Source organism: Microtus oregoni, unplaced genomic scaffold (assembly GCF_018167655.1).
Source record: "Microtus oregoni isolate MIOR12 unplaced genomic scaffold, Mior012 000021F_ref0000039, whole genome shotgun sequence".
NCBI classification, from domain to species: Eukaryota; Metazoa; Chordata; class Mammalia; order Rodentia; family Cricetidae; genus Microtus; species Microtus oregoni.
In genome coordinates this window covers 9828806-9949188 of record NW_024543080.1, presented here as the reverse complement: position 1 = coordinate 9949188, position 120383 = coordinate 9828806, and the positions used below count along the sequence as shown (strand labels likewise).

Sequence of the window (120383 nt, the reverse complement as noted above, 5' to 3'; positions counted from 1 at the left end):
CAGAGAAACAAGAACACCTGTTGTTGAGTCTCTGAGAGGCTACACAATTGCATTATGGGTTTGAATGTTCTTGTCATTTCTTCTGGAATTCTCATGAAAGTACTGGAATGAAAAAGAAAAGAACTCACAAGCTGAGATATTTTTCCAACCGTTTGAAAACTTAAAATCTTACTACAATCTTACTGAAATCTACCAATCATAAATCTCTTATTTTACTATTTTTTTAACTCGAAGAATTTAATGACAAAAGCAGGAGCTCCATTTAATTGTCATTACTGAGAGACACAATCTATGTATGAAAAACCTCCTATGCAGAAGAAAATGAGGAGTAATGATCACTGCTCAGACGCTAGTGTGGACCTCAATGAATAAAGGGGCTTGCTGCCAAGGCTGACAGTGTGAACCCACATTCCAGGATCCACGCGGTAGTAGGAGAGAACTGATTCTGAAAAACTTTTTGAAAGAAATCTGTATTGCAGTCTGAATGTGCCTCAATCAATTAGGATGGTCCTTCTTCTGTCAATCAAAGCAATCAGAACAATTCTTCAGTGGTCCAACCCTCCCTAATCAGGTGCTTCTGGTTTGGGGCAAGTTGCCATTAAAACTAACTATAATACGTCTCGAAATTTCATTAGGAAGTGTCCATGGAAGAAAGACAGAATCTGGAGGCAGTGAGTATTATAAGCAACACATTTGATTCAAAGGGTGAAGGGAAATGAGGCAGACATGGGGTGCTAACACCATAGATTTTCATTTGGCATTTTTACTACAGAAGAGAGCAAAACACTCACGAGCCATAGGGTCATTCTACCAACGGCCCATGAGTGTATCAGTAAAGCATTAGCTTATGATTTGTCAAGCTTAGCTTTAGCATTTTCCAGAAAATAAATGATTTACAAATCCCAAATTTAGGGCATTCAATGATTTCTCAAGATAAGTCATACTCAACTATGATAGTTAAGAGTTGTCTCCATTATTTCAGAAAATTCTGTCTGCAGCAGAGGGTTCCTTGTACTCAGAGGCATCCTCCCATCTTAATGCCAATGTCACTAGTAACTAGTCTTCTAGCAAATTTCTTCATGTAAATGAATACAAACTAAATAATGCTATTTTATGAACAACAATTTATAGTTAAATTAGATATCTCTCTATTATTCAGTACAACTGAGAGTTTTAAAATCATTAAGAAATTTATTTAAACATCATATGTACAATACATTTTCTAATTTTACCTGCCTCATAATTCTCACTAATTTCTAATCAAAAATGTTGCCTAAAACTAGTGAACTCCATAGAGTGCTGTACACTATATTCCCTAAAAACAGTGTTTCTTTGGAATGTGAACTCTGAGTTCCAGTCTGTGTGTCAAGGACACTAAGTGCTCCTCTTGGTGCCTGCACACCGTGTACCTTTTCCTCAGGCTTATGTTAACACACAGAGGCTAAAATAAATTAACCTTCCCATCCCTAACAGCTCATCTGTCAGGAAGCAATATTTACAATTCAGTAGGGAAAATGAGGAATTAAAAATTGCTTTATAACATGATTTTTTTTTTACATTTTTCCAAAGTAAAATGGCCTACATTTGACCCTCTCCTAATATTCGTAGGGTCAGAACAAAAGGGCAAATGGATAATTTAGCTCAGAGTCGGACCCATGGGCATTCAGCATTCAAAAATCTTCACTTACAAAGTACTTGGACAGATCAGTTGCTATTAATTAGTGATCTTTTTATTTCATTTCGCTTCTTCATTTTTCATAAAAATAATTTCTTTTTTATTTTAAAACAATCTTTTCTCATTTTACACACCAATCCCAGTTCCCACTCCCCCCTCCTCCCATTTTCCCATCTTCTCTAAAATCTGTCTATCTATCTATCTATCTATCCATCTATATGTCATCTATATAATCTATCTAGATCATTGATTTATCTTTCTCTCACCATAAAGCTGACATTGCATAAGTCGACAACTCTTGAGGAGTGCTCTGGATTGTGTTCTACACACCAGAGATCATACCAGTAAAGAAACTCTCTCTCCCCCTCCCCAGACTGGGTCTGGTAGACCTGCACAGGCAGTAGTGCATGGCAGATTCCCACCACCATACACAGAAATATTTCCAGGCTGTGCAGAGTGCTGCATGACAGATTTAGCTTTTACTCTGATAAAAAGGATTTTTGTGCTGCATGTTCCTTCCCAGAGTTGAGGTGATCAGCATGGCTCCAAGCCAATTGGCCCAGAACTGGCGGTAAATGTACCTCCACCATTCTGAAAGTCCAAGAGAGGTGGAACCAGAATCCAGGGCTGCTGTCATCATTCCACTTACCATTTTAAAATGTTCCTCATTAGAAAAGTATTTCATATATACAATAGGTCAGATCAGATATAAAAGACTTCTAAAGGAGGTACAGTGTGTTTAAGAATATACAAACACTTGGGAGAGAGAGGAAAAAGAGTATAGACAGTTATAAAATAGAGGCTTTAAAGAGGCAGTAAATGTAATTTAGAAGAGTATGGAAAGTCATAGATTAAAGAAAGAAAGATAATAAAATAAATACTAAAAAGTAATAGAGTAAAAAATAAGCCATGTAAAGTTGGAAAATAAACAGATCCTTCTTGTGGTGATTAACAGATTGATAGAAATGCGATAATTTAAGATATAAGAACTACCTAGGAATACACTAGAGTCCTTGGCCACGAAGTGTTGCAATTAATATAATTTCTGTGTGACTATTCATGTCTGAGCAGTTGGGAAACAAAAGAGCAGTCTCCTTTTACATACTCCAGCTGAGATCAGCATGAAAACTATGGATATAGCCCGGCAATGGTGGCGCACACCTTTAATCCCAGCACTCAGGGGCAGAGGCAGGCGGATCTCTGTGAGTTCGAGACCAGCCTGGTCTACAGAGCTAGTTCCAGGACAGGCTCCAAAGCCACAGAGAAACCCTGTCTCGAAAAACAAAAAAACAAAAACAAACAAAAAAAGAAAACTATGGATATAACTTCAGAAATATTGATAAGGCTGGTTAACACTATGTTCATTCAGCAAAACAACTGCTATTCCATGGTGTCTGTGGTCATGAACTTTTGGCCATGTTTACAGCAGCATGGTTTGCCTCTGGTGAAGCTGGCCTCTGCGGAAACATGATCCAAGAAAAAAGTTGTGTGAGGAGAATTCTGAGTACTTGTGGGAACACTCAAAGAAAACAAGACAAAAGCTTATGGGTCTCAGTTTCTTCAAAACACAGAACTGTTAATGGAATGTGTGCTCCTTCTAGATGTAGCAGACAAGAGTGAATTTACTTCAAGTTACTCATGATTGCTTACTGTTGTTATTATATGCCTCTATGGAAAAACATTTTGGCCATGGGTGACTTGCTCTTGTCGTTGTATGCAGCTTAAACACATGATAATTTTAATTATGTGATTTTGCTTCACCCTCAGAGTATTGCTCTCAATAAAGTTGGATATTGCATGAAACATAGTCTGTCTCACTGTTGGCTTCATTTCCCCAGGTCCTACCATCTCTAAACTGGTGTCTGGCTTCAAGTTTATATAACATGACTGACTACTCCTATAATGGGAAAAAAATCAAGACACATTCTAAATACCAAAAATACATTATGTGCTTATATAAGTATTTTAAATAAATAAAAACTATTCAATTTTAGTCTTGACAATGCAAAGATCTATTATATTTATTCAAATATATCTAGAAATAAGTTTGTACATATGCATGTTTATGTCCTTAACATGTAACATCATGAAGGATTTGTTAAATCAATGAGATGATCTAATTGATAAATGTTTTTTGAGATACATAATTAACCCTCCTTGTTACTGTCATCAATTCCTTGTATGAGAAATAAAGATAATTGTGTTATTGAAGAAGATAGCAGCAGATGTGGGGAATATAACTCAGTGGTTATTTCTGCCTGAGCATTTAAAACTACAGTGTAACTATAGAAGCCAGATGGTACAATCTCTGAGTAGGGTAATAAAAATAACCCTCTCATCCACAATTTGTTACAATACATGAAGGGACATTAGAGATAAAGAAAGTACCTTTACTTCTTTTTGAAACTAAGTTGGAAGTCAGTCTTTTGGAGTTTTTAGACAAATGGATTTGTTTAGAGTGGCCTTGCAATTGGGTCAGCTTTCTTGCTGGTTTTATAACCTGGAGCAAGTACACAGATGCATGCGGACGGTCTCTACTACCGGAACACAATGGAACAGGAGAGAGCCTAGAAGGGCTGGGAGAAGAAATGGGCTGAATAGAACTCCCTTGGCTCCTTACCAAATTCACCAAGCAGATGTGATTCTACATCATCATTATAATCCAAACTATTTGTTCAGTTTTCTAACTCTTGCTAGTGGTAGGTAGATATATTCTTGGTGATATAATTGACTCAAGGATTATTTCTCCAGCTTAAGCCTAATATTTTATGATTAAAGTAGGTCCTAATCCTTCCTGCTCCTGCTCAATTTCAGAAAATCTAAAGTAGGTTATTGATCTGTCCTATATTTAAAAGTTTAATGTTAATAAGATGTGTCTTTATGCACACACACACACGTATATGTGTGCTTGTGTGTATGTGTGCATATATATGTATGGTATAAGCATGCATATAGATGTATGTGTACAGGTGTTTGTTGCTCTATGCATATGTGCATGTGAAATTTCAGATTTCTTCCTTAACTACTTTCTACTTGTTTTTTTGAGACAAAGTCTCTTACTAAATCTTGATGTTTCCACCAGAATGACTGTCCAGCAATGCCCAAGTGTCTTGGCTTAGTCCTGGCACTGCAGGGTTAACAGATGTGCACCACTGTGCACACCTTTTCTTTACATGGATTCTGGGATTTGACCACTGGTCCTCATGTTTGTGTAACAGATGCTTTACCCACTGAGACAGTTATCTCTAAGACTTTCTCTTACCATAGAAAGGTTATTTCTCTTACCATATAAAGATAATGGACATGTAAGTCACAAAATAGGATACAATTTTGCTAAGGTTACTCTTGCTGTGATGAAATACCATGATCAAAAGCAACATATGGAGAAAAGGGGTTTATTTGGATTTATATATTTAGAATCACACAGTCCATTGAAAGAAACCAATGTTGGAACTCAATCCAGGCAGGGACTTGGAGACAGGAAATGATGCAGAGGCTATGGAAGCATGTTGCTTACTGGCTTGTTCCTTATGGCTTGCTCAATACTATTCTACGATCTTTCAACAATACAGGTATCATTTCTCAGTTTTCATGCAATTAAGGAAACTATGTATCAGAGATAGTGATCTATAAAAAATCAGATAACTGGTACATAGGGGAGATAGGTTCAAACCCTGCTGTGTATGATATGAATGTGTGGGCTTTTTCTCCATGCCATATTACCTCTCTCTATCATTTTCCCACTGATAATTGTGCTGTATCCCTGACTCTTAGCCCTGAATGCAAGGTCAATTTGCCTTTGACTCAGAGCCATGTTGGAGGAATAGGACATCTAAGAGGTTCTGGTGACCTGCCAGGGCACTGCAAGGATCTCTGTTATCAGTAGGAGTATCCTTGGCTGTGGTCAGAAGAAGGACATTGAATTCTCTTCAGAGATTGAGAAAAATTTGCTAATCCAGAGCCATACAAGGCAAATGTGTCAGAGGAAGACAGGAGGATCAAAGTAATAATTAGCACATTACTAGGCAGGTTAAAAATGAACTTGGGATAACTTAGTGCCCTGAAAAAAATTGTTACTAATTTAGCCAAGATTTCCCTAATAATTATATAAAAACATCTAGGGGCCCCTGAAGGAAATTACAATTTGTTTCCTGGAGCTGCATACCTGTGTAGTTATAAATAGGTATGCATTATGCAACATGGCTTTCTCTCTGTTTCAGGTCTCGTACTTGACTAGAGGATCAATACTCTAGAGGTAAAAGAAAGTAAAAACAAACTGAGATCCAGGCAATGGCTGTGATAAAGCAATGGTGGATGGTTGCCCAGAGGTCCGAGAACTGAACGAGGCACCTAGGAACTGAGGTATAGAGACATGGTCTCTGATTCTTTCTATAACCGTGTAAAATTGAATCTATTTTAAGTTTACAAGCAACAATTTGCTAATGTGCACATTTTGAGTGCTCACATGTGTACTCCTGAGGATCCAACTCAACATGACAGAAAAAGCACAGCTCACACTCCAACACAAGATGGCACTGGTGTTAAAGGCGCCATCTCTACAGTATGTTTTGTAGAGTTTGATTGATTTTTTTCTGCCACTTCTGTAATAAAATATTGAAGAACTTATATTCCCTCCCTTTCAAAGAGAGATAATGTAGAAACAAATAAAATACTATTTCCATTTAGTGATACTGAAGGACAGTTTTTGAAGGTTTTTCAGATGCAGATAAATTTTTTGTTTGTTTGTTTTTTCGAGACAGGGTTTCTCTGTGGTTTTGGAGCCTGTCCTGGAACTAGCTCTTGTAGACCAGGCTGGTCTCGAACTCACAGAGATCTGCCTGCCTCTGCCTCCCAAGTGCTGGGATTAAAGGCATGCGCCACCACCGCCCGGCTTCAGATAAATATTTTTTTCAAGTGAATTGTATTTGATATAAGTGATATGTAGGGGGAAATGGGAAAATGAGGAAAGAATTTTAATTGAGAAAAGAGAGGAAAGTCAATACAGGAGTAGATGAAGGAGGAAAGAAAGAAGGAATAAATAACATTATGGTTGTTTTAAAACACATGAAGAAAACATTATTTTTATTTATTTAAATTATATTTAATACACACATGTAAGTGTTTATATATCTCTATAGCACGTTATGGCACATTGGGGTTACAGAGCTTTTGAGCTGCCACGTGAATTCTGAGAATTGAATACTGGTCTTCTGGAATAGCTACCAATGTGCTGAACTGCTGAGCCTCCTCTTTAATGAACTTCTCAAAGTAAACTAACCTACACTGGTAGAAACCAGAATCATGGATTTCACTCCCGAGGCTACTGACCAATAGAACAGGAAGGTAAACTGCAGTTCTGGTAGCATTCCACATATTCTCTTGAGACTTGAGTGTGATTTCCCAACAGTATATATATATATGTGTGTGTGTATATATATATATGTGTGTGTGTGTGTGTGTGTGTGTGTGTGTGTGTGTGTGTGTGTGTGTAGATTTACCTCTTTTTTATATATATTGTTTTTTGTGATTTTTTAATTGACTTTTATTGAACTCTACATTTTTCTCTGCACTCCTCTCTGCCTCTCCCCTCCCCTCTTCAACCCTTTCCCAAGGTCCCCATGCCCAGATTTACCTCTTTTTTGTTATGTGTGTTGTACATTCCTGCATGTGAATGAAGGCACTGAGAAAGAACTTCAGGGCCTCTCAAATTATATGAATGGAGCAACAGGATGCCTTGAATATGCTTTCTTTGTTTACTGATTTAATTACTTGTACTTTCCTGTTTGCATTTACTATATAATCTTATGGCAGAGAACCCACTACACTTCAAGTCCTACAGTCCAAAATAGGATTGGAAAATAACAATTCAAGACAGGCATTGTGGAGGTATTGTTTCCGTGTATACTAATCTCAACAGAAACTTAGTTTTTGTACGGTGAAAGGATTAATTTCTAGAAAAATAATAAAATAAATCTTCAAAGAAACCTAATCGATAGAAATTATGTAAGCTAATGAATGGGTCACACAGTGAGAAGGATGTACTGGGAAACTTGCCCATTTGTTTGATTTTGAAACTCTGCACATTTGGCAAAAAAAAAAACAAAAAAACAGTGTTGAGCTTTGGCTTGCCAAGCTCCTTTATCTTTTAACTAATACTAAATAATTGGTTTCACATTTTTCCTGCTCTCCTATTTTACTTCCTGTGTTTGCAAATATGAATAGGATCAACAAAACATTCTGTCTTGGCAGCTATTTTCATCCATTTTACAGTCATTGGGAAAACAGAAGTAACTTGCATTTGTCTCGTGGCAATAAAATTACATAATAAATACTGCCAAGGAGCCACTTGAAGTAGTTATATAAAACACATAGTGTGTGGCACCAGTCTAGAGTTTCTTAATCAGGACCTCTAGAGAGAAGCATGTGAATTTCACTTTTTGCAAAGCTTGTGAAGTACGCAGCAGTTCTGATCTGAAGAAATGGATATAGGAATGTGAAGCATAAGAAAATATTTCATCTCTATGCTCTTTTCTGTTTGCTTCACTCTAACTTGTGAGAAAAGATTCTCTATAAAATTTATGACAGCTTGTTCTTTTCTGCATGAATAGAGAACAGGGCAGAGGACAGTCAGTGACTAATAAATAAGCTTTGTTGCAAAATTGCCTTATTAATCTTTTGTGGGGATAGTGTGAATTTCACAGAGACATTTCTTCTTAATAAGTAAGCTTTCAGGTCAAAGTAGAAACTTGAAGTAGCCTACGCGAGTTTGAACAATGCTATTGTGACTGTTATATCGAACTCTAAACAAGCACTGACTATTGATAAAAAAATGACATTCATAAATGTAATTATAGGTTCTCAGGAAAGTTCCCTAAAGCAACAGAGATTTCATGCTGACTCTCGCTTGGAACATTTATTGTGATTGCATTTATTGAATTCATATATAATTTTATGTGTCCTAATGAAACAGTTAAGAGTGGTTATTTACTGTAAAATGAATGTGATAATTTTTTTCCATGATAGCCTGGGATGATTTATGATATGAGCAAAATGACAATAAGATTTGAGAATTACATATCATTCTGGGGCTGGAAGATATCTCAGTAATTAAGAGAGAGCTAGCTGTTCTTCCAGAGGTCATGACTATTAACCCCGTCACTCATGTATGGTGACTCACAACTGTCGGTAATTATAGCTCCGGGGCATTTAACACTCCCTTCTGTTTTCTGTGGGCACCTGTACACACGCAGCAGGCACATGGAAATATAGAAAATAACTAATAAAACAAGAATTTGCTACAATTCTACATAATAAATTGCTTAATTTTGCATTAGAATGTACAATATATTTTATTTTATTATTCCACTTCTTAGTAATTATGCAAATTAGTTCATTTTGTAAATCAACAAGAAAAGGTTGTGGTAAACAAGAACATTATTATTTCCCATAAATAAGGTGGTTTCAAAATGAAAATCCTAGTTCTTACCTTAAAAGGAACAAGAGTTTGAACAACCTATTGTTCCTACAGACAAACATGAATAACTGTAGACCAAGGACACAGATCTAGGTTAACCTAAATATGCTGATAATTTTTTGACATAGTAGTCAGCCTTCGAAACCTTCAAAGGATGTTTTAATCCTGTTTTTAAACTAAAGCCTTATAACTTTATCAGGCAGAAAGAGGTTAGGGATATGGACAGAGACAAGTCAGAAACAAATCACCTCAAAACAGGGCTAGGAGAAAGTGGCAGTGGCCCCAACAGGGCGAGGACAAAGGGGCTGTGGCCACAACCTTTGAAAGGCCATTCAGCCAGGACTTGTCTAGTAATGAAGGGATGTGAAGGGAGGCAGTAAGTCATGCTGCTTTGAACTTTTAAAAATAAAAGCTCATGAAGTGTTCAATAAAATTTTCCACTGATATCTGCTATCACTTTTCTTGCATTATAAGGCTTCAGTTTAAAAATGATAAAATTCTTATTTCTGCCTGGGAATTAATGAATAAGGAAAAGTAAAATATTATAAGTTAACTTAGTGGCAGTGTTTTAGATGGCATTAAAAAGGTACAGAGATTATTGAACAGTAAAGAAATATGTACATTTTATTTTTCAGTTTATAGTCCATGCACATAAAATACCAAAGTTCAAGTTTACAAAGTTATTGTTTTTGAATGGAGTTAAAAATAATTCCTAAAGAGAAAACTTGAATGTATCTCACTGTACTAGTGAACGTGGCTACTTGAGACAATCCATGAAAACAAAATGTGAGTAGATCGTAGATGCTTATTGCTTATCTGATAACTGGCTGCTTTGTCAGAATCTGCATTGGATTAATCTATGAGTAATGATATTAAGGCAAGTAATTATGTGCCTCACTTAGCTTTTTTCTTGAGAAAAATATTTTAGAACAGTGTTTTTCAGCCTTCCTAATGTTGCAACCCTCATGATGTGGTGACACCAGCCATAAAATTATTTTCATTGCTACTTCATAACTATAAGTTTGCTACTGTTATGAACTGTCTGTTATGACTCACAATGTAAATATCTAGTGCGCAAATAATCTTAGGTGACCCCAGTGAAAGACTCCTTCGACTTCCAAAGTATCACAACCCACAGGCTCAGAACCACCATTCTAAAAATGTAAATATCTAAAGCCGGGCGGTGGTGGAGCACGCCTTTAATCCCAGCACATGGGAGGCAGAGGCAGGCGGATGTCTGTGAGTTCGAGACCAGCCTGGTCTACAAGAGCTAGTTCCAGGACAGGCTCCAAAACCACAGAGAAACCCTGTCTCGAAAAAGCAAAAATAAATAAATAAATAAATAAATAAATAAATAATAGAAATGTAAATATCTAATAGGCAGATGATCTTGGGTGACCCCAGTAAAAGGATCATTCAACTTCCAAAGGGTCACAACCTACAGGCTCAAAACCACCATTCCAGAAAATAAAATTAATTTTCAGTATTTCAAAATATCCTAATTAGTATCTACAAACTATTTCTAAGCATTAGAACACATGTTTCATCACTAGGAAAAATAACTATTGAGCATGATATGAAGGAATTGTCTCAATAATCAGAGACGTGCCTCTTTTAGTGCTGTGTTTGCAAATGTCACTGGTCTACTTCTTCCCTGGAGTTGAAGCAGAGAACTGTTATAACTAAAATTCACTTGTAAAATACAAGTACTTCAATCACTTCCCATCTCAGCTATGGCTGAGGGTGTGTCTACAATGTTAATGAACCCATCTCAAGTACAGTTGAGGGTGTGTCTACAATGTTAATGAACCCATCTCAAGTACAGTTGAGGGTGTGTCTACAATGGAAATGAACCCATCTCAAGTACAGTTGAGGGTGTGTCTACAATGGAAATGAACCCTCCATCCCATGAACAGATAAAGGAGAAATCCAGAGCATATCAACCAGCTTTAGTTTGGAGACAATGTGGATGCAATTTGACATAGGTTGATATGACCTACAGGCAGAAAATCTTTTTATACAAGGAGTTACATACAACCTTGTTCAAGACAAATATGGAGTTGAGAAACAGATTGTACAAGGTGGCTTCTATCCATGAGGTTGCTCTATATATCCCCCACCTCTCTGTCAACAGGGCAAATGACCTTCAGTCTAGAAACTCTCCCTTTGGTATTAAGGTTTAGAAGATTTCAGCTCCAGTGATAATTTCATTTTGTGAAATGAAAGTACTGATGTTGGACCCAAATACACTTGTGGTGATCAGCATAGTGAAGGATGGTTCTGGGAAATTCAAAAGGGTCAGTTGAGAGGACCCTCTACAAAGGGGGAAAATCAATTACTGTACCTAAACTGTACCTAAACATAATGATGTAAGTTTTTCATTTTTTTTAGTCTTTTTTTCTTAAGATTTATTTACTTTGTATACAGTGTTCTGCCCACATGTGTGCCTGTACCAGAAGAGAGCACCAGATCTCATTACAGACCGTTGTGAGCCACCATGTATTTGCTGGGAATTGAACTCAGGACCTTTGGAAGAGCAATCCATATTCTTAACCTCTGAGCCACCTCTCCAGCCTTTGGACACTTAGAAATTTGATAAAGTACAGAAAACCATTTTCAAAATCTAAGTTATTTTATTTGGGACATGATCTGTGCTATCCAAATAGGCCTATGGCAGAAAGATGAGTAATGAGTCAACAGCATGAGAAGCCATTATAGCCATTGACCACAGTGTTCTGGATCAGATATTCAGGATCTAGAAGGCAGGGCAAGTGTGGAAAAATGCAGTCCATGTGCAACCATGCAAGTTGTGTCTATAGCAAGGGTGGTATAATCCTACATACTATGACAAGGAGGATCACGTGGGAAAGTGCAGTCGTCTGTGCAATGTTATCAGGAACAAGAATGCAAGTTTCATGACCTGAAACAAGTCCATGTTGTTTTTCAAAAATGCTATTCCTCCAATTCAGTAGTCACTTAGGAATTTGCAGCAACAACCTTTGAAAAATAACATAACAAAGACCCTTAGCTCTAGATAATATGAAATATTACTTTCTGAGGCATTAGTAGGACATATTTAATCAGTGTTTAAAAAGCACATTTATTTCCCTTCACAAATCCATTTGACTTCCCGGCCAAGTTACTATTTTAAGAAATCATATATTCAAGTTTCAGCTTAATTACTTTGGATCTCTGTGCAGAACTTAAGTGTTGTTCCAGACATTTCCTTCTCATAGACGGCATCAAATATCTCATTTTGGGCCACTGTGAAGTAATTTTTCCAGTCACCAATAGTACCTAAAATAACAAGAATGCATGAAAGAATAAAATATAAATTACAAAAGGAAAGCTAATATTCATCAAGGGAAAGACTGAGTACTTGAGAAATGAATTTGAAATACACAGCATTTGGCTTCAAAAATAATTTCTATTATAAAAATGATGAAAAATGTTATCAGTTTTATTCTAATTTGTAACAATGGTAAAAGGTGTATATGCATATATTTGTCTTGAAATTAATTTTGTCTGGTGGATCTTTAAAGTTAATCTCATATTAAATAAATACTGATTATTTCAAAATGCTATTTAAAATTTAATTATTATCATGGGTAAACAAGCTTATAAATAAGCATGGAGTTCATATTTTAAGAGTTATTTTGAGACAGATAATTTTCTTATCTAAATTCTCAGGGAATATACTGCTTCATAAGGAAGATCTTGTACTTTTCCTAACTGTCCTGCACAATCTTCAGCAGTAAGACAACACTTTATTTTCTCAGTCATAATATCTGCACAAAGAACTGTCCATCATCCAAAAGAGCTCTCAAATGGGAAACAGAGGAGTTTCTCTTCCTGGAATTTACAAAGGAGAATCCTGTGATCATTAGAAGACACTTTTCCCCTAATTCACAAAATTTATACTTTATTTATATTTTAGGTGAGAATAACATTAAAGCCAAACCTATAAAGCTCTAGAGCTGTCTTGAAACAAACATATGACTTTGAAAGAAAAATTGCCTCATGTAGGTATTCATGAGGAGCCTGTACTATATGTGAATTACTAGATAAACATGCAAATCTGTCTTTTAAATGAGTGAATGAATAAACAAATGAATTACAATCGCTACCAATATTTATATAATGTGTGTATACATATATATGTATGTGTCTAATTTATGGTTAGAAATTTTTCTAAATTGTTAGATATCATTTCATGTAGTGTTTCCCCAAATTTTATATGATATGTGTTATTGTTTTATGTATTTTGTCAATGATGTGAGTAGAACTTTTGCTAGCTAGTTGATGTATTTGATGTCACAAATTTAAACAGAACTTGGTCTAACCACAGGACATGTTTTTTCTTCCTCTACAGCAGATGTAAAGACTTCACAATCTTGTTAACATGTAGTAGTCTTTCATGATGATGCTGCACAAAACATCAAATCCAGACACGAAGCTCATTTTCTTTACTCATCAATCTTTAAGCTGTCATGAAAGATCTCATCCATTTTCATATGGCATGAGCTAAACACCTTGGGGAATTACCTTCTGTGACATAGCTGAATTTGCCTGCTTCAACAAAAGGAATTGCTTTTCAAGTTCTATCAGGTAAACTTTGTATAAATATAATTGTGTATGCATATACATTAGTCATTCTGCTCCAAATAATAATAATAATAATAACAACAACAACATATTTCTTTATTCTGTTATAGTAGACATTGTCTTTGGAGCCAAATGTAGTGTTTTTCAGATAAATTTAACACTAAAACAACTTGTTATTTTGACAAGATTAGAACTTTTATTAAAATGTCATAATATAATGATTTTCAAATTTTTTTAATTGTATTTCAATGTCCAAACACATTCCTGGAGTTATTCTTATATACCAGCATTAAAGAAAGTCCCTTTCCTCTATATTTATTTCAATAAACATTAATCAAAATAGTAGTTGGCATTAGTAAAAAGTTAAACAACTAAATTTTTAAATTAATTTATTATGTGTTAATTTATTATTATTGAAATGGACTATGTATAAGAAATCATAATACGCATGATTTGCTTCATAGCAAACCAAGAATTTCAATAGTAAATTCCATATTCTTCTAAGTTAAATTTGTATTCTCCTTCTTGTAATTCAGATAGTATCTGTAAAAAGGGAAAATTTCCCATAAGGAAAAGAAACTTCTTTTTGATGAATTGTCTACATAAAAATTGACAATTTTTTAAGTTATATGGGGCTTTAAGGAAGTTGCATCTTACTAGATAAGCGACCAATGAGGAAAGAAGAGTGTCTATGCCAATTTATAGAATGCAGTAGAATAATAAACATGATAGTTCACGATATTGCATGATAATTATGAAAATCAATTGTATTTAGAATAGTAAATAAGAAGAAAGTATTAAACCTTTAGTAACTGGGTACATTATTTTTCTTTGCAAGGATGATCCTAATAAAGTGACTTTTGACTATATATGTTTTTGGTTTTATTGATTTCCTATGAAGAACTGAAACTTAAAGAAGTTACATAAAGCAGTAGAAATCATAGAACTGATTCTTCACAAGAAAGTAAAGGTGGGAATTACATTCAACAAAATTTTACCTTTTCGCATGAAAGGGGATTTGCTGTGATCCATCATTGATGAGGGCAGATGAGTATAATTGACCATGGGGTTGTCCTTCATCATTTCAAAAGAGGTGTGATGGATAATCTTGTCCAAGGTCTTCTCATCCAAGGTCTTGCCTAGAAAGCTGGCAACCTTTTTGATTTCTTCCTTTGGGTTCTTCAGGAGTGAGATGATAAATGCAAGGAAATAACAAACATGTAAACCACTCATATAATTTACAAAGTGATGTAGCATTTATAATTACATTATTATTCTTGAGTTTGCATATGTGTATGCAGAAGTTTGAGGATGAAACATTACAAATTCAAGGTCTAGGAACCAGACCCTTTGCACGTGGGTAAAAGTTTTCTTGCCTGGTCTGTTTATGGGACTTCTGGCAGTTGAACCAGGATCTATTCCTACTGCATGACTGACTTTAAACCCATTTCACTTGATGGGATGTTCTGGTCAGTCTTGATGTGGGAAAGGGGGTGTGGTTGGTCCTGCCAGCATTGAATGTGCCAGGCTTTATTGTCTCCCCATGGGAGGCCTTACCCTTTCTGAGGAGTGGATAGGGATGGGTTGAGGAAGAAAGGAAGAAGGGGAAATCTGTGGTGATATGTAAAATGAATTTTAAAAAGCATGTGAGGTGTTAATATAAAGAAAATAAAAAAACACACAAATTCACAGTCTGCTGTGCTACACAGAAAGACACTAATTCAACACACTAAAGAAAGAACGAGCACACACTGCTCTTTCAGGGGACTCCTTTGGTTTCCAGTCCCCACATAAGAGTAGTACACCACAGCCTTTAACTCCAGCTTCCAGGGACCAGACCCCACTGGGCTCTGAGAGCATGTGCATTCACATATAGACAGACAGACAGACGGACAGACAGACAGAAAACACAATAATAAAAATTAACCAAAATCAATCACCTCATTTTAGTTTATTAACATAGCATGAGCTTAATATGTATAGCTTTCAATCAGGCAATTAAATTTTCATTGACATTTCAAAAATATTTTGAAAAATTAGATTGAAACTAAAATTGAAAGATATGATTAGAATTTATTAAAATGTAACATCTAATGTGGTGATGAGATGTTGGTATCAACACCCAGTAAAAGCAAACAGCTTAAATTCTTAATACAGGACTTTGAAATGTTTCAAAATACTTCCTGCTAAGAGTACATATATAGAAGATTTCAGGAGTATTAAAAAGTGTTGGAATATTCCTCAAGTGCTCCTTAGGCTGGCCCATGAATCAACCAAAATTTGTCTTTTTGAATAAATCACATCAGTAGAAAGAGGACAGAAGCTCTTCCTAAAGATAGTAGAGGTTATCCCTCCAATTTGGGTGATTCAGATCTCTTCTATGCTGTAAACTAACTACAACCTGAAAATAGTGGAAAATTTCAGACGATCGGAGGCAAGATATAAAAATGCTCCGGAGTTTTCCAAGAGCACATTCAGAGCGTGTCACCATTCACTGGACATACTGTGACTGATATTTTGGTTATTACTCTTGCTCTGCCTACAAGTCATCACGTTATGAAAGGTTCAATCTATGTGTAACTCCTAAGCACTGTATTTGGTACTATAAGTATAGTTTTAAAATTGATAGTTTTTTTTTTTTTTTTTTTTAGTTTCCATCACAGATTTGAGAATTGAAAAGTGTTCTAAATTGTGTATATGGAGCTTTACAAACAAAGAAACATTTCTGTACATTTTTCAATGGTTTGGGAGGGTCAGCAGGACTATTCAAGTTTTGTAGAATAACCCAGAATAGCGGCAAAGTACATTGCAATAATATTGAACAAACCTATTTCATAGAGACTGTGTGAATTGCAAGTTTATACTCTAAAATAAATTCACTGGGTGTTATGCCTAGAGTCTGGACTTAAAAAAACCCCAAGAGACCAGATCCGATACAAAAGCAAAGAGTCTTTGTAATTACAAGGTAACTCAGGTCCTCCATTCATTCAACACAGTGGGAAGAGTAGGAGAGACTCTGAGTCACCGCGGGGTGGGGCATTTATTGGGGGTAGACCAAGGGCAGTACATCTGGGATTCTGCTAGTTGCATAGTAACAATCTCAAGATTGGTGTACCCCGGACTGGAGGAAGCTGTCCTGAGCTGATTTGTCAACTGCAACTGTGGAAAGGTTGCAATACTTGGAGGCCATGGGGAAGTGGGGCTGTTGCTATGATTACTGCATTTCACCTCATCAGAGAAGTAGATCTAGAACCTGCCAGTTAACTTCTGATGTGTTAAAGATACCTTTCAGCAGTTGCAACTGACCAATCTGTTCAGGAAGGGTTTCCCAAGCCTGGAGGTGCATCAATTCTGAGACTGTTATTATGAAACTTACAAACCCCAAAATGCGGCCCCTTGCTCCACCCCTAATAAATGAGGGGCCCTGTTGCGGGAGGTCCTCCCACTCCTCCAGCCTATAGCTGCTGAGATACCAGCCCATTGGGGCGTGGTCTCTCTCCCTTTAAAAAAGTGGCCACTTCCCTCTCCTCTCTCTCTTCACTTCCTGCTCCGCTGGCAACTAGACTCCCTTCCTGGTTGCATAGAGGGCTGTTGCCTGGGACAGTGCTCTGTAAGTTTTTTTCCCTTTAAATAAATACCACCCTATTAATCATAATTCCAAACTGGTATGGCACTGTGACTTACGCCTTCATTTGGCGCCCGACGTGATGGACTAAACCCACTTAAAAAAACCTGAGAAGGCTTAAAAATAAGGGAGAGAGAGAGTTTAACACAGATTTTTGCTGTTTGTTGGTGGCGTGCTGTAGAGAGATTTCCTGATTCGGCAACAGCAACAGAAAAAAACGCTGTGTCATTTTAAAGCGCAGCTTCTTGGGGCTTTGCTGCCAGCGTGAACTCTGGCTTTAAAGCATTTGTGGCACTCTGCTTGCTAGAGGCAAGCAAGCGCTCTCATCTAAGAGAGGCTTCCTGACTCAGCTTTAGCCTCAAAACAGTGCAGCTCATTAAGAGGTCCTGCCACGAAACACTTAAATGGTGTTGACGAAAAGCTGAACATATGCTTTCGGTTTTCAGCCGTAGCAGGAAAAAAGCTGCGCCGTTTAAAAACGGTGGTGGCGCACGCCTTTAATCCCAGCACTCGGGAGGCAGAGGCAGGCAGATCTCTGTGAGTTCGAGACCAGCCTGGTCTACAAGAGCTAGTTCCAGGACAGGCTCCAAAACCACAGAGAAACCCTGTCTCGAAAAACCAAAAAAAAAAAAAAAAAAAAATGCCAGCTTTCTGGGCTGTCCTGCCAGGGCAAACTCTGACTCTTTTAGGCAGGCGGTTCGTGTGGTTTGCAAGCACAGGCTGCTGAATCTCACTTGCTGGCAGGGACCTTGAAATGCCATAGAGTTGTGGCAGTAAACATGGCTACAGCCAGTACCTCAGCCATGAGGCTGGAAAGCTAAGGAATGGGCTGGATCCAGCCTTCAAAGCCACGGCTTTAGTCCTACTGAGATTGCTTGGTAAATTAAAGACTCATGTGGTCAGAAAAACAGAGAGAGATACAGTAAAGAGAGCGTGAAAGACAAAGAAAATTTTTAAATGATTTACAGCGTGTTAAAAATATATGCAGTCTAAAAGTTAAAGTTCTTAAAGTAAAAAACAAAAAAAGGAAGAGAGTTGTTGTGTGTGGTAGTACACACCTTTAATCCCAACACTTGGGAGGCAGAGGGAGATTGACCTCTGTGACTTCAAGGTGTGGTAGCACGTGCCTTTAATCCCAGTGCCTAGAAGGCAGAGACAAACAGTTCTCTGTGAGTTCAAGGTGTAGTAGCATACACCTTTTATCCCAATGCCTGGGAGGCAGAGACAGGGGGATCTCTGAGAGTTCAAGGACAGCCTGGTCTACAGAGTTATTCCAGGTCAATGATACAGAAAACCTGTCTCAAAAAGCAAAAAGTTAAAAGTAAAAATAAACAAAATAGAGGTTAAAATAAAGCACACAAAGATGGAAAATAGACAGAGAATTTTGATACTGTATGCTATTATGCTCTCTTTGAATTATTTGAATGCTGAGGAAAGAGCAACAGCTGCTGAAAGATATTTATTTATAAATGCTTCTGAACTAATCCAACATAGATATTTTGATGCCTTGACTTTGAAATTTGGATCTAAGGACATGATGCTTTGGAAAGGAGTTTCTTATTTTGTTCATTTCTTCTATTCTGATTTGGTATGATGGACCACGCCCTCCTGAAGGGTTGGTGTGAACACCTTCAGAAAATTGCTTCGTTCAACTGCCAACTGAGATGAAACTAGCACACAGGTTATACCATGAAAGGCCTAATTAACGACGTCCCCATTCAGCAGGAAGCAGTTTGGAGAGAAATAACTGCGCCCATATTCCCAGAAAATGTTTATAAATGTTCTTTTACATTTAAAGGGGGATATGATATAGGTATGAATAATTTGCATTAGTATAGATTTTGCTTTATTGATAGAGATTTACGGTCAATTTTGTTATATGTATATGTATTTCTGATCTTGATTAAGGTATTGTGATTGTGTAGTTCATTATTAAAATGTAATGTATAATTAGGAAATATAGGTTGTTGATGAATAATCATAAATAATAGTCAAGTTTGTAGTCATGTTAGTTAATATTTTCTAGATGTGCGTAGATATATTTTAGATAGGCATTCTTCATATTTTTCAAAGATTATAGAATATGGCATTTTAAATGTTTTAATAACTTAGGACTTTTCATGACAATGAGACACTCTGCTCCTGGCAGCACCAATCTACTTCAAGAGGAAGATGGGCATCGAAGAGGCTCGTTATGGAGTTTGATAGCCATTTGGGCAAGAAACTGCTCTTGCCTGGACTATTGCATAAATTGGACACAGAGAGAGGATTACTGAACTTGCCTAAGGTGAGATGATCTTTCGGGGTTCCTAATTCATGAAAGAGTCTGTGAGACATTCTGCAGGACACAACAGATAGTGACTGAACTGACTTTGAATTTTCCTGCTTTATAGAAATGTCTGCTGGATACCATGGGCTGAAGGCTGAAGATGGATGCCCCAACGGTACAGAGGAACTTTGGGTGACTGTCCAGGCAGCAAGATGTCTCTGTCATTTCTAGAGTTTTAAAAGTTGCTTTTTTCTTGTTTGCTTAGGTAGTATTGTATCTTTCTGGATTCTTTGATGGAGTTAAGAATAGTTAGTTATAGTTATAGTTTTCCTTAGTTATGATAAAGATTATTGTAACTTTTACTTGATAACTATTTCGTTATATGTAATTTTGCTATGTTAAAGTTAAAGCCTTTTTTTTTTTTTGTTTAAACCGAAAAAGTGGAAATGATGGAGGAAGGTCATTGGTTAAATAAAAAGAAACTGCTTGGCCCTCATTGGTTAGAAGATAGGTGGGAGGAGTAAACAGAGCAGAACGCTGTGAGGAAGAGGAAGTGAGCTCAGACTCGACAGCTCTCCTCTGGGGAGCAGACGCCTCAGAGAGATGCCATGCTCCCAGCTCCCAGGCAGATGCACGCGATGAAGCTCCGACCCAGGATGGACATAGGCTAGATTCTTCCCGGTAATTGCACCTAGGGGCGCTACACAGATGATTAGAAATGGGCTAAATTAATATGTGAGAATTAGCCTAGAAGAGGCTACATAGAAATGGGCCAAGCAGTGATTAAATGAATACAGTTTGTGTGTTGTTATTTCAGGCATAAGCTAGCCAGGCAGCTGGGGTGCTGGGGACGCAGCCCCGCCACTCCTATTACTACAGGGCCCCATATGTCTGATGGTATCACGTACGCCACCCTCTGAGTTGGATGAATAGAGGAACTGAATTAACTCATAATTAAAAAGGCTCTTTACTTTTACACTGAATCTGATTTCTTGGTGGTTTTTGCAGGTCCAGACTATGGGCACAACATTGAAAAAGTAAAGAAAGAGAAACATTTGAAAGATAAAACAAACAAAGCATGGACAGAATCCAAAGTCCAGAGTGTGCAAAGGGTAGACTGTAATACTAAACATTAAACCTAACTGAAGGCTTGGAATTCTAAAAGGAAAAATAAAGTTGATATAGTAAAAAGAAAATACAAGTTGTAAAGGATGAGAGGTTGGAGAACTAAACATTTTTTCTTTTGAACATGTTAAATTAATTCCAATGTTGGTCTGAAATTCCATTTAGAAAATGATGAATATATGGGAAATACAAATAAATATTCAGGAAATGCAGAACAAAGAAGTGAAGATCAAATTATAGCGATCAATTGAAAAGAAAAAAAAATGGATGTATAAACAGATACAAAGTGCAAAGTCTTAGAAATGTTGTCCTGGTAAGTCCAGAAGAGAATTTTAGGGAAAAGGATGGTTGAAATCACATGTTAACTAAATGTAGATCAATGATTTCACAAAGTGGTAACTGGTCTGATAGACATGCAGAGGTATGGGTAATAGGGAAAAAAAGGCATTTTAATTTGAATTCTAATGTTAGCTAGAAAAATAGATATTAATTGTTTCTCCATGACACAGTATGCACATTATTCAGAATAAACATCTACTATGTTACCTGTTTTAAATCTTCATAGTACAAGAAAAGTAGTGGATGATCTTTCTTCTTTTCCCACCAAGTCTTAACGTGATTGAACCATGAACCATAAGGCACTAAAATAGAATAAAATGGTACCTCTATAAGTGTTTACCATATCAAAAAAATTTTAATAAGCCATTTGCAAAGACATTTTATAGAATTTGATAATCAAAGAGGCTGACAATATAGGATCAATTTTCAAAAAGTTAAAATTAGCCATATATATATATCAATTTTTAAAACATAAATTGCAAAGGCACATTTCAAGTAAGAATAGATTGGCTACCACTGAGTTAGGTTGAACCCTATTGAAGATTTACATAACATCAAGTATCAATTGTGAATATAAATATCACTGATACAGCAAGTATAACACATCTCTCTAATGATGAATAAATACTGAGAGTGGACTTTTAACACTGGGAAGAGATTACAAAATGTCTTCATTTGGCATTGATTATTATTACACTTTCAAGTTAAATTTTATAGTAAACACTTAAATGTAGTTACTTTCCTAAACTGGAATTTAATATGTTAGTATTAAACTTGAATGTTCTGACTTTTAACAAAATAAAGGAAGATAGGTTATTTAAAATAGAAATATTTGAAATAAAAACTAGTCGACATTTTAAAGCCAAGTTTTCTGCCTACTCACCATTTCCATCTAGGAATTTCAGCACATATTCTTCCCAGGTGCAAGGAACAGGGTGTAGATTATTCATTAAGTCAAAATGATAATACGAGACAGTAACATCCTTGGCATTTCGAGCCATATAAATCATCTACATGAGAGAGGAAAAAGGAAAGCAAGGAATGAGGTATTATTAATAAATAAATATATTTATAAATAAATAAAATTGCAGAGCAGTTCTTCTCCTGGAAGTTATGGATCGTAATGCTAACCTATCAGGACTTCTAACTGTTCTCATGAACTTATTAAGGTTTTGGGTAGCTTACAAAGAAAATACCTTCGTATATAAAGATAATTGCACTTCATTTTTATATACCACACCCAAATTCTTTACATAAAGTCAAATCAGAAAAACTAGATAATTTTAATAGCAGAGTTACTAATTAAGAAATGAAGCCGGGCGATGGTGGCGCACGCCTTTAATCCCAGCACTCGGGAGGCAGAGGCAGGCGGATCTCTGTGAGTTCGAGACCAGCCTGGTCTACAGAGCTAGTTCCAGGACAGGCTCCAAAGCCACAGTGAAACCCTGTCTCGAAAAACAAAACAAAACAAGAAAAAAAAAAAGAAATGATTAACTATTGATGAACTTAAAATTTCCTGCTAAACAAACTCGGTCACAAATATTTCACTAAATAATACCACAAACTTTCAGTTAAGAGTATATATTCTTGCCTGAAATTTTGTTGAAGGCCACATTATCCTGGCACAGAAAAAGAATAAAAGTAGCAGCATTGTGTTGGTGTGAGAATTACGTTACTTTTAATCTCATAAATTTCATATTAATGAATTGAAACTAATTAAAAAACACTTTACCGTTCATAGTGGCAAACTCCTATTATTGTAGTACTTGGGCAGCTGGGAAAGAAAGCTCAGGAATGTGATATCAATTTCAAGGTCAGCATGGCACATATAGTGATATTCTGTCTCAAACAAACAAACAAAACAAAACCAGAAGGTGACAAGGGAAGAGGAGTAAAAGTAAGGAGCCAGAAGAGAGATGAGGAGAGGAAAGAAGAGAGTGGAGGAGGGAAGGGGGAAGGCAGGAGAGAGAAGAGGAGAGTATCAAGCACTTCCTTGTGTAGTTTAGTTCTCTAGGTCACAATACATACTGCTAGTTCTCACAGCAGGAATAGATAAATGGACAGAGTTCAACTGGAGGCTTGTACCTTGCATTTGTTCTCCCAGAGACTTTTCGGGAGTAGATCAGTAGGTAGATGTGTCTTTATAACCCGAGGCGATGGAGTTGTCTTTAAGAATTCAATACCTGAAATTTTCAGTTTAGGACAGAGAAAGATCAGAGTATGAAAGGAACTCATATTTCTTCATCTTTCCCACCAATATTTATAAATGTTATTTTAGTGTGAGGGTGTGTACATGTGCATGAGAAGTGTGTGTGTGTGTGTGTGTGTGTGTGTGTGATAGATGTGTTCATGTGTCACAATACAAGAGTATTGTGAAAGTCAGAAGACAACTTTCAAGAGTCCATCCTTTTCCTGTAATGTGGGTTCCAGGTCCTCGTACCTGTACAGCCAGGGATTTTTCCTACCAAGCTATCTTGCTGTCTTCCAAACATTTTTCTACAGACATGTTGAAGCAATATTAAATGGAGATAATTTCCAAAATAACTACAGGCTGTTTTTTATTTTGTTTTGTTTTGTTTTTCAAAATTCCAGGAAGTAGTATTAGGAGACAGGCAACAGTGTGCACTTTGACATTTACATCACTGTATTAAAATTTCTACTATAATTTTACTCAGGAAGAGATTTCTAAATTTTTAAGAGTCAGTTTCATTTTCTTTGTTAGCAAAATAAGGACTAAAACACGACTTTGGTAACTTGGAGTTTTAGCACATCTGCAACTCTAATCTCTAAATTATCTGCTAATACTACAGACTCTTGCCATTTTTCAGCATAGGAATACATTCTTCAAAACACCTGCTTAATCAACTCCAAGCAATCACCGGTTTTAACTGTTTATAATTTATCATACAACATCCAGTCCCAGTGCTCTATATAACACTTATCTGTATGTAATACGGCATGTATTTTGTAAAGGTGACTGGGAGCTTTAATCCAATACTCAAGAGACTGAGGCATGAAGATGTTAAGTTTAAGGCCAGCTTGGACTTCTTAGAAGTCCATAATAAACTGTTTTTTTAAAAAAAAATAGGAAACTATTCACAAGCAGAAATATGCTTATTTCCAGAGTGTTCCAATGCTTATTGCTTATGCTGGCTCTACAATATACATTTAATAGAATGGAAATTCCTTCAGAACAGAAATATGACATGCTATTTACCAATGAAAATCTTGCTAATTGAAGTCCATGGCCTACACTAAATATTAAGTACAACCACTTTATAACAATAAAAATAAGGTTGTGAAAATCAAATATCTGAAGATATTAATCAGAAACCTAAAATTCCATCAAGGATCTCATATCTCCAAACTGGCAGCTACAGTATGTAGAGGCATTTCATTTGTATCTTAATAAGTCTTGCCTGAGGATCAAAAAAGTAAAAGAGCCACACTGGCCAGCCTTACAGACGAGGCAGCAATGACACACACCTTTAATCCCAGCAGCCACACTAGTTTGCCATAGAAACCAGGCAGTAGTGGTGCCTGCCCTTGATCCCAGAAATAGAGAAGATTATAAAACTGAGGCTAAGAGCTTATGTGCTTGTTTATTAAAATACAAATGAAATGCCACAACAGCCATGTTACACAGTACACAAAAATGAAAATTGTAAGCTTTTAGAGGTGCAAACTTCCCTCTGTTAATCTAAGGCTGTCTTCCTTCGCTATGGCAATTCTTTGTTCTTGCCTCAAGTCCCATAAAAGATTTCCTGTTTTCCTCTGTCTCGTAGTCATTTTTCTGAGTGAAGTGGTTTAAATCCATGAATACAACTGCTAGGAAGATTTCACGATTAGGCTCTAGAATAATTCTAATAATTTATCTCTTGGCTAAACGTCAACTCATCTTTCTGTGGCAATTGACTCCATTTTTAACCCTGGCCCCACCAGTAATCCCAGACACCTACAGATTTTAGTTTAATTAATTTTTCATTTTATATTTTTGTGACATTAAAACCACTCTTCATTTCCAAGCTATTATTTTCCCTTCAATTTTAGACAATGAGCTAAGTTCAATAGACCCTTTCCGGTGGACATAAACCTTCTTGCCATGAGCAGTCTCCACTGCATGGGAGGGATTAAATTGCAGCACGGAAAGGGCTGACCTCAAGTTAGTGTGTTCCGTGTTATCTAGGTTCCCAGCAGCTTCAGTAAAAGCGAACTTTCACACTTGCATGTTAGATCCAGGCTTTTCATTCCCTTTTAGCTTGATGAGTTTTTGTTAGCTCATCTTTCAAAACCTCTTCCTAGTGGTAATTTAAGTGGATAACCTTCAATTTTTAATACTGTATTACAATTTTTCTGGGTCAACAATCTTGCCTTCGAGTGCCAGTAACACTAAAAGTTGCTGAATCAATATCTTTCAACTGATTATTTAAAATTCTCAATACCTGAAATCTAAAATCTTATACAAAATTCTTAATTCTGAAGTTTCCAAATAAATACCTGGCTTCATATTTGGTTGACCTAAATAAAACTTCTGAACTTACACTTCTTTCTTCATTTTCTTCAAATTTCTCAGGTAATCTGTCAGTCAATAAGTTCAAAATATATTGCTAGCATCCTAAATTCAATCCCACAGAGAAACTAGGGTAGATTTTGTATTTTTTTTATTTTTTATTTTCGAGACAGAGTTTCTCCATAGCTTTTTGGTTCCTGTCCTGGAACTAGCTCTTGTAGACCAGGCTGGCCTCGAACTCACAGAGATCCTCCTGCCTCTGTCTCCTGAGTGCTGGGATTAAAGGCGTGAGCCACCACTGCCCAGCTCGATTTTGTATTTTAAACAGCAACAACAACAAAAAAAACCTCAGTGACTCTTAATTCAATATCTTCCCTACCTTGTTTAAAATAAAAGAAACTTTTACGATTCCATAGCTTATTTAATTCATCAGGATATGATTTCAAATTGCTTTGCACCTTCTGCCACCCCTTGCTTCACTGTTGTTTTAGTTCCTATATTACCCTAAAGACTTGACTGTATCAATCCCTTTACACTTAGATGCTTCATGCCCCTAGGTTATGTTTGCCCACCTTCCATGCATATCTTTGGCCCTTCGTTAACTGTAGCTAGCCCTGATCATACATCTAAGGGAATCTTTCTTATGAATATGTCTCATACAGTCTTGTTCTTTGGCTTTGGAAGACTAGTAGAACTAATATGTTACAAATTGATTTGCTTTTTAATGTTACAACATTTCTGTAATTCCTTGGTGAGAATATGCATATTTTACTAATAATTCATAGTTAATTCACAACACAGTAAGTAATCCTTTATAATTATACAAATATTCATGCTCTGTTTCTTCTTTTTCCTTCCTTCCTTTCTTTCTTTCTTTCTTTCTTCTTTTTTCTTAGTTAGAATCACAAATAGGACTATGCTAGATGAGAATACTCTTACAAAATTACAACCACCAGGAGATTTAAATTTTACCTGATATATTTTGTTCAGGTTCATACAGTTCCAGCATTGGAATTTTAGTAGTAATGACGTCTCTCTTACATTTTTCAGTATCTCCATCATTTAGAACCATGTCAACAATTTCACTAATCCAAGTAGTACCTGTAACAAAAAAAAACAGAATTTTTAAAATCAGTGATCAGTTAGTTTCTTTGTTTCAATATTATTTGATTTTATTTATTGATTTATCAAGAAGCTCATACATATAAACATGAAACATTTTTGTGACATTTTAAATAAATAGAAGTTTTTGAGATCACAATATTATAATAGCATTTGCCCCCTCTCTTTCCTCTGTCTAAAGCCTATGTGTACCTCTGGCCCATACCAGCTCTCACCCGCACACATTTGCTTCCCAGATACAAACAAATACATACACGCATATGATTAATTCTGGATTTCCTTACCCAGCTTTTATGCAGGGGGAGGAGGGTGGTCCTACCTCACCGTGATGTGCCATGCTTTTGTTAAGACCTTGGCAGGTTTGTCCCTTTCTGAATGAGGCAGAAGAGGAGTAAATGGGGAGGGGGATAGGTGGGAGTCTCCGGGGAAGGAGATGGGAGCAGAGGAGGAAGGGGAAACTATGGTCGGTGTGTAAAATAAATGAAAAAAAAAGTTAATAAAATAAAATAAAATCTGAAACAATCTTATAAACAAAAGTCAAGGTTAGACCTGCATTCTTTAGGACACAGAACTCACCTGATTTAGGGAATGTGGATATCACAATGTCATCTGGTCTGCCCTGGAACTCTTCCATCCTTTCCCAATTGAGTGCAAAAGCATAGACCATAGGATAGCCATTGATCATCTTCATATCTTTCCTCCAAACTTCTGGAGAACCCATTTTTGTAGCAGGTTGTACAGATGCAGAACAGACTGCCTATTAGCAGCAAACCCGTGGAGAACAAATAAAAGTCAGAATCTGTCTAACGAATGCTCGGCTTCAGACACTAAACTATAGTACAAAGTGAACTTTGACTTTATCATACTGTACACAGAAACACAAAGGTTATCTTGTGGGACTGATACTACATGTTGGCAAGCATGGGACTCGGCTCTCTGACGCCAGGACAAAGGTCACCAGCAGAAACATTGAAGAGAAGGGGCCCTATGCTTCCGTGAATTAAGTCATATTTTTACAGAAATATGTTAAATATTCTGCATGTATAGTTAGATATCAGCATTTTAGTTGCAGCTCATTTTTCTTTAGGGTTACTCTAGTTCCACTGTGACTTTTAGTGTCATACATTTTGACATATATGACTTCATATGTTGTGTCCTCTTCTAAGAGTTGTTTCTTTGTCACCACTCTTAAGGGAATGATTCAGAATGCTCCCAAATGTGGTTATTTCTGTGTGTACATATGAGTATGCCCACAACTGCAAATATAGACTGCAGCTATACTGAGCTTCTTGGTATTGTGGATATTTACTTTTTATTAACCAATTCTAAATTTTTAATTTAGTTTTTAATACTGTTTTTTATATTTATAATGTAAACTAACATATCCTACCTAAATTCTGGATGCTGTATAAGTACCTGTGCCATTGACCTCTTCTGAGATCTTGTTGGAAATGCAGGACCCTCAGGTCCCCATATAGACTGAGAATGTACATTTTAATGAGACCCTGCAATTCCCCACCTTAAAATTTAAGGATGATTTTAAATCACTTTAATTATTCTCTGAAAATGTAGATTATAAATACATAAATTATTTACATGCATTTAAGGTCTTGCATTTATTATATATAATATCCATTATCACCCTTTCTTACCCAGTCTTAAGACATGCTTTCAATTCATAGATGGTTATCATTGGTGTTTTTGATTTTAGCCAATCTGACAGGTGTAAGATGATATCTCAAAGTTGTTTTGATTTGCATTTCCCTGATCGCTAAGGAGGTTGAGCATGACCTTAAGTGTCTTTTGGCCATTTGAACTTCTTCTGTTGAGAATTCTCTGTTCAGATCAGTGCCCCAATTTTTAATTGGGTTAATTAGCATTTTAAAGTCTAGTTTCTTGAGTTCTTTATATATTTTGGAGATCAGACCTTTGTCTGTTGTGGGGTTGGTGAAGATCTTCTCCCAGTCAGTGGGTTGCCATTTTGTCTTAGTGATAAGGAAACAGCTGTAACTTTTGGGATCTGAGGCTCACAGAGAAGGAGTGGCCACCAGGAATAGACTTTGGTCTGCTCACTGTCTCAAGTTGTGCATGTATTCTTCATACCTCCAGTGATATATTTATTGTAATCGTTCTTATGCTTTTATTTATTCTTGATTATGTATAAGTTTTGTAGTTGACCAAACACAAAAAAAATTATGTACTTTATGGTCGAAACTCCTTTTAACTTCAAATAAAAATTAAAAAGGAGGAAATTGTGGAAACACAGAACTGGCTTAGAGTGCAGGCTCCTCCTGGGATAGATGAGACGAAGCTGGGAAACAGTTGTTGGGCAACCTAAGCATAGATAAAAGAAAACTTTCTTTGCCCATTTCTCAAACGATCTGTCAGAATCTGTACCCTGGATAGAGAAGCGGCCTTTGAGCTCAGTTCTTCATGCTCTATCAGATATAAAGGAGTGTTTTGCTTCTGTATACTTTTTTGCCTTGTTTCTATGTACTTCTTTTTATTTTTATTACTGTTATTAATTGAGGTATTGTTTCTTGCAAGGGGAGGTAAGAGTTTCTCATAATCATGTACGTGGGTAAAGGGGGGTTTCAGAGTTGATGTAATGCTTTTTAGTCTGCATAAAAAGCCATACAAAATAAAGCTTGTTATGCAGTTGTTCATACTCTGCATTCCCTGTGTTTTGATTTGTGCAAGACCCTTACCCAAGGACTCCAATGCACTAAACATTTACAAAAAGTATCAATAAAAACAATATAAAAATAAATTTTACTTCACAGTATGATCTCCTTGCTCAGTCTTCACCTTCAGCCACAGACATTGTTGCTGAGAAGAACCCTTGGAGTTGGTGGTGGTATGGGAAGGGCAGGATACCTCCTGCCCTCTCCAGAAGGGAAAAAAAGGTCAAGTCAGGGCCTACACATAACAGTCTGTGACTTTGCAGGCAGTAAAAACCTTAAGGGTTTGAAGCCCATTCAAACACACCCATACAAGGGCCTGCTGTTGTGATGGCAAGTTTTAAGAATCTCAGAAAACATGTAACAGAGAATGGCAAATAGGCACTAACCTGGAAGGTATAACTGTTGTTTTGCTGAATTGTACTAGAGTCAATTTCAACTAGATTCTATCAACTTGTAATATTTTTCTAGTTTGCTTTTATAGAATGAAGGCATTTGGTCCCTTTCTGATCTATGAGTCTGCATTTCACATTTATAATATTTAAGTCCTGTAAGTCTATTTTTAGAATGTGAAAAGCTTCCGTACTTACCCTTATTATAGATTTACAAATACAGAAAGAAGACAGAGATTTACAGAGATGAAACCAGTCTTTTCTCATATTTTTCCCTCTTGTGATATAAGTGACCATGGTCTGAAAGTTATAAACATATTTATGGTGGAACTATTATGTGAGCTGAGGGAAAAATCCATAATGTGCAGTTAATAGTGTTCATAGTTTTCTTTTCCTATTTGGAAAAAACTGCATTAAGACTACATCGTTAATATTTGAAGGAGATCCATGGTTTGTCTATAACCCCAGGAACTATGTTCCTAGCAGAATTATTATCATATCCAGAATCTGGAAACAACCTAAATGCCCCTCGACCAAAGGATGGTTAAGGAAAATGTGGTACATTTACACAATGGAGTACTACACAGCAGAAAAAAATAACGACATCTTGAAATTTGCAGACAAATGGATGGAGCTAGAAAACATCATATTGAGTGATGTAACACAGACCCAGAAAGACAAATATAATATGTATTCACTCCTAAGTGGCTTTTAGACATAAAACAAAGAAAAACCATCCTACAATTCACAATCCCAGAAAGCCTACACAACAATGAGGACCCTAAGAGGGACACACATGGATCTTATCTACATGGGAAGTAGAAGAAGACAAGATTTCCTGAATAAATTGGTAGCATGGGGATTATGGGGAGAGGGGAAAGGGGAGGGGGAAGGGGAGAGGAAAGGAGAGGAGCAGAGAAAAATAAAACCAATTAAAAATTAAAGAAAAAGAAATCAAATGGAAAACTAAACATGGATAAAGAAAGTTTGGAAATTCAATCTACAGCATCTAATGCAAATTCCTTTATTATTAGTCCTTAACTGTGTCTAGATAACAAAGTCAAATAGGACCTGAAAAATAAGTCATGAATTTTATTTAAAAAAATTAAAACTCAGTAAGCTTGTTCTTGCTATTTAAAAACAGAAATATAATATAAACTTCACTTTCTTAGAAGCACGTCTATAATTGAAATGATAATACTTCTGCCCTGTATCTTAAAGAAAGGCAGAGTTTAAGTGGATTAATATCAAAGAAAGATCTTTCATACAAAAAAGAGCAGTTATTTTCAGTTTTAAATAAGTATCAGGAAGTAAACTCAGCATTTTCTGTAATAAATTATTCTTAGTTATGTATTTTGATTTGTTCATTGACTACAGAATTTTATTTTTTGCCCACATTGCAAAAATACCTTTCTTGTGTGACACATTTTTGATCTCCCATTTTTATTTTATTTTAGTAGTTTATACATAAATCTGTGGTAGTTAAAATCATAGTAAGCAAATCAGTAATTCATTTTGACATCTAGTTACCAACATGGAGGTCTAAAGTATCATTTAGAATTCTCTACTTCAAATACAGCACTCTAAAACATTAGAATTTGATGCAAAAACCAGCATTTTTAATAGATATTACTACTGTTCCACACTGGAGAATGTCTTGGGTAGTTTTTCTGAGAAATGGTTGTCTAAGGATAAAAATAAGTGTAGGTAATTGAGAATAAGTAAACAACCCTTGTCCCGTGGAAGAAGGAAGAGATTTGCCTCCTTTGGCTTGAAAGACTAAGTCTCAATTCCACAGCCTGGGTATTTTGCTGTTCTCACTAGAGCAGGTTTACACATTTTGTGCATTCCCTTGGAACTCAATCATTTTAAGCAGCTTACATTAAATCTCCTTCCTTATATTAATAGATAAGACACAATGAGTAATGTTTGGGCCCTATTGTGACTCCCCCAGAATGACAACAGGTATTATTTTCCCTTATTTGCTATTCTACCAACAGCAGCTGAAGGTTTAGACTACTGAGAAAAATATTTGATCCAAACCTTCCTTCTGATATAAACACGCAGAAGGAAATGTCCAGGTACATATTCAATCACCCCAAAAATCATGAACTGAAGTCTATAGTAATCATGTGACAAATTCAGTAATTGCAATCCTTTCAAAGCTGATGTGGGCTCAGACTTTACAAGTGCTACTAGCGACATCATTGAAATTTTATTTTATTATTCTTTAAATTTTGAACAGAATATTTTGTTATATTGCATAGGATGGCTAAATATAAACACTCAGCCATGTTCTTCTCCCTGAGCTGAGGGGAGAGACATCTATTAGAAATAGATGGGAAAACATTAAAGATCTGATGTGGTCTATAATAACTTTCCAATTTATTGTTCCTTCTAAGCCCTCTGTGTCCAACTGTGGAGGAGCCTGCATGTATGAATGCAGTGTTTTTCACATCTGGAAATTCTTTGTCTGAGGCAGAGAGAGGCTGCCTGGATTATTGACCAAGAAGTTTATAGCTATATTGAACCCATGCTCACAAAATATGAATTTTTCATGAAACCACTATAAAACAAATGTCTCATCTCCTGTATTATGCCGTTCATATTAATGCCCTTCAGGGTCAGCCTTGTTTACTGCCTCCTTTCCTTTGTAAGCCGCTTCAAGGAAACTTTTATATTTTTTTTCATTTTTTTATTGAGAAAGGAGAAAAAAAAATAAAAAAAAAACAAGTTTCCACATCCTCCCAGCCTCCCATTTCCCTCCCCCTCCTCCCACCCTTCTCCCCCTCCTCCCACCCTTCTCCCCCTCCCCCCACTCCTCTCCCCATCCCTCTCCAGTCCAAAGAGCAGTCAGGGTTCCCTGCCCTGTGGTAAGTCCTAAGTCCTCCCCTCTCAATCCATTTCTAGGAAGGTGAACATCCAAACTGGCTAGGCTCCCACAAAGCCAGCAAATTATGTAGGTTCAAAACCCCGTGCCATTATCCTTGGCTTCTCATCAGCCCTCATTGTTCGCCATGCTCAGAGAGTCCAGTTTTATCTCATGCTTTTTCAGTCACAGTCCAGGTGGCCTTGGTGAGCTCCCAATAGATCAGCTCCACTGTCTCAGTGGGTGGGTGCACCCCTCGTGGTCCCGACTTCTTTGCTCATGTTCTCCCTCCTTCTGTTCCTCATTGGGACCTTGGGAGCTCAGTCCAGTGCTCCAGTGTGGGTCTCTGTCTCTATCTCCATCCATCACCAGATGAAGGTTCTGTGATGATATGCAAGATATTCGTCAGTATTGCTATAGGATAGGGTCATTTCAGGTTCCCTATCCTCAGCTGCCCAAGGAACTAACTGGGGACCTTGGCTTGGGCATCTGGGAGCCACTCTAGGTTCAAGTCTCTTGCCAACTCTAAGGTGGCTCCCTTAACTAAGAATTGTGCTTCCGTGCTCCCCTATCCAACCTTCCTTTATCCCAATCCTCCTTTTTCCCCAAGTTCCCCCCATTCTCCCCTTCTCCCTTTACTCTCCCCATCTCCCCTTACCACCATCCCACCCCACCCCCAAGATCTCAATTTTCTCCCCGGCCATTTTGTCTACTTCCCATAGCCAAGAGGACAACTATATGTTTTTCCTTTGGTTCACCTTCTTACTTAGCTTCTTTGGGATCACCAATTGTAGACTCCGTGACCCTTGTTTATGGCTAGAAACCAATTATGAGTGAGTACATCCCATATTCATCTTTTTGGGTCTGGGTGAGCTCACACAGGATAGTGTTTTCTATTTCCATCCATTTGCATGCAAAATTTGAGAAGTCATTGTTTTTTACCGCAGCGTAGTACTCTAATGTGTAGATATTCCATACTTTCTTCACCCATTCTTCCTTTGAAGGGCATCTAGGTTGTTTCCAGGTTCTGGCTATTACAAATAATACTGCTATGAACATAGTTGAACAAATGCTTTTGTCATATGATCGGGCATCTCTTGGGTATATTCCCAGGAGTGGTATTGCTGGGTCCAGGGGTAGGTTGATCCGAATTTCCTGAGAAACCGAAACACCGATTTCCAAAGTGGTTGCACAAGATTGCATTCCCACCAGCAATGGATGAGGGTACCCCTTCCTCCACAGCCTCTCCAGCAAAGGCGATCATTGGAGTTTTTTTATTTTAGCCATTCTGACATGTGTAAGATGATATCTCAAAGTTGTTTTGATTTGCATTTCCCTGATCACTAAGGAGGTTGAGCATGACCTTAAGTGTCTTTTGGCCATTTGAACTTCCTCTGCTGAGAATTCTCTGTTCAGTTCAGTGCCCCATTTTTTAATTGGGTTAATTAGTATTTTAAAGTCTAGTTTCCTGAGTTCTCTATATATTTTGGAGATCAGACCTTTGTCTGTTGCGGGGTTGGTGAAGATCTTCTCCCAGTCAGTAGGTTGCCTTTTTGTCTTGGTGACAGTGTCCTTTGCTTTACAGAAGCTTCTCAGTTTTAGGAGGTCCCATTTATTCAATGTTGCCCTTTATGATAAAAGTATTGGAGAGATTAGGGATACAAGGGTCATACCTAAATATAATTAAAGCTATATACAGCAAGCCAACAGCTAACATCAAATTAAATGGAGAGAAACTTAAAGCCATCCCACTAAACTCAGGAACATGACAAGGCTGTCCACTCTCGCCATACCTCTTCAATATAGTACTTGAAGTTCTAGCAATAGCAATAAGACAACATAAGGGGATCAAGGGAATTCGAATTGGAAAGGAAGAAGTTAAATTTTCGTTATTTGCAGATGATATGATAGTGTACAAAAGCGACCCCCAAAACTACACCAAAGAACTTTTACAGCTGATAAACAGCTTTAGTAATGTGGCAGGATACAAGATCAACTCCAAAAAATCAGTTGCCCTCTTATACACAAAGGATATGGAAGCAGAGAGGGAAATCAGAGAAGCTTCACTTTTCACGATCGCCACAAACAGCATAAAATATCTTGGGGGTAACTCTAACCAAGGAAGTGAAAGATCTATTTGACAAGAACTTTAAGGCATTGAAGAAAGAAATTGAAGAGGATACCAAAAAATGGATGGACCTCCCTTGCTCTTGGATTGGGAGGATCAACATAGTAAAAATGGCAATTCTACCAAAGGCAATTTATAGATTCAATGCAATCCCCATCAGGGTCCCATCAAAATTCTTCACAGATCTTGGGAGGACCATAATCAACTTTATTTGGAAAAACAAAAAACCCAGGATAGCCAAAACAATCCTATACAATAAAGGATTGTCTGGAGGCATTACCATCCCTGACTTCAAACTCTATTACAGAGCTACAGTGATGAAAACAGTGTGGTACTGGCATAAAAACAGAGAAGCCGACCAATGGAATCGTATAGAAGACCCGAATTTTAACCCACAAACCTATGAACACCTCATTTTTGATAAAGGAGCCAAAAGTATACAATGGAAGAAAGAAAGCATCTTTAACAAATGGTGCTGGCATAACTGGATGTCAACCTGTAGAAGAATGAAAATAGACCCATATCTATCACCATGCACAAAACTCAAGTCCAAATGGATTAAAGATCTCACTATCAGTCAGAACACATTGAACCTGATAGAAGAGAAAGTGGGAAGTACCCTACAGGAGATGGGCACAGGAGATCGCTTCCTATGTGTAACCCCAACAGCATAGACCTAAGGGCAACATTGAATAAAAGGAAACTTTTAGAAATGAGAAGTATACTGCAGAACATGTTCCTTCAACTGCCTGAATAGATGAACAAAGCTTCTTTGGCAAGTCATAGAGTATTAACAAAAATCTCGGGGTCAAGGTGGGATACCTCCTTACAAGTTATTGGTTAGGGAGACACCTGATGCTACCCAAACACTTTGGCACTCCTGTTGGTTGCTCACCATGACTAAATGGTAAGACTCTAATCCTGAAGAGATCACATGCAGGACATAGAGAAATCAAGCCAGAGCTGGGATAGTTGTTTCATCCCTGGCTAGCTTTCCTACTGCCTACTGCTAAGAAAAATGTCAAATATTTGAGTCATTTGTGGACACTGGGTGCACTATAAAGACAGACCGGGAAAAAACTTACGCAGTGGTACAGAAGCAAAATGACTAAATGGAAGGAATGGAACACCCTCTATTTGGACTTGAGTCCCACTCTACAGAGGTTTTATATCTGGTGCAGTAAACCAGGTCAGCATGAGCACTAAAGGATAAGTTACTAATGTCATTTGGCTAAGTGAACATAATGTGATATGAAATTGCCTTCTATATATTTATGCTTATATGCTTATTTCATAGATTAGTACTAGTGACAGGTTGGTCAGATAAGTCATAACTTATCTACTTATCCCGATCTACTCTCTCTCTCTTTATATAAACACACATACACACACACACACACACACACACACACACACACACACATATATATATATTTGGGGTACTACCTTTGACAAAAATATTACTTACCAGGGTAAGGATATGGGGATCAGAAAAATAATAAGAAGAACAAAGACATGAGTGAAAATAATAAAACAGAAACAGAATAGTAATTGGAAGAAGTTGCAGTGAATACTGAAATAGCCCACATTTAGTTTTCCATACACTTTTATACCCCAATACAACAGGAAGGGTGAAGAAGGACAAAGATTGCTTTAACATGATACAAAGGACAACCAGAACAGTTACTTGCTTCAATATTTGAGGCATCAAGTCATTAATTTTGAGAAAAGCATTCTGTTGTTTTGGCAGTGAACCCACCCTAGGCCAAGTATCATCCTGAAGGCAGTCACTCCCTAGGTCAAACCTCCTAACTCAAAAGAAGGAGCAGAAGTATGCTGAGTTCTCTGATATTTGGTCAAGGTGGAGTGGTTCTACCTGTATGGTCATCCTAATGTTCAAAACATCAAATAACCACACCCTAGGTCAGAGTGTGTAAACATAGTTGTTGTCAATTACTTTGAGCAAGCAGAAACTCTCTGAACTTCAGAAAAGGTGGAAAAGGTTAACATTTTTAGACCTCCACAGACACCAATGACAGAAAAGCGAGGAAGAGGAAAGGCAAGAAAAAGGAGTTGGAAGGATGGAGGGAGGGAAGGAGGAGGGAAGGAGTGGTGGGGAGAGAGAGAGAGAGAGAGAGAGAGAGAGATTCCCTTCAATATTTTGAGATTGACATGATATCTCATTATATAGCTTGCTGGAAAAGATCTTAGAAAAACTGAAACTTGAGTCATGAGACATGTGGGCCTTGAAGATGTTGAGAAAGACAAAAAAATATTCCTATCTGCCTCTTTTTAGCCAAAGACAAAAAAAACCTTCAGCATATTCTAGACAAGTATGAATCACAACCTGAACAAAGAAAATAAATCTGCCACTCAACCAGCCAAGGTACAATGAAAGTTCGCCCCCTAGTGAGATTGATGAGTAAATATCTTTTTTTTATTTTTATTTATTTATTTATTTATTTTAAATTTTTCGAGACAGGGTTTCTCCATAGCTTTTGGTTCCTGTCCTGGAACTAGCTCTTGTAGACCAGGCTGGCCTCGAACTCACAGAGATCTGCCTGCCTCTGCCTCCCGAGTGCTGGGATTAAAGGCGTGCGCCACCACCGCCTGGCGAGTAAATATCTTTTTACTCAAAGATGGTACCTCAACAGAGACTCCATATCTGACATTCATAGAAAGAAATCTGCTTCTGATACTGGGATGCAAGGATTATAATAATTTTCTTAGTGTTAACAAAATCAATCAAGATGACATAGAGGCAGTATGTGAACTGGAAGACTGGAAAATGTAAAATGGCAATGTGTTTTCTGTTTTACTGGGCAATGAATAATTTTGCTTGTTTGTTTTGTTCTGTTTTATTCAAAATTCAGAGTATAAACACATTTTATTAGAATGTAACCATATTATACAATGTGTAAGATTGTTAATTTACACTTGAATTGACTAATCATAGGAGGAATGACTTAGCCACACAGCCTGTAATATTTAGTATTCAAACTTCAATGGAAAAAGCCCTGACCCAAGAGTAACTGATGTGGGATTCCCTTTTGTATGCTGTGAATATAGTGGTTAATAAAGGAACTGCTTTGGGCCTACAGTGGAGCTGTAGGGAAACAGAGCTAGTCAGGGAAAACTAAACTGAATGCTGGGAGAAAGGAGGCAGAGTCAGGGAGAAACCATCGACCTGCTGCCAGAAACATACGTGCTGAAACTTTGCTGGTAGGCCACAACCTCATGGTAATACACAGATTAATGGAGATGGGTTAAATTAAGATGTAACAGATAGCCAATAAGAGCTAATGGACCAAGCAGTGATTTAAATAATATAGTTTCTGTGTGATTATTTCAGTTTTGAGCAGCCAGGAACAATAAGCAGCCTCCTTCAACAGTTAACCACTCAAAACTGTTACCTCATGTATGAAGTAGAGAATTTAGTGATCTCTAAGTCTAATCTCCCATCTTGAACTGGCATTTTTTAATACCACGTGGTATGGTAGCCTACACTGTAGTAACTCATAAACATCTCAGAGCCTTATTCTAACAAGAGTGCTACTGAAGTACTGTGTCCAGTAGATAAAAGACCATGGCAGTGTTCTCCTGCCTTTTTTTATAGATGCCCACAGTGTATAGTCATTGTTTCCAGAGAGTTGAGCAACCCAGAACACTGGTGTTGTCTGCAGTAGGCTTATATTCACAGTACTAGAAGTACATACAGGTATAGTGAATGATAGAATTGAAGAACAGATTTTCACATACAATATCCTATTTTCTCTTCTTTAAATGACCACTTAAAACTTTGATTGTTTTCTTAAGCAGAATAATAGAACATAGAAAATAATGCAATGCAGATATTCCAGTGAGGTATTAGAAACCCTGATTTCATGACTGGCTAATTCTTAGCCCTATTTGACATAATATTTACTTTCTAATACAAACATGTTTAATGTGTTTCTTACTCTTCTACATCAGTACTCTCAACATAACTAACCAGTTTTTATTTTGTAAAATATCAGTAAGCATATGGTTAGTGCCAGAAATATGTTTCTGATGCATTAGACACTTCATTATTTACTTCTATTGAAATGCCTTTGAAAGACCAGCTGGAATTCTGTAGCACAGTGAAGAGGATGAAATGCAGCTTTAGCAAAAGTACTCGTTCCTGTAAACCTGTGTTGGCAGCTAAGGAACACAGGAACAAATCTGTACTTAATCTAGACACTCTATATAAAAGACTTTAACCTCAATACTGAAAAAGCACATTTGGAGCTGATGAATACACATTAAGGGCAATCGTTGCTCTCTCAGAAGACCTATGTTTAGTTCCCAGCTTCCACACCTCTTATATCTCAAATTCTAGAGAGTCTGACACCTCTTCTGGTTATCTGGACTTTAGGCTCTTAGTTGGTGTGCACTCCTACATGCAGGAACTCACACATACTACGATGATATTAAAGAAATACATGTTACAAATGTTCTGTTCAGCACTATATAGCAGGGTAGCTACCATTATCCCAGTCATGTCACGATAGGGTCTGTAGTTCAGATGAGCATTGACAGGACATAAACACATAAGAAAACATAAGGTATTTATCTTGGGAAACCCAGGTCAAAGTGATAGTATCAGTTAGAGTGGATTATGAATACATCTCAAGGAAAAGGAGTTAATCCCTGCTTGCTAGACTTAAGGTTTTACTGTTGCCTAATTCTTTGAAAGCACTAAGTAGACACAGATCCATATCTTTTTGATGTAATTGGGTTAGTGGGGTGATTTTGTGGTGAAAGCCTGAAGAACCAAGAGTTTGGAATTGATGGACAATGATAGCACCAATGGACACAGTGACACAGGAAGAACAAAACTTATATGTACTGCCTAGCTTTCTCCTTCTTCTATATGTTGTTTCAAACCCCAAAGTGTATCTTCCTTATCTTCTAGCCATCTTCCAATTCAATCAAGCTTGCAAACAGAGATTAGTGTTCACAAGGTGACTTTCCACCCAAACTGGAAAAACAAGACTGTAGATGATAAGTTAAAAACCTACTAATTCTTTTCCCAGAATAGATGGCATTTTGACAAGTTCTCATCTTTTGTAAAACTCCTGCCACTTAAATATGGTAATACCAATCTTTAAAAAAAGCATAGTAAATGACATTTACCCAGTATAAAGTTACACTATAAAGAGATAAGAGTTTAAGAAATTAAGAATATTTTTTTACATGTGTACATGATCTAAACAAAATTGGAAAGAAATGCTCAGGGCACTTATGACCCTGTTTCTAAAGCTGTTCAGGCATTCACATCTATATTTGTTATATTTTTTCATTTATCATTTGAACACTCCATACTTGTAAACAATGAAATATGGCTTTCATTGTTCATGTGCCCCTAACCACATGCCACTCCACACTTCATAACCTTGTTGTTGCTAAGGACTTCTTCTGGTATTTTTTTTTAGCATAAGTTCACAACAGAAGAAGGGAAAACCTTTGCTAGGGAGACTTTAGGAACAGCAATGAGTAATATTTTTATTATTATTTTATTTATTTATTTTTGTAGGTTAAATATGAATTTATTGATTTTTTCCCTTACCATCTGGGCAAAGGGTGAGGCACGCTCTGCTATATACATCAACCAACAAGTGGTGGGGCCAACTACCATATATGGCTGGCCCAGGGTAGATGTGGGGCCATCTCTCCAGTTCCCATGCTACCAGGGCCAGCTCTCTTGCTCTTCCCAGACAAGGAATGAGGCCCACTCTCCTGAGGACATCAGCTGGCATGAGGTAATGCCAGCTTTCCCATGCCAATGCCATTGGGGCCAGTTCTTCAGTGTTGCCCCAATAAGGGGCAGGGTCAGCTCTTCTGCCCCTTGTCAGTGCCTGGTTCTCCCACAGCCACTCAATCAGAGGCAACAATCCTGTGCTTCCCTGGAAAGGGGCAAAGTCAGCTCTCCAGCACCCATGCTGTCGGGGCTAACTCTACCAAGGCCATGTCTCTACTGGTACCACCATATGGTGACTGGTGCATAGTAGAGCCAGCTCAGTGTGACCTTTGGACATTAAGACAGCTCCAGCTGCAGTAGAGACCCAGACATCCTCAGAGCCTTCTTCAGTGGTAGTGCAGGCCACGGACATCGACACAGATCCCGGATGCCTTAGGACCACATAAAACACAAGGCCTGGGTCACAGAGGGAGCCCAGTCTTCATCGTGGTCTCATGTGGCTGTGTAGGGCTCTCTTATCAGGGTGCTATAGCTCCTCTAGGTCCACCTCTCTTCAGAGAACTCTGATTTCTTGCTTTCTCTTTCTCTCACATCTCTTCATGACATCTGTTTGCTTCCTTCTCTCCCATCTCTCCTCTTCATACTCACTTGCTACTGCTGTGCCCAGACCGGAAAAAAACAACTCATCAATTTTCTTATGTCAAGAATACTTTTTTATTGATTTTTATTGAGCTCTATATTTTTCTCTGTTCCCTTCCTTGCCTATGCCCTCCCCCATTCAACCCTCCCCCAAGGTCCTCATGCTCCCAGTTTACTCAGGAGATCTTGTCTTTTTCTGCTTCCCATGTTGATTAGATCCATGTAAGTCTCTCTTATTGTCCTCATTGTTGTCTATTGTGATTTGTAGGCTGGTTTTCTTTGTCTTATATTTAAAAACCACCTAATAGTGAATATATGTGATAATTGTCTTTCTGTGTATGGGTTACCTCACTCAAAATAATGTTTTCTACCTCCATCCATTTTCCTGCAAAATTAAAGATTTTTTTCTGCTGTGTAGTACTCCATTGTGTAAATGTACCACATTTTCCATATCCAATCTTAGGTCGAGGGGAATTTAGGTTGCTTCCAGGTTCTGGCTATGACAAACAATATTACGAGTTGAATGGAAACTTACAGTACTTTATTCGGCTATTTTACAGTTTCTGCATTTCACTAATCATTAGTTACTGGAGACAAATCTAAAGTATCTTAAATTTATGTCTCTCGATAGTTCAAAAATGAGTATTTGTTTTACCTAGAAATAATTATTTTCAGAAGGAGCCGTAACAAAATGACCCTAACATGATCTAAAAGTGAGCCAAGAAAAAGGAAGATTACTGAAAGTAACTAATTGTACAAAGTTTTCATCTCAGAAGTGATACTAATTTGATATAATGTAGATGATAGACTAGCCAGTTGAAGTATTTTGAACAAACATCACTATTTTCTGCAATAAATTTTACAATAGCTTCAGTATATGACATGAATAAAAAGAGTTGGCTCTCTAATAACCATTACGTTAAATTCTATAAAAATACATGTTCTTGATTTGTTCATTTAAATGTAGTATTTCTAAACTAACCATAAGGTGAAATGGGATATTCTGACATTGTAAGTTAGAATAATTTGACACTGTTAAAGACTGGTTGTCTTAAGATGTAAAATATCAACAGATTAAATTGAAGGATTAGAATTCATGAAATGTAGCCTTTTTCTAGGGGATAACCTAACCTTTGAGACTAACATCATTAAGAAGCCTATGTCATGAGAGAAAGAAAATCATGTACAGAGGGTAAGGAAGCTATTAGTTATGGAAACTGAAAACATAGCATGTTATAAGTCCTCATAAAATTGTATTTTTTTTCATAATAGACAGTGAGGGGAACGCTACTGCATGAACTGATCTAAAAGAAAGAGTATTACGAGAGAATTACTAATTGATATTGGTAACTTTGGTTTGTAGACTGTGTAAATACAGCAAAATAGCCGGGCGATGGTGGCGCACGCCTTTAATCCCAGCACTCGGGGAGGCAGAGGCAGGCAGATCTCTGTGAGTTCGAGACCAGCCTGGTCTACAGAGTTAGTTCCAGGACAGGCTCCAAAGCCACAGAGAAACCCTGTCTCGAAAAACCAAAAAAAAAAAAAAAATACAGAAAAATAATGTACAACCTTTTAGTTCACTAATCCATTATTTCCCCCTCTAATTTTAGTGCCAGCCAAAGGAGACTAAGAAAAAAATACCCTCTAGATTTCTGATCTAAACTTAAGTGTTGACTCTTTCATTTTCTTGACATAATCTTCTTCAAATTTCTCATACTGGGCTACAGTAAACTGATTCTTCCAGTCACCTGAAATACCTGTACAAAGGATAAAAAAAGTTCGGGATTAGTAAAATTTCTGGCTAATAGTAATTTGAATTATCAATTTGAATGCATCATAACTTTAATCTTCAACTCCATATCGAACTGCTAGGCTTAAACCTTCCTAATCTTAATCTCAAGAACCTTCCTAAACTTTATTACTGCTAATAATTCTTCTCTACAATAAGGATGTTTTCCACTTCTACTCATCTGGTGTTGTTTGATTGTCTCAATCAGAGGTTTTATGTTTTGGACAGTAGAAAGGTAACATGTTTAATGTACACAGTATCTGAAAAAAAGTTTAAAATACAAGGTCAGTTTTCATCATCTATAACATGATCTCATGCATGTCACATGTGTGGGCCATGCTTTTGGCTTTGGCTTTATAAAGAGAATAAAAAAGGAGCCAAGGCTAAAAAAATCAAACAAAAGTGCAAGATTCACAGTGACCATCACCTATTAATGACACATTACTTAAATAAAAATAAATCTTGTGGTTAAAATCCTTTGGGTTGTGGGAGTTTTATATGAAAGTTGATTGGTACATATGCAATACTATGCATCTGTCTATCAATTATTTATCATCTATATACTGCTATTTTCCACTCATACACACAGTCACTTATGAACACATACACAAAATTAAATATATATGTAAATATATAAAATGTATATCCACTTTATACAAGATGCTTAATATTGAGTTAAATACTAAGGACAGAATGATAACACTTTTTGGTGCACAGATGTTGAGCAAATATTTCTCATCATAAATCTCTGTTTACATCTCACAGAAATGGCATAGAACAGTACACAGTATTTCTTCTAAAGCTTTTCTTTTCTCTACTTTTCAGTTTCTCTCCAAAGCATACTTAATTGTTTCTAATTTCCTACAATCTCACAAAATGTGATTAATTATATTTTCCATCATGTGACCAGAAACTATACAGAAATGAATTAGTACTTTTCTCACCTTTCCTCATGAATGGTGACACAGAATGGTCCATCTCCTCTTTGTTCATAGTGGTATAATTTGCACTAGGATTCTCCTTCATTACATTAAAAGAGCTATAGTAGAGGATTTTATTTATAATTTCTTCTGGTACGTCTTTCTCTAGAAACTTTAATAATTTTTTAATTTCACACTTTGGATCCTGAAATATTAAAGGGGAAAAGAATAATTTCATTTGGATTTGGTCACAAAGAAAGGAGTGCTCTTATGATTTTGTTTAAATTAACTAGTGGAACTATATTTGAGGGTTTTATTATACTTTTAATTCATAAGGCAAGACTCAAACAGTTATATTTGTCATTTTTAAAGAAGCAACTAAACTATTTGAAGACATGAATGGAAATACACCGGTTTTAGTTTCAAAGATACTGTTGTCTTTGGATGGATAACAGTAACAAGATGGGGAATTATATGAATTAGTATTGTATGCCAGAACTAGAGTTAAAAATAAATTAGCCATATTTATAGACTAAGAAGAAAAGAGAGTAAGAGACAAAGAAGTTAAATCTTGGGTTTCTTAAAAAATAAACAGAAATTTCTCCTTACTTCTTTCATATCTTCATAAAATAGATAAAGGATACGGTAATCTTTTCTTTTCTCCCACCAGCCCTTCACATGATCATACCAGGAACCAAAACCCACTAAAGTTAAAGATAAAATGTGAAATTAAAAACTATTTACATGGAGTAGAAAACAGCTAAAGTCTCTTTAAGTCGTGATTATCTGCTCATATACAGTGATTTCTGTAGTTCAAGAAAAAAGGCCATACAAATAAGACTATGTGAGATAACCACTTTGTTACTGAATTTGAAATCTACTTTCAAAGAGAAAAGTAACTCTGTTACAAGGTGAATCATGTCTTTCTGAAATCCATATACTGAAATGGCCACACTTCATACCTAATAATGAAGTTGTACTGAGAAAACAGGTCCCTACAGAACTAATAAAATCAGTTCTTGATACTATCACTGCCCTTACTGGGAAAGGAGTTAAGACAGACCCACCAAGGTGGAAAGCCATGGAGAGAATAGGGTGAAGACATAGCCCTGCACAGATTAAGGGGATGGCTATAAAAGAAACACTAATAGCACTTTCTCCTTAGATTTGTAGATTCTGAAAACTTAAAAAAATACATTTATATCATCTAAATCACTCAATATGATATTTTGTGATACCTTTTGTAAACTAATATATCATTTGATAAACATAACTAAGACCACAAAAATAAGGTTTCAAGCAATAAGCGATGTGCAAGTTCACAGGAGAGGGACTAGTGAATAAATAACATTACATAAAGAGAGTGTAGCAAAAGCCCTGGGGAAGAGTAGAGTGCATTTCATTCTGAGAAGCCTTTGGGGTTTAGCAGGGATAATAACATTGACACCATGAGCAAATAAGAGTCCAAGCAACGAGAGCTGTTAAGTTTATGCTAGGTGTCACCTATTCACATTTGCTTCTAAGAGGGGATTTATATGGGAACATGTTTACTGATAATTTTTCCTACAGGAGTTTTGAATGGTAGAGAAGAGACTCCAAAGAATGGACACACAGTTAAAATAATCCAGCATAGACATGGATATTTAAAAGCACTTAAATATATTGCCAGCAGTCATTCATCACTAATGAATGATGCAACCTAGGACCAGAAACATATATAGCACAAATTATCGAAAAGTGTCTGCAAAGAAGGAAGGGGCTTGTATTCTTTCTCTTTAGTCTCCATAATGTATTAGGAGATGGTTTGGTTAATATTAAATTTATAGTATTCATAAGATTTAGATTTTAAACTTTATATTGCCTTGAAAAAAAACAGTTTGTTTTGAAATCACAATTAAAGGAACTGTTAGACTCACCTTGTCCAGCCATGAATTTATCAAGGAACTCCTCCCAGGTGCCAGGCTCTGGGTGCATTTTGGCCATTTGGTAGAAATAATAGTAAGAAACAGCCACGTCTTTGGCATTCCGTGCCACATAGACCATCTGAAGGGGCAAATAGAAGGTTGGGGTTTGTTTTTGTAATTTAATAGTTTTTAACTATTGTTTACATTATCAGATTGCTTATTTATTCTTTACAGTTTCTGAGCATGATATTTATGCAATTATGCCTGACTTACTGCATTCACAACTATATATTGTTTTAATATGCAGAAGCTCATCTCCCATTTTTGATGAATCTGCATTCTCTTTAATCTTTCACAAGATTATCTCATAAAACATGAAAATTAACCACAATAAAAACTAGAGCATTCACCTCTATCCCTACACTGTAGACTCTTTGGCATGAGAAGGTATTCTTCAGGCTACAGAAAGAGAAATCTGGACACCAACTCAGTCACAAAACCCTCTACCTACAACCAGTTCATTATGCAGGATGTACTAGGGCAATGGAGGCACAGAACTTGTGCCAACCTGTGTTTCGTTTAACTTGAGGCCCATGCCATGCTCTACACTGCCTGCATGGTCAGGGACCTGAGATTGCATAGACCTAGGGTAGAACCAAACTTGACTGGCAAAATAAAAAAAAAAAGTAAATGAAAGGAAATGATTCCTAATGATATTGTTACACTCATAGATTGGGTCCCTGTCCAGCTGTCATCAGAGAGGCTTCTTGCAGTAGTAGATTGGTGCAGGTACACAGACCTACAGTCAAACATTAATGGAAAGAGAGTCTAAATTGGAGGTGTTCATTGGGCCTCTCCCCTCAGAAATCAGGAATCCCATGGAATACCAGAAGGTAAGGTTGACTGTGGGAGCCAGAGGGTATCTAGAACATCAGGAGAACAAGGCCCATTGAGTCAACTAGGCAGAGCTCATGTAGCCTCACAGAGACTGAGGCAGCAAGCACAGGATCTACATCAGGTTCTATGCATATATGTTATGGATTTTAGCTTGATTCTTTGTGGCACTCCTAACTGTGGAAGCCAGTGTTCTCTGACAATTTTGCGTGCTCTTGACACTCATTTCCTTCTATTGGGTTGCCATGTGCAGCCTCAATATGAGGGTTTTTGCCTTGTCTTATTGCATCTTGTTTTGTCCTGTTTGACTATTGTCTCTTGGAGGCCTGCACTTTTCTGGGGATGAAGTGGAGAGGGAATGGATCTAGGGGAAAAGGGAGGTAAAGGGGACCTAGAAAGAATGGAGTAAGGGGAATCTGTGGTAGAGATGTATTGTACAAGAGAAGAGTCTACTTTCAATTTAAAAAAAAAAGAGATACAAAGAAAGTTTGTGAAAAAAGAACTAGACTGAATATTTAATAAATCAAACAACTTACATATTCTTTTTTTTTGTTTTGTTTTGTTTTTTTTTTTTGAGACAGGGTTTCTCTGTGGCTTTGGAGCCTGTCCTGGAACTCGCTCTGTAGACCAGGCTGGTCTCGAACTCACAGAGATCCGCCTGCCTCTGCCTCCCGAGTGCTGGGATTAAAGGCGTGCGCCACCATCGCCCGGCCAACTTACATATTCTTAAATTTAGAAATTTATATGTGTAGTATATTTAAATTAATAGAAAAATTAAAACTATACAAAGGGATAGGAAAGATACAAGAGAAGGTAGGGATGACAGCAATCAAAGTACACATATAAAAATATGGAATTGTCATACACCAAAATTAACAAAATAAAACAAAATTTTAAGCTGAAAAATATCTAAACTTTCACTGAAGAAAAACTATTATTAGACAATTTTAGAGCTAGAAAATATTATAATCCCTTATGTCCCAAACCAAACAATATGTGTGGGATTAATCTTTATGTATCAAATTTTAGGATCTGTATGAATGAAGAATTATTGCCCAATAAAAATTACTCTGGGGATGACAAGATAGTTCAAAGGGTAAAAACACTTACAATCAAGATTGATGACTTAATTTTAATACCTAGAATCCACATGATGAAATAGATAATTGATTCCCACAAGTTGTCTTCTGACCTTCTTGGGGGTAGGGAGAGAGAGAGAGAGAGAGAGAGAGAGAGAGAGAGAGAGAATACGAGAGCACCCTGGAAAATTTATTTTATAGAGTCTATCTACTGACATACATTAGGCCTCCTCTCCTAGAAAGCGAAATTTATCTTGCTTGAAGTTTAGCTGTGTATGAAGTAGCCATTTCCTAGAAAAATGAGTACAAGAAGAAATAGTATGTGAAGAGACTTTTGTGCAGCTATGATTAGATTTTCCTTCTCACCCCACTGATGAGCAAAATGGAAACTTTCATATTCCTACGTCAAAAATAGTGGCCCAAATAACTAGGAAATCGATAAGAATAAGGAGTGGACTGAAAGGTTTTTCAAGAGATGTAGCATACTTTGCTTGTACACTTATTGAGGAAATCATTAAACCTTGTAAACGTTACTTGCTATTTCTTATCTCAGTGTCAGGGAACTACTGCAATTAGCCCAAGGCATCTAGCAATAACATCTGTGGCCTTTTTGCAAAATATATTTGACTTAAAAAATATATTTGACTTATTTTAGTATAGACAACATTCTATGAAGATGTCTCTACAACTTCCTAAAAGCAAACTAAACCTTCTTCTAGGGCTTTTATTAATTTTCACTACTTGAATGTCGGTTTCTCTGTCTCTGTCTGTCTCCTTTTCTGTCTCTGTCTCTCTTTTTCTGTGTATGTTTATTGAGAAGAGGGAAAACATTATGTAAAAGGAAGCAAAAAAGGGATGACTGTGAAGATATTCAAGTGGTCAATAAGCCATAATTAAGGTCCTAACCCAATCAGTCAATCAGAAACCACAAAATAAACCCTTGAGTATCCACCGATGTGACTTAAATGAAATGGTTTGCCTATATTTCATGTTCATGAAGACATGGGACAACTTAGTTGATACTGCTCATCAACACTTCAAATCCTATTTTAAAATACCTATTAAACCAAAGAGTGAACATGTTAAGTTCCAATACTTCTATCCCTAAACACACATCCAAGAGGAAATGTGCATACATACCCTAAAAGATGGAAAATATGCACAGGAACACTACTTCCATTGTTGGCAACTGGCAGGAATTCAACCATCTACCAGTAGTACTAGTCATCAGTAAGCTGTGAAGTGGTCACGTGTATATGATGCTGTTTGTTACTGGCCCTCAGACTTTAACCTGAATAAAATTTTAGTGCGCTCTTGGTAAAATTTGGACTACCTTGCAGTCATTTTTCCAAAATGAGGAAGGAAGAAGTTGAACTGGGAGATGAGTTTTCACGAGTCGAGGAGACTGCATGTTTTTCAACAGCTCGATACCTACAAGCATACACGTTAACAAACTGCATTATAAGTGTGAAATCACAAGATTTCTTTGCAATTTATCCCAAGATCTTCTCATTATTAATGGCTTGGTAATGGCTATTTTTCTTTTTTTCTGATTTGTTAGTTACAAGGCTCAACAGATTCCTATGTTCCTAAATCTCAAAAAAGACAAACCATGAAAATTCATGGCTAAGTGGCCTATTTTACCCTCTGTAAGTACAATAGTATAATGATCTCCACATCTGACTATAGAAACAGTTCCTGGTTTGTAACATCTTGTTGGAGCAGAAGAAACAATTGTGGAGCAATCTCTAGGTCTTCTCTTTACCCTTTATCTTGTGTACAATATGAAAATATTTCAAAGTCTTTGTCAATCTCTCTCATATTCAAATCCTATGATAGAATTATATCATAATATTCATTGTTCTTTTTCAAGGTTTAAAATAATGCCAAGTAATGTATTCCCATATTTTTATTGATCATATATCAAGTATCATTTTATATTGATAACATTATATATATATATATATATATATATATGTATAAACTAGTCACATAATTTTGTGGGATTCAATATTGAATTTTCTTATATAATATGATACACTAGTTAAATGATGAAGATTTCTATATATTAAGATATTTAAGCTAAATCAAGATCTCACCATATACAGATGTTATCTGTGAGTAGATGGGGCCTAACCAAATTCTAACTCCTCTAGACACTTATTTCATAGTTTTTGTTCTTTATGTATTATTGTTGTTCTTGACTCTTTCACATATACTGGGAACACTGGTAAATTTATTCCTATAATGGAAAGGAATAGTTATTAAAAAATACCATTTGACAATCCTGGAATTATAAGCTCCATGAACGGCACTCGCTTATAGATGGCATCCCGTTTACACTTTTCTGCATCCCCATTGTTATAAATCAAATCCAATATTTCACTGATCCAGGTTGTCCCTAAGAGGAAAACAGAAGAAATTAAATATCTCTGTTGAGAACATGAGAAAGTCAAGGGAGGAGGAGGTGTTTTGAAGTATCTGAAACTAACAAACAAAGAAACAAATAAAATATGGTTTTTATTTCCTCTTCCTTTCTTTCTTTCTTTCTTTCTTTCTTTCTTTCTTTCTTTCTGCTACTTCTTCTTCCCAGAACTGATCTTTCTTGTCTGTTGGGTTTTCTTTTGGTTTTTCAAGACAGGGTTTTTCTGCATAGCCTGACTGTCCTGAAACTCACTCTGCAAACCAGGCTGGCCTCAAACTCAGAGATCCATCTGAGTACTGAAATCAAATATGTACACCACTACAAGTGACAGGAAATAGGCTCATCTATCAGGGATGTAGACACTTTTATTGCATAAAATTCTAACTTAAAATGCCTCAAAAAGTAGATTTAAAAAGTGTGTGGAAGAGACAGTATACAAGTAATGATAGCACACTTCCCTCCTTTCCCATCCCCTCCCCAATACTCCTTCTTCAAAATGGTATATTTGAATCAAAATATTCTAAAATATATTTGTGTTGGATCCTGATTATGATGGGCAAGAAATTACCCAACTTGATGAAATTATCAGTTCATGCATTTCCTATTAATATAAAAAGTTAATATAGCTGGGCTGTGGTGGCTCACACCTTAATCCCAGCACTCAGGAGGCAGAGGCAGGTGGATCTCTGTGAGTTCGAGGCCAGCCTGAGCTACAAGAGCTAGTTCCAGGACAAGCTCCAAAGCTACAGAAAATCCCTGCCTTGAAAAAAAAAAGGTATTATAGCACAGAAGTGAATAAAATGGCAGATAAAAAGGATCACCATTTGATGGAGGTGTGAAAAAAGAATACAAAGAACTTTGGCCTGTAACTATCAGGGTGCTGTGCCCGACAATAGGACCCATTTGAGCTCAGTATAGCGATTCACTCCGTCTGCTCAATTGCATATGTCCTTTGATTATAAAATAAAAGTAAATGAGAGAGAAAAAAAATTGCCAAAACCACCTTGTTTTTCATACCGACAGTGTCAGGTTATATTTGTTTACTTCCTAAGACCCTGGAATCATGTGGGATTTGTGAGATCTTGGTAGATTAGAATATCTTAAACTCTAGTATAATTGTTCGTTTGTTTGTTTGTTTGTTTCCCTTAGAAAATTAAGTAGAAGTACAGAGGAAAGCGGATGTTAGAGCATTTATTAGGCAGGAAGTTTGTTGATTGTGGGTTCAAGTAAATTCATGGGATACTTCGGAAATGGACGTAAGGCAATCTAAGCTGAGACAAGATTGCTCCCATTAGTCACAATACTCCTTTAACATGTTAGAAAAATTCAGCTTAGATTAGATAAGTATCTGAAGGCAGGCAGGCTCCTAAATAGGAATCATTATCTAACCAGTGAGAGTCAAGAAATTCAAAGTTCTTACCAGATTTGGGATAGGTGGAGATCAAAAGATCATCAGGCCGGGCTTCAAATGACTGCACTTCGGACCACTGCTCAGCAATGCTCCAGAAGAGAGGGATCCCTTGAACATCCACTAATTCCCTTCTGAACATATCCAGTTTCTTATCCATTTGGAGAGACTAGATTTTAACAAAGGGTAGCATCAATCAAATTTAAAATGTTACAAATTCCTGGTAGCAGCCAGAAGTCTGAGTTGATATTTCTGGCTCCTGTTACCAGCAAGGGCAATGTGAATGCAGGTAGTCTGGACAGCCACCAGAGACCGTTTGTGTCAATGGCCTTGCTGCTACTGGGGTCATACTGATCTTGGGGACCTGTGTACCCACCAGGATCAACGTGACATCCAGGCCTGAGATGCTGCTGAGGGCCGTGTCTTGGTCTGTGTTCCTGCTCCTGCTTGGGTCTGTGATAATGTTCGTACCCATGTTGCCACAAGAGGTCATAGGAACCATTCATGCCCAAAGCAAAGGTGATGCTGAGCCAGTACTGCCTCCTGCTGGACTGTAGCAGGAGAGCTGACCTTGACTTCTATGGAAAAGTTGGACCCCCAATTCAGGAGTGATGGCCCCATCCTTCACCATCAGCATACGAGAGCTGTCCCTGGTGGCATGGTTCTAGGAGAGCTGGTTCTGTCCCTCAACTGAGGGAGGTGATCCAATGGACCAGACTAACTGGCTCAGATACCACCCAGACCCACATCTTTGGCATTGGGTTGGCCTACCCTAACATCTATGACCTGCTGGAATGCATGAAGGAACTAGTTCTGACAATTGATAACCTCAGGATCTTCATGATTCTGAGCAACAGCAGGATATCCAAGAGGAGTTTCAGCGAGGGTCCGGTGATGATGGTTTGCCAGAGACCAGAGACCTGAACCAGACTAAAGATTCGTTGCAATAAACATTTGTGTCTGGGGCTGATTAGACAAAACAGTATACTTCCTAACACACTGTCACACCCAATGCTACTAAAATGAAAGAAGAGGTATTGGAAAGACAGAGAAGTCAGTTTTTTTTGTTTGTTTTTTAATTGATTTGGGGGCGTTCTTTTAGGAGGGATGGGGCAGGGATAAAGGGAGGATATAGAAAGACTTGAAGGTGATCAGTATTGGGTTGTATAATGTGAAATGTCTAAAGAATCAATACAGATTTATATTATAAAATATTACTAATTTAATTGAAGTACAATTTCTCAAAATTCAGAGACATGAACTCAGTTCACGTGTTAGAATCAAGGAAAGAAAAGAAATTTAACAAATAAGTCTTGTACATCTATGTCCATATATGCTATTCATACACAACATAATATTGACACATCCTCATTGGTGTATCACTACCATGTGACAATGTAAAGATTGTTGAAATGTGTGGAAAAGTTACTGCAGGACTATAAGTCATGGGACTATCATTGCAAGTTCTGAAATGGCAAAGCCTCCTCATCAAAACTCAAACTCACCCTAAATTTTCATGTCCTTCCTTTGAATTTATAGGTAAACAGGTAAGTTGTTTTAATCATATATGTCAGGCTACAAATAAAGATGTATGTGGGGTGTGAGACAATATTTAGCAGAGTAAATAAAGATTATGAGTAAGATGCAAATGGGCATGCCAAAATGCATGGGGAAAAGCTTATGAGGTCACATCCCTACCCAAAGAAGTGCAGGCAAGTGAGTAAATCTGGGAGTGAGAGGAAGCCCTCCCTGGGGAAGAAGACACTAATTGCTTTTGTCTAATGTCAAATGATGCTGTGTGAAAACACACATGCAGGTAACACTATATGGACTCAACCAGCTATATTTAAGAATATACATATATATGCAACTACCTACATGCTTGCAATAGTAAATAATTTTCTCTTGATGAAAAGAGAGGGCATGAATTTGAAGGGTATCAGATGAGGGTTTAAGGGAGGGTGTGAAGATAGAGGAAAAGGAAAAAATCTTGTAATTAAAATAAAATACCACAACAACAAAAGGACAGAAAAGAAATAAGCTTGAAGTTACACAAATTTTTGAGGATACACAATTCTTGAGGATATCGTCCACTAAAAACCTTTGAAACACTAGATTTGTTGACCCCATGTTACTTTATATTTTCAACAAGATTTTAAATAAAGTCACTTCTGTTTGTCTCTTACCTGTTACAGGTTGGGAGAGAACTGGAAATATACAATTAATTACCAGAATCCACCCGCCTCAATGCTTAGAATGAGTTGAGGAATTCTTTTACTTCTTCTAAAAATATAACTTTAGACTATCAGCAAGACTGAGACTTTGTATTAAGCTGTTAAAAAGATTACTAATAGTCAATATTAATTACTTGCCAATATAATTCAATGTCAGATAGATGTCTTTGATCAAAGACAGTAGATAAAAAAAGCTCTCTATATCTGAATTTTACATTAGCAGAATCAACCACCTGTGCATTGTAAATGTTTACAAACAGTTTCCTTCCATTATATCATAAACAATATGGAATGCAATTATTTGCATAACATTTTTATATTAGGCATAATGTAAGATAGACAAGATTGAAACTTTTGACAGAATACAAGTTAGATACATGCAACTATTGGGCAATTATGTAAAGAACCTAAAAACCTGAAGATTATGAATGTTGGAATCTGGGAACCAATTCATCTTAAATATTAAAAGACTTTCACTCAGATTGTGTTTGAATTACAATTTTTTTTATTTTCTCGGGCCTTCAAATTCTCTCAAATCCCTCCCTAACTGACATCAACTGAATACATTTCTCTAAGGTATGTGGTGCAAAGTGTTGAATAATTTATTTCAAGTTAAACATTTTCCAGTATAAAATTTCATAAACGGTTCAAAGTTATGCAAATCAGTTCAAACCAATAATACAGAAAACATAAATTTATGTGTTGGCTCCTGGATTGTGTTTACCAAGCAACACTCTCTTCTCTCCTTACCAACAAATAAGGCTATGTCTGGAATAGTAGTTACACAGGCAAACAAAACATATCTACAGTGTTGGAAGCTGTGCAGCCTCATCTTGGATTAACATATGAATGGGTGTATATGAGGCAAGACCCATGGAAGAAGGTCTCTCACTTGGCAACGAACAGTAGACTTCAGGGCACCACAGGACTTTGATGAATTCATGAAGCTTGCAGACTCTTTTCTTACATTATATTGTTGATTTATTGGCAGTTTTTAGTTTTACTTTGTCAGTCACACAGGCAACAGCCATAATTTTTCCTGGAACTTCTGTTCTTTCTCAAATGGTTTCCCCTTAGAATCAGAAGAGGGTTAATGCTTCTCAAATTTCTTCTCTGGAATTAATAACTACAACTCCTATTCCTGGGAGCTTTTCTAACTCAATAAATATAGTTAGGCATATATGAGAAAACAACACGGGATATTAACCATGCCTCACAGTTCAGGAAAGGAGAGTAAGACATGAATATACAGAATAGGAAAAGTCTCAGGAATACACATAGTGCCAACTGTTGAGAGTAAATTCCTTGGACCCCAAGCATGTAGATCTAGTATGATCTTTCTGATCTAGGTCCTAATGATAGGATCTAATATGATCCAATGGGAAATATGGGATATAATGTAAAATGTAAAATATGGGATGGATTGATCCATCTTTACCACACGCAGGAATTCATAGTTAGATGGGAGAAGAGTGCCTTATCAAAGTCTGTCCTTTACAGAGGTTGAGACATGGATTCTCTTGTAGAAAAGGGAACTGAAGAAAGGCATATATTGCACGCATGAAAGAATTGCATGTGTTTGAATATTGTTGACTTTAAAGCATTGTGCCCATGTCTGCTAGCTTTTAACTTTGTAGATGCAAGTAGCTGCCAGCTGCCATAAGTGCTATAAGAGCAGGATATGTTAGGCTCGATATTTAGTTAAGTCTGCAAATATGTTGAACCTTTTGACTAAAATAAGCTTATGTAGGGATTTGGAAAATGTATTTGGGGAAGTATAAATGGAAACAATGCGGGCTTTAAAAATGATTATGATGTATTTCTTTTTAAAAAAATAATTTTTAATATTTATTTATTTATTTATTTATTTATTTATTTATTTATTACGTATACAATGTTCTCCCTGCATGTAGGCCTGCAAACCACACGAGGGCACCAGATCTCACTGCAGATGGTGGTGAGCCACCATGTGGTTGCTGGGAATTGAACTCAGGACCACTGGAAGAGCAGCCAGTGCTTTTTACCTCTGAGCCATCTCTCTAGTCTAAGATGTATTTCTTAAAACATGATGTATCTTGAAAGTCAAAAATAGGAGCCAATAATAAAGCTGTTCATGTAATGCTGGTAAGAAAATTTCTGTTAAAGTATAAATATAGATGGCTCGAGCTATTCGGAACCACTTGATTGCAATCCACCTGGTGGTCAGAAATTTTCCTTGGGCCAACACCCTTTCCCCATCTCAGGACCTGAACCTGAGCTGAGGCTGGATCCCCAGCACTACAGTGTTTTGAAAAATCATAGCCTGGTTGCTTTCCTATTGATAAATATTTCATTGTAGGTGACATTTGCTCAATTACTAAAGATTTTTATTTGTCTGTGCCCACATATTCTTAGTTCTACTAGACTAGGTCACAGAATGTGGTTGTTTTCTTTTGTTATTTCCCAGTTACTCACATCTTGCTCTATGCCCAAGAAATATAGCCATGTGTCAATTAAAATAGGGGACAGTTGTGAAAAAGTCATTAGTTGATTTTGTCCAGATGAAAAAAAAAAAACATTAGCGTGCACTTATCCAAACTAAGACAGCTACAATGTCCTTAGGGTGAAAAAAAAAATACAGTTGCTTTGGAAACCAGATTGGAAGTTTCCCAAAGAACTGGAAAGAGAACTGTCCTATGACCTAGCTCTACTCCAAAGGGGTATTTATTCAGTGCATACTTCAGAGGCATTCACACATCTGCGTTTGTTGCTAGGAAATTGAATCAATCTAGGTTTCCATCAACAGATGAATGACTGAGAAAAAATGTGGCACATTTCCACAATGATATATTAGTCATCAGTAGAGAAAAATGAAATTTGCAGAAAGCAGATGGAAATGGAAAAAAATTATGCCTAGTCATGTCACTTAGGCCCAGAAAGACAAAACTATATGCTCTCTTTCATAAGTGGATCCTAGCTTCAAATATTTTATTTTCAGTGCTTAATTTGGGGCACATCAGGAAACTAGGAAACTAGAATTAAATAAATAGAAAAAAGCCTTGCTGTTAAGATTGTACTGTTGTTAGAGGCAATAGGGTGGAAGTTAAAACCCAAAATTCTGTGTTCATCTGTTCTACCAACAAATAGATTGTTCTTTTTTTTCTCATCACAATCTTTTTGTTTGTTTGTTTGTTTTTGTTTTTCAATACCGGGTTTCACTGTAGCTTTGGGGCCTGTTCTGGAACTAGCTCTGTATACCAGACCAGAGGACTGACCTCGAACTCACAGGGATCTGCCTACCTCTGTTTACCGAGTGCTGGGATTAAAGGCATGCACCACCACCACCTGGTCATAATATACAGTCTTCAGCTGCTTTTTATTTCATTTCATGATCCAACAGATCATCACAGACCCCCTCATGAAAGTAATTTTGCTCCTTAAATAAACATGGGCTCCCAGAAATGTTCTGGCTGCGTTTGTCCTTTCTCAAAAAAGGGATTGGCATACTAATGCTAATGAGCATAAACCTAATATTTTAAATTTGTGAAATGTGTGTATTTAGAATGTAAAACAATTAAAACTAAATCGCCTACAATGCAAGAATCGAAGGCAATCACTGGGACTGAATATCCGAAGTTTCTTGATACAGATAAAATAGAGAATCCTGTGCCCCCTCTTAGGCACTAACTATGCCTCTCATCAATAAGGACATTCACCCAAGGAAACTTGTAGAAAATCTCATTTTGCCATCTTGGAGATGGATTCCATGTTTTCAAAGTGCTTTCCAATTATTTGTTTACACCCATAGAATGAGGCTGCTCTCAATTGCGGTCTAAAGTCAGTGGAGAGATTTATAGCTGATTAAGCCAGGTGGTGGTGGCACACCCTTTAATACCAGCACTCTGGAGGCAGAAGCAGGAGAATCTCTGTGAGTGCAAAGCCAGCCTGGCCTAATTCCAGGACAGGTACCAAAGCAAAGCTACACAGAGAAACTCTATCTCAAAAAAACAAAACAAAAAACAGAACAAACAAACAAAAAAACCAAAAGCATAGTTGTTTAAAGTGCAAAGAATAATAGACTGAATTCTCAGATCTGAATGGGCAATCTCTCCCTCACAAGACTCAGGAAGCATTCCAGAAGAGAGGAGGGAACAGTGCAATAGCCAGAGGATTGGGAGGAATGCTGCTAAATGTCTTCTGGCCCTGACGTGGCTGCCTAACATTCTCCTGAGCTCACAGCACCTGGGGCTACCTGCACAAGGTCGTTTAAGCCAACCAAAATTCCAGGATAAATGGAGAAGATAATCCTCAGGCCTTCCTCCTTACCAGAACCTATTAGAAATTATAGTTGCTGAGCGAGGAGGAATAATCCAATTATGAAGATGTGGATACTTGGTAGCATAACCGTGATCCAATGAATGGTCCCACAGCCATGCACTTGTGGACTTAGTGGTTTTTAAAAAATAAATAAAGATAAAAGACATGAGGCTGTCAGAAGAATTTGATGAGGGAGCGAAGGAGGGACTGCAAGTGAAAAATGGAATAGATATGTTCTTATTTCACCATCTATTACACATATGAAATTCTCAATAATAAAAAGTAAACACTGAAAACATTAACAAAATACCAGGTATAGTGTGGTCAGTCCCTTTCATAAAGGACTTTCTACTCTTAATGATCATATAGAACTAACACATGCACAATCAGAACTTTTTTAACTGACATATACTGTATTCTTTAATTTACATAAGAATCTAATGTGTTAAGTACAACTGTCAGATTTTAGCTACAAAGGAAAATAACAATGAGAAAATTAATTCTACTCCAGAATTTTCTCTTAATAAGTGGCAGAATTTGGTTTAACTGTATGTCCTATGGTGTTGGCTATTTTAAAGTTGTACTATAAGCCTTTAAACAATAAATAATAATACAAGGTGCGATAAGAGAAACTCCAAGCTATGCCAAGGTGCTGGCAAAGGAATAATAAAGGTGAAGTGGTAAGAATTTTCATTAATTATCTGAGAAGAATATGCTAGTTCAAAGAGGTTAGCCCTGTTGTTTTTACTCCCTGTATTCCTTAATAATGAGCTTCATGCACATTGCTATAAATATAATATTGAAAAGAATATGAGATAATTTAGAAAATATGATCCTATTAGTGATTTCTTTAAATAATATTTGTGTTCTTCTGATAGCCATATAGTCTACTCGATTATATGAAAGGTAAGATTGTTCCTAGAGTTATTTCTGAGTGAATATTTAAATATAGTAAGATACTGTTTAGATAATGTTCTTTGAACCTTGTGAAATATTTGTGCTTTGACCAGTATCTGACAATCACAGATCACCAACCAGATGCTCAGATCCCAAAAGTATAATTTATAGTCCTTGGATCTTTGAAATTTTATGTATAAATTTAAGATTCCATATTTGTAATAACTGCTCCTTAAAAAATCACAGTCAATATATTCTTGTAAGAAATATTGCCAAATTTGGCTTACCTTTAAATCCTGAGAGCTTTAAATGAATTGTCTCAGATAAAGAATCAGAGCCAAAATCTTGTTAAAAAGATGATGCCCCTGGATAGTACACAACTTAATAGCAGGAAGAAATTGAGTCATTGTAATCTCAGAAAATATTGGAAGCTGTTGGTTTCCCTAAGGCCACCCCTCTGTTTACCTTCCTCAACTGTCCCTTGAATATAACTTCCCTAGGGATGTAATTATGAGACCTGACATCTTACATGTTTTGTTCATTGGTAACAGTCATTACTGATGAATTATTAACTAGGACTTTTCATCCTACTGGTGAGTTCAGCAGTAGTGAAGCTGATTATATTTTGAACTTTATGCATTAAAGTAAATATCAAATTCATGACAATCAATACATTATTCTCCTACAAATGTATGAGTTGATAGTTAGCAAATGCTTAGCATGAAACAAGTATTCATCATCACACAATGGAAAACTTAAAATAATGATATAATATGTTTATGTCTCTTTTTCTTTTTAGTTATATCTTGGAAACACAGATTTAGTTTTGCTGGGTAAATAAAACTTATAGTCACCACATTGATGTTTAATAATTAAATGAATTATAAGAAAATATAATTGATGTTTCCATGCTATTTATTCATAAAAGTTGATGCACTAATAATTGATTTATAATTACTTACTTTAGAACTACTCAGATTGAAAAATCTAGAAATGCTAGACTGCCCAGTCTCCTCTCCTTGACATTTATGTCAAATCTAATCATTCTGAATTTAATTATTTGCCCAGAATTCAATAAAATGAAATACATGTACTGCAAATAATAAAATTTGCCTTTAATTTCTAAGAGAAATAGCGAATTGCCCTGTGTAAACACTTGTGTTTGCAACAGTCTGAAATATGTAGATTTTGATGGGGCACAAGACCTTGTTAAAGTCTTTTGAAAACAACTTCTCAACAACATTTGCATTTAATTGCAAAGGTTCTTTTATAATTAACTGTGTCAATGTTTAGAGAAAAAGACTAAGTTGTTCTTGGTTTAAAAGGTCCCAAGGAGGAGCAGAAGGAGGGAGAACATGAGCAAAGAATTCGGGACCACGAGGCGTGCATCCACCCACTGAGACAGAGGAGCTGATCTACGGGGAGCTCACCAAGGCCAGCTGGACTGTGACCGAAAAAGCATGGGATAAAACCGGACTCTCTGAACATGGCGAACAATGAGGGCTGATGAGACACCAAGGACAATGGCAGGGGGTTTTGATCCTACTTAATGTGCTGGCTTTGTGGGAGCCTAGCCAGTTTGGATGTTCACCTTCCTAGATATGGACGGAGGGGGGAGGACCTAGGACTTAACACAGGGCAGGGAACCCGGACTGCTCTGTGGACTGGAGAGGGAGGGGGAGAGGAGTGGGGGGAGGGGGAGAAGGGTGGGAGGAGGGGGAGAAGGGTGGGAGGAGGGGGAGAAGGGTGGGAGGAGGGGAAGGGAAATGGGAGGCTGGGAGGAGGTGGAAACTTGTTTTTTGTTTATGTTTTTTTTTTCTTCTTTTCGCAATAAAAAAAAAAAAAGATAAATTTTCTAACAACCCAGGAGAATGAGACAAGAAAGAAAGTTCAGTGATTAAAAAAAAAAGTACTTGTTACTCTTGCATTTAGTCAAACACTAAACATTCCCATGGCTACTTCACAGGGCTCTTCATCAACCAGAACGTTTTTGTTCTGTGCAAACTTGTTACCATAGTGTTTTGTTATTGAACTGAAGCCAAGAAGAAAGAAAGCAGTCAAAAGAGCATTCTAAATGGAGAATCTGTGCATTGACAGCAGTAGGAGGGGCACTTAAAATCAAATGTGAATATCCCTTAGGAAATAACAAATCACCAGAAATTTAAGAGCAATTACCGCAGTGACTTTTTACTATCTAATAAAATAAACTATATGTAAACACATTAAAAAGCCAAAATATTCTAGAAGGGAACACAAATTAGTTATCAGTGGCAAATATGCTTGAATTGTATTGGCATAGTTCCTCACTGTCGAGATCCTGGAGAATCGTATAGAAACAAGTGTATTTTGATTATCCTTGCCTCCCTGTTGTTTTTATGGCTTCCAATTACAGATCGTAGGACTCAGCCTCAGAATATTCCCCTGTGATGAACAGAAATACTGAAAAGATGAAAAGTAATATTTACTATGACTGCAATTTATACCTTTAATATTATTTTCATCTTAACAAACATAAAACTTAGTAGAGAAGACTAATTCAATAGAACTTTAAATATTAATGTTCTGTTTTTACTGGGAAGAAATTTAGAATTAAGGATTTCCAAATGTTTCCTATCTTGTGGTAAAAAATACAAATACAAGAATGTTTCGTATTTTAATCTCTTGTTTCTCAGTTCTAGAATGTAGGGTAATTAAAATGATGGGACTTATAAATTACTTACCAGGCACTTGTGACGAACTGGAGGACGAACCTTTGTTTGTAGAGATGTTATTTAACAGAAGCCTTGTTCTCTGAGTTGTTTTGAATGGTGAAGCCTGAAAACTAATGACTTGCTTAAAGTTATTTGCTTTGCTGTACAAAGTCAGTTGCTGTCTTAAGTTTAAAAGACTCAAGAGTGCCTTATAGGTGTAGGTTAAAATTGTAGGTAGAATAAAATACGATAAAAGAATATATCTATTCTGAACTTACTGCCCTGAAGTAGTTGTACTCCACAGTGAAAGCTCTTTGTTTTCACTCTTGGAGCTCCTGGTTTGGAAGGAAAAACAAACAAAAGAAGCTGTTTCAGGGCTCCAAGCCCCTAGGAGTCAATCCAAGGAACAGTGACTGAATTCTGCAACTACAAAAGCATGTTCCCTGTGACGGAGAAAGGCAAGAGGAAATGTGGCCAGGAAAACATGGAGCAAATTCTACTCCTAAATGATGCTGTACCATCCTGAGACAAGTAGAAATATCTGCCACCATTTCAAATTGTGACTGTGATAAAGTCTGTTTCCAAATACAAGTAGACTAAGAGTCTTAATTTCTCATACTGCCAAAAAGACAGCCTGGTATGTGCTTACTGCTTTTATTCCTAGTTTTCACATCTGATTGCTGATGTGACAAAATAAGTTGAAGTTAAACCCTCCCATTTTGTAAGATATAAGGATATAACTATTTTTTTTTATTATTCTCCTGTGTGAACATCTCGGGCATACATATTGTTTGATACAGAAGAAAAATCTTGACTGGGGATTTTTATTTCAGTTTTTTGGGCCAAAATTATCTCAGGGCCTGTACCTCAAGGCCTGTAGGGTAGAAAAAAGCCTGGCTTGAGTTTGAAGGATAGATAGTCTTAAAGCTACCGAGGTGAGAATGAGACAGTAAAATCTAAGTAGATGCTCCTCCAGGCAGAGGTAGGGTTTGGCTGTCTCTCATTGACTGGAGGTGTTGTGCCCAGATTACGACCCCCAGAGAGACCACCAGAAACCAGAGAATCCCAGACTGCAATAAGCAAGGTTTGTTGTTAGCATAATATGGGTTAGCTTGGGAATCATCTCCACACTTGTAGCAGCGAGGCAGGGAGGAGCTCGAATCCCTCAGTAGGGTTTGCTTCTTAAAGGCAAAATCTACAAGCTCTTCAGGGCCTTCACGGGGATTTGGCATGGGTGCAAGTTCTTTGCTCTTTCCATCCTGCAATGTCAGGTTGTTCTTTTTTTTTCAGAGCAAGGTCACCATGTCAGGACATCTTTATCAGTCTCCAACAGGTGGCCAGGTGGCCTTGTGCTTTGGAATTTCCCCAGTAGGGAGGCCACTATCTTTTCTGGGAACATGAAGCTAGTCTGAAGATTTTATTTATTTATTTATTTTATTTTAAAACACCCTGCTAGGAAATTCCTTCTCGTTCTTAGAGAATAAGGGATAGGGGTCTCACAGAGGTACCCCCACATCACACAAGGTCACTTAACCTATGTAAGCTGATGCTCACAGTAATAAACTGAGTTCCTGCTTTGACTTGACTCACTATTGCTTCTGATTGTCCTGCTTGGTGGGGCTGCCAAAGGGAGAATAGTGCACTCACCTTTCCCTGGGGAATATGGCTAAAAAGGCCTGGCATCAGTCTGCTTCAGGGATGAGGCCACCACAGCCCCAATAGCATGTTTCTACAGGAAACAGCCATAGCACACCAAGCACTCAATGGCTTTGAACAAATGATCAGTACAACAACAAAGAAAAAAGTTTCCTAGATTGCCACCTCCTGCCTTGTAGACAGAAAGTGATCTGCAGGCTTTTAGCATGCTCCCATGTTTCCCTTCTACAGGATGCTGAAGATTTGTTTTCTAGTAAAATGTCATTATGGAATTGTTGTTTACAGTCATAGAACAAAGTTGAAACAAACGAATCATTATAAAAGAAAAAAAAGAATTAAGTGACAAATTATATCCTGGTCATTTCACTGAAGTACAGACCACTAAGTTTTTTCTCCTGAAAATGAACCAGGGAATTCAACAATAATTAACTTGATTTCACACTCTTCTCTCCTTCCTCTCTCCTATCAAGAAGAAAACAAAGGTACTAGGACACTGGGGAAATAATCCAGTAACATTATCCTCCTATTCCAGGAACGAACATGGAGAAAAGAGGTCTTAAGTGAGTATACTGAAAAAAGCCAATGCAGTGCCTTAGAGGACTTTCATTAATTCTAGTTACAATTGTTTTTCAGCTATTGCCATTTTGTTTGTTGCAAATCATTTAAGATGTTTTATAGAAATAAATATATAATAATAGATTCCTAAGGACAAAATTTATGAATTTGTAGAATATGTGTCTATGATGTGTGAAGATAAACACATTTGAAACACACACAAAAAAAAACAAATATCATCATACAGACAGTGTACAGACAAAAGTGGAAAAAAATGACCTCTATTATACATGGCATAAAACATGTGGGTTTGGGGAAGGATGTGATCTGAGTGGATTTTATCAATATTACTCAGGCTCTGGCAATACTAGACCTAAAGAAAAAGTATGTATCCAGACATGACTAACAATTCTTTCTGAAGTCTTCATTAAAAACAATCACCAAGCTTGACATGATAGTGCATGCCTTTAATCCTAGCACTTTAGAGGCCAAAGGAGGCAGATCTCTGAGTTCTAGGCCAGCGTGGTCTATAGATCAAGGTCCCAATTGACCAGAACTACACTGAGAAACCCTGTATCAAAAAACCAAAAATAAATAAACTAACAAAAATCACTAATGGAGACTGTTTTAAATTTAGTATTTTTTAGTTATGAGTAGTTTTCGTCGATATATACATTAGAAATTTCCTTTCTTCCACACAACTTGGGTCTTACATTTGAAATTTAGGACAAAATGATTGGATAATTCAGTTAAAACATGAGTTTGATATTTTAAGAGCTATTGCAAATGATAAAATATCAGGTTATTGATATATATGTAGGAACTTCTGAAACTGACTATTATTGAAGATGAATGCATATGATTTAGTAACCACAGAGACACCTTACCCTTCATTGATTCATCAATTATTTTAGAAATTACTTCACAACAGTTGCAGAGAGATTGAATGACAGAAAACACTGCTGAATTAAATCAGCCTATATATTTTAAATATTGCTGACCTCAGAATGGAAACTGGGATATATGTTTCATTGGAAAGAGGTTTTACTTTTGATTCCACAGGATAAGAAAAGTTATAAATACAATCAAAATTGATAACGATTTGTTTCAAACAAGAGAGACCTCTTGATTAGAAGAGGCAATAAACAGTTCATAAAATACTATGACAATTCAATTTAAACTAACCAAGAAGACTAACAAATGCTTTTCATTTGATCAGATATAATTTGCTAAAAGGGAAACTCCCCAAAGTTAGGATTGGGGCAAGTTTTCTTTTTCCTTTTATTCCAGGAGAATGAAGGCATATAACTAAGAAATCTGAGGACCCCTGGACAAGTGAGACATTTTTTAAAAAAAGGATTAATAATCCAGAAAAAACATCCCCTCAAAAGACTAAATTGGCCTATTGGTATATCACATTTACAACAGGATAAAATTTCATAAGTCTTCTTAAATGTTTGGTTCTACTATTCTCTATAGACATAATACAAATGGTCTTCTTTGGTCATTTGTGCTCTCACTTCAATTAAAAATTAAAGCTGAAGTTTGAGTGGGAGTGTGGATCTCTCTTTCCTTAAACTGAAGCATGCTTGTTAAACTAAAACCCAAAATCTCTCTCTCATGGCAGAAGAGTCACCTGATAGGTAACAGAAGAAAAACCAAAATTAAGGGGTTATTCTATTGTCACTAATCTCACAATTCTTTTGTTTTGAGTCTTTAAAATTTTTCTTAAGGTATAAATATTATCTCAAATTTTATAATATGTATATGCATATATTTAAACTTCTGTTATATTATTAATGGTCATATAAATTATTAAATAATTCTTTAAAAAGTCTTTATCTAATTTCTTGTATATGAGTTTGGGTTTGAGTCTCTATTAGGTAATAAAAAATTAATTTTTTGGACTCTGGATGTATATAACAAATTATGGTCCTTTAATCTCTTTGATATATGCTGTATATGACATTTAAAATGCTTAAGTTTTCTGCAGTGAACTATGACCATGCCTAACAGTGACACTTGATGTCTCCAAAATGAAGATGGGGCCCCACAATGATTTCCCAGATTATGGTAATACCACTAAGTTGATAAACACCACCCAAAGATCGCCTTTAGACTACAAACTTCTCAGTACAAATTCAAGATGGGTAGCTGAGATGGTCCAGTCTCACAGACTACTCTATGCAGGACCTGAGATAAGCCCTACACTTTCTCATTACACAGAGATTAGACAATGAATGATATGGCTAGCTCTCTAAGGACTTATCTCAATTGTTTCAGGGTCCTCTAAAAATGCCATCAATTCCAGAGAACAGGAGATAATTTTAAGAACACTGTGTCTATATTCCCCATAGGTGGGGTGGGAGGTTTTTGGTCATTCAGTGGCTTCTGGATATTTGTCGCTGTTTAGGGGGATTAGTTAGTTGATATTGGTAATGGTCATGAAAAAAAATCTAAAAAAAAAAAGGAAAATTACATTCACGGATCTTGTTCTGAAATGAAAAAGCATGATATAGAAATGGTAGGATAAAAAGGTAGATTACTAAATCTCCTTTTAAACTCAAAAAGCAACTACTAGTCTTAAATATTTTATACTGGTATGAATTTTTGTATAATGATACAAATTTGGGGTTATTTTGTTTTTCTGTTTATATATTTTTACTCTTGTTTATGATATTTTTGTATATAGGTACAAATTTAAGGTTATTTTGTTAGAACCTACTATACATACATATCTACTCTTGTTTAAGGTATTGTAATTATATAGTTCATTTAGCATTGTAATGCAAATTTCTAGTCCTTAAAATTATTATTATATACTATTTAAGATAATAAAGAAATGTAGGTTAATAGTTACTTGTTACAATTAAACTTGCAGTTGTGTGAGGTATGTTTTCAAGGTCAAACTGAGGTATATTTTATATAGACAGGTGGTCTTCAAACACACTAGAGATCTATAAAATATGACAATTAAGATGTTTTATTAGCATAAGGTTTTTATGACAATGAGAAAAGTCTGTTCCTGGAAGCACCAATCTACTTCAGATAAGATGACAGAGTTATAGAAACTTCATAAGCAGTTTGCTTTCTTTGTGGCAAAAGTTAGACACTGGACAAGAGACTACCCTTACCTCAACTGTTGATAGTATGCTGTCAAAATTGGACAAATAGGATGCAAAAAAAAATGACTTCTGAAATTTGCCCAAAAAGGTGGGACAGTGCTTCAAAATTTCTGCATCACAGAAAAGTCTGCCAGATATTTTAAGTTTAGAGAGAAAAAATGGATGCCACAACATTACAGAGGTTCCTTGGGTAACACTCTAGTCAGTCAGTTGTTTATTTCATTTCTTAGTTTTGGTAGTTGTTTGCTCTGCTCTTCCTGTTTACTCAGGTAATAGTATACCCTTCTCAGGTCTCTGATAGAATTAAAGACTAGATATAGATTTCCTTGTTACTAAATTCAGAAAAGAAACTCACAAAAGAGGCATAAAGCATATAAGGTTGAGAGACTTAACAAGATAGTTTTGGGTTGGTAATACAAGTTAGGACAGAAAGCAAATTCAGTGCAAGATTTTGAACCCACCAATGCAGCATAGAAAGTGGAGTATTTTCTCTGATTTTTGTCAAGTTAAAATGGACTGAACATTGTTAATGTAACTCATATATATATATATATATATATATATATATATATTTGTACTTAGTTATTATACTTATCGTATATAGTTCTACTATGTTAGTTAAAAATCTTCCCTTTTATTTAGACAAAAAGGGAGAAATGTTGTGTGATATTTTGATTGTATTCTGACAAAAAAATGCTTGATTAGAGTCAAAGGGCAGAGCTAGCTACTGGCTAATCAAAATTAGCAATAGGGGTTTGGAGGACTGGAAAGAGATAGGGGACAGGAAGTAGTATGGGAGGGCTGAGAGAGAATCTTGATCCATTTGGAGAAAGGAACAGAAGAGGTAGGAGGTGACTGGTGGCTGCTCACCCCCTTCTCTGATCCTTCAGCTTCCTACCCCAATATCTGACTCCTGACTTTTTTATTTCTTACTGATAAAGAATAATTAGTCAAGGCTGCAACCATCAAGTTCCAGAGTGTGTAGATTGTACATGATTCTACACAACAATGATGGCAATTTATGATTCAATACTCAATTAGAATTGGCTTAGGGCTCAAAACATAAGAAAATACTTTTATTCAGTTTAACTAATTTTCTAACATTTATGCATCTTTAGATATTACCTTCAAGTGACATTATAATTCATGGAATTGCTTTAATATCTTCATATAATTTTGTATATATTTATCATCTAAACACAATCACAAAGTTACCTACTTGCCAACTTCAAACCACTTTCATATTTTTGATCTGTGTGCCACTGAGAAAATACTTGTATTGAAATATGAATGTTTAAATATAGAGACATCAAATTGTTTCTGTTAAAAATCTTTGAACCTGTAAGAGGAGATTCAATATCTTTTTTATTGATTTTTTATTGAGCTCTACATTTTTCTCTGATCCCCTCTTTGCCTCCCCTCTCCCCTGAATCCTTATCTTCTATATAGGACAAAAATGTGCTTTTTATGTCAAACTATGATATGAATTTAAACTGATATGAAAGTTTAAAACAGAGAGAGAAAGAAATTAAATCATCAGCCTTCAAAAGATTTTTGCTTCTATGGAAAGACAAACCAGCAGAAACTGGAGGATATATTGAAGAATGTTCCAGTTTCAGATACAAGATTAAGAAATGACTCAGAGCATGTCTCTAAACTTCAGGGTGCATTCCTTCATCTGTTGCTCATAGTGCTCATCAAACCTCTCCTTCAGTGCTACTGTGAAATGGTTCTTCCAGTCTCCTACAATTCCTGTAAGGAAGCAGAAGGAAATCGGGAGTATCAATTCTTTGAGCCAGAATCATGAGATTTGTCTATCATATATATCTTTCATAAATAATGTGAAATTTTCTCCTAATGTCAGTTTTCTCAATAAAATTATTATCATGTTTTATTTTACAATGACAAATTTGCCTTTATTGTTTTGAAACATTTTCTTTGAAATTCCTATTAACTCATTTATTCTTAATTGATCTGCTTCAAATGAGCTATCTTCTTTGATGTTTTCTCTTGTATCAAGCCTTCTATAACGTGATGTGGGATTCCTCTCTGTATACTGTGAATACCATTGGTTAATAAAGAAAATGTCTTGGTCCTGTGCAGGGAATAGAGGTAGGCAGGGAAAAATTAAACTAAATGCTGGGATAAAGAAGGGCAGAGTGGAGAGAAGCCATGTAGCCCCACCAGAGATGGATACCAGAACACTGGCCAGTAAGCCACAGTCACGTGGTGATACACAGATTAATAGAAATGGGTTAAATTAATATATGAGTTAGCCAATAGAAAGCAAAGCTAATGGGCCAAGCAGTGATTTAATTAATAGAGTTTCTATGTGATTATTTTGGTTCTGGGCTGACAGGACAAACAGGCAGCCTCTTTCCAACAATGATGAGACCAATAGTGTAATAATTCACATTATTGAATATTATCTTTGTGCTGATAAACCTTTCAAATCCACACTTATACCTTTATGTCTAATTATTTACATGACGTTGCTACATAGATACTATATAAAAATCCCTAATTTCAGGCATACAAGTTGACTATATTGTGTCAGGTGATGATCCTATGTACATAAAATTTCCTTTTCTTGTGTTTTGATATTATTAGTAAATAGAATTATGTTTGAATTCCTACCTTAGTCATTTAGTTTTCAAAACTTTCTGTCATTTGTACAAGAAAATATGACTGACTTTCCTGAATTTGTTTTTATCTCAAAATAGTTATAAATTCTAGTTAGAAATCATAAACTATATAGATAATATGTATAGGACATATGATATACACGAATATACACAGACCTAGTTAATGACACTGGTATACTAGATGATATTTTTGCTGGTACTGAGACTAAGATGTGGGCCATTATGTTCAATATAATATACTTTTGAAAGGGAATAAGCAAGCACCAGAAATTCATTATTAGTAAATATGGCCATATATATAATAATAGTGTTTAATGCCTCTGAACAATCCATAATAGAATAAGAATATTCAAGATAAAATAGTTTAAAGAAAATACATGTTGATTATGCAGGGTGAATAATCTTGACTAGATTTTTGCCTAAGTCATGGCAATTTAGACCTTTCAACAAAAAGTCACATGACTTTCTCACCCTTTCTCATGAAAGGTGATACTTTGGTGTTCATCATGTCCTCTGGCATTGTTGTATAATTGGTGGATGGATTGTTCTTCATCTCCTGGAATGAAGTATGATGAATGATTTTGTCCACGAGCTCATCTGAAGGTTTTCTCCCCAGGAATTTTAACAATTTTATCACTTCTCTTCTGATATCCTATGAGAAACAAAATGATTTGAAAATCATATTGACAAAATTGGTGAATAGGTCTTAACCTAAAAATGAAAGAGAATATTGTTTTGTATCTGGTCACTTTGGAATTAAATTAATAATGAGGAAATCGAACTATTCTAAACAATTTTTCTACATCTAGAAATAGATGCAAGAGACATTTCAAAAATTGTTAGGCCTAAATGAAATGACTTGTAAATGTTAACTGTAGTTCATTCTAATATTTTCATTTTTATTTATTCTTTAATAGATAATGCAAGAGTGTGCTTTTTGTGTATCCAAGTTTGCATGTGTATGAGCATACATGCACTTGCATTTAAGTGTGTGAAAGCCAGAAATGTGTGACATATAGCTTCTTCTATCACTCTTCCCTTTATTTTACTGACAGCATGTGCCACTTAACCCAGAGATCACTGATTCTGTTAGTTCACCCTGCAAGTGTGACTCTGGAATTCTCTTTTTCCACAGCTCTAGGAATAGGGTCAGGCTTCCATGGTGACCTGGTTTTATGTAAGTACCAGGGATCTGAACTCTAGTCCTCAAACTTGTAGAGCAATGACTTTATCTGCTGACATCTATCTCTGGTCATTTTTTAAGTTATGTTTATTCTTCTTGAGGCGAGTCTTGATATTCGGCTCAAACGTGTCCTGAACTCATGGCTGCCTGTCTCAGTTCTATAATTGCTGTAATCACAGTTGTAAGCAAATATGACTAGTTATTATAATCTCATACACGGTATATGCACAGTGAATTTCATATACAAAAATAGAAATCCTCAGGCTACAGTGTCCGGTAAAATATCAAGTTTGCTGATTATCCATTCATGTATGCTGTTATTTTGTTTCTTAATTTTATGAATTCAAGTTCTTTTTGAAAATATTATCATTAGAAAATTTTGACACCTGGATTTAAAATTTATTTGTTCACTAAACTTAATCAAACTAGAGTATCATGTTTTTCCTTTTATACTTCTGAAAGTGGTTGCTATTATATTTCCAATGATAATATTGCATCCACAGGCTTGTCAGATGTTAAGAGCATCTTAAAACCTACTGGAATGTTCATTTGCCTTTTATTTCTTACCTCTATCATGTCTTCATAGAACATAAATAGTATAGATGGATTCTTACTCTTTTCCCACCAAGATTTCACATGATCATACCAGGAACCATAGAAAACTGAAATTAGAAGAAACAAATGCAGGTACTACACCATCATTTTGCAGCTTGATAGACATATTCAAATTGTTAACAAGAGATAAAATGCTCAAGAAATGAGAGCCAATAGTTAAGTTAAACTTATTAAGAAAAGTTCTGCTCAGTAAGGATACAAAAATTATTGTATAATTTCATGTATAGAAACACGTTTTCAATTTTAGTATAATGATATGTATTATGACGCTGAGAAAAAATAAGAAACCAACTTAATTTAGAGCAACCAGAATATGTGTTAAACTAGTGTGTGTGTGTGTGTGTGTGTGTGTGTGTGTGTGTGTGGCTGTGTGTGTCTTTATGCTTGTATATGTGGTTCTATGGGTCTGTATATATACATCTCTCTTTCTGTGGGACACACACTCACAGAGAGAGGGGGAGATGGATGGAAAGAGAGAGAAAGAGAGAGAGAGAGAGAGAGAGAGAGAGAGAGAGAGAGAGAATATAGTAATTATTACAAGAGTGGTAATTTCAATTGTGAAAGTGTGAGTCACCACCAGACTTGGCATTGACCCATTGACCCATTTTCTGTGCTTTGCTGCCAAAAATCAAAGTTTCTTATGAGAAGGTTCACAATGATGTTACTAGTAATTTAATTTACCCCCTTTAAGGTATATCAATTATTTTTTCTGTACTTTAGAGAGTCTTGACAATCTTGAGGCATATATTTTATTGACAGTATTTTAGAGTACGTTTTTCTGCAAACCACATGTTCCAATGAGAAATATTATCTCATATGATTATAAACATTTTTCAATTATTCCTATACAATTTTTATGGCTTGTTTAATGGTGTGTAAACCCTTCATCTTTATATATAAATACTCAGTTGTTTTAGTCAGAACTGTAATGGAATGGCAAAGTTCCCATAATATCTATTCAAGTAACTCTTCATTGTTCAGGGAAATCAACTGAAAATGTTCTGACTACATGCCTGGTGAAATAAGAGTTTTATAGGTATTCAGAATATTGGTAAATACCGGCATCAATCCTCACCTAATGCCTTGGCATTTTACTTGGAAAAAAAATGAGCAGGCTTTTTTACCCTTACCCCTTTTTGTTCAACCATATTACAAGTTTTAAAACATTTGGAAGAAATAAAAATATATGTTAGAGACAGAACATGCTAACTGTCAGACTTAGAAAGGGTTAACTATCACCTCAACCCTCAGAATTTTGTCAGTGCCTTTTCTTTTTGGCATTATAACGAAATTCCTAGAGTCTCTGAGTTTCCTTCCTCCTCCAGACAGAGAAACCTCCTACAAGCAGCAGTTCCTCTAGAATTTGTTTAATATTATATTTCTTAGAAACCAAATATTCTACTTCTGTTTATATATATCTGTATATTGTATTTAAATTTATATTATATTCCTGTCTATATATTTATATCATCTTATATTTATATTCTATTTTATTTATATAATGTTCTGTTTCTGTTTACTTATATTAATCTGTTGCATATATGTATATATTTATTTATACTATATTACATTCTATCTCTGTTTATATTATATTATAGTTCTGCTTTTATATACATATATTACCTCTGTTTATGTTAGCTCATTTATTTTTCCTCCTCATAGAACAGCATTTGTTTGTCCTACTTTTTTAGGAAGTAATCCAAAGGAGACGAGGTGCTCTTACCTTGTCCTTGCATAAATTTCTCCACAAATTCCGAAAAGGATTCAGGATTTGGATAACTTGTTATCATTAGGAAAAAGTAATAACAGGAAACCGCCACATCCTTGGCATTCCGGCAAATATAGATCATCTAGGGGATGAAATAAGGTGCGAAATCACTGCCTGGATTATCAACCAAGTTGTCCTCAAGTTCGAGAGATCCATGTCTGCAACAACTAACATAATATCAATTCTTTGTTTAAAAAAGATTAAAACAAAAACACTCTATGGAAAAAAACATACCATAGTATTTTAAGTTAAGGCACCGTTTTCTATGTCCTGGCTAGCCTTTAGTCCTATTCTGCTAAGAAATATATTCAATAGCCTGAGGTCACAGCATCATTTCTGACATTTTTTCAAGGTTTCTTCTTGCTTTTTATTTGTATGACAGTTTCAGTAAAATTAAAAATTTGAGTCAACTAGATTGTTTTCCTAATTTTAATGAATAGTATAATGAAACTTAAACTGATTCAATATATAGTAGTAATGAAAGTAAATCAATCCAAATAATCAAATTGACAGATCTCTCCGTCGAAAGTACAGTTTTCTGCTCTTTAAACTGTATTACAATTTGGATCCTAAGACAAAAAAGAAAGACAATTTTCCCTGTAGCTTCATTACTTGCGATTAGAAAAAGTAATCATGTTTACAAATTTGTATTTTAATCCGTATCTCAAAGTTCTGTATTTTCTTCATCTGGGCCCTCCTCAAGATCCTCCCCTCCACTGTTTGGTAATAAAAGTGACCACTGCTGCTCCTGAGGGATGTGATGAGAGGAAAACGCCCTCTCTGCCTTCACTCACTGGCTCTCCATTCTTGTTATACACAGTTATAACATCAGGGGATTAGCAAATCAGGTGTGTTAGGAGCTGTTTCTAGCATTAAAACTATAAAACTTCATCTGGCAGAGGCCTCATCACTGTCCTCAGATACTTTGGCCACTAAAGAAATGGGACAAAGCATGCAGTTTCCTCCAGGTCTTCAATCTATACACCTCCCTCCAACACACACCACAACTTCAAATTCATTGTCCTTAGACGATTCTCTCAGCCATCACCTTGTTCTTTTAAAATTCAAAAAAAAAATCACTTCCTTTACTCCATCACTTAAACTTTCTGATCCATCACTCCAAACACGCTTTTCCAAAATATTCTCCACTATTTCTCCTCTGACGGATCAACAAATAAGCCTGAAAATATTTAAAAGGCAAATCCATTCAATTATCTTTATTTCTTTGATGACCTCATATAAGAAAAGGGTATAAGAAAGTATGGAATAAAATCTGACTGTAAATTCAAAGGAGCAGTAAAATCCTACCACTCTTCTTGCAAGAAGAAAAGTGCCTTGATCAATACTCTTATAGAAAATTGTGATGAGACATCTCAGGAAATTGCACAACTGTGAAAGAGCTTTTCTGCAGGAAATCATAGAGGAGAATATGATCATAGTGTTATTTCAGGTGAAATTAAGACAGCATTGGAATTTTTAAAGTTTGTAGCCTGAGATCTTTGCAATGCCAAATATATCAAGAAACACCAGTAGGCAGGATGCGTGAAATTCACTCCATGGCCAATTTCTCTCTAAAACGCCCTAGTCTTGTTATAATGGAAGGAAAACCCACATTTCTTAACTTGGCGTCCAACTTTCCTATAAGTTCTAGGTAATTTTCTTTCACTGTTTTATCCAGCATGAACTCTTAACTTTCCAGACAAGCTGAACTGGTTACATTGTCTTTGTTTGAATAAACTAGTTCATCTTTAGTCCTTCTTTGTTTGTTTGTTTTTTATTTTTTCAAGACAGGGTTTATCTGTGTAGCCCTGGTTGTCCTGGAATTCACGCAGTTGACCATGCTGGTCTCAAACTCACAGAGACCCAAATGCCTGTCTCCTGAGAGCTGGGAATGAAGGCGTGCACCAGCACTGCCCAGCCCTCTTCAGCCTTTTAAACTCTGCATCTTAATTAGAAATCTTCTCTTATATGATCTAAGTACTACCTGTAGAGTCTGTTTGCTTATTTCTATACTCAAGTGACTGTTTCTATGGAATCTGTGATTATCTGTGTCATATGACCCTGCATGTTAAAGGATCTGGTAGGTTTGAATATGGTTCTTACCCTCCAAAATCCATATCCAAATTCAATGATCACAATGAATTCTGTGTACCTGTAGAATGAATATAATCTGACTTTTGTATTTAGAGGTGAGCATTTGGGAGGTGTCAAAGGTTAGGAAAGGTCACCATAGTAGCAAACTTTTGAGGACTAATGGCTTTAAAGAAAAGAGTTAGTGACTAGAGACATAAATGTATGTGCCTCCCCTGACTCGTATATTACCTTGAAACTTTGTCAACAAGAAGATAATCACCAAGTTCAGCCTCTTGACCCTGGATCCGAACCACCAACCAAATAAATCTCTTTCCTTTATAGTTTAGCCAGCATGTAGCATATTATTAGGAAGTGAGATGAAGATAAGGGTCTCTTTCATTCACTGGGTAAATGATTATTGCAGGACACTTGTCTGGACATCCTATTCTGACTCATTTGAATGTCTCACAATGACACACACTGTTTTGTGAAGAGGAGACATTCAGTCCACAAGGATATAAAAGTAGCTCTCTGACATTCATCCAGGGCTTACAGTGGGTTAGGCACTAGGCTTGCAATTTCAAGGATAATTGCATTTATCTCTATTAGGATGATGACACTATGACCCTTCTTCTACATAGGAACAAACCAAGGTTTAGAATCTAACTACTTTACAGAATCATCTTTTTTATTATTTATTTATTAAAGATTTCTGCCTCCTCCCCACCACCGCCTTCCATTTCCCTCCCCCTCCCCCAATCAAGTCCCCCTCCCTCATCAGCCCAAAGAGCAATCAGGGTTCCCTGCTCTGTGGGAAGTCCAAGGACCACCCACCTCCTTCCAGGTCTAGTTAGGTGAGCATCCAAACTGCCTAGGAAATAAAAGTAGGTGTAATTGGACTTGGGTTATGCTAAAAATAATTTATATTTGTTGAAAAATCTGTATGTGAAATGAAAATTGTAACACAATATGTTTAAGATGTCTCTTAGGTGATATCCGAGAACATAAAGTGTAAGAAAATCTAATTCTGGTTACCTTGCAATTCTTCTCCCAAAATGATGCTGGAAGAAGTTGGGGTGGCAGATGGGTTTTTATTATTCTAGGAGATTTCTTCTCATTTAATTGTTTTACTCCTAAAGTGAGAAAAACAGGCAGTTTGAAAATTGTTCATGTAAATTAAGGAGGTTACTTAAGATTCTAGATAATACAATTTCACTGTGAAGAAAATTATTAACTAAATAAATTGCAGAGCAAGATTAAATAGTTTCATCAATTGAAGTAAGTAATTGTTCACTAGTTGGTCAATGGTGGCACACACCTTTAATCCCAGCACTTGAGGGGCAAAGGTAAGTGGGTCTCTGGGACTCTGAGGTCAGCCTGGTCTACAAGAGATAGTTCCAAGACAGGATCCAAAGCTACAAAAAAAAATTGTTTCAAAAAACTCCCCCCCCCCCAAATAGTAATATATTTTCACATATTGGTAAGCAAATGTTCACAAATACAGTTTTGACTTTCCTAGAAATTTACTAAATAGTTTCCTAGTATTTAAAATATTTTCCAAGTCAGGGAACTAAGAAATAAATGCTGGCATATTATAAGACTCTTCTGAACACATATAATAGTGAGAATTTCACTATTTCAGGCACAGGCCATTCTATAAGATTACCACCTATAGAGGTGACAGAATATTTATTGTATATTATGCTAAAAGTTCTCTTGTTTTTATTGCAATATTATTAAATCTATGTCATATATCTATCATATAGCTTAAAATTTATGCATACATTTAAAAAATTAATTTAAAAATTACCATTTATTAAGTCTTCATTTCTGCATTCCAGGTAAGGTACTCTATTAAAAATTGCATCTTCCTTGCATTTTTCTATATCACCTTCCTTATAGATCATGTATACAATTTCACTAACCCACGTGGTACCTGTAAAAATTAAACACACCTGAATCTCCAATGACCCTGTAAGGCTGATAACAGTATTATTTTAATAAAGTTTGTTATCCAAATTCAAACAATACACTCTTCTTTAAAAGATTTATTTATTATGTATACAGTATTCTGCCTGCAAGTACTCCTGCATGACAGAAGAGGGCACCACATCTCATTACAGATGGCTGTGAGCCAGCATGTAGGTACTGGGAATTGAACTTAGGACCTCTGGGAGAGCACAGGCAGCCTGTGCTCTTAACCTCTGAGCCATCTCTCCAGCCCTCAGTTTTCAATTCTTTAAATAGTTTATTTAACTTTAGTTTGTGTGCATTGGTGTGAAGGTATCATTTTCCCTGGAACTGGAGTTATAGACAGTTGTGAGCTGCCATGTGAGTGCTGGGATTTGAACTTGGGTCTTCTGGAAGAACAGCCAGTGCTCTTAACTGCTGAGCTTTCTCTGCATCCCCCAAACAATATATGCTTGAATATTTAAATTTACACTACCCAAAATAACTTCAACTAATAGGGATCTATACTGTCATGAATAATAAATACCTGGTCAGTGTGTACTGGTCGTCTCAAACTCATAATTCTCATTTCTCTTAAATATTGGAATTATAAAATTATATGGTCATAAGTAGATAAGTGATTCATTTTTAAGCATCAAATGTTAATACAAAGACAGAGAACACATGATTGTGTTTCTTTGAATTTTAAAGTTTATTATTTTAAGACTCTGGAACCATGTATAGTAGTAAAGTTAATCTCATAAAAAAAGAATTGTAATTTGTGAATATACACTGAAATTAAAATTTGTGAGTATATGCAATGAAAATCAGTGGTTGCCTGAAAGAGTTTTTGTTCACATTTGAAAGGGCTTGTGGTCTAAATACATAGCAATAATAAAATCTCAGTAGTTTTAAATATTCATTATGCAACATATATCTCAAATTGACTCATCTGTATTGAATAAGATAATTACATGATCAACAAGTTCCACTTATCAGTGACCTAAATGAAATTACTGGTTGTGTTTTTGTAGCTTGAGATTGTGAAATAAAGTTGATAATGTGAAATTTATTAATATTTTGACACCAAAATTACTACAACTGTCCTTAATATGAAATGATTTTGAGTCAGGTAAACACTTTAATACTGATGATTTAATAATGATGTAGTTTTATAATTTCTATGTGTCAAAGCAACATTCTGTCATAGCAAGGACACTTACCAGATTTAGGATAAGTAGCAATGACTAGATCATCTGGTCTCGCCAGGAATGTTTCAACATCATCCCAATATTTGGTGAAACGTTTATCCATTAAAATTCCATGGAACTCAGCAAAGACTTCACAATCCTCAGGTTTAAAAGTCCCCATCTCAAAGTGGTATTCTTGGGATAAAACAGATTTTTAAGTTTTTAAATGCTTTCACATTTAGAATAAATATATATATTTATTATATATATTTATATATAATATATATACTGGTATTATATATATACCAGTTAAATGCCTTCACCTTACCTGTTACCTGGGTGAAAACATGCTTAATATTAGTAGAGGGAGGGGAAATTATAATCAGGATATGATGTATGATAAAAGAATCTATCCTGAATAAAAATGCAAAAATTATACATATATATTCAGTGTTTAAGTATTTTCCACACCTACTAAAAGCATAAATCATTTAACTTTATAATAAACAGGCAAAACTAGTCAAGATGGTGGAGAGTATAATTTAAACACTATGCTAGTGTAGGGGATACATCTATAGCTAGATAAACACATAATATATATAAGATTCTATAATGAATGGAAAATAATCTTCAATTTTTTCAACATTGATGAAGCAAATGAAAAGTCTAAGAAATCTTAAAATGTAACCATATTTCAGCAGAGAGTTCAATTTTGTCTGTATTAAATAATAAAGATAGGCTGCCACTTTATAAAGGTACTATCCGGAATCTAACACAAATCTGTCTTTGTTCCTGAATATATGTCATTGGATGAAAGCATTTCAAATGTTCGATAAACATATTTAAAGGGAAGTAAAATTAAGATATTATAAAATTTATGTCTGAAAAAGGGAATGCTGAGGTTATAGAAAAGCCCTTTGAAGTTATGGATCTTGATTTTACTTTTCCCACTTACTCTCAAAAATAATGGACCTTCTTAAGGAGTGATTTACTCCAAATTGACATGCCTCAGCAGGATGGTCCTAATTCACCCCCTGATCAACTTTTAAACTATGGGCTGGAAGGTAACTCAGTGGGTCAAGGTAAATGGCATGGTAACACAACTGTTCAATCAGGGAAGGCATGTGCCATTAACAATTTCTGAAGCAGGATTGCAATAACTCAGGGTTAAATTGGGGTTCAACCTGATGATCTGGAAAGCAAAACAGCCAGCCACTGGCTTTTACCTTAACTTCAGTCTGAAATGGCAATTCTTCCTCCATCACTCTCAGAATGAGACTGTGTGTCTGAGAGCTAAATCCCCCTTTTTATATAACTCACTAGGGTGGGGATTAAAGGCAGCACGTCTGGGATTAAATGTGTGTATCATTGTGGCTACTGGGATTAAAGGTATGTGTTACCATAACCTGGTCTATAAGGCTGAGCAGTGGGACTGTTTACTCTCAGATCTTCAGGCAGTTTTTATTTATTAAAATACAATTAAAATGCCACTATAAATTTCCAAGAATATACTTCAAAAATGCAAAGATCCTAGAGAAATTTGTAGTTAATACTTTGTTTCCTCCCTTTAATAACCAATGGTATTCTTCCTGGCATTTATTCTCTGAATATCTCTAAGACAACCCACCCAAGATAATAGTCATTTCAATATAGCTCTAAATGGCACAATAGAAGTCAGGCCTAAGTGACACCTTGCCATTTGTTTGTTGTTATTCAGATAATGGCTTATATGTGCTATGAACCCACGAAATACTATTCGTCATGGTTATCCTTACCAGAGGGAAAACAATCTCAGTCCCTGCAATTTCAACTCTTTGAAAAATCAGAGGCACATAGACATAACAATTTGAAATTATCATTTCTATTACCAGAACAGAAATCAGCCATCTGCTTGTTTTCAGAATTGTCTCCAGGCTTACTGAAGAAAGAAATGTCCACTTCTAAAAAGAACTATAATAGTCAACACTTACCTTATTAATTTGTGTATTCAGGTGAATTTTATTTTGTGGGTTGAGCCACATGTCTAAGAATTGGTTTGCATTCAAACTGGAGGTAGTTAACCCACCAGTAAGCAGGAGCCCGACCCCAAGCTGTCACCTCCTAATTAACATGGTCTCATAGTTAAAAAGCTGACATCAAAAGTCCTCTTTCCTACCCTCAGGTTTTTCATAAATTGCCTTGAACCATAACACATAGATTCACTCACTGACTGTGTTTTCCCCTAAAATGTGTATTTCAGTCAGAAACTGTCAACACTATTTCGTGAGGAGAAGAGGTTCCAGTTATGGAGAAACAGCAGCAGGAATTGTTTAAAGTGACAACCATTTCCTCTTCTATCCCCTAACCTGAACTTTAGCCTACTGCCCTCCTCTGTTCTGTGATGAATGCTGAAGATTTTGTCAAGTTCTGTTTTAGTCTAGATATGAGCAAAGTGGCTGAAAGTAGAAGTTGTCTTTTTATTTATATTCCTGCCACAATATCATGACCCAAAAGAGATTCTGAGAAATATTGATTACTCTAATTATTAGACTCTATTTTTGATTGGCTATTTTCCACTGTTAAAAAATGCTATCAAAATTAACATTGTCCTACAAATGAAATAAACATGAACGATTTGTCAAAAAATCTAGATTTTTCCTGTATTTTTTTTTACAAAGTTTGCTAAGAAAATAGTGGTAGTAGCTTCAAGTTCCTTTATAGCAATTGCATTCAGTACTTTACAGGTATCTATAATACCCAAATTTATTTTAAAGATCTTTAAGCATCAAAGAATGCCTAAAAATATTTTGTGACAAGCAATTTTAAAAGACTTTAAACGAATTACATTATCAATTAGGCATAGTATCAGTATAGACTTAATCTTCCCTCGATTTTTAACAACTGAGTAAATACCACAAACTTTGTATTTCCTATGTTTAAAATCTGTAAACATCAACAATAAAAAGTACAACCTGTCCAGATGATTCCGTGAAAGAAATGAAATGATTTAGTTTTGTCTCTTCGAGTGGCAGCACAAGTTTTAAGCTTTAAAAAATGAGTACTGTGTGTGCACTTGGAACGTTTCTCGTCAGCTTTTATTCTGATAGTCGGAATAACTGGTGGGGCTGGGCGATGACGCAATGGACTGAGAGGAATACCTGCAGTGGTATTGAGTCATCTGATAAAGTTCTTTCACACAGATGGCTTCTACTTCTGCTCCACCCCCCCCCCCCGGCTCATATGCAAATCTTAAATTACCCAACTCATTTTATCTTTCATAAAGTTTTCTATTCATAAAGGAATGAGAAGTAGTGAACAAGGAGAGGAGAGGAGGCCTAGAGGAAAACAGGAGATGGTATAGTGAGAAAGTCTTTTACTCACTGGTGAATGATAAATGAGGATAAAGTAGTTATTGCAAACAACAAGCGTAACAGGATAATTAAAAAAAAAAAACTAACCATGAAGAATCTCAAATAATGTGACTGTGTATCAAGAGAACAGCAAAAGAAAGCTTTGTAGAACTTAACTGTGTCCTAACAAGACAATGGAGAAATACATTCTGTAAGAATCTGGAAGCAGAAGAGTGATCCTCCACAGAAAGAACACGCCAACTGGTAATCCAGTACCAAATGGACAGTCCTGAAAACATGAATGAACGCAACATTACAGAGATTAAAAGATTATGTTGGGAGTATGTATGTTTGTAGATATACATCTATGCATGCGATAGCAATTAGTGAATAGAGAGGCCATGAATTCGCAAGGGCTAGATTCACATGAGAGTGTTTGGAGGGAGGAAATGGAAGGGAGGAATGTTGTAATCGCATTTAAATCTCAAAAAACAAGTGTTGCCAATAATTCTAAAACAGCCTTGAATACAGGAGAAGACAGTGCTGGAAAAGAATAAATTTAATAAACAACACTCCCATTGGGGGAACTCAGTGGGAAGCCCTGCTCCACTCTCTTTCAAGTCCAAGTTTGTATAACACTGTTTCCCGACAAAAGCCATTGCTATTGCCATAATAACCAGGAAAATTTTGTCCCGAGGGTTTGTGGAGTCAAATAGTGCTTCAGCCTTGTCTGTGTCTGATTTAGCTCCAGGATAAAGATTGTCAGCTGTTCCTGCCACTTCAGCTCCATCAGTATCACAGGTAAATACATTTTCATGTTTGCTAGATCCTCTGTTCCCAATGCCACATTAAACTGCCCTCCTCTGAGAGATCTTCAAAGCTTTGGTGTATCTCAAATGACCTTGAGTCTTATATTTACTTTGAGTTAGGATCAATTCAACTATGTCATAATCAAGCTTGATTATTAAATAACTCCTAACTCAAAAGCAAGGTCATATTCTGCAATGAGATAATGTCCTGTGTTCAACATAAAAATCATTGGGTAAGTAATTCTTCAATGAGAGTTTCTGATTTCTTTTTTCAAAGTTGATAGAAGCAATTCTAATCAGTCTATAAGTAAATGATATCTACAGAGCAAATACAAAAGCTTCAGAAAAACTTGGCCCACCTGCAGTGAAATCAGCAAATCAATAATAAAAGTAGCCTTGAAACTTCATTCTTACCAATGAGGATATACAAAGAGCCAAAATGTTTGAATCAATTTGACCCTTTCTCTTTTGTAGCTTTAATCAGGAAAGAGATCTTAGAAAAATGATATTATTTTAATATTTGTTTTGATCCTTAGAATTTTGCAAATGTTCTTTTCATACTATATTCTAAAACATTGAAAGAAACTGTAAAACAGGCATATATCAACACAGAAAATGTTCGCAAGACCATATTTTCTTCTTATTTGTGACTAGTGAATTTTTCCTTTTTCTTTCTATTTCATTGGATTTTTCTCATTTAAGGATCTTAGAATTTTCTTTATGAATGTTATTATTCTTAGTGGTATGAAATATTTTCCATACTAATTGAATTTAAAAACTATTAACAGAGTGAGGCTTACAGAGCTCTTATGCAGTTTCCTTGTCTTTGTCATACTGCAATAGTGTAATACAAAAGAGTTAATATTACATATTACTTTTAATGAAAATTTGCAATTTTAAATTTTATAGATAATAATAAATGAATAATGCCATAATCAACTATTACAGAAGCTCCATAGTATTTTCAGCTTCCAAAAATTCCTTTTCCTCACCCACAAAATTTTGTTTCCCCTCTCGCAATCGCTGAGCAAAAGGTGGAGCTTTGAGTTCTCTGTAGATTTACTTGTTTCACAGTGTTCTTTAGTTGGAGTCAAATTGTGTGCAACTTTCTAATATTGGCTTCTTTGACGAATTCAAACTGTTCCTTGTTTTCTGGTGACTGGATGGTTTCTTTTTATTACTAAACAATATTCTATGGGCATAGCCTATATTGTCCAGTTTTGGAAAGAAACCAGCTATAAACATCCATGCTCATGATCAAGATTTTATGGAGACAATTTTTCTTAGATTTGTGTTAACCCATCTGTGTACTGAATTTGGGCCATTTTATTGCCCATATTCTTTTATAAGAAACTGACAAACTATTTTGCAAATGGATTTGCACCATCATAAATTATAATCAATTATGAACAAAAGTTTCATTTGGTCTACATTCTGATCTGCATTTTATATTTTCTGACTACTAGATATTAGCTCATGCTGACTGATTAGGTTATATTTTGTGATTTTATTTTCTATCAGAGAAATGCAAGAGGATTCAAATTTTCTGATTTCTCTGTCTTGGTTTCCTCTGTTGTTTCCAGGGTTCCCTAGAAATTCCTTGATAAATCACATCTTATCCTTACCATTTTGTCAGCTGTAAGTGGCAGGAAACCCTGCTTGTGAACTGCAGGTATGAAGAGAAGTCCTGTGATCAATTTTGTTTTTTCATGATTTTGTAGTGGTCTGTGAATTTCACTTGAGATTCACAGGACCACCTCAGCACTAGAAGGTTGGAGGGTCTGATATTAGAATTTTCATACTCTCCAATGTCAGATAAAATACTCAGAAAATACTTTCTTTTTTTTTTATTGCGAAAAGAAGAAAAAAAAACATAAACAAAAAACAAGTTTCCACCTACTCCCAGCCTCCCATTTCCCTTCCCCTCCTCCCACCCTTCTCCCCCTCCCCCCACTCCTCTCCCCCTCCCTCTCCAGTCCACAGAGCAGTCCGGGTTCCCTGCCCTGTGTTAAGTCCTAGGTCCTCCCCCCTCCGTCCATATCTAGGAAGGTGAACATCCAAACTGGCTAGGCGCCCACAAAGCCAGCACATTAAGTAGGATCAAAACCCCCTGCCATTGTCCTTGGTGTCTCATCAGCCCTCATTGTTCGCCATGTTCAGAGAGTCCAGTTTTATCCCATGCTTTTTCGGTCACAGTCCAGCTGGCCTTGGTGAGTTCCCCGTAGATCAGCTCCACTGTCTCAGTGGGTGGATGCACGCCTCGTGGTCCCGAATTCTTTGCTCATGTTCTCCCTCCTTCTGCTCCTCCTTGGGACCTTGGGAGCTCAGTCCAGTGCTCCTGTGTGGGTCTCTGTCTCTATCTCTATCCATCACCAGATCTCAAAGCCATCCCGCTTAACTCAGGAACACGGCAAGGCTGTCCACTCTCGCCATACCTCTTCAATATAGTGCTTGAAGTTCTAGCAATAGCAATAAGACAACATAATGGGATCAAGGGGATTCGAATTGGAAAGGAAGAAGTGAAACTTTCGTTATTTGCAGATGATATGATAGTGTACATAAGCGACCCCCAAAACTCCACCAAAGAACTTATACAGCTGATAAACAGCTTTAGTAATGTGGCAGGATACAAGATCAACTCCAAAAAATCAGTCGTCCTCTTATACACAAAGGATAGGGAAGCAGAGAGGGAAATCAGAGAAGCTTCACCATTCACAATAGACACAAACAGCATAAAATATCTTGGGGTAAATCTAACCAAGGAAGTGAAAGATCTATTTGACAAGAACTTTAAGGCATTGAAGAAAGAAGTTGAAGAGGATACCAAAAAATGGATGGACCTCCCTTGCTCTTGGATTGGGAGGATCAACATAGTAAAAATGGCAATTCTACCAAAGGCAATTTATAGATTCAATGCAATCCCCATCAAGATCCCATCAAAATTCTTCACAGATCTGGAGAAGACAATAATCAACTTTATATGGAAAAACAAAAAACCCAGGATAGCCAAAACAAGCCTATACAATAAAGGATCTTCTGGAGGCATTACCATCCCTGACTTCAAACTCTATTACAGAGCTACAGTAATGAAAACAGTGTGGTACTGGCATAAAAACAGAGAAGTCGACCAATGGAATCGTATAGAAGACCCGGATTTTATCCCACAAACCTATGAACACCTCATTTTCGATAAAGGAGCTAAAAGCATACAATGGAAGAAAGAAAGCATCTTCAACAAATGGTGCTGGCACAACTGGATGTCAACTTGTAGAAGAATGAAAATAGACCCATATCTCTCACCGTGCACAAAACTCAAGTCCAAATGGATTAAAGACCTCAATATCAGTCCGAACACACTGAACCTGATAGAAGAGAAAGTGGGAAATACCCTACAACAGATGGGCACAGGAGATCGCTTCCTATGTATAACCCCAGAAGCACAGACATTAAGGGCAACATTGAATAAATGGGACCTACTTAAACTGAGAAGCTTCTGTAAAGCAAAGGACACTGTCACTAAGACACAAAGGCAACCTACTGACTGGGAGAAGATCTTCACCAACCCCGCAACAGACAAAGGTCTGATCTCCAAAATATATAGAGAACTCAAGAAACTAGACTTTAAAATGCTAATTAACCCAATTAACAAATGGGGCACTGAACTGAACAGAGAATTCTCAACAGAAGAAGTTCAAATGGCCAAAAGACACTTAAGGTCATGCTCAACTTCCTTAGCAATCAGGGAAATGCAAATCAAAACAACTTTGAGATATCATCTTACACCTGTCAGAATGGCTAAACTCAAAAACACCAAGGATAACCTTTGTTGGAGAGGCTGTGGAAGAACGGGTACCCTCATCCATTGCTGGTGGGAATGCAATCTTGTGCAACCACTGTGGAAGTCAGTGTTTCGGTTTCTCAGGAAATTCGGGATCAACTTACCCCTGGACCCAGCAATACCACTCTTGGGAATATACCCAAGAGATGCTCTATCAAATGACAAAAGCATTTGTTCAACTATGTTCATAGCAGTATTATTTGTAATAGCCAGAACCTGGAAACAACCTAGATGCCCTTCAATGGAAGAATGGATGAAGAAAGTATGGAATATATACACGCTAGAGTACTACGCTGCGGTAAAAAACAATGACTTCTCGAATTTTGCATGCAAATGGATGGAAATAGAAAACACTATCCTGAGTGAGGTTTCCCAGACCCAAAAAGATGAATATGGGATGTACTCACTCATAATTGGTTTCTAGCCATAAATAAGGACCACGGAGTCTACAATAGGTGAACCTAAAGAAGCTAAATAAGAAGGTGAACCCAAGGAAAAACATATAGTTGTCCTCTTGGCTAAGGGAAGTAGACCAAATTTCCGGGGAGAAAATGGGATCTTGGGGGTGGGGTGGGATGGGGGTAAGGGGAGATGGGGAGAGAAAAGGTAGAAGGGAAGGAGGGGGGACCTGGGAAACAGGAGAATTGGGATAAAGGAAAGGTGGATAGGGGAGCACGGAACCACAATTCTTAGTTAAGGGAGCCACTTTAGGGTGGGCAAGCGACTTGACCCTAGAGGGGCTCCCTAGTGCCCAAGATGAGGTTCCCAGTTAGTTCCTTGGGCAGCTGAGGATAGGGAACCTGAAATGACCCTATCCTAGAGCAATACTGATGAATATCTTGCATATCATCATAGAAAATACTTTCTTTTACTTGGCAGTTTTTTGTTTCAAAATTTCATTCTTCGTCTTAAAGAAATGCTTATTTTTTTCTAAGTCTTCAATATAATTAAATGGTGAGGCTTTCAGACATGGGCTAGCAAAAAATTGAGCAGACAGTAGACAACAGAGCTTTATATTTGAACTTTAGCAATGTCAGTCCTTTAGCTAAAGGACTTTATTTAGATTTTTGGGTACAAAGAGAAACTCTTGGTTATCACATATGATCTTTGACTTTAATCAACTAGCTTTTTCTTTTATAACATTTTCCAGTGATGTTAGAAGTAATTAACCCAATCTCACTATAGCCTTAATTTCAAATTTAAAAAAAAATGCTCAAAAGTACTACAAAATATTATTTCACTCCTTGCTTCTTGCCAAAAAGTTATTAAGAATTTCCTGTGCCAAAAAATACAAAGGAAGGAGAGAGGAGGATAAAATAACAGTAAGGATTTTGAAAAAGTCATAAGGAACCATATTGTTAGCTATCTCTCTTTTAAAAACAATACATTTAAGTCTTTGTATAAATATGCATATATAGTTTAAATGAAATTGTCACATCTGGGCTAATGATACTTTCTCTAAGAGCCAAAGACCATCTAATAAAAATGTTGTACTGTGGATTGAGAATTTCCAGCCAGCCTAGGGAAAAGACAACTATTGAGTTGTTGGTCGGGGTTGTCTAAAAGACTCCCAAACAATACAAACTGTTACTGTCGCCTTGATTGTCCCTGAGAGGTGAAAGGTAAATCCATGTTCATGAACTTATCCTACACTTCAGACACAGAACCCACAGGCTCCTGAGAGTAAACTGACTTGGAAACCCTCTCTCTGAGGGCTATCTTTTGTGATATTAGAAGTTGCAATGAAAGATTACAAAGGAAAAAGTCAACTAACGGTCCTACAGCCATGACACCTGTGAATCACACTACCTCCAAAATTTTGTAATAGCCTTAAGAATACAACAGAGACATGCCTGGTACTGGACGCTACCCAGGGCTAGCAAAGCTATGGATCTTGGAGAAGAACTAAAAATGACAACTCTACTAAGCAAGTTCAATGACTAGCTGCTCTCTAAATAGTTGTTCTACTCACAGAGAAGTGTAGTCTGCATGCTCTTCAAGGCAATTTTGCAACTGATGAATATCATTACAGAAAGCCAAAACCAATCAAAATATAGAGTTGTGGGCCCAAGTCCCAGAGGCTACATCTACAAAACAATTCCCATACGCTGATCTGGACCAGCATCATCAATGACAAGTGTCTGATCAGAAGGACCAGGGATTCAGAAAATAAAAACATATGAAAATTGGGGACAGAGGGGTCTTGCACAAGCTATGTCTTATGACATGCAAATTTTTAAGAAGCAGGCATTTTGCATATAGATTGCAGAAGAAAAATGGGACAGAGACCACAGAAATCCATTATATAATTTGCATTTCCCTGGTCACCAAGGAGGATAAGCTTGACCTTAAGTGACTTTTGGCCATTTGAATTTCTTCTGTTGAGAATTCTCTGTTCAGTTCAGTGCCCCATTTTTTAATAGGGTTGATTAGCATTTTAAAGTCTAGTTTCTTGAGTTCTTCATATATTTTGGAGATCAGACCTTTGTCTGTTGCAGGGTTGGTGAAGATCTTCTGCCAGTCAGTGGGTTGCCTTTTTGTCTTGGTGACAGTGTCCGTTGCTTTACAGAAGTTTCTCAGTTTCAAGAGGTCCCATTTATTCAATGTTGTCCTTAATGTCTGTGCTGCTGGGGATATGCGTAGGAAGTGGTCTCCTGTGCCCATATGTTGTAGAGTACTTCCCACTTTCTCTTCCTTATGCCTGTCAGAATGGCTAAAATAAAAAACACCAATGATAGCCTTTGCTGGATAGGTTGTGGAGGAAGGGGCACACTTATCCATTGCTGGTGGGAATGCAAACTTGTACAACCACTTTGGAAATCAGTGTGGCGATTTCTCAGGAAATTCGGGATCAACCTACCCCTGGACCCAGCAATACCACTCTTGGGAATATACCCAAGAGATGCCCTATCATATGACAAAAGCATTTGTTCAACTATGTTCATAGCAGCACTATTTGTAATAGCCAGAACCTGGAAACAACCTAGATGCCCTTCAATGGAAGAATGGATGAAGAAAGTGTGGAATATATACAAATTAGAGTACTACTCAGCGGTAAAAAACAATGACTTGGCGAATTTTGCATGCAAATGGATGGAAATAGAAAACACTATCCTGAGTGAGGTATCCCAGACTCAAAAAGATGAACATGGGGTGTACTCACTCATAATTGGTTTCTAGCCATAAATAAAGGACATTGAGCATATAATTTGTGATCCTAGAGAAGCTAAATAAGAAGGTGAACCAAAGAAAACATATAGTCATTGTAGTAATGGGGGCGGCGGGGCTGCGTTCCCAGCACCCCGGCTGCCTGCTCGGCTAGCTTATGCCCGAAATAACAACACACAAACTGTATTCATTTATAAACTGCTTGGCCCATTCTCTTCTAGGCTAATTCTCACATATTAATTTAGCCCATTTCTAATCATCTATGTATGGCACCCCAAGGTGCACTTACCAGGAAGATTCTAGCCTATGTCCGTCCTGGGTTGGAGCTTCATCCTGGGAGCAGGGCATGGCGTCTCTCTCAGGCGTCTGCTCCAGAGAGGAGAGATGTCGAGACTCTGAGCTCACTTCCTCTTCCTCCCAGCGTTCTGTTCTGTTTACTCCTCCCACCTATCCTCTAACCAATAAAATGGGCCAGGGCAGTTCCTTTATTAGCCAATGACCTTCCTCCATCAAGTCATCCTCCTGGATATGGGAAGTAGACAAGATTGCCGGGCAAAACCTGGGAACTTGGGGGGGAGGTGGCATGGGGCTAAGGGGAAATGGGATGAGAAACGTGAGAAGGGGAGAATGGGGGAGCTTGGGGGAATGGGATGGTTGGGATAAAGGAAGGGTGGACACTGGAGCAGAGAAATATATATCCTAATTAAGGGTGCCACCTTAGGGTTGGCAAGAGACTTGACTCTAGAGGGGCTCGCAGGTGTCCAGGGAGATGTCCCCAGCTAGTACCTTGAGCAACTGAGGAGAGGGAACCTGAAATGACCCTATCCTATAGCCATACTGATAAATATGTTGCATATCCCCTTAGAACCTTCATCTGGTGATGGATCGAGACAGAGACAGAGACCCAAATTGGAGTACCGGACTGAGCTCTTAAGATCCAAATGAGGAGCAGAAGGAGGGAAAACATGAGCAAGGAACTCAGGACCACGAGGGGTGCACCCACCCACTGTGACAGTGGAACTGATCTATTGGGAGCTCACCAAGGCCAGCGGGACTGGGACTGAATAAGCATGGGATGAAACCGGACTTTCTGAAGGTGACGGACAATGATGGCTGATTAGAAGCCAAGGACAATGGCACTAGGTTTCGATCCTAATACATGAACTGGCTTCCTGGGAGCCTAACCTGTTTGGATGCTCACCTTCCTGGTCCTGGATAGAAGTGGGAGGACCGTGAACTTCCCGCAGGGCAAGGAATCTGGACTGCTCTTCATTCTCGAGAGGGAGGGGGAATGGAGTGGGGGGGGAGGGGGAGAGGGATAGGGGAGTAGGAGGAGGGGACAATGTGTGCGAGGAGGGGGAGGAAAATGGGAAACGGGGAGGAGGCAGAAAATAAATAAATAAATAAAATTAAAAAAATAAATAAATAAATCACAGCCTGCTTTGGCAGGGGTCATAAGATCAAAAAAAAAAAAAAGAAAGAAAGAAATCCATCATATAATGAGTCTGAGTCAACAGGAAGCTAACTAAGAAATGTACTCAAAGGAAACATGAAATGTCTCAAGAATGTCATAGACTGATTACACAGTGGCCTTGGGACTACTAACCATAGATCTTTGGGGTGGGGGGATCCTAGAACTCAAGATCCCAAACTGAAGCTCCCCCAAGGCCCTGGCAAAGGCCATTCAGTACTGGCCGTGACATACAAGCACGTCCTGGTTATCAACACAAAACAAGGTTCTTCTCCATACCTCCATTTGTCAGGGCCTCCGGGAAAGTCTTGGCTTCCACCAATCCTGACTCTCTTGAGATCACCAGCCAAATATCAGCCAATTCTGAGAACAGCAAGACAAAACTGTACTATCTTAATCCTATTAAGCATTTCTGCCTTTAAGAACTGAGACTCAGGTACAATTTTCACTTCTAATTATTCCTGAAATCTTAGATCCTACAATGCCTAGGGGCTGGGGCTTAGGGACAAATTCTGAAAACCTGAAACCCTGTAATTAGATAATATAAATTCTGTCCTCTATAACTATACATGTCTGCACTGATTTATACTTTAGAGAAACCCCATTTTCTATTATTTTAATCATCATTTAGAAAGCGATTTCCTTATTAGTTTTTCTTAAAACTTTTATTGAAAATAGATTCTTTTTTTAATTAATTAATTAATTTATTTAAGATTTCTGTCTCTTCCCCGCCACCGCCTCCCATTTCCTTCCCCCTCCCCAATCAAGTCCCCGTCCCTCGTCAGCCCAAAGAGCAATCAGGGTTCCCTGCCCTGTGGGAAGTTCAAGGACCACCCACCTCCATCCAGGTCTAGTAAGGTGAGCATTCAAACTGCCTAGGCGCCCACAAAGCCAGTACGTGCAGTAGGATCAAAAACCCATTGCCATTATTCTTGAGTTCTCAGTAGTCCTCCTTGTCCGCTATGTTCAGCTGTAGTAATAAGAGCGGCGGGGGCTGCGTTCCCAGCACCCCGGCCGCCTGCCCGGCTAGCTCAGTCGGTAGAGCATGGGACTCTTAATCCCAGGGTCGTGGGTTCGAGCCCCACGTTGGGCGCCACTCTGTTGTAATAAGAGCAGCGGGGCTGCATCCCCAGCACCCCGGCCGCCTGGTTAGCTTATGCCTCAAAATAACAACACACAAACTGTATTCTTTTAAACACTGCTTGGCGCATTAACTCTAGCCCTTACAGGCTAATTCTCACATCCTGATCAACCCATCTCTAATAATCTGAGTAGCATCAGTCTTACTGGGAAGAGCTCTCACGTCCGCCCAAGAGAGGGGAGCATGGCGTCTTTGCCCCAGAGAGCAGAGCTGTTGAGTCTGAGCTCACTTCCTCTTCCTCCCAGCATTCTGTTCTGTTTACTCCTCCCACCCATGTTTTAACCAATCAGGGCCAAGCAGTTTCTTTATTGCTTAACCAATGAAATCAACAGATTGATATATGACACTCCCACATCATTCAGCGAGTCCGGTCCCATACAGTCTATGCTGTCCAGTTTCTTCTCTCTCCACTCTTTTAAGCACACCTACCTTCCCTCTCCCTCAAATCTCTTCTGTCTCCATCTCCTCTCCAGAAAAGAGCAGGCCTCCAAGAGACTACAGTCAAACAAGGCAAAATAAGATGCAAGAAGACAAGCCAATACTCTTGTATCAAGGTTGGACAAGGCAGCCCAATAGGAAGAAGAGTCCCAAAAACAGACAAAAGAGTTAGAGATAAACTCTATTCCATTGTTAAGAGTCCCACAAAAAAACACCCACCTGCCTCCATCTGCTACCAGAGGAAGTCTTTTGATGAGGAATGGACAAGGCACTGCTCTGTGAGAATAGCAGGATATCATTAGGAGTCATTTAATTGAGTAATTTTTTTCAGTTTTGTTTGGTTCTATCTTAGGTCTCTGGGCCATCATGCTTCCAGTTCATGGCTATCTAGGCAGCGTGAGGCATGGGTTCCTGCTTGTGGAGTTGCCTCAAGTTAAACTAAGCGTTGGTGGTCCAGTCCCACAAGTTGTGTGCCACCAGTGTCCCTGTACATCTTACAAGAGGTAAGATGTCCACTCTAGGACAGATAGTATGTAGATGTTTCTGTGGCTGGTTTGTTGTTAAAGTTTCCCCTTTGGTAGTCTGCAGAGTACCTTCTCACACTAAAGTTCAACCTCTCCACATTCAATGGGTTGAATAGATGTCCTCGCCCCTACCCCACTACTATCAGATTTCAGAGGGCAACTTTCTATCCTAGCATCAACCTGGGTTACTTAGAGATTTCTATGGGACCCCTCCCCCTGAAACAACTCAATTGAACACGACTCAGTCCCTCAATTGGAAGCCTTTCCTGAATACAAAAGATGGCCAGTTCAGATCCCATATTCCAGTTACTAGGAATCCTTCACCAGGGTCACCCTCATAGAGCATAGAGTCCAGGAATTTCCCACTGCACTAGGTTTCCACACTCCTCCAACTCGACCTCCTCAGTTTCAGCTGTCTTCCCCACAATTTCTCCCTCATCCACTCCCCCGACACTTGATTCTTCCTACTCTCCTCCGCAACCACCTCAGTCTCCTCCCAATATTTATTCCATTTCCTCTTCACAGAAAGCTCCATTCCTGCCCCAAATCTCCCTGGGTCTATGGATTGTAGTTTGATTATCATTTACTGAACAGTTAGTATCCACTTAGAAGTGAATACACACCATATTTTCTTTCAGGGTCTGGTTTCTCATTTGAGAATTTTTTCTAGTTTTATCCATTTGTCTGCAAATTTCATGATACCGTGTTTTTTAATAGCTGACTAATACTCAGTTGTGTAAGCATACCACATTTTCTTTATCAATCAGTTGAGGGACATCTAGGTTGTGTCCACTTTCTGGCTATTATGCATAAAGACACAATAAACATAGATGAGCAAGTGTCCTTAAGTATCCTTTGGGTATATGCTCAAGAGTGCATGGTCTTGAGGTAGATCCATTCACAATTTTCTGAGGAGCCACCAAAATATATAAAGAACTCAAGGAATTGTATATCAAAAACAAATAATCCAATTAAAATATGTGGTGCAAATCTAAACAGAATTCTCAACAGAAGAATCTCAAATGGCTAAGAAATACTAAAAGAAATATTTGACATATTTAGCCTTCGGGGAAATGCAAATAAAAAGTACTTTGAGATCCCATTTTACCCCTGTCAGAATGGCGAAGATCAATAACACAAGAAAGAACCTGTGCTGGTGAGGATATGGAGCAATGGAAACATTCCACCCTTGTGGTGGGAGTGTAAACTTATACTGCAAACATGTAAATCCATTCTTAATTTCAATCAATCCATTTGTAAATTTATTTAACTTTAAAGATAATGAAAACAGAGGCAAGGATAAACAGAAAACAAAAATTATGCACTTTTAGGATTTTGTTTTGCCTGAAGTAAGTTGAAATGGAATTCCAAAAGATACATTAAAGTTCTAACCTAATAAAATTAGTGTCATTACATCCATAATTAGTAGAATTCTTTAAGAGCTGATGCTTCTCAGCTTTCTGTCTGGGGATGCAAACTATCACTACCGGTCCCAGGAGCTGTTCTGATTCAGTGTTGCCAGAACCAGAAGCAGATCACCCCTATTTCTGCAAATGTGTTTTGAGTGAGTTTGCTGTTCTTGAAAAATGTGAGCCTATGTCAATCACCTTTTAGTTTTGTAAAGACAGGAATACTTGGTTCTATATTTGACCAACCATTGAAATAGGGTGTTATTATATTATAAAGATGTTTTACTGTAAAAGCTTGGAGAAAACAATCTTAACATATGTATTTTTGCTGAAAGTTAATGTTGGAGGATGAGAAAAGCCTGTTTCTTAGCATGAAAAAATATGCTTGTTTTTGATGTATAAAGATGACTGGAGCTATTCAGGACTGACCACTTGTATTAAGCTCATCTGGTGCTTGAACATTTCATTTCTTCACAGTGACCCACTTCCTCATCTCAGGGCTTGAACTCAGTCTTTGGCAGGATTTCAGCAGAAAATATCCCTAGGTATGTTCCTATATTTACTCCTTTTACATAAGAAGCTTGAGCATCTATGTGCTTTGGTGGTTCTGAAACCAGTTGTCTATGGACACCAAAGGATGAATGCGTCTTTAAGTTTTAACTTGGTTTTTCATCTAACACTGTTTTTAAACACTAGAAAAAGGAAGCTAAATCAAATCAATGATACTGAATTATCCAACAGAGAATAAATTTGATTAAAAATTTGTAATGGACTTTTTTCACCAGATTCAAATAAGAGAAGGTACTACAGTGCTTGGTTTGCTAATATTTAAAGACAAATGCTACAACCACTGGGAATTATTGAACAGTTCTGACCCTAACAAACTCACTCCAAAGTCCTTGAAAATGGCTCCTAAATTTTATGTTTCTGCATAAAGCAAAAGGCTAATTAAAGCAAACTCCCTTCTGTAGGATGCTCAGTCTTCTTCCATGTACATCACAGAAACTTACTAGTTTGTAATAAACAAAAAATGTTATTTCTAGAAAAGGCAGGTATAATTTTGTGTGTATTACAATTAAGTAATTTTCAGATTTTGCTTTCTGATTATTGGACGGCGTTGTCTTAGGTATTGTTAGAGCTGTATCTGCATTTCAAAGAAGGCAATAATTTTTTCCAGTTTCAAGGTAGACATCTCTCCCCTACGTTATTCAAGATCAAATCAAGGCTCAATATCTTTCAGTGAAGCTGAAGACCAGGAGTTGCGTAATACTGGGCACTTTTATAGACCTTGTCAAAGAACTGAAGTCTTTCCAAGAGGTTTTAATTGATAAAAACAAGGTCAGGTGTGGAGCCTGCTTGCAAAACCATTCTCATCTCTCCTTCCTCTATGCATCAGAGACTAACAGCACTCAGAAGGAAGAATGGGAAGATTTTGTAGACAAATAATTATCAACTACTATTATTTTCTTCTTAGTTTCTCCAGGAAAAGGTAAATAGGAAATGCATTTCACATACTAATGCCATGTTAGGGGATGTGAACTTTGTTCTAGAATTCTTTTTTTTTCTTTTTTTATGGCGAAAAAGTGTATATTTAGAATTAGCCGGCTGGGCTCAGTTTAGATGATTCCAATCTTGTTGGCAACATCCAGAGCATCATAATCAGGAGCCAACCGAACATACGCCTTCGTCGGGCCTTATGAGGGTGTTGACTTTGGCCACATCGATGTCATAGAGTTTCTTCACAGCCTGTTTGATCTGGTGCTTGTTGGCCTTGACGTCCACAATGAACACAAGTGTGTTGTTGTCTTCTATTTTCTTCATGGCTGACTCGGTGGTCAGGGGGAATTTGATGATGGCATAGTGGTCAAGCTTGTTCCTCCGGGGCGCGCTCTTCTGGGGGTATTTAGGCTGCCTTCGCAGCCGCAGGGTCTTGGGATGCCGAAAGGTGGGCGATGTGCCGATCTTCTTCTTTTTGTGGCTGTGGACGCCTTTCAGCACTGCCTTCTTGGCTTTCAAGGCCTTCGCTTTAGCTTCGGCTTTGGGAGGGGCAGGAGCTTCCTTCTTCACTTTCGGTGCCATCTTGACGAAAAGCTGTTCTAGAATTCTTAATGATAGTTAAGTACAAGGACTACTTGGTAAAAGGGCAAATGTTCTTTTGATGGTCCTTGTAGTGAGTGACTGCCAGATCACTCAGAAGTTGGATAGCCTCTTAGAGGCCTAGAATCTCTTATTTGTGTTTTATGGGCAAGACATTGGGTGCTAATGGTCCTTCCTTTTTCCAAAAGGCAGCATGGCCAGGTGAGCTTATAAATGCATACCTTGAATCAGTATAGATATTAAAAACATTTTATTTAACCAGAATTAGTTCCTAGTAAGAACTATTAGTGTGGCCTTCAGAGAGGAGGTAGATAGGGGTAGTAGGGAAGTTTCAAGTATTCATGTTGACCACTGCATATCCTGCCTTCTTTTCTCCAATTACGACTAAATTACTAACGTAGCTCTTCTGGTAGTCCGAGGGCTAAGAAGTTATCTCAGCTGAAATAGGTGGAGAGATGGCTTCGATATACACATGCCTAAACAGAATAAATTTTCATGGGCACAAGTGAGGAAGATTCAGGATTCCACAGGTTTTATCTTTTTATTGCTTGATTTTTTTATCCTATTTGACTTAACCATGGGTGCCCCTTTCACTCTAGTATGGCCTTATCTGATGTCATGTGAGAGCTTCTAACTGTTTGCCCAAAGACACCTTAGAACTTCCCTCAACTAGAATTTTCATAGCTGTCACAGCTCTTACAGAGAGGTCACCCCAAGGTTATAGCATCAAATTTCTTGTAACCAATAGTTTCTGAGCTCAGTTCTGTCCCTATGTGTTTAGTCTGTACCCAAAGCAAAGGTTTTCTCTGGTTTTCAAATGTTTGGCATGCCCAGACTTTTTCACTCTTCAGAACAGAAACAAGATAGGATTCATTTTAGCTTTTTGTGCTTTCCAGCTACGCTGCTATAATGGCTGACACTCACATTTGAGACCTTTCGAATGGAGCTCCAGACTTCCAACCTTTGTCGCAACAGGAATTGTCCCTGCAGTCAAAATAACGTAAGCTGGGAGGAACTGGAAGTTATCAGCATTCAGAAACACACGTAGCAATGTCAGAAGGGAACGGGGTCAAAATTCACCTTAGAAATTCCTCTCTTCTCACCTCTAGGGCAGGGCTCTATGGACATTACCTCAGCCGTGAGTCAGGAACTGTGAAGTGCTGATGTTTTAACTGTGTTGGAGTCCTGTCCAGGACTCCTATCTCTTCTATCTTGACAGGAATGCAGTCCGGTGAATGGAAGAAAGAAAAAAAAATGGAAAAGAAGATGGAGTTTTGAAAATTATCATCAGTGATACTAGAAATTCTATGGGTACTGGATTCACCTGGGCAGTTAGCCACACCAAGGAACTTAAGCAGTTATGCGTGTGCCACCATCTTAACTAGTTAGGTGACTACTGCTATTTTTCATAGTGATTTTATCTTTGTTATCTTGCCTAATCATATGTTATTATTTTCTACCTGTATGAAACATTCTCAGCAGCAACAAGAATAAAACAGTATCTTTTAACTTGGGAAAATGGTGAGGATGTTCTACTTCTTACCATACAGAATATTCAGCCAGGCTCCCATGGTATCAGTAGGCACCAAACAAGCTTCCAAAAGAGGAAAGCAAGAATAGTGCCACACAGCTATCACACCTATAAAAGAACAAAACTGAGCAGTATGGCAGGATAATCCTAAGACCTCAAGAGTGGCACACACACTTTGGTGTTAACCCACATCTCCCTCATTGGGACTTATGGATCATTCAACAAGAATATGCTTGGTACTGGATACCTACTCAGCTTCCTGGATAGTAAAGTTATGGATCTTGGTGGAGAACCTCCAACTACCACTTTACTAAACTTGCACAGCCCCTAACTGTGTTCTAAATAACTGTCTTTATACCCACAGGTAAATAAAGCTATTACCCCTCATTGGGAAACTTCCCTTTGCAACAAACGAAGACCATTAAAGAAAACCACATTTGACCAAAGTACAGAGTTGTGGAACCCAGTGACAACTAATACATTCATAGCACAATTCTTGCACCTAAGGCTCAGGGACCATTATGAAAAGGGGATCAGAAAGACCAGAGAAACAGGCAGTTTTCTGTTAGATTGTATCTCCCAGAAATGTCAGAGAGGTTATCCATAAAGTTGCACCAATATGGATGTCTACATGTGACCTGAACAAGAAAGACACCAATAGACATGCTAATGTAGAAAGAGGAAGGTCAAGAGACCCAACCATACAAAAAGAACTATAAGCAATTAAGGAAAGCTGAGACTAGGAGAAATCATCTTCTCCAGGGGAAACATACTAATTGGTTACCTAATATTAATCAGTCCTCAAAACATACACATGCAAATAATATTAAACATACTGAGCAGGTTATACATTTATATTTATGTACATATACATATGCAACAACAATTTTAAAAAAGAAGTCATGAAATTAAGAGAAAATGGGGATGAGATAAATGGGGAGGTTAAAGAGAGAAAAGCAAAGGTGGAAGTAATTATCTAACAATAATCTCACAGAAGTTTCAAATACTCAATCAACATTTAATTCATCTGTAAAATCAAACAAGCATAGCAATTTCATTCACACACAAATTTTGCTTTTGTTTTAAAATGAATGGTAAATTTATATCTACCAAGAAAGAAATTGCTTCAGGATAATTTTCTTTAAAATTTTATAGTCAAACTTTTGCTTTGTGTAGCTCTCTTATTTTCCAGTGTACCCGGGGTGAAGTGAAAATATCTATGATCAAAAGAGTTAACATTTAAGAAGAATTTAAGAAGTTATGGTTAGTGCATTATTAATGATAGACACCAAATAAAGATTGCTATGGTGGAGGGGTGACTTTGAGTAGAACCTAGCATTTTATTAGGGAGACCTGCAGAGTAATATTAGATGACAAGAGACACACAGTCATCACAGAGAAGGATGCAAAGCTGCTTTGTCAGAGTTTCAACTCCATCCTAGTTGAGCAAGACCACACAGCTGACATTTCCTGGAAGAAGCTGTATCCCAGAGCCCATGTCCTTGGCTGCAGATGACCTCAAGCCCCCCACAGCCCCAAGGTCCTGCAACTCAGTAAGACAGCTGTCCTGCAACTGAGGTAGGTGATGGAGATAAGATAAGCTGAAAGAATCTTCCTCAGTAGACCTTGCTGACGTCTAAGCTTCAGACTTCCTACCTCAGCCTGAGTGTAGAGATCACAGACATGAATCCTTACATTTTCTAGCTATCCAGATTCTATAGCACTCTTTTCTCTTTGAAGATGATAATAAAATTGAATCATTTGCCCCTTCTATTTCCTCCCTTCAAGCCTTACCACATACAGCCCCATCTCTTTCAAATTCATGGCCTCTATTGTTAATTATTGTAGAATATCTATGTGTGTATGTGTGTGTGTGTATGTATATTCCTAAATCTATAACTACAACTTGCTCAGAATGTATAATGCTAACTTTGTATGTATTTTCATTTCTGATCATTTGGTATTGGATAACCAATTGATATGCTCTTCCCTGGAGAACACTGTTTCTTCCAGTCTCAGCATTCCTTAGTTGCCTGTAGTTCTTTTTAATTGCATTAATTCTGCAATTTATTCTAAATGATGATCTTTCTTTAGGTTGGGAAAGTTTTCTTCTATGATTTTGTTGAATACATTTTCTGTGCCTTTGAGCTGAACTTCTCCTTTTTCTTCCCTTATTATTCTTAGCTTTGGTTTTTTTTCATGGTGTCCCATATTTCCTGGATATTTTGAGTTAAGCTTTTGTTAGATTTGGCGTTTTATTTGACCAATGAGTTTATTTCCTCTACTATATCTTCAGTACTTGAGACTCTATCTTCCGTCTCTTGTAGTCTGCTGTTTATGCTTGCATTTCTGGATCTTGATTGTTTTCTCATATTTTCTGTCCCCAGAATTCCTTTGGTTTGTGTTTTCTTTCTTGTCTCTTAAAGTATGGAAGGCTGTTTGTTGGTTCCCGGCTGTCCTGGTAGCTCATTAATTAAATCACTGCTTGGCCCATTTGCTCTAGATTCTAATCAGCTAACTCTTACATATTAATTTAACCCATTTCTATTAATATATATCAACATGAGGTTGTGGCTTCAGGGACCGAGTAGACAGAAAACTCGGTCTACAGTCTCTATTTTGGTTTTCAAGTCTAGAAACATTTCTTTTATCTCTTTGGTTGCTTTTTCTTGGTTTTCTTTAAGGGATTTATTGATTTCTTCCAATTTTTTTGTTCATCTTTTCCTTCAGTTCTTTGAGGGAAATTTTTATTTCCTCTTTAAGGGCCTCAAACATTCTTCTAAAGTTATTTTTAGGTCATTTTCTTCTGTTTAATCTATATTGAGCTGTTCAAGTCTTGCTGTTGTAGAGCCACTAATTTTTGTTGGTATCATGCTACTATTTTGTGGTGTTGAGTGTGTTCTAACCTTATCTATGCATCTTTTCCTCTGATTGGTGTAGTTGAGGCTGTCTGTATCGCTGTTGATCAATCTTTCAGGAATCAGTGGTTCCAAGGCTCAGATGGTTGCTCCTCATGATGAAGTCAGGGCCATGGTTCCAGTCACCCTAAAGGTTACTTGATATTCCTGGAGGACACACTGCACTCCTGGATGTTGCTCTGCAACCCTAGAGGTCTTTTGGTCTGCTCCTATGGAGGCTGCTTGCTTAGGGCTAGCCCATTGAGGTGGCTGCCTTGGGCCTGCTCCGGCAGAGGTTCTTTATGCATGCCTATTCTGGCAGAAGTTGCTCCCTCGTGCCTGGTTCCTTTCAGGTCCCTGAATCACACTCAGTCCCAAAGAAATCTCTGGTTTGGGCCTGCTCCCTCAGTAGTTACCCCCTTGTATCTGCTCCTGTGAGGTTACTGCCTCACGCCTGCTCCAGCACAGGTCACTGGCTCAGACCTGCTCCCTCAGAGGTTAATCTTTAGTACCTGCTCCTGTGGAGGTCATTGCCTCAGCCTGCTCCTGCAGAGTGCCTGGCTCAGGCCTGCTCCAGCCTTTAGTTCTCTATGAAAGTTTAAGGATTCCTACGTTTTCTCCCATCCATATTGGCATGTCTATTGGTGCTTTTCTTGATAAGTTTATGTTTAGACAGTACTACTGATAAGATTGTATAGTTGGAACCTCTTTAATATATTTAGTAAACACTCTCACAACTAACTCCCCGATCCTCTGGCTCTTAGAATCCTTCTGCCCCTCTTAGGCAATGGACTCTGAGCCTTAGGTATGTTGTGATGTAAATATATCAGTTAAAAATGGGTGCTACAAATATGCATTCTGGTTGTTGGTTTCTGTAATCGTCTTTATACATTTAGCAATTGGAAATCTGCACTCTGTATAGGATAGCCATTTTATCTATGGAAAGTTCTTTACACCAATGATGCAACAGCATGTTAATGAAGGCATTCAGTTAACGGAGAGCTGCCCTATGGTAGGGCAGACATCAGATTGTAGGACAGTGCAGAATTAACAACAACCTGAATGATTCCAACACTTGAGGCTGTGTAAAGGCTCTTAGGATACTGTCTTTTGGGTAGGCACTAGTGACATCACCATTATCTCACTGTGCTGTTTTTATATTCTTTTTTGGAAAATTTAAATATGGAATATATTTTACATGGAAAAAATTTTGGAGGGAGAGATTTTATAAGTTAAAAAATTTTACTTTTTCCTTGTGCTTAAAATCTCGTATTATTTAATATGTGAATTGTATTGCTATACGTAAAATATGGTCTTGGAAATTTCTAAAGGACAAGTAATTACATAAGTTCTATGAGGTGATACTGGTCCAGAAAATCACAGTCAGGGAATGTTTATACAACAAACCATGTATCTTTGCACTCATAGAGAAAAAAGATGATTCCCTAGGACAGCAAAAATAAAAAAGCATCTCTCCATGTGATAACGCTAAATGTCTGGCCTTTAAAACTGTGAAGTGAAGCCAGCTCTTGCCTGTGGTGCTTTTCTTAAAGTAGGTCATTTCATCAACAAGAAAATTAGCTAAAGCAAGGATCCAAGGATTAGAAGTAAGAATTAGTAAATGCCTCCTTGGAGTTTTAAGAACAGGCATAATAAGGTCAGATAACATTTTTAAAGCTATGGCCACCATGGGAGCGACATGTAGAACATTACTATGTTGTTAGAATGTTGACATATTTCTAATGAAAAGGAAGAAACATGTTAAGAAGTATTTCAATTAGCCAGGGAAAGAGATTAAGCAGAGAATATTGAAATATAAAGAGGCGGGACATTGCAAAAGAAAAAAGTGTTCTAAATATAAGTTGAATGGTATCTTAAGAGTTATGTAGAAAATACTTTATGACTTTCACATTCCCTTATACAGAGGCACACACAAGAATAGAAGGAACATGTCTGGAAGTCAGGTGCAAGGTTGCTGATAGGTTAATGGGCCTAGAAAGATTCACCTATAGGCATTATTTAACAGTGGGCCATGTAAAAAGAATTTGTGTGGAGTTTTAAGTTGAAGATGAGCCAAATTTCGGAATCCCAGGAAAAGAGAGAAATGGAACACAACTTTATTCTAGAACTTTTTATTTATTTATGAATATTTTTCTTTCATTATTTATTTGTGAAAAATTTATTCCCATTGACTGTCAGGAAAGGTCATTAAATTAATCATTTACTAGCAAATAAATGCAATTTGGGAGGCCTGAGGGAGGTTAATGTCATAGGTTTAAGGAAGATATGTATTTCCTAAGCTATATAGAGAAGGATCCTTCCTTCCATTTTGTGCAATTTTCTGGAATGCACAAAGGTAAAGAGATACTTTTTTCATGTTTTCTATCTTGCACAAATTCAAGCCATGTAAGGATGTTGGTAGAACAGGACATGAAGTCCCCATCCCTAGCTAAGGACCTATTGGCAATTGATGGCAATGGGCAGAGGAAGAAACAGTTGTTAAGGTTATTACCCTGAGAAGGTCAATCATTCTCCTGTGGTTGGAACACAACAAAAATACATTTTAGTGACACAAATTAGACTCAGTGAGTTTATGAAAAAAAACAGAAAGATGTACCATATTTAGGAAAAAAAGTCACATAAAATTTATTTTTAAAATTCACTATGCTTAATTATGTGTTTGTGTAATCACACAGATGATACTGTTCTTTGGGCCTGGAGGTACTACCCTGTTTGTTAGTCTTGACTGTAAGGGATTGGGCACAGTGTGCCATCTGACTGACTCACCATGAATAACATGTGTAATTCTTATGTACTTCTACACGCTCTACTCTGAACTGGAGTTCTGTGTTGAGTTTTATGACCCAATTCTATGACATTCATGATCAGGTGTTCCCCTTGTTGCTTCAGAAAGGAAGTCTAGATCTCAAACACAGAGCCTTCCCCATGCTTTTTAATACTATGAGAGTTGATTTTTGCTGTTTGTTTTGTTTCTTAGTTCTTTGAGAATTTCATATACCCTTTTTTAAAATTTTCAATCCTACTTTGCCTAACTCCTCCCAGACCCACCCACAGACAATTTTGTTTCTTTGTTTTCATAAACTAAAGACTCTAATTTGTGCAGCCCAGATACTCTTGGATGTGGGAAATCCATTAGAGAAGGTGTTAGATGTGGGACATCCATTGGAGAAAGCAGACATACTAGAAGTCACACCCTTGAAGAAAACTGAGTCTCCTTTCACTAGGCGTTATCAATTGTCCATAGCTACTAACCTAGGGAAGAGCCTCATGAACCCCTATTTACTCTGAGGGATAGCACATTTCGAATTTCATCTTTTATTTTTTTAAGTATTTATTTGTTTGTTTGTTTATTTATTATGTATACAATATTCTGTCTGTATGCCTGAAGGCCAGAAGAGGGCGCCAGACCTCTTTACAGATGGTTGTGAGCCACCATGTGGTTGCTGGGAATTGAACTCAGGACCTTTGGAAGAGCAGGCAATGCTCTTAACCACTGAGCCATCTCTCCAGCCCGCATCTTTTATTTTTCAATCTATAATACAGAGTGTTTTTTTTATCCCTGAGTTCTAAGATTTATAGATTTAGAAACAATTTTCAAATTTTCCTTGGTAGTACTGTGTATATGATGTTGTTATGTACTGAGATTGTTTTATTTTGTTTCAATCTCCATCTTTAGAAAATTATCAACAATTGGACTTAAATTGCATTCACTCATGAAACATTTGTGTTTATTATACTAACATTTGTGCCAATGTGTGGAGAACACTCTCTTCTTTCACTCTTAAATTTCTTGCAGATGGTTACTATCACATATTTCAAGTGATTGTATTATATTCAGAGTGCTGTTAGATGCTTATAAATTACCAGATTGTTTATGTGTCTTTTATTTCCTACTTCTATCACATTTTCACACAAAATAAATAGCACATGTGAATTCTTAACTTTTTCCCACCAAGATTTTATATGATCACACCAGGTACTCTATTGAATTGAACCTAGAAAAAAAAAACAAATGAAAAGATAGTATTCCATCAGTTTGCAACTTGAAAAAATATTTTTTAAAAAACAATCATGAAATGAGAGCAAAGAGATCAGTTATACCTATTATAACAATGTCTCTATTCTTTGAGAATTTCATACAACATATTTTAATATTTATTCCATTATTATAACTCCTCTCATATTCTCCCCTACCTATCTATTTCTCAACTTCATATTGTTTCTTAAAAGAAGAAACATACAAAAAAAAGAAAAACTATTGAGTCTAGCTTGTATTGGGTGATTACTCCTAGAAATAAGATTAAATCTGGGAAGTGGTCCGTATACCAGGTGTCACACCATTGCAGAAAATTGACTTTACCTCCCAGCAGCAATCAAATGTCAAAATCTCCTCAGGCAAGGAAGTGACTTCATGTCCATTTAACCATCTTACTTTATGGAATTTTACCTAGCTTGAGCTAGAGTGTGTCTTATGTATGGCTATCATAGTCTCTATAAGTCCATATGTGGATTTTCCCTGTTTCACCTGGAAAACTTTTCTTGAAGTTGTCCACCCCTTCTTTTACAATCTCTCTGCCTCACGCCCCTGTTCTCTATAGATCATCGAGCCTAGAAGGGAAGGATGCAATGTATAACTCCCATTTTGCATTCCTGAGTTCTTTTATTCTCTGCACATTGGCCAGTTGGCAGATGTCTGTGCCGAAGGCCATCTATTGCAAGAAGTTTTCTTGGTGAGGCTTGAGAGATGCACTCACTGCTCTGTAGGTATCACAAATAAATTCCTGTATTTTCTAAGAATTTTCAAGGATGTTGGAGAAGGAATTGGAGAAAGAGAAGTGAGAGGACTTGAAACAAAACACAAATTAATCAGGAATTAGAAATATCTTGATGAGGTGTGAAGACTATGATTATATGTAATATTTATTGATTGTTGTTAGGAATTAAGATGGTTAGTAAATTAGTGGTTATAGCTTATCATATCATTTTGGCCACTGATACGGTTCATAGGTGTTATAGCCGGGTAAGCCGGTTTGTTGCCTCCCTCCTTTGGAAGCCTGAATGACACCCTCTTATACCAAGGAAGCTTGTACACCTCTTATCAAGAAAATTTCTCTTTGCAACAGATCCAAACAACTACAAAAAACTGCAACTAATAAAAATGCAGAGTTGCAAAGCATAGTCCAGTGTATATATCTACAAAATACTCCAATACCTATGATTCAGGGAATATTATAGATGAGAAAAGGAAAGATTACAAAAAGCTAGCTAGAAGATATATAGTTGTAGGCCTAGAAGAATGAGAGCAGACTGTCAGCAGCTTTCTCAGTGACTTAAGAATTAACTACTAACAGTAGGTTTCTCCACTTTACAACCCATAGCTCTATTTACAAGGCCAAAGCATCTCTCTGCAAACTGAGAATTAGCCTAAGACAACACCCGGCCATCTGTGACTAATGATGACTGATATGAGCTGAGTTAATCTTTAGGAGGTGGATATATATATAACCTCTGGGTTATACCTTATCCCTGCTAGGTGAAACTGGCAGCATCAATGGGGAGAGCACAGAGCTTCAGTATACACCACCTGGAAATACCAGAGAAGACGATAGATTAAGTACAAATACTAGTTTAACTGAAAAACCCTGTTAAAAAATATTGTAAAGTAAGGCAATCTGTATCTGAGTTTTACCTCGAGATTGTAAAAACTCCTTTGTTCAGGGACTGGAGAGATGGCTCAGAGGTTAAGAGCACTGGCTGCTCTTCCAGAGGTCCTGAGTTCAGTTCCCAGCAACCACATGATGGCTGACAACCATCTGTAATGAGATCTGGTGCCCTCTTCTGGCATGGAGGTGTACATGCAGGAGGCACATTGTATACGAAATAAATAAAAAAAAAAAACCTCCTTTGTTCAGACCTAATAGTTGGTGCTCTGTACTATAAAAAGGTAGGTTCACAAACTGGCGTTTGTCGCAGCCTTACAAAATCCATCTCTGACTGTGGTCTCATCTAGTTGATAAACTTTTTGTGCCCCATGGAGTTTTATTTTTTATTTTTTTCCTAGAATAAAGTTTGCATCTGGTTTATTAGACTTTGATAGTCTCTCCCCATCTTTGCGTGACCCCTGTGAATCCAACACATACATATTGCATTACAAGGACTCAATGGACTATGTTTAAGAATATATACACATGTGTAAATGCATATATGCATGCAATAAGAATTAATAAACAAAATGTGGTCATAAATTTGAAAGAGAGTGGGAAGGGGGTTTATGGGAAGGTTTAAACAGAGGAATGGGAAGAAATAAATATTGCATATGAATTACAATCTTAAAAATATGCAAAAAAACCCAAAGTGAGTAAATGTGTTATTCACGCATTTGTGAATAATAGCAAGATGAAGTTGGTATTTTGAAGAGTTAATCTAATCAAGCGAGAGAAAAATAGTCAAGGAAGTCTGGAGGTGAGTTAGTTGGACCATGAGTCCAAAGAGGCTTATAGCATTTTAGCAGGCCCTGAGAGCCAACAGGAAAGCACACTCTACGCAAATTCTTTGTTTCTAGCCATGTTCAGACTTAATGCAGTGGGGAGGGGCTTGGTCCTTCCTCAACTTAATGGGTCAGGATTTGTTGACTCCCCCATGGGTGCTCTTACCTTTTGGGAGGAGTGGATGGGGAGAAAGTCAGTGGGGGGGGGCATCATTCAACTTCTGGACAATTACTTTAGACATCTGCTCCCCCTCTATTCCAAATCACAATTTGTATAATGTAGAAGGAGAAGCCCGGCCGCTTAGCCCTGAAATAATCACACAGAAACTGTATTAATTAAATCACTGCTTGGCCCATTAGTGCTAGCTTTTTATTGGCTAACTTTTACATCTTATTTTAACCCATTTCAAATAATCTGTGTATCACCATGAGGTTGTAACCTACCAGCAAAGTTTTAGCACATCTGTTTCCAGCGGCTCCTTGGCTTCTCCCTCTCTGACTTCCTTCTCCCAGCATTCAGTCCAGTTTTCCCCACCTACCTAAGTTCTGCCCTATCAACAGGCCAAGGTAGTTTCTTTATTCATTAACCAAAAAAAGCAACACAGAAGGACCTCCCATACCAGTATAACACACAATTTCTGTAAGAAAGATATCATTAACATTGCAGTAATTTAGATAGAAGAATGAGAAAAATAAATCTTGCAATATTTGTGGAATGTGCAAGTGTTTTCATATTTCTTTGCAAAATCTTTGGCTTCAAAAGAGGAAATTCTCATTTGTTATGACCGTTCTAGCCTCATCAAAAATAGGTAGATTTTTTTCCTTGGTCACCTCTGAGAAGTATCCCCAATTACTATGAGCCTCTATATCTCTTCAAATGACATTTATGTTGTATTCATTTAAAAAAAAAACTTTGACTCATTTCACTATCTAACTAAATGTCAACATCAGGCTCACTGTGATGCCATACACAGATTAAAGCAGGGTCATAGGGTCATAATCTGCAATTTTCAGCACAAGGCCTAGCATCCAGCTGAGCGGATATTTAATATTGTGTTTGCTCTGTAACTGTGGCTGAGTCAAAGGAACTATAACCAGTAAACAAATAAACAATACCTAGCCTTATCCACAGTAAAAGCTGTGGTTTATTGCAAAACTTGACCTAATGAAATGAAATCAATAAAACAACAAACAAATTTACTATGGAACCTCATACTTTACTACAAACCATGGCCTTAAAAGGAGTCATAAAATGTTTGTATCAATGTTCTGACTTTTCTTCCTTTATACACTAGATGAAGAAAATATTTTGACCTTCATAATATTGCTTGCCGTACTTCCCCTGAATCCCAAACATGTTGTGATGCCTAATGTTTGATTGGAAAAATGTCGCTAAAGAGAAACACTAACTCCTTATTTGTTACTAAGCCTTTTCTATTTTCTTCTGTATCATGCCTATATTTACTTAGTGCCAACTATTTTGCTAAAGATGATTTTATATATAACAATGTTATTATTAGCAAAATGAAACTAGCTTGTAGAGCAAACATGTTTTAAAATTAGTAATAGAATTCATTTTAAAGACAGACACAAACAATATATTTTATATCTTTAAATAGATGTGGAATAAATACTGTTAGGCATAAATTGGTTCTTCATTTAAGCTCCATGAAGCGGTGACTCAAATTTCCATGTTCTGTCCTTCTACATAGGCTTTCACAACCTACCCAGCCTACACCTGTGCACCTGTGTCTTCATGGTGGGTTCCTTACAATTTGATAAGAGAGAGACAGAAAGAGAGACACAGAGACAGACAGAGACAAAGAGAAGCAGAGAGTGAGACAGAGAGACTTAAATATGGATGCCAGTAAGTGCACTATATACAAACATCAACTAAAAGTGAGTAGCTGTCACATTTTATTATCATTTCTTATATTCAAAGAACTTATTCCACAAAAGCATAATTGTGACAATTCTCCTGCACTCATGTTATTGCTATATTGCCCGCTATCCTCAAACAACTAACTTTATAAGATTGAGAAATGGCTACTTAAAGACTCAGTTATGTTGCTAGTAGCAGTAGCTTGAAGGGTCACAGAAAAGTGCTTCAGAAAACTTTTAATGCTCTGAAACAATGCTTAAGACATGCTATTGTTTTTCTAATGTAAAGACAGGGTTCCAAATTTATAAAGGTAAAAATGGGGAAGGTTCTATTCACCTTTGTGCTTGAAGTGATATTGGTGAAATTTTTGCTTCCTTCTCCTAGAGCTGTGTGCTCTGTCAACTTAGAAATATGCTTGCAAACATAATAACAATCCCACTGGAAAGTTCTATCAATTATTCCATTAACCTATAGACTTTCTCTAAACACCTTTGACTCTAAGTCAATAGTCTAAGAAGAATGGTACAGTGTTGATGGTTAGACACCAATGTAGACTACCAAGAGTAAACTGGATTATAAACTCACATTGGGGAAAATAGAATATATGTTAGAAACTGGTTTTAAAAGTTTCTCAAAACAACCCAAGTGTCTGGGACATGTTTCTCAAAAGGGGAGATTCCATAGACAGCAAAAGTTGTTTTTTGTCTCAATAATAATGGAAAAGATGTATGAAAGTTTAGGATTAGTTTGATTAATAAGATCTGTGAAATGCTTATCTAAAGTTTTAAATATAATAATAAGGTGAGATTGTGTTTGAAAGATCAGGAGAATGTTTCTGGAAGAGATAAATATAATGAGATTTCTAAATTGTTGCATGATAATATTAACCTGAAAAAAATGCAGACTTAAGGAATTTATTTGAATGTTTCTGTTCAACCAGCATGGCCTAGAACTTAAGAGAGGACATGACAATGAAAAGAACACTGTAGCCATAGGTTGAACATACATGTTAAGTGTTCAGTAGAAAGTTATCTTATGGCTTTTCCCTCACCCTGTTCAGAAGATGAACAAGGCCACGTGAAAAAATAGAAGGGATGGTGGCCAATGGGCTTGGAGAGCTGAAAAAGCTTCATCGTAAGGCTTACTCTCTGGACAAAATTCTTAAGATAATGTGTTTGATTATTAAAGGTGAAGCTGGGCTACACTTCATCAACCTCCACTAGACATATGCGGAAAAAAATTGAGTGGGCATTTTATTTTGATTTATTCCTCCCTCATAGTTTACTTCACAGGCAAATAGAAGCCATCTGAAAATTTTAGTTAACTTACAGAGAGAAGGATGTGTTCTTCCCAGTCCTAGTCATTTTTTAGAACATACAGGCATTAAGAGATTTTTTTTCCAAGTTCACTTTTTTTCTGAAGTTCAAGAAGTAGACACCATTCAAACTGACCCATAAATGTCAAAAAGTTGGAAATGTATTGAGGCACAGGAATAAGTTGTGCACTTTCTGTTGCTCTTGAACTTTCAGTGGCCTACAGAGAGTACCACACAACACAGGATCACGAGGAATTGTTGAGCTGATAGCTTTGGCGGCCTGCTTATTCTGATCTGAGTGATAAACTGCAATTATTCTAGTTAATATTAGTCTTAATACAAGAGGCAATAATGACTACATCATCTCTCTAAACAAATAGGTCGAATGTTAAGATGCTTTTAAGTTAGCTTGTGAATAAAGAAACTGCACGTGAAACCGCATATTTCAAGATGCTAAAGAGGAGCGTTGGCTTAACAAGGGAGTGTTGAAGTCTGAGAAGACAGCAAGTGCTCTGTGTTCTCACTCTGCTGCTCCCTGGGAAGAACGCACTGCCTTCCCTGCCCAGTACTTACCCCAAATCTGGCTCAAGTAGAGAGGAACTTGAGACGACGTTCTTAGACAAGAAGTTTGAAGTTGCCAGAGTCCATAACTTTTAATTCTTCTCTGTCAGTGCTTTTACAAAAAATCGAATCATAATAAGCAATATTTGGGGGAGCTCTTTTGAAGGGAGTGGATTCAACCTGTGTGTATTTTAACTTTAAGGCACTTAAGGTGATACAACTATATTAAGCTACTTAGTGAGATCTGGTGACTTAGGTTGAGCTATTTTCCCTTTCATCGAGCAACTTCCATGGAACCTTCTCCCAAGATCATGGTGAACTGGCTTGGTCTCTCTCTTCTAGATGTCAGGCCGACTTTCATTTGAATTGTGGGTCTGTCGTTTAAATATTATGACTTAGAGCAACTTATTTATCATTTTGAACTACAAATAGGTTTTACACCATAATTTCTTCACAATATTTCTGGGAGATTGAATGAAATTGTGTATTCAAAAATGATAACCTCAACTTTCCAAAGAGTTGACCTCTTTGGGAATTTCTAGCTAAGACTGTTGTTTTGAACTCTCTAGCATTAGGATCCCAATAGATTCACAAAATCATTTCCAGTGGCCTACACATAAAAAAGGAGGAAGTTGACATTCCTTCAATGAGGCCTAGTCAGTTACAACTAGGAAATCTGTGGAGAAATTATAGATCATTTAGATTTGTTTCCTCTTTATTTTATCTATTTTTTTTGAAAAAAATATTTTACATACTAATTCCAGTTCCCTTCCCTCCCCTCCTCCTCCTGCTCCTCACCTTACCCCCAATCCACTCCTCAGAGAGGGTAAGGCCTCCTATGTGGAGTCAACAAAGTCTGTCACATCATGTTGAGGCAGTACCAAGGCCCTCCTTCCTGTATCTAGACTGAGCAAGGTATTCGTTCATAGGGAATGGGCTCCAAAAAGCCAATTCATGCACTAGGGATTAATGGTGGTCCCACTGTCAGTGGCCCCACAAACTGTTCACACCACACAACTGTCTCCCATATTTAGAGGGCCTAGTTTGGTCCTATGCCAGTTCCCCAGCTGTCAGTCTGGAGAGGGTGAGCTCCCACTGGCTCAACTTGAGTCAGCTGTTTCTGTGAGTTTCCCCATCATAGTCTTGACCCCTTTGCTCATATTATTGATCCCCCCTCCCTCTCTTTGACTGGACTCCAGGAACTCACAGTGCTTGGCTGTGAATCGCTGTATCTGCTTCCATCAGTTAACGAATGAAAGCTCTATGATGACATTTAAGGTAGTCATCAATCTGATTACAGGAAAAGGTCAGTTCAGGCACCCTTTCCACTATTGTTTAGAGTCTAAACTGGGATCTTCCTTGTGGATTCCTGGGAATTTCCCTAGTGCCTGGCTTCTTGCTAATTCTATAAGGGTTCTCTTTATCAAGATATCTCTTTCCAGATTGATATTGAGGTCTTTGATCCATTTGGACTTGAGTTTTGTGCATGGTGATAGATATGGGTCTATTTTCATTCTTCAACAGGTTGACATCCAGTTGTGCCAGCACCATTTGTTGAAGATGCTTTCTTTCTTCCATTGGATACTTTTAACTCCTTTATCGAAAACGAGGTGTTCATAGGTTTGTGGGTTAAAATCCAGGTCTTCTGTATGATTCCGTTGGTCAACCTCTCTGTTTTTATGCCAGTACCACACTGTTTTCATTACTGTAGCTCTTTTTTAATCATCCATGTATTTTAAAAGGACAATTTCAAGTGTATTGCAGGAAAAAGAAAACATACATTAAATAGATGAAAGTGGCTTAAAACTTTGAATAAGGGTCTTCTTTAAGTCTCCAGGTAGAGTTTGAGAAAAGTTAATTACAACACTTTTTAAACTAGCATATTAATAACCATCACCTTATTGAGAATAGATATAGTGTCCATGAGTTACATAAACTGCTTGTATTGTATTTCAGTTCTATACAAAGAAGAAAAATGATTAACTGTTGAGGAGGATGATCAATCAACCCCTGGGCTGGCCATACAGAATGTGGCTGCTCTCTAGTCTTCACAACTGGATTGTTGAGTCAGTCACTTTATTTCTCTGTATCTAGACTGAAATACAATAAAAAGCAAAAAATAATCATATAGAGTCAGTTTTATTAGTTGCACAGTTTTATAGTCAATAAAGCTGAATATTCTATTTTATTTTTATTCAATTCAAATAAGTATCTAAACTTAATGATGTATGACCCTCACAAACTCAACTCATGAATATTTGTTTAACAAATAAGTTCTGAAGCACCCCCGCTACCTGGCTAGCTTATGCCCCGAAATAACAACACACAAACTGTATTCATTTAAACACTGCTTGGCCCATTAGCTTTAGCCCTTACTGGCTAATTCTGATATCCCGATCAACCCATCTCTAATAAACTGTGTAGCACCGGTCTTACCGGGAAAGATTCAGCATGTCTGACCTGGCGGCTTGCTTCATCTGCCTCAGAGAGCAGAGCTATCGCATCTGCCTGGGAGAGGGGAGCATGGCATCTCTGAGCTCACTTCCTCTTCCTCCCAACATTCTGTTCTGTTTATTCCACCCACCTATGTTCTAACCTATCAGGGCAAGCAGTTTCTTTATTTAATTAACCAATGACCTTCCTCCATCAGAACATGTCATTGAACACATAGTTCAGTAAAAGGATTTGGAACTTAGGAACTGACTTCAATAAGAGGACCACAAACTATCACACGAAACCCAGAGCAAGTTACAAAAAAGATACAGAGATGAACAACAGGCTCCCGCTTGTCACAGAGAAGAGGCTCATCCTCTGGATTTTCAGTCCCAGTGTTTGACGGAACCTTGGCAAATCTGGGAAAGGGAAAAGAGTTCTATATTATTTTTCTCATTAGAAATTGTTCCTCTGCTCTCTGTGTTGTGCTGATCCACACTACCATGACCATGAACACAAATGACCATGAAGAATTTCTATACTCCTAGTGCCCTCTTCTCCTGGTTCCTATTCTGGACTGGAGTTCTGTGATGAGCTTTGAACAAAATAGAATAGATGCAAATATGTGCCCAGATTCTGTGTCCTTTGATATCAGGTGCTTACCTGGATGTGTCAGAGAAAAAAAGAGGCCTAGGGCATCAATAGCCCTCATGCCTACCTGCTGCCGAATGGTCTACAGGAACAACAGTGCGGACACTCCCCACTCAACCTTTGTCATCCTGTGTTAAATTCTACCTTTTCACTATCACATTTCCCACCCACTGCAATAATGAGACTCTTCAATCTGACAAGCAGGAGACAACTGCTCTTCCTCTCTGTATCTTGTTTGTAAATGCCCCTGTGTACCGTGTGCTCTGATTCACAAGTGTTGCTCCAGAGTGATGAGCTGCACCTGTGGACCAGTTGCCTCATTTATGTCCTGGACCCTCTTCTCATTAGACTGCCTTCATAAAATTACTTAGATGATATGGTGTGAAGTGACATTATGGATATTATTTGTGGCATGTTTAAATTGGGAAATGTTATATATCAAAACTGAATAAAAGAAAAAGTAAAAAATGTCATGCTATTAAGGGAGAAGATAGATAAATGCATTTAAATATGTTTATATGTGGAATTATAATTAAAACATTCTTGAGGAAAACTACTAAAAGTCAATTCACAAAGTATAGCTCCCTTGATGCCAACACATTAAACCAAATAACTCAGTTTTCAATTAAGCACTGTAAATATTATATCAGTTTTAATGCATAAGCAATAACTCGGAGATGCAAAATATATTTAAGAAAAGAAATCAAAACACTTCCCTTTGGAATAGTCAAGGCAAGCATAGATTTGAATTCTATATTTCTCCACATGTTTTCTCTTAGCTCCTGCCTGTATATTTTATGAATCTGAATCTGTTCATGCCAGAATGCGGTCTTGTCTTTTCTCCCTCTCATCTGTCTGTCTGTCTCTCTCTCTGTGTGTGTGTATGTGTTCGTGTGTGTGTGTGTGTGTGTGTGTGTGTGTGAGTGTGTGTATTCCTAACTAAGGGTGTTGTCTTTCTCTTCATTGAACACAGAAATAATCACAAGGAGAAGGAATGAAGACCCATTAAGAAAACTTCTGGCAGGGTTTTATAAGGAATATAAACCTCACTGACCCTCAACTGACGCAGATAGCAAAGATCACTGCAAACAGGCTATCATCAAGTAATTTATATGATGTTTTCAACATTTAACAGTGGATATTTGTTTGTATAAGGTTGCTTTTCAATTTATTTTTGCTTTCAACAAATGACTAGAATATCATGCGTATGTACACACATGCATTGCTTTCAGTAGTGGGAACATAGGACAGTATATATCTTGAGACTAACGATCTGTTTTAGCACATATAGTAAAAGTTAAAGTTGCTTACATGGTGACTCCAAGTCAAGTAAGTTTGGTTGTTACACTATTTTATAAAGGCAGGTCAAGGAAACAGGCCGAGTACACACCTGAATGTTGTACTTACGTAACCTTAAGATGTACTTATTAATAACTCTGCTGTGAGGTCCAGCAGAAGTTCACACCTGAATGTGGTACTTACGTAACCTTAAGATGTACTTATTAATAACTCTGCTGTGAGGTCCAGCAGAAGTTCACACCTGAATGTTGTACTTATGTAAGTTTAAGATGTACTTATTAATAACTCTGCTGTGAGGTCCAGCAGAAGTTCCAAACTCTTTGAATGTAGGAAATATTTTTTAATAATGTGAGAGATATATTCATAATAATGTATCACTATAGATTATCTAAATAGAAACACCTTTAATAACATTGTCTGATTATCACTGTGCCCTGCCTTACTCAAACTCTAGTTTATTAGTGATATGTGTAAAGAATATGATAATTTGGGCTATACATTTATGCAAAATGAAAAAAAAATTCTTTCTATTTTCTACATACATGCCCAGAAGTATAAATGTTAAATATCTTAGAAGAAAATGTTGGTCTATGAAGGATGACTAAGCATATATCCTTATATATTCTGGCACCTCTCTTAATAGCAAAATCCAGAAAAATGCTTTGCACATTCACCCACTCCCCTTCAACAATCTTAAAAACCAAAAATAAAAAACCTCAATTTATGAAAATTGAGTGGATGACAAACCCAGAACAGATGCTGCTAGGCTATTACGGGGAGTTCACACTCATAGACAAGAGTCTATCTTCACATATGTTGAGCGTTCACAGCAGAAATCCAGAGGAAACTCTAGCTTACACAAAGCAGAAGTTGGCAGAATGATGAGCCTGTGGGTGCAGAGATGCCCTGCATCAGTAGAAGAAAGGTCCAGGTGGTTATCCCAACTTTACAAGACTCTGCAAGTGCAGAATCCCCCTCTAGGTAAATACTGAAAAGGAAATTGAAGGGACAAACACGTTAGGCAAGCCTTGCTCTTCTCTCCCCTTCCCTCTGTCTTGCTAAAAATTGTTAGATTGCCCTTTGCATCTCATCAGCCCTCATTGTTCGCCATGTTCAGAGAGTCCGGTTTTATCCCATGCTTTTTCAGTCACAGTCCAGCTGGCCTTGGTGAGCTCCCAATAGATCAGCTCCACTGTCTCAGTGGGTGGGTGCACCCCTCGTGGTCCCTACTTCTTTGCTCATGTTGTCCCTCCTTCTGCTCCTCATTGGGACCTTGGGAGCTCAGTCCAGTGCTCTAGTGTGGGTCTCTGTCTCTATCTCCATCCATCACCAGATGAAGGTTCTATGATAATATGCAAGATATTCATCATTATTGCTCTAGGATAGGGTCATTTCAGGTTCCCTATCCTCAGCTGCCCAAGGAACTAACTGGGGACCTCGGCTTGGGCACCTGGGAGCCCCTCTAGGGTCAGGTCTCTTGCCAACCCTAAAGTGGCTCCCTTAACTGAGAATTGTGGTTCCGTGCTCCCCTGTCCAACCTTCCTTTATCCCAATCCTCCTGTTTCCCCAAGCCCCGCCCCCCCTTCCCTTCTAACTTTTCTCTCCCCATCTCCCCTTACCCCAATCCCACCCCACCCCCAAGATCCCAATTTTCTCCCCGGCAATTTTGTCTACTTCCCTTAGCCAAGAGGATAACTATATGTTTTTCCTTGGGTTCACCTTCTTACTTAGCTTCTTTAGATTCACCTATTGTAGACTGCGTGACCCTTATTTATGGCTAGAAACCAATTATGAGTGAGTACATCCCATGTTCATCTTTTTGGGTCTGGGATACCTCACTCAGGCACGGGGTTTTGATCCTGCTTAATGTGCTGGCTTTGTGGGAGCCTAGCCAGTTTGGATGTTCACCTTCCTAGATATGGACGGAGGGGGGAGGACCTAGGACTTACCACAGGGCAGAAAACCCTGACTGCTCTTTGGACTGGAGAGGGAGGGGGAAAGGAGTGGGGGGAGGGGGAGAAGGGTGGGAGGAGGGGGAGGGAAATGGGAGGCTGGGAGGAGGTGGAAACTTGTTTTTTTTCCTCCTTTTCTCAATAAAAAAAAAAAATTGTTAGATTGCATTCCTAAAGCTGGCCCCCAAGGTATAGTACCTTTCTTGACCACTTCCTCCTCCTGAGGCTGACTACAAATCCTCTCTTGTAAGTACCCTGAGAACTGCCTAGCTGGCACCCTCCCCAGTGCCCAGACCAAGCCCTGGGCACACATTCTATGCACCAGCATAGTCTTGTGAGCACCCCAAACCTATCTGGGCGCTATGACCCCCAATGTCCAGATCTATCCCTGATCCTACACCAGGCCACTCTTGTGAGCACCTAACCTGGAGAACACCATTTGACAGTCTAACGTGGATAGGAGAAATCTCATAAAGCCCCACCTACAGGAAGTAAATGGCTGATAAGATATAGACAATCAATCTTACCCAAAAATGGCCCCCCCGGAAGTTATCTAATCTCAAGTGGTCAGTCCTAACACATAAACATAATAGAATAAAATCTACTTCTAAAATTTCAGACTCTGCTGCAAGTGGCATTCTTTTAGGTTCCAGTAGGAGGCGCAAAACCCAAGGCGTGTAGAAGAAAGCAGCTCCAAACTGCCCAATGCCTGTGTTCCCAAACATTTAAACTCAGTCTTTACAATTTTCTTTCAAATTTATTTGCGGGATATATTTTTTATATAAAAATGCAGCATTTAGATTTGAAGAGCAGGTATTTTTCTGACCACTCCAAACGGAAATACTTGTCTTCTGCTCTTGAAGAAGAGTTGAAGCTAAATAACAATGAAATGGCAAAGAGGGAAGCAAAGTGTAGGCTGCTGTGTCTTCACTGCCTTCCCCCCTCCTCTCATATATACCCACAAGTACATGGATCCCGAGAAGAACCGTAAGACTTCATCCTGTCTGCATTCTACAGATGCTAATCCATTTTGCTGGCAATAGACATGTTTGTTTTATCTTACTTCATTTTTTTTTATATTATTGTGCCAGGGTGAGTTCTTATTGTCAATTTAACACAATCTAGAATGAGCTGAGAAGGAACCTCAAGAGATTATTTGCCTAGATCAGATGGGCCTGTGGTCATGCCTGGGAGCTCGTTGTAAACACCATCACACCTATGGAGGCAATAAATTGTATAATGTTTGACCACTAGGTGGCGCCAAACAGCAACAGTTTACTGAGTGCAAAGCAACAACACAACATAAAACTCAGTCTTCAACTATTTCATTATAAAACTTATGAATAGCAGAGATTTTTTTATCCGGATAGAAATTAAACATTACACATTTTCACAAATTTTCCAATAGATAATACATTAAACATTAGAAAGTGCAACAGCTGAATCGTTTAAAAATAAATATAATGGCCCAGGTGGTGGTGGTACATGCCTTTAATCCCAGCACTCGGGAGGCAGAGGCAGGAGGAGCTCTGTGAGTTCGAGGCCAGCCTGGTCTACAAGAGCTAGTTCCAGGACAGGCTCCAAAGCCACAGAGAAACCCTGTCTTGAAAAACATATATATATATATATATATATATATATATGAATGTGTGTGTATTATGAAATAATGACTTGAATATTAATTATATTATCTTATGAAAATAAAAACTGCTAATTTCATTATTAAAAATTTTTATGAGAAATGTGCCACAACAATTACATTTAAATTTCTCAGTTGTTATTCACTGAAATGAAAACAAACAAACAAACAAACCAAACCAAAAAAAAAAAGCAAAACCTGTTACTGACATCCTTGTCCTTTTTTCTTTGGGTTTATGCCAAGGCTGTGGAATGAATACCTAGATTAAGAGTTACTATGAAATTTAGTTTCAACTAAATTTAAAGCTACCGACATGTTGCCAGAAACATGCCAAAAGCTACAAACAGTGGAAGACACAAACACACTGCTAATTCTCCTTGCCATAAAAAAAAGTACCATAGTGAAAAGCACAACAAGATGGACTACAGAGAGAAAGTCTGATTCTGGTGCACTTGAAAAGCAAGCACTGTTTAGCAGGTCTCAGAAAAAGGTTACTTTACAAACACTGGTGGGGATGTGGAGACAGAGCAGGGGAACGTCAGGGAGGAGGGAAGATGAAGGAGAGTGAAGGAAAATGGTGTCTCTCTGAGGAGGAAACGTTACGGACCTAAACCTGAAGAAGTGGGAGCTTCTTGCATTCTTGAAGCTGAATGATGATGAACTCATGGAAGACACAGTCAGGCTTAAATAGTGCACATAGCCTATATCACACAGAGCTAAAGGTTAAGTTAGATGTTGAACATTATCCTGTAAACAATAAGGAGTAAGTGGGGAAAATATAAAACAGGCAACACAGCAGTTCCACATGTCTGTATAATTGGCTTGAAATATATGGCTCACATGTTCAGAACCATATCAAAAGCAATGAAGACTTGCAGGAACTAGAAGGTTACCATAAGACAGGTAACGAGGGAAAGAAAAAGACAAAACATAGGGAACATACACAAACATACTAATATACACAAACCCCTAAAATCACATAATTGAAAACCATAATATACAAGCAAAGACCAATAAGGC

The 120383-nt window shown here is 37.2% G+C and overlaps 3 protein-coding genes, 1 non-coding gene and 1 pseudogene across 4 annotated transcripts; 1 reads left to right on the top strand and 4 right to left on the bottom strand.

Moving 5' to 3' along the window:
• Positions 1 to 11785: 11785 nt before the first annotated feature.
• LOC121460838 (sulfotransferase family cytosolic 1B member 1-like) lies at positions 11786 to 27601 on the bottom strand. Its single transcript, XM_041671482.1, has 8 exons — positions 27321 to 27601; positions 26595 to 26723; positions 23198 to 23295; positions 21996 to 22122; positions 21320 to 21414; positions 14753 to 14933; positions 12333 to 12446; positions 11786 to 12146 (listed from the first exon to the last, which is right to left on the bottom strand). Exons 1-8 carry the CDS (start codon positions 27463 to 27465, stop codon positions 12115 to 12117), a joined length of 921 nt encoding a protein of 306 aa, XP_041527416.1. The 5' UTR covers positions 27466 to 27601; the 3' UTR covers positions 11786 to 12114.
• A 13996-nt stretch (positions 27602 to 41597) lies between these two features.
• Positions 41598 to 61999, bottom strand: LOC121460958 (sulfotransferase 1 family member D1). Its single transcript, XM_041671658.1, has 8 exons — positions 61742 to 61999; positions 51607 to 51763; positions 50037 to 50162; positions 49095 to 49192; positions 45801 to 45927; positions 44494 to 44588; positions 43909 to 44089; positions 41598 to 42932 (listed from the first exon to the last, which is right to left on the bottom strand). Exons 2-8 carry the CDS (start codon positions 51752 to 51754, stop codon positions 42820 to 42822), a joined length of 888 nt encoding a protein of 295 aa, XP_041527592.1. The 5' UTR covers positions 51755 to 51763; positions 61742 to 61999; the 3' UTR covers positions 41598 to 42819.
• Positions 62000 to 68095: 6096 nt separating this feature from the next.
• LOC121460957 (sulfotransferase 1E1) lies at positions 68096 to 81517 on the bottom strand. Its single transcript, XM_041671657.1, has 8 exons — positions 81423 to 81517; positions 78505 to 78666; positions 77142 to 77267; positions 76367 to 76464; positions 73214 to 73340; positions 71443 to 71537; positions 70164 to 70344; positions 68096 to 68799 (listed from the first exon to the last, which is right to left on the bottom strand). The coding sequence occupies exons 2-8, from the start codon at positions 78650 to 78652 to the stop codon at positions 68687 to 68689; spliced, it is 888 nt and encodes a 295-aa protein (XP_041527591.1). The 5' UTR covers positions 78653 to 78666; positions 81423 to 81517; the 3' UTR covers positions 68096 to 68686.
• Positions 81518 to 92106: 10589 nt separating this feature from the next.
• Positions 92107 to 92179, top strand: Trnak-cuu. Its single transcript has one exon. It is a non-coding gene; the product is annotated as a tRNA-Lys (tRNA).
• A 4035-nt stretch (positions 92180 to 96214) lies between these two features.
• Positions 96215 to 96677, bottom strand: LOC121460672 (annotated as a pseudogene).
• Between the last annotated feature and the right edge of the window lie 23706 nt (positions 96678 to 120383).

Excerpts from the sequence above, each read along its gene's own strand:
- LOC121460838 (XM_041671482.1), bottom strand. The coding sequence starts at position 27,465 with ATGGGTTCTCCAGAAGTTTGGAGGAAAGATATGAAGATGATCAATGGC. Across the intron at positions 22,123-23,197 it reads TCTGGGAGAACAAATGCAAG|ATGATTTATATGGCTCGAAA; the intron begins GTACAAGCCTCC and ends TCTCTCATGTAG. Across the intron at positions 14,934-21,319 it reads ACTATGAAGATTTAAAACAG|AACCCAAAGGAAGAAATCAA; the intron begins GTAACATAGTAG and ends TCACTCCTGAAG.
- LOC121460958 (XM_041671658.1), bottom strand. The coding sequence starts at position 51,754 with ATGGATAAGAAACTGGATATGTTCAGAAGGGAATTAGTGGATGTTCAA. Across the intron at positions 44,589-45,800 it reads TAAATTCATGGCTGGACAAG|TGGGTTTTGGTTCCTGGTAT; the intron begins GTGAGTCTAACA and ends CTTTAACTTTAG. Across the intron at positions 42,933-43,908 it reads GTCACCATTCATGAGGAAAG|GTATTTCAGGTGACTGGAAG; the intron begins GTGAGAAAAGTA and ends TCCTTTGTACAG.
- LOC121460957 (XM_041671657.1), bottom strand. The coding sequence starts at position 78,652 with ATGGGGACTTTTAAACCTGAGGATTGTGAAGTCTTTGCTGAGTTCCAT. Across the intron at positions 77,268-78,504 it reads TGCTACTTATCCTAAATCTG|GTACCACGTGGGTTAGTGAA; the intron begins GTAAGTGTCCTT and ends TAATTTTTACAG. Across the intron at positions 68,800-70,163 it reads ATCACCTTTCATGAGAAAGG|GAATTGTAGGAGACTGGAAG; the intron begins GTGAGAAAGTCA and ends GCTTCCTTACAG.